Source organism: Triturus cristatus, chromosome 5_1 (assembly GCF_964204655.1).
Source record: "Triturus cristatus chromosome 5_1, aTriCri1.1, whole genome shotgun sequence".
Lineage (NCBI taxonomy): Eukaryota > Metazoa > Chordata > Amphibia > Caudata > Salamandridae > Triturus > Triturus cristatus.
Window position 1 is genome coordinate 65,141,315 of NC_140587.1, and position 144,179 is coordinate 65,285,493.

The 144,179-nt window shown below is 47.6% G+C and overlaps 1 long non-coding RNA gene across 1 annotated transcript; it reads left to right on the forward strand.

Annotated features, from left to right (window-relative positions):
- The first annotated feature begins 96,274 nt into the window (after nt 1–96,274).
- On the forward strand, nt 96,275–97,711 carry LOC146830191 (uncharacterized). Its single transcript, XR_014961131.1, has 4 exons — nt 96,275–96,316; nt 97,086–97,145; nt 97,242–97,330; nt 97,421–97,711. It is a non-coding gene; the product is annotated as an uncharacterized LOC146830191 (long non-coding RNA).
- The last annotated feature ends 46,468 nt before the right edge of the window (nt 97,712–144,179 follow it).

Consider the following 144,179-nt stretch of genomic DNA (forward strand, 5'->3'; position numbering starts at 1 on the left):
TTTTGCAACAAAGGGCAATTACTAGTCAAATTCTTAGGGTTAACGACCACTTTGGTATAACTCAGGATTCACCTAGAGTTGTCCTAAATATTTTTGCCGATTTTTATTCGAATTTATATACCGAGGAGTTAAACATAGCTGAGCAGCAACAGACCTCTTTACCGCGATTTTTTGAATCCCTCGATACCCAGAAGGTTACTACCGATCAGAACCCAACTCTCGCAGAACCCATTAGCTGGGAAGAAGTTGCGGCTGCTATAAAATCTCTTTCCAATGGTAAAGCAGCCGGCCCTTATCTTATTCACCTTGAATTTTATGAGATGTTCTCATATCTATTTAAGCGCCAGCTACTAGAAGTTTTTCAACTTGCCCAGATGGGGGTTATCCCCGACTCCTGGCGACAATCTACAATAGTATTATTCAAGAAAAAGGGTAAGGATGAACTAAACCCTGCATCATATCGGCCCATAGCACTCATAAACACAGATAGCAAAATCTACTCAAGGATTTTAGCTTCCCGGTTAGCACAAATAATTTCTCCTTTAGTCTCTGTACGCCAGCACGGGATCATTTCTGGTAGGGACACGACCGATCATATCAGGCGGGTTATTGCCCTTCTAAATTGGGCCAAAGTGTCAAACTCCCCCCTCGGGTTGATCCTGTTGGACGCCGAGAAGGCGTTCGACAGGGTCTCCTGGGGGTATTTATGGGCTGTCCTACACTGGAAGGGTATGTCGCCGGAATTTATTAAGGCTTTACAAACCTTATACATCTCTCCAATCGCCAAAATACGTATCTCAGGGAATGAGTCAGGTTTTTTTTCTATCAGTAGGGGCACCAGACAAGGATGCCCCTGCTCTCCTCTTCTCTTTGCCCTATTCATTGATCCCTTTCTGTCTCTCAAAGAAAAATCACAAAATATTTCTCCAATTTCAGCTCACGGTATTGAATATAAGGCATTGGCATATGCCGACGACATAGTAATACTAACAGATAATGTTGCTGGTTCCTTCCCGGCAGTGGAGACTCTAGCAGTTCAATTTGGCTCAATTTCGGGCTATAAGCTAAATATTGCAAAAACACAAATTGTCCAAACATCGGCTATGCCAACTTCCCAGGCTCCTATTAGCTCACAGGCAACATATCTGGGCGTTCAGATTTCGGCTGAAGTTGAACTGATTCCGGATCTGAATTACTCTCCTGTTATTGATTCGCTTCACAACAAGTTAGAAAGGCTGAATCATCTCCACCTCTCCTTATTTGGGCGCTGCAATGTCCTTAAAATGTTTGTCCTCCCTAAATTTTTATATCTATTTAGATCTATCCCATTATTAATTTCTAACTCCACTTTAATAAAAGCTCAAAGGGTTTGTCAAAGGTTTTTATGGGCATATCGTAAGTCAAGATGGGCCACCAAATGGACTTGCCTCCCGCAGGATCGTGGGGGGTGGTCAGTCCCGAACTTAGTTTATTACTTCTGGGCAGCCATGATTCAGCAATTCGCTTTTCCATTTTTAGGGGAGACTGCCGAGACACCGCCACATCTGGCACCATCAGTATACTCAATCGCATTAGGTGACACCACAAAAGGAATATTAACACGCATCCTTGAGCCAAGTTATTTAAAAAAAAAAACAGATTAAGGTGGTGTGGGCTTTATTTACGATTTGGCAAACGGTGAGGCGTCATTTTTCGATCCCCAAGCTCAATTATTATACCCCATTAAACGCTTCTGTACTACTCCCAGCAATATTTCAAGAGGGTGTAGCTTTCACCTGGGCCTCTCAGGGTCTCAGGGACATTGGAGATCTTGCGGATTCCGGCTTGATGGCCTCCTTTCTGTTTTTGAAGCACAAGTTTAAGTTACAGTCCAACCATTTCTTCAAATATTTACAAATCAGAAGCTTTCTTGATAAAAAATTTCTCTCAAACCCAAATTTGTTTGACGAAATTTTAATAATTCAATTAGTTCAAAGAAAAGTTAAAATTGGGATTCTATATCAATCTTTTCTTTCTCAACTCCCAGATGACTTATCTGATCATAATAGCAACTGGGCGACTAAATTTGGAGTACCCTGTATCGACCTAAAAATCCCATTGATGTTAGCTAAGACTGTTCTGGTTTCTGGTACTCTCCGCACCCAAAGCTATATGGCCATGTTTAATCTCTATTACACACCTGCAAAATTGGTCAGATGGGGAACCGTTACCGGCGATAAAAGTTCATCTTGTGCAAGATGTAAATTTCAGTCTGCAGATTCCCTCCATATGTTTTTTGACTGTCCCGAGCTGTCGCTCTTTATTAATCAAATTGAAACTTTTCTTACACAGATTACCCAGTCCCCAATTAAAATTTCGGCAGAAATGGTAATTATTGGTTATCAATACTCTATGGCTCCTGAGAGATCAAGACATCTGCAGGCCTTTCTGTTTATTTCAATGGCAATGGTCAGACTCTGTATTACTTCTCTTTGGATAAATTCTGAGCCGCCTACTTTTTGTCATTGGCAGGCTAGGATGCTGGCCTGGTTTAAATTAGAAACCGCTGTACAAAAGTTCAGAGGAAAGACACGACGTTTAATCGCTTCTAAGAATTGGGCTCCTTTTCAAGAATGGTTGGCAAATTAATAATGTACTTTAGCTTATGTATTATTTTTATGCATATATTTCTGTATGATCTTGCCTCTTGTTTTCAACCAAATTTATTTCTGTTGTATAACTTTTTATGGACATTTGTTTGTACAATTAAGGTTTCACTTTATCTCCTTCCCACCACCACGTGGGGAACTTTATTAAAAAAACAAAATAAAATAAAATTTTTTTTAAAAAAGTATTAATGAAATGCTGCATCACAGGCCAGACAGAACTCAAATAAATATGTGTTTTTCAAGATTTAAAAAAAAAACAGTGCAAGTGCTCCATATGTAAAATGGATATGTTGGTTGGATTCCATGATTGGCTTATTTGGTTTACAATCAGACCCCAGTAAAGTGCACCAGGAGTGCCAGGGCGTGTAAACACAAATACCGCTGGTGGGCTTGCAGCACTGGTTGTGCCACCCACACAAGCGGCCTGGTAAAATATGTCTAAGGTCTGCCACCGCAGAACCTGCGTGCAGTCTGGTACTGTCATGCTGACTGCGCAGGTGTCCACACTTGCCAGTCCCTAAACCTTCCCTTAACTTCATATTAGTCACCCCTATGGTAGGCCCAAGGGCAGGGTGCATTGTAAGCATAAGGTAGGATAAGCCCTGTGTGTGTGGCATGTCCTAATAGTGAATTACAGCCATTTTCGTTTTTCACTATTGTAAGGCTACCCTGTTCTCATAGGCCAGAATGGGCTTTTAGAATTGTTACATCCTATAATCCTAACATGCCCAGGGAACATGGTAGAAAGTCGAGTTTAGTATGCCTGAACTCAGAATAATAAGGTACATCTTTTATTAAGATTTATTTTAATATTCTGCGTTTGCAAATGCCACTTTTAGAAAGTTGGCCTTTCCTTGCCTAACCATTTCAGCCTGCCTCTGCGTGATGTGTATCTGCTGTCTGGCTTGTCTGAGTGACAGGGCTGGGGAAACCCAGATGGGCAGGGCTAGGTAGCCTGGTGGTGAATAGGAAGATTGGCAGATAGATGGGTGGGAGGAGTACACCTGGACTCTGAATAGGATTGTGCTCTGCCACCACAATGCTGGCTCCGCCCCCTGTGGAGCGTCTGATGGCTCTGCCCTGCACCCTGAAAGAAACAGCCTGCATCACAAAAACAAAGTACTCAGAAACCGGACTGGACCAGGCAAGGGCCCCCCTGGCCTGGCCGAACAAAATAATTGCTGTATAAATGTAGGAGCCCTGCTCCCAAGAAATTAGATCCTGTCCTGCCAAGAAGAAACCTCTGTCCGACGAGGAAGAACCGGGAAAGCTGCATGGAGGAGTACTGTCCCTGACCTGGGGGACTGGCCTGCAGTGGTTGCCTTGCTGCTGAAGAAGAGGAACAAAGACTAAAAGAGACTTTTATCTGACTTTTGCTGAAGATCTCCAAGGGCTTGTGAGTGAGCTTGCCCCCTGAACGAAGTCCCAGGAACAGTGGACTTCCCCTCTTTGGAATCGCCTGGGAAAATGGACCGTTTTCCTCACATCTTCGCGTCGAACTGCTGTGTATGCTTCGCTGATCGCGGTGTGCTCCCTGTGAGCTGATATCCCGCTGTCCGGCACGAACCACGCGTCTTTGGCCCCTCTACGAGCCGTAGCTCGCACCGCGAAGGAAGGTACTACCAGCCCAAGCAACACGAGTTATTGCCCCTACGAGCCGTAGCTTGCACTGTAATTGAAGGACATCACCGTACCAGCTCGCACCCCCCTACGGACCGTACTATCACTGTACACGCCTCTCCCCTGCTTTGGGAAAGGCCGTAGTATGTGTGGTGGTCGCGTACGTCTCATGTCCGGAGCGTACTGTTCGCCTGTCTCAGCAGTCCAAGTGAAGATCAGCGATCCCGGTACGTCGCGTACCCGAACGTCTGGCAGTACGGACCGTACTTTCGCCCCGTCCCCTGAGCCGTGCACGCCAAAGGTCTCCCGTACCGTAGTACGTGCCGCCCGGAGGACTTCGCACCATACTGTACGCCTGCTGCCAAGGAAGTGTCCGTGACGAACACCAAGAGTCAAGGTATTGTGCCCGTTCGCGCCGTAGGGCGTACGCTTCACCTGAAGCACCTGCAGCGCATGTACGACCCGTCCCAAAGCCTGTGTATACCGCGTACGACGCGTACGAAGAGGGATGCCGCACACAGAACTGTAAAAGTACGCTAAAACTGAATAACTCTTTGAAAATAAGTATTGTGGCCTGCTTAAATGTTATTTGGTCTTGTGCTAAGCCTGATAAGCCTATATAAAGTATTTTTGATATATATCCTGTGTGGAGTCCATTTGTAGAGGGTCACTGAATTACTGTGTGGGTATTCACAAATGCTTAACCTAGACGCCCTGAGATAACGCCTTGTCTGCTCGCACCAAGCTACCTAGAGGGTGAGCAGGGGTTATCATTGGAGTGTATCCCCCTACCCTGACTAGAGGAAAGGTTCCCTGCTTGACACAAGTACCTACCTGTGCCAACCAGAGAACCCGGATTCTAACAAGGGGCATCCTGTCCGCTGCCCTTGCGGGAAACACACAAAGGGGAGAAGGTGTAGCCACCTTTTCTCGCCTGAACTCCCATTGGTGAGCTCTGATTTAGACACTCCCCTAATCCCTGGATAAAGGGGGGTGCAGGGTCCCCAGAGGCTCAGATTAATCTTGGACGAGAACTCTGCTTCAAAGACTTGAAACTTCAACGAGCTGCCGCTCAGCTGACGGAAGAAATCTCCCTTGGGGTAAAGGAGTTACCCCCCTGCTTGGCAGGCACCTGAAATACTGCAAGTGACCCGGTTGGCACTCCGCTGACCCTACGGACATCGAAGACTTCTGCCTACCCTGAGGTGGGTTCCCAAGCATCCCAGAGGCCAGTGAGTGTGCACAGCAAGGCTGAGCACCGTGGACCCCGTGGGTGCCGAGATACCCAATACCCCAGGACACTGGCCACCTCTTGCCCAGCACACAAACCCGACAAGTGGGGAAGTTGTGCTTTGGCCAATCTTTGAGCCAACCTCTCAGCATCACCTGTGCCAAAGATCGATGCCCCAGCACACTCCGGCGACCCGTGGGCACATCTTTACGCACGCCAAATTGCTGCCTCCTGCGGTCCCTGGTCTCTCGACTGGTGGGCCATGGCGGAGGTCAAACTTCACTTTCATGAGCTCCCCTCGTTGCTCCAGGCCTGCTCCACAGTCTCCTTGCTGAAGACCTCGCTCAGACCTCGTGGGTCTGCACCGTAACTGTTTCTTTATTCCTGCATGGGTTGCGGTTGCCAAGGCTTAGTGGATCCAATCCGGACACTAACACCGCAGCGGCCTTCATCCTTCATGGGACAGTCGCCCTCCAGCAGCTGGCCTTCCTTGACACCTCCTGGACCCCATGGCTGCTGATCCAAGCTACCTGTCTTCGACCTGGAAGCACCCGACATTGAAGGGCTCTCTCTCCTGAGGCCCCTGGTCACTGGCTAGTGAACCAGACTCTGTCCCCTCTGCTTTCAGGTCCTTTCCTTCAAGATCTGCATCTTCAACCTGCACGACATCGACGACGCTTCTCGCCAGCAGCAGTTCTTCACGTTTTTCCATAGAAAACGAGAGACATCGACCAGACACCGAAAACGACCTATGCACCCGGCTTCCCTGGGGCAGGTAACAGTGGTACCTCGGTACTATCGTGGGTGTGGGCCCTCCAAGAGCTTAACTTAAAACTCCTGAACTTGAACTCCTGCTTGAAGTGTCTAGATTCCTGCATTTTCCAACCGCAACATTTCCCATAGGGTTTAACAGGGATCCCGCCCGTAGTTTCACCACTGCACACGTTCCCCGTGGGTCTCCTTCCTCGCTACCTTGGGTGGTTTCGTAAGGGGCCAGCGATCCTAAGTGCCCTAGGCACTGTCTGCAGAACTGTCGTGGTTCTTATACCACTTCTTTAATATATGGTTTGGTCCCCCCCTGGAGCCCTGTGATTCCAGTGCTATTTATTGTAACTATAAATGCTTTATTGAATTGTATCTTTACCTCCAGCCTCATAAAGAGACTAGTGGGATTTGTTCTTAGAATAAATACATATATTTTGAATATATACCTGTGTGGACTACTCTTTCATTTGGTCATTCAAGAGGTTATCCATGGTAAAACAATAAGCTTAACACTCCTTCAAGACTTAGCCTGAAGGCTGCTCTCCACAGCCACCACTAGGATAACTCTCTTTAAACGTTGTCTTTTAACCTATCACCTTAAGAGTCGAATTGGACTGGTGCAAGGTTTCCCCTATAACTAGTGGACAGCATATGCCAGGCCAACTTCTCACATTGGTGTGCAGAGGTTGGATTCAAGCTTGACATTGTTTTACCAGATAACAAATTGAATTTCTAAAGTGAAAGCCACTTTGGTACTAGAGGTACATATAAATTCAGCATAGAATACAATAAGTTCTACTGAACTTGGAGTTGTGTGTAGAGGGCTTAGCACACCTTGACTACAACTCAAGAAAGGGTTCAGTAGGCCACACCTAGTGTAGGTAGATGCAATAATCCACTACACTAGAAATGTCTTCAGGATCAGGAGCCGATAAGGCCCTGGAAGGACCCCAAAGGGTCCCAGTCGACAGGTATGACAATCTCACCTTTGCTGAGCTAAGGGAGATGTGCACTGCTAGATATTTGAAGACAACCAAAGGTGCCAACACACAATGTCTCAGAGAAATACTGCTCATTGCAGACTTCAAGCAGACTCTAGTCTCTGATGGGGTAGACAGGTTGGGTGGGCATCCCACAGAAGAGGACACCCAGATGGTTGACTCTGATGAGGGCCAGGAAGAGGACAATGAACTCGACCTGGAGGAAACAGACCACTCACTACATGGAGGTGGGGACCCAAGGGGCACTCCCTCCATCCCTAATGGGAGAGTGGTGGATCCAAACAGGAGGAATAGATCACCCTCAATGGGGTCTGCCCATTCTGAGGGATCCAAAAGGACCTCTGCCTCTTCTCAGACAAGAGGTTCATCTGAAGAGAGGAAATGCAGACTGATCCAGTTTGAGCAAGCCAAGCTTCAGCTCAGGAGAGAACAGCTAGCATTAGACAGGGAGTCCCTGGAGCTTCAGAAAGCTTAGAAAAGGTGGGGTCTAGAGACCCCTGGTGGCAGTAATAATACCCCTAGAGTTAGAGAGAAAGCTCCTGACAATAGGAACCTGCATAAGATTGTGCCCCCCTATCAGACAGGGGATGACATCCATAAATGGATCACTGCACTTGAAAGGGCCTGTAAGGTTCAAAGGGTCCCAGTAGAGCAGTGGGCAGCAGTCTTATGGCTCTCCTTTGCTGACAAAGGAAGAGACAAGCTCCTCTCTGTTAGAGAAGAGGATGCTGATGATTATTATATCTTGAGAAGTGCTTTGATAGATGGCTTTGGTCTAACCACTGATCAATACAGGTTAAAGTTCAGAGATACCCAGAAAGCACAAAATCAAGATTGGGTAGACTTTGTAGATTGTGCTACCAAGGCTCTGGAGGGTTGGTTAAATGGCAGTAAGGTAAATGATTATCAAGGATTATACAATCACATCATGAGGGAGCAGATCCTTAATAACTCTCAGAATAAGCTATTGTATCAGCACCTGGTGGACTCAGATCTGACCTCTCCCCAAGAATTGGGAAAGAAGGCAGACAAATGGGTCAGAAGCAGGATCAAGCAAAAGGTCCAGCCCTTGGGGGGTGCAACTAAAAAGGAAGATGCCAAAAACTCTGAGAAGGGTGGGGAAAAGGGAAAAGACCAGCAGTCTTCAACAGGCCCCCAAAAAGCAGCATCCGAAAATTCCCAATCTAACAAAGCTAAACAGCCAAGGAAGCCATGGTGTAAAAACTGTAAGCAGAAAACCCATTGGACTTCAGACTGTAACAAGGCCAAAGACTCCACAGCTACCACTACACCTGCCCCTAAGGCATCTGTTCCCCCTAGTCCAGCTATAGGTGGTGGTACACAGAACAAGGGTTTAGTAGGGTTGACCCTGGGATCTGGAGAGGACTCTGGCCTAGTCAGAACACCTACTCAGGCTGTGCTAGTTTATGATGGGGACCTGTTCCTGTCTGTGAGTCCCAGTGGTCTGGACAAATACAAACAACAGCCTAGGATAAATAGAAGGGAGTCTCTAGCATACAGGGACACAGGGGCTAGTGTCACCATGGTGACTAAAGACCTTGTGGATCCTAGCCAAATCATACTTGGGAAACTTACCAAGTGACCAATGCGAGCAATGTCAGTACTAACCATGCTCTGGCAGTTGTTAACTTCTCTTGGGGAGGGGTAACTGGCCTAAAGAAGGTTGTGGTGAGTGCAGACCTACCAGTAGAATGTTTGCTAGGAAATTATTTGGAGACCTCAGCATAGGCTGAGGTGGGGCTAACTACCCATGCAGCAATGCTGGGTATCCCTGCAGAAGTGTTTGCCCTGACAAGGTCAAAAGCTAAGCTGACAGAAACTGAACAGGCCTTGGATCCTGGAAAAATGGACCAAGGACCTCCCAAGAGGAGGAGTAGCAGTGGTAAGGCTGTGTCTTCCCCCCAGGATCAGTCTGAAGAAACTCTTGTAGTAGAAGAGGATCTGACCCCTAAAGAAGGAACTGTCTAAGATGAACTTGAGCCTGATCAGGTTGAGTTCTTGGGGACAGGGGGACCTTCTAGGGCAGACTTGAGCCTGGAGCAGCAAAGCTGCCCCACTCGTGAACCCCTCAGACAGCAGGCTGCTGCTGAGGCTGCTGGGAATGCTGGGGGAACCCATAAAATATATTGGGATGAAGGGGTCCTTTACTCTGAGGGTCGAGACCCCAAGCCTGGTGCAGCCAGGAGGTTGGTCATACCTCCGAAGTTTAGGGGGTTCCTGCTCACACTAGTCCATGATATTCCCTTAGCAGGACACCTAGGCCAAAATAAGACTTGGGACAGGCTTGTCCCTCACTTTCATTGGCCTCAAATGACTGAGGACTGCAAGAGTTTTTGTAGCTCTTGTATTACCTGCCAGGCCAGTGGCAAGGCAGGTAAGTCCACAAAGCCCCCCCTGATACCACTACCTGTGGTGGGGGTTCCCTTTGAAAGGGTAGGGATTGACATTGTTGGTCCCCTTGACCCACCAACAGCATCTGGGCACAGGTTTATTCTGGTGGTAGTGGATCATGCCACCAGGTACCCAGAAGCTATTCCCCTTAGAACCATCACAGCACCTGTGGTGGCTAGAGCCCTCCTGGGAATATTTTCCAGGGTAGGTTTCCCTAAGGAGGTGTTGTCTGATAGAGGGACAAACTTTATGAGTAGTTACCTCAAGGCAATGTGGAAGGAGTGTGGTGTTAACTACAGGTTCACCACCCCTAATCATCCTCAATGCAATGGGCTTGTTGAAAGATTTAACAAGACCCTCAAGGGTATGATCAAAGGACTCCCAGAAAAGCTCAGGCAGAAATGGGATATTCTTCTGCCCTGCCTTCTCTTTGCATACAGGGGGGTGCCACAGAAGGGGGTTGGTTACAGCCCTTTTGAACTTTTGTTTGGCCACCCTGTCAGAGGGCCACTCTGTCTAGTGAAGGAGGGATGGGAGTTACCTCTCAAACCCCCTAAACAGGATATTGTGGACTATGTACTTGGTCTCCGCTCCAGGATGGCCGAGTACATGAAGAAGGCAACAAAAACCTTGAAGCAAGTCAGGAATTACAGAAAGCCTGGCATGACCAAAAGGCTGTACTGGTGGTGTACCAGCCAGGCCAGAAGGTATGGGTGTTGGAGCCAGTGGCCCCAGCTGCCCGCCAAGACAAATGGAGTGGACCCCATACCATATTGGAGCAGAAGGAAGATGTCACCTACTTGGTGGACCTTGGCACTCCCAGAAGTCCCCACAGGGTACTTCACGTAAACAGACTGAAACCATATGTGGACAGGGCTGACATGGGCTTGCTCATGGCCACTGATGAAGGACAGGAGGAGGAGAGTGACCCTCTCCCAGACCTGCTCTCTCACAACCCTGATGATGGGTCAGTAGATGGTGTAGCCTTGGCAGGCAGCCTCACTGTCCAGCAGCAGTCTGACTGCAGACAGGTTCTTTAGTCATTCAGACATATGTTTTCACTGACTCCAAGTCAGACCACCTGGTGCACTCATGAAGTGGACACTGGGGACAGTCTGCCTGTGAAGAATAAGATCTACAGGCAACCTGACCATGTTAGGGACTGCATAAGGACAGAAGTCCAAAAGATGTTGGAATTGGGAGTTATTGAGCCCTCAGATAGCCCTTGGGCTAGCCCACTAGTCCTGATACCCAAACCTCACACCCAGGGTGGCAAGAAAGAGATGAGGTTCTGTGTAGACTACAGAGGACTCAATGCAGTCACTGGGACTGATCCCATTCCCAGAGCAGATGAGCTCATAGATAAATTGGCCTCAGCCAAATATCTGAGCACATTTTATCTGACAGCTGGCTACTGGCAGATAAGGTTAGCTGAATCTGCAAAAGCCAAAACAGCATTTTCAACCCCTGATGGGCACTATCAATTTATTGTAATGCCCTTTGGTTTGAAGAATGCACCTGCCACTTTTCAAAGGCTGGTGAACCAAGTCCTCACAGGCCTGGATAACTTTAGTGCAGCACATCTAGATGATATTGCTGTCTTCAGCTCCACCTGGGAGAATCACCTGATCCACCTGAGGAAAGTTTTGGAAGCCCTGCAAAAGGCAGGACTCACTATCAAGGCTACCAAGTGCCATATAGGGCAGAGTCAGGTTGTGTACCTGGGCCACCTTGTAGGTGGAGGCCAGGTTCAACCACTACAGAGCAAAAGTCAGACCATCATGGACTGGGTTGCTCCAACCACCCAGACTCAGATCCGAGCTTTCTTAGGCCTGACTGGGTACTACAGAAGATTTGTAAAGGGATATGGATCCATTGTGACCCCCTTAAATGACTTAACCTCTAAGAGGATGCCCAAGAAAGTTTAGTGGACTGTCAGCTGTCAGAAAGCTTTTGATGACCTAAAACAGGCCATGTGCTCTGCTCAAGTGCTCCAAAGCCCCAACTACTCCAAAGAATTCATAGTTCAAACGGATGCATCAGAGGTGGGGGTAGGTGCTGTATTATCACAACTGAATGAAGAGGGCCAGGATCAACCAGTAGCTTTTATTAGCAGAAGGTTGGCCCCCAGAGAGAAACGTTGCTCAGCCATTGAGAGGGAGGCCTTTGCTGTTGTCTGGGCCTTGAAGAAGCTGAGGCCATACTTGTTTGGCACTCACTTCATTGTTCAAACCAACCATAAGCCCCTCCTATGGCTAAAACAGATGAAGGGTGAAAACCCGAAACTACTCAGGTGGACCATTTTCCCTACAGGGGATGGACTATACAGTGGAACATAGACCTGGGAGCATCCATGCCAATGCAGATGGCCTCTCCAGATATTTCCACTTAGGAGATGAAGACTCAACTGGTCAAGGTTAGTTTAATGCCCCTGCGTTTGGGGAGGGGGGGTTATGTAGGATATTGGCATCGACTGCATAGTTGCCCCCAACTTTTTGCTGATGTTTTGACTGTTTTTTTACTCTAGCCAGGCTGTGGCCCTGCTATCCAGGACCCCAGCCTATCTGCTTCCTCTCTAAACTGATGTGAGTACCCTAGGTACACAACAATTGGATACTGAGGACACCCTATGAGCCCCTTGTAGATGGTAACCTACTTACCCAGGGCATGGGTCCCTCAGAGGCCTACCAGGTGAGGTGCCATGTGAAAATTGGTGGAGAGATGCCACTAACAGGAAAAGAGCATGATGGAACCTGGCCTCCTAAAGATGAAGTACATGGTGGTGAAGTGCCTCCTGAAGATTGCTGGAGAGATGCCAATAAAAGGAAAAGGACATGGTGGAACCCGGTCTCTTAAAGATGAAGTACATGGTGGTGAGGAGCCTTGTGAAGATTGGTGGAGAGGTGCCACTAACAGGAAAAGGAAACTGTGGAACCGGGTCTCATAAAGATGAAGTACATGGTGGTGAGGTGCCTTGTGAAGATTGGTGGAGAGATGCCAATAACAGGAAAAGGACATGGCGGAACCGGGTCTCCTAAAGATGAAGTACATGTTGGTGAGATGCCTTGTGAAGATTGGTGGAGAGATGCCTCTAACAGGAAAAGGACATGGAGGAACTGGGTCTCCTAAAGATGAAGTACATGGTGGTGAGGTGCTTTGTGAAGATTGGTGGAGAGATGCTACTAACAGGAAAAGTTAATGGTGGAACCGGGTCTCCTAAATATGAGGTACATGGTGGTGAGGTGCCTTGTGAAAATTGGTGGCGAGATGCCACTAACAGGAAAAGAACATAGTGGAACCGGGTCTCCTAAAGATGAAATACATGGTGGTGAGGTGCCTTGTGAAGATTGGTGGAGAGAAGCCACTAACAGGAAAAGGACATGGTGTAACCGGATCTCCTAAAGATGAAGTACATGGTAGTGAGATGCCTTGTGATGATTGGTAGAGAGATGCAACGGGTCTCCTAAAGATGAAGTACATGGTGGTGAGGTGACTTGTGAAGATTGGTGTTGAGATGCCACTAACAGAAAAAGAACATGGTGGATCCGGTCTCCTAAAGATGAAGTACATGGTGGTGGAAAGCCTTGTGAAGATTGGTGGAGAGATGACACTAACAGGAAAAGGAAATGGTGGAACAGGGTCTCCTAAAGATGAAGTACATGGTGGCGAGGTGCCTTGTAAATATTGGTGGCAACATGCCACTAACAGGAAAAGGACATAGTGGAACCGGGTATCCTAAAGATGAAGTACATGGTGGTGAGGTGCCTTGTGAAGATTGCGGGCGTGGTAGAGAGATGCTACTAACAGGAAAAGGACATGGTGGAACCGGGTCTTCTAAAGAAGAAGTATATGGTGGTGAGGTGCCTTGTGAAGATTGGTGGAGAAATGCCACTAACATTAAAAGGACATGGTGAAACTGGGTCTCCTAAAGATGAAGTACATGGTGGTGAGGTGCCTCCTGAAGATTGGTGGAGAGATGCCAAAAACAGGAAAAGGACATGGTTGAACCGGGTCTCCTAAAGATGAAGTACATGGTGGTGAGGTGCCTTGTGAAGATTGGCGGAGAGATGCTACTAACAAGAAAAGGAAATGGTGGAAAAGGGTCTCCTGAATATGAAGTACATGGTCGTGAGGTGGCTTGTGAAGATTGGTGGCGAGATGCCACTAATAGGAAAATAACATAGTGGAACCGGGTCTCCTAAAGATGAAGTACATGGTGGTGAGGTGCCTTGTGAAGATTGGTGGAGAGATGTTACTAACAGGAAAAAGACATGGTGTAACCGGATCTCCTAAAGATGAAGTCCATGGTAGTGAGGTGCCTTCTGATGATTGGTGGAGATATGCAACGGGTATAAACTGATGTGAGTACCGTAGGTACATAACAATTGGATACTGAGGACACCCTACGAGCCCCTTGTAGATGGTACCCTAGTTACCCAGGGCATGGGTCCCTCAGAGGCCTACCAGCTGAGGTGCCATGTGAAAATTGGTGGAGAGATGCCACTAACAGGAAAAGAGCATGATGGAACCTGGCCTCCTAAAGATGAAGTACATAGTGGTGAGGTACCTTGTTTAGATTGGTGGAGAGATGCCACTAACATGAAAAGGACATGGTGGATCCGGTCTCCTAAAGATGAAGTACATGGTGGTGAGGTGCCATGTGAAAATTGGTGGAGAGATGCCACTAACAGGAAAAGAACATGATGGAACCTGGTCTCCTAAAGATGAAGTACATGGTGGTGAGGTGCCTTCTGAAGATTGCTGGAGAGATGTCAATAACAAGAAAAGGATATGGTTGAACCGGGTCTCCTAAAAATTAAGTACATGGTGGTGAGGAGCCTTGTGAAGATTGGTGGAGAGGTGCCACTAACAGGAAAAGGAAACTGTGGAACCGGGTCGCCTAAAGATGAAGTACATGGTGGTGAGGTGCATTGTGAAGATTGGTGGAGAGATGCCATTAACAGGAAAAGGATATGGTGAAACCGGGTCTCCTAAAGATGAAGTACATGGTGGTGAGGTGCCTTGTGAAGATTGGTGGAGAGGTGCCACTAACAGGAAAAGGAAACTGTGGAACCGGGTCTCCTAAAGATAAAGTACATGGTGGTGAGGTGCCTTGTGAAGATTGGTGAAGAGATGCCTCTAACAGGAAAAGGACATGGAGGAACCGTGCCTCCTAAAGATGAAGTACATGGAGCTGAGGTGCCTTGAGAAGATTGGTGGGGGGTGCCGCTCACAGGAAAAGGACATGGTGGAACCGGGTCTCCTAAAGCTGAAGTACATGGTGGTGAGGTGCCTCCTGAAGAGTGGTGGAGAGGTGCCAATAACAGGAAAATGACTTGGTTGAACCGGGTCTCCTAAAAATGAAGTACATGGTGGTGAGGTGCCTTGTGAAGATTGGTGGAGAGATACCACTAACAGGAAAAGGAAATGGTGGAACTGGGTCTTCTAAATATGAAGTACATGGTGGTGAGGTGCCTTGTGAAGATTGGTGGCGAGATGCCACTAATAGGAAAAGGACATAGTTTAACCGGGTCTCCTAAAGATGAAGTACATGGTGGTGAGGTGCTTTGTGAAGATTGGTGGAGAGATGCCACTAACAGGAAAAGGACATGGCGGAACCGGGTCTCCTGAAGATGAAGTACATGGTGGTGAGGTGCCTTGTGAAGATTGGTGGAGAGCTGCAATTAACAGGAAAAAGACATGGTGAAACCGGGTCTCCTAAAGATGAAGTACATGGTGGTGAGGTGCATCCTGAAGATTGGTGGAGAGATGCCAATAACAGGAAAATGACTTGGTTGAACCGGGTCTCCTAAAAATGAAGCACATGGTGGTGAGGTGCCTTGTGAAGATTGGTGGAGAGATACCACTAACAGGAAAAGGAAATGGTGGAACTGGGTCTTCTAAATATGAAGTACATGGTGGTGAGGTGCCTTGTGAAGATTGGTGGCGAGATGCCACTAACAGGAAAAGGACATGGTGTAACCCGGTCTCCTAAAGATGAAGTACATGGTGGTGAGGTGCCTTGTGAAGATTGGTGGATAGATGCCACTAACATGAAAAGGACATGGTGGAACCAGGTCTCCTAAAGATGAAGTACATGGTGGTGAGGTGCCTTTTGAAGATAGGTTGAGAGATGTCTCTAACAGAAAAATAGCATAGTCGATCCGGGTCTCCTAAAGATGAAGTACATAGTGGTGAGGTGCTTTGTGAAGATAGGTGGAGAGATGTCTCTAACAGAAAAAGAGCATAGTCGATCTGGGTCTCCTAAAGATGAAGTACATGGTGGTGAGGTGACTTGTGAAGATTGGTGGAGAGATGCCATTAACAGGAAAAGGACATGGTGAAACCGGGTCTCCTAAAGATGAAGTACATGGTGGTGAGGAGCCTTGTGAAGATAGGTGGAGAGATGTCTCTAACAGAAAAAGTGCATAGTCGATCCGGGTCTCCTAAAGATGAAGTACATGGTGGTGAGGTGCCTTGTGAAGATTGGTGGAGAGATGCCATTACCAGGAAAAGGACATGGTGAAACCGGGTCTCCTAAAGATGAAGTACATGGTGGTGAGGAGCCTTGTAAAGATTGGTGGAGAGATGCCATTAACAGGAAAAGGACATGGTATAACCGGGTCTCCTAAAGATGAAGTTCATGGTGGTGAGGTGCCTTGTTAAGATTGGTGGAGAGAAGCCACTAACAAGAAGAGTACATGGTGGATCCGGTCCACAAAAGATGAAGTACATGGTGGTGAGGTGTCATGTGAAAATTGGTGGAGAGATGCCACTAACAGGAAAAGAACATGATGAAACCTGGTCTCCTAAAGATGAAGTACATGGTGGTGAGGTGCCTTCTGAAGATTGCTGGAGAGATGTCAATAACAGGAAAAGGACATGGTTGAACCGGGTCTTCTAAAAATGAAGTACATGGTGGTGAGGAGCCTTGTGAAGATTGGTGGAGAGGTGCCACGAACAGGAAAAGGAAACTGTGGAACCGGGTCTCCTAAAGATGAAGTACATGGTGGTGAGGTGTATTGTGAAGATTGGTGGAGAGATGCCATTAACAGGAAAAGGACATGATGAAACCGGGTCTCCTAAAGATGAAGTACATGGTGGTGAGGTGCCTTGTGAAGATTGGTGGAGAGATGCCACTAACAGGATTAGGACATGGCAGAACCGGGTCTCCTAAAGATGAAGTACATGGTGGTGAGGTGCTTTGTGAAGATTGGTGGAGAGATGCCACTAACAGGAAAAGGACATGGCGGAACCGGGTCTCCTAAAGATGAAGTACATGGTGGTGAGGTGCCTTGGGAAGATTGGTGGAAAGATGCCTCTAACAGAAAAAGGACACGGAGGAACCGGGTATCCTAAAGAGGAAATACATGGTGGTGAGGTGCCTTGTGAAGATTGGTGGTGAGATGCCACTAACAGAAAAAGGACATGGTGTAACCGGGTCTCCTAAAGATGAAGTACATGGTGGTGAGGTGCTTTGTGACGATTGGTGGAGAGATGCCACTAACATGAAAAGGACATGGTGGAACCAGGTCTCCTAAAGATGAAGTACATGGTGGTGAGGTTCCTTGTGAAGATAGGTGGAGAGATGTCTCTAACAGAAAAAGAGCATAGTCGATCCGGGTCTCCTAAAGATGAAGTACATGGTGGTGAGGAGCCTTGTAAATATTGGTGGAGAGATGCCACTAACAGGAAAAGGACATGGTTGAACCAGGTCTGCTAAAGATGAAGTACATGGTGGTGAGGTGCCTTCTGAAGATTGGTGGAGAGATGCCTCTAACAGGAAAAGGACATGATAGAACCGGGTCTCCTAAAGATGAAGTACGTGGTGGTGAGGAGCCGTGTGAAGATTGCTGGAGGGATGCCACTAATAGGAAAAGGACATTGTGGAACCAGGTCTCCTAAAGATGAAGTACATGGTGGTGAGGTGCGTTGTGAAGATTGGTGGAGAGATGCCACTAACAGGAAAAGAACATGGTGGAACTGGGTCTCCTAAAGATTAAGTACATGGTGGTGAGGTGCCTCGTGAAGATTGGTGGAGAGATGCCACTAACAGGAAAAGGACATGGTTGAACCGGGTCTCCTAAAGATGAAGTATATGGTGGTAAGGTGCCTTGTGAAGATTGGTGGAGAGATGCCTCTAACAGGAAAAGGACATGGAGGAACCGGGTCTCCTAAAGATGAAATACATGGTGGTGAGGTACCGAGTGAAGATTGCTGGCATGGTGGAGATATGCCACTAACAGGAAAAGGACATGGTGGAACCGGGTCTCCTAAAGATGAAATACATGGTGCTGAGGTGCCTTGTGAAGATGGGTGGGGGTGCCACTAACAGGAAAAGGAAACTGTGGAAACGGGTCTCCTAAAGATGAAGTCCATGATGGTGAGGTGCATTGTGAAGATTGGTGGAGAGATGCCATTAACAGGAAAATGACATGGTGAAACCGGATCTCCTAAAGATGAAGTACATGGAGCTGAGGTGCCTTGTGAAGTTTGGTGGGGGGGTGCCGCTAACAGGAAAAGGAAATGGTGGAACCGGGTCTCCTAAACGTGAAGGACATGGTGGTGGGGTGCCTTTGAAGATTGGTGGAGAGCTGCAATTAACAGGAAAAAGACATGGTGAAACCGGGTCTCCTAAAGATGAAGTACATAGTGGTGAGGTCCCTTGTGAAGATTGGTGGATAGATGCCACTAACAGGAAAAGGACATGGTGGAACCGGGTCTCCTAAAGATGAAGTACATAGTGGTGAGGTGCTTTCTGAAGATAGGTGGAGAGATGTCTCTAACAGAAAAAGAGCATAGTCGATCTGGGTCTCCTAAAGATGAAGTACATGGTGGTGAGGTGCCTTGTGAAGATTGGTGGAGAGATGCCATTAACAGGAAAATGACATGGTGAAACCGGGTCTCCTAAAGATGAAGTACATGGAGCTGAGGTGCCTTGTGAAGATTGGTGGGGGGTGCCGCTAACAGGAAAAGGACATGGTGGATCCGGGTCTCCTAAACGTGAAGGACATGGTGGTGAGGTGCCTTGTGAAGATTGGTGGAGAGCTGCAATTAACAGGAAAAAGACATGGTGAAACCGGGTCTCCTAAAGATGAAGTACATGGTGGTGAGGAGCCTTGTAAAGATTGGTGGAGAGATGCCATTAACAGGAAAAGGACATGGTATAACCGGGTCTCCTAAAGATGAAGTTCATGGTGGTGAGGTGCCTTGTTAAGATTGGTGGAGAGAAGCCACTAACAAGAAGAGGACATGGTGGATCCGGTCTCCAAAAGATGAAGTACATGGTGGTGAGGTGCCATGTGAAAATTGGTGGAGAGATGCCACTAACAGGAAAAGAGCATGATGGAACCTGGTCTCCTAAAGATGAAGTACATGGTGGTGAAGTGCCTTCTGAAGATTGCTGGAGAGGTGCCACTAACAGGAAAAGGAAACTGTGGAACCGGGTCGCCTAACGATGAAGTACATGGTGGTGAGGTGCATTGTGAAGATTGGTGGAGAGATGCCATTAACAGGAAAAGGATATGGTGAAACCGGGTCTCCTAAAGATGAAGTACATGGTGGTGAGGTGCCTTGTGAAGATTTGTGGAGAGGTGCCACTAACAGGAAAAACAAACTGTGGAACCGGGTCTCCTAAAGATGAAGTACATGATGGTGAGGTGCATTGTGAAGATTGGTGGAGAGATGCCATTAACAGGAAAAGGACATGGTGAAACCGGGTCTCCTAAAGATAAAGTACATGGTGGTGAGGTGCCTTGTGAAGATTGGTGAAGAGATGCCTCTAACAGGAAAAGGACATGGAGGAACCGAGTCTCCTAAAGATGAAGTACATGGAGCTGAGGTGCCTTGAGAAGATTGGTGGGGGGTGCCGCTAACAGGAAAAGGACATGGTGGAACCGGGTCTCCTAAAGCTGAAGGACATTGTGGTGAGGTGCCTTGTGAAGATTGGTGGGGAGCTGCAATTAATAGGACAAAGACATAGTGAAACCGGGTCTCCTAAAGATGAAGTACATGGTGGTGAGGTGCCTCCTAAATATTGGTGGAGAGATGCCAATAACAGGAAAATGACTTGGTTGAACCGGGTCTCCTAAAGATGAAGTACATGGTGGTGAGGTGCCTTGTGAAGATTGGTGGAGAGATGCCACTAACAGGAAAAGGAAATGGTGGAATTGGGTCTTCTAAATATGAAGTACATGGTGGTGAGGTGCCTTGTGAAGATTGGGGGCGAGATGCCACTAACAGGAAAAGGACATAGTTTAACCGGGTCTCCTAAAGATGAAGTAAATGAAGGTGAGGTGCCTTGTGAAGATTGGTGGAGAGATGCCACTAACAGGATTAGGACATGGTAGAACCGGGTCTCCTAAAGATGAAGTACATGGTGGTGAGGTGCTTTGTGAAGATTCGTGGAGAGATGCCACTAACGGGAAAAGGACATGCCGGAACCGGGTCTCCTAAAGATGAAGTACATGGTGGTGAGGTGCCTTGTGAAGATTGGTGGAAAGATGCCTCTAACAGGAAAAGGACATGGAGGAACCTGGTCTCCTAAAGAGGAAATACATGGTGGTGAGGTGCCTTGTGAAGATTGGTGGCGAGATGCCACTAACAGGAAAAGGACATGGTGTAACCGTGTCTCCTAAAGATGAAGTACATGGTGGTGAGGTGCCTTGTGAAGATTGGTGGAGAGATGCCACCAACATGAAAAGGACATGGTGGAACCAGGTCTCCTAAAGATGAAGTACATGGTGGTGAGGTGCCTTGTGAAGATAGGTGGAGAGATGTCTCTAACAGAAAAAGAGCATAGTCGATCCGGGTCTCCTAAAGATGAAGTACATAGTGGTGAGGTGCCTTGTGAAGATTGGTGGAGAGATGCCATTAACAGGAAAAGGACATGGTGAAACCGGGTCTCCTAAGGATGAAGTACATGGTGGTGAGGAGCCTTGTGAAGATTGGTGGAGAGATGCCACTAACAGGAAAAGGACATGGTTGAACCAGGTCTCCTAAAGATGAAGTACATGGTGGTGAGGTGCCTTGTGAAGATTGGTGGAGAGATGCCTCTAACAGGAAAAGGACATGGTGGAACCGGGTCTCCTAAAGATGAAGTACGTGGTGGTGAGGAGCCGTGTGAAGATTGCTGAAGGTATGCCACTAACAGGAAAAGGACATGGTGGAACCAGGTCTCCTAAACATGAAGTACATGGTGGTGAGGTGCGTTGTGAAGTTTGGTGGAGAGATGCCACTAACAGGAGAAGAACATGGTGGAACCGGGTCTCCTAAAGATGAAGTACATGGTGGTGAGGTGCCTCGTGAAGATTGGTGGAGAGATGCCACTAACAGGAAAAGGACATGGTTGAACCGGGTCTCCTAAAGATGAAGTATATGGTGGTAAGGTGCCTTGTGAAGATTCGTGGAGAGATGCCATTAACAGGAAAAGGATATTGTGAAACCGGGTCTCCTAAAGATGAAGTACATGGTGGTGAGGTGCCTTGTGAAGATTGGTGGAGAGGTGCCACTAACAGGAAAAGGAAACTGTGGAACCGGGTCGCCTAAAGATGAAGTACATGGTGGTGAGGTGCATTGTGAAGATTGGTGGAGAGGTGCCACTAACAGGAAAAGGAAACTGTGGAACCGGGTCGCCTAAAGATGAAGAACATGGTGGTGAGGTGCATTGTGAAGATTGGTGGAGAGATGCCATTAACAGGAAAAGGATATGGTGAAACCGGGTCTCCTAAAGATGAAGTACATGGTGGTGAGGTGCCTTGTGAAGATTGGTGGAGAGGTGCCACTAACAGGAAAAGGAACCGGGTCTCCTAAAGATGAAGTACATGATGGTGAGGTGCATTGTGAAGATTGATGGAGAGATGCCATTAACAGGAAAAGGACATGGTGAAACCGGGTCTCCTAAAGATAAAGTACATGGTGGTGAGGTGCCTTGTGAAGATTGGTGAAGAGATGCCTCTAACAGGAAAAGGACATGGAGGAACCGTGTCTCCTAAAGATGAAGTACATGGAGCTGAGGTGCCTTGAGAAGATTGGTGGGGGGTGCCGCTAACAGAAAAAGGACATGGTGGAACCGGGTCTCCTAAAGCTGAAGGACATTGTTGTGAGGTGCCTTGTGAAGATTGGTGGAGAGCTGCAATTAACAGGAAAAAGACATGGTGAAAGCGGGTCTCCTAAAGAAGAAGTACATGGTGGTGAGGTGCCTCCTAAAGATTGGTGGAGAGATGCCAATAACAGGAAAATGACTTGGTTGAACCGGGTCTCCTAAAGATGAAGTACATGGCGGTGAGGTGCCTTGTGATGATTGGTGGAGAGATGCCACTAACAGGAAAAGGAAATGGTGGAATTGGGTCTTCTAAATATGAAGTACATGGTGGTGAGGTGCCTTGTGAAGATTGGTGGCGAGATGCCACTAACAGGAAAAGGACATAGTTTAACCGGGTCTCCTAAAGATGAAGTACATGAAGGTGAGGTGTCTTGTGAAGATTGGTGGAGAGATGCCACTAACAGGATTAGGACATGGCAGAACCGGGTCTCCTAAAGATGAAGTACATGGTGGTGAGGTGCTTTGTGAATATTGGTGGAGAGATGCCACTAACGGGAAAAGGACATGGCGGAACCGGGTCTCCTAAAGATGAAATACATGGTGGTGAGGTACAGAGTGAAGATTGCTGGCATGGTGGAGATATGCCACTAACAGGAAAAGGACATGGTGGAACCGGGTCTCCTAAAGATGAAATACATGGTGCTGAGGTGCCTTGTGAAGATGGGTGGGGGTGCCAATAACAGGAAAAGGAAACTGTGGAACCGGGTCTCCTAAAGATGAAGTTCATGGTGGTGAGGTGCCTTGTTAAGATTGGTGGAGAGAAGCCACTAACAAGAAGAGGACATGGTGGATCCGGTCCCCAAAAGATGAAGTACATGGTGGTGAGGTGTCATGTGAAAATTGGTGGAGAGATGCCACTAACAGGAAAAAACATAATGAAACCTGGTCTCCTAAAGATGAAGTACATGGTGGTGAGGTTCCTTCTGAAGATTGCTGGAGAGATGTCAATAACAGGAAAAGGACATGGTTGAACCGGGTCTCCTAAAAATGAAGTACATGGCGGTGAGGAGCCTTGTGAAGATTGGTGGAGAGGTGCCACGAACAGGAAAAGGAAACTGTGGAACCGGGTCTCCTAAAGATGAAGTACATGGTGGTGAGGTGCCTTGTGAAGATTGGTGGAGAGATGCCATTAACAGGAAAAGGACATGATGAAACCGGGTCTCCTAAAGATGAAGTACATGGTAGTGAGGTGCCTTGTGAAGATTGGTGGAGAGGTGCCACAAACAGGAAAAGGGAACAGTGGAACCGGGTCTCATAAAGATGAAGTACATTATGGTGAGGTGCATTGTGAAGATTGGTGGAGAGATGCCATTAACAGGAAAAGGACATGGTGAAACCGGGTCTCCTAAAGATGAAGTACATGGTGGTTAGGTGCCTTGTGAAGACTGGTGGAGAGATGCCTCTAACAGGAAAAGGACATGGAGGAACCGTGTCTCCTAAAGATGAAGTACATCGAGCTGAGGTGCCTTGTGAAGATTGGTGGGGGGTGCCGCCAGCAGGAAAAGGACAAGGTGGAACCGGGTCTCCTAAAGGTGAAGGAAATGGTGGTGAGGTCCCTTGTGAAAATTGGTGGAGAGATGCCACTAACAGGAAAAGGACATGGTGGTACCGGGTCTCCTAAAGATGAAGCTCATGGTGGTGAGGTGCCTTGTTAAGATTGGTGGAGAGAAGCCACTAACAAGAAGAGGAAATGGTGGATCCGGTCCCCAAAAGATGAAGTACATGGTGGTGAGGTGCCATGTGAAAATTGGTGGAGAGATGCCACTAACAGGAAAAGAACATGATGGAACCTGGTCTCCTAAAGATGAAGTACATGGTGGTGAGGTGCCTTCTGAAGATTGCTGGAGAGATGTCAATAACAAGAAAAGGATATGGTTGAACCGGGTCTCCTAAAAATTAAGTACATGGTGGTGAGGAGCCTTGTGAAGATTGGTGGAGAGGTGCCACTAACAGGAAAAGGAAACTGTGGAACCGGGTCGCCTAAAGATGAAGTACATGGTGGTGAGGTGCATTGTGAAGATTGGTGGAGAGATGCCATTAACAGGAAAAGGATATGGTGAAACCGGGTCTCCTAAAGATGAAGTACATGGTGGTGAGGTGCCTTGTGAAGATTGGTGGAGAGGTGCCACTAACAGGAAAAACAAACTGTGGAACCGGGTCTCCTAAAGATGAAGTACATGATGGTGAGGTGCATTGTGAAGATTGGTGGAGAGATGCCATTAACAGGAAAAGGACATGGTGAAACCGGGTCTCCTAAAGATAAAGTACATGGTGGTGAGGTGCCTTGTGAAGATTGGTGAAGAGATGCCTCTAACAGGAAAAGGACATGGAGGAACCGTGTCTCCTAAAGATGAAGTACATGGAGCTGAGGTGCCTTGAGAAGATTGGTGGGGGGTGCCGCAAACAGGAAAAGGACATGGTGGAACCGGGTCTCCTAAAGCTGAAAGACATTGTGGTGAGGTGCCTTGTAAAGATTGGTGGGGAGCTGCAATTAACAGGACAAAGACATGGTGAAACTGGGTCTCCTAAAGATGAAGTACATGGTGGTGAGGTGCCTCCTAAAGATTGGTGGAGAGATGCCAATAACAGGAAAATGACTTGGTTGAACCGGGTCTCCTAAAGATGAAGTACATGGTGGTGAGGTGCCTCGTGAAGATTGGTGGAGAGATGCCACTAACAGGAAAAGGACATGGTTGAACCGGGTCTCCTAAAGATGAAGTATATGGTGGTAAGGTGCCTTGTGAAGATTGGTGGAGAGATGCCATTAACAGGAAAAGGATATGGTGAAACCGGGTCTCCTAAAGATGAAGTACATGGTGGTGAGGTGCCTTGTGAAGATTGGTGGAGAGGTGCCACTAACAGGAAAAGGAACCGGGTCTCCTAAAGATGAAGTACATGATGGTGAGGTGCATTGTGAAGATTGATGGAGAGATGCCATTAACAGGAAAAGGACATGGTGAAACCGGGTCTCCTAAAGATAAAGTACATGGTGGTGAGGTGCCTTGTGAAGATTGGTGAAGAGATGCCTCTAACAGGAAAAGGACATGGAGGAACCGTGTCTCCTAAAGATGAAGTACATGGAGCTGAGGTGCCTTGAGAAGATTGGTGGGGGGTGCCGCTAACAGAAAAAGGACATGGTGGAACCGGGTCTCCTAAAGCTGAAGGACATTGTGGTGAGGTGCCTTGTGAAGATTGGTGGAGAGCTGCAATTAACAGGAAAAAGACATGGTGAAAGCGGGTCTCCTAAAGAAGAAGTACATGGTGGTGAGGTGCCTCCTAAAGATTGGTGGAGAGATGGCAATAACAGGAAAATGACTTGGTTGAACCGGGTCTCCTAAAGATGAAGTACATGGCTGTGAGGTACCTTGTGAAGATTGGTGGAGAGATGCCACTAACAGGAAAAGGAAATGGTGGAATTGGGTCTTCTAAATATGAAGTACATGGTGGTGAGGTGCCTTGTGAAGATTGGTGGCGAGATGCCACTAACAGGAAAAGGACATAGTTTAACCTGGTCTCCTAAAGATGAAGTACATGAAGGTGAGGTGTCTTGTGAAGATTGGTGGAGAGATGCCACTAACAGGATTAGGACATGGCAGAACCGGGTCTCCTAAAGATGAAGTACATGGTGGTGAGGTGCTTTGTGAATATTGGTGGAGAGATGCCACTAACGGGAAAAGGACATGGCGGAACCGGGTCTCCTAAAGATGAAATACATGGTGGTGAGGTACAGAGTGAAGATTGCTGGCATGGTGGAGATATGCCACTAACAGGAAAAGGACATGGTGGAACCGGGTCTCCTAAAGATGAAATACATGGTGCTGAGGTGCCTTGTGAAGATGGGTGGGGGTGCCACTAACAGGAAAAGGAAACTGTGGAACCGGGTCTCCTAAAGATGAAGTTCATGGTGGTGAGGTGCCTTGTTAAGATTGGTGGAGAGAAGCCACTAACAAGAAGAGGACATGGTGGATCCGGTCCCCAAAAGATGAAGTACATGGTGGTGAGGTGTCATGTGAAAATTGGTGGAGAGATGCCACTAACAGGAAAAAACATAATGAAACCTGGTCTCCTAAAGATGAAGTACATGGTGGTGAGGTTCCTTCTGAAGATTGCTGGAGAGATGTCAATAACAGGAAAAGGACATGGTTGAACCGGGTCTCCTAAAAATGAAGTACATGGTGGTGAGGAGCCTTGTGAAGATTGGTGGAGAGGTGCCACGAACAGGAAAAGGAAACTGTGGAACCGGGTCTCCTAAAGATGAAGTACATGGTGGTGAGGTGCCTTGTGAAGATTGGTGGAGAGATGCCATTAACAGGAAAAGGACATGATGAAACCGGGTCTCCTAAAGATGAAGTACATGGTAGTGAGGTGCCTTGTGAAGATTGGTGGAGAGGTGCCACAAACAGGAAAAGGGAACAGTGGAACCGGGTCTCATAAAGATGAAGTACATTATGGTGAGGTGCATTGTGAAGATTGGTGGAGAGATGCCATTAACAGGAAAAGGACATGGTGAAACCGGGTCTCCTAAAGATGAAGTACATGGTGGTGAGGTGCCTTGTGAAGACTGGTGGAGAGATGCCTCTAACAGGAAAAGGACATGGAGGAACCGTGTCTCCTAAAGATGAAGTACATGGAGCTGAGGTGCCTTGTGAAGATTGGTGGGGGGTGCCGCTAACAGGAAAAGGACATGGTGGAACCGTGTCTCCTAAAGGTGAAGAAAATGGTGGTGAGGTCCCTTGTGAAAATTGGTGGAGTGATGCCACTAACAGGAAAAGGACATGGTGGTACCGGGTCTCCTAAAGATGAAGTTCATGGTGGTGAGGTGCCTTGTTAAGATTGGTGGAGAGAAGCCACTAACAAGAAGAGGACATGGTGGATCCGGTCCCCAAAAGATGAAGTACATGGTGGTGAGGTGCCATGTGAAAATTGGTGTAGAGATGCCACTAACAGGAAAAGAACATGATGGAACCTGGTCTCCTAAAGATGAAGTACATGGTGGTGAGGTGCCTTCTGAAGATTGCTGGAGAGATGTCAATAACAAGAAAAGGATATGGTTGAACCGGGTCTCCTAAAAATTAAGTACATGGTGGTGAGGAGCCTTGTGAATATTGGTGGAGAGGTGCCACTAACAGGAAAAGGAAACTGTGGAACCGGGTCGCCTAAAGATGAAGTACATGGTGGTGAGGTGCATTGTGAAGATTGGTGGAGAGATGCCATTAACAGGAAAAGGATATGGTGAAACCGGGTCTCCTAAAGATGAAGTACATGGAGGTGAGGTGCCTTGTGAAGATTGGTGGAGAGGTGCCACTAACAGGAAAAACAAACTGTGGAACCGGGTCTCCTAAAGATGAAGTACATGATGGTGAGGTGCATTGTGAAGATTGGTGGAGAGATGCCATTAACAGGAAAAGGACATGGTGAAACCGGGTCTCCTAAAGATAAAGTACATGGTGGTGAGGTGCCTTGTGAAGATTGGTGAAGAGATGCCTCTAACAGGAAAAGGACATGGAGGAACCGTGTCTCCTAAAGATGAATTACATGGAGCTGAGGTGCCTTGAGAAGATTGGTGGGGGGTGCCGCTAACAGGAAAAGGACATGGTGGAACCGGGTCTCCTAAAGCTGAAGGACATTGTGGTGAAGTGCCTTGTAAAGATTGGTGGGGAGCTGCAATTAACAGGACAAAGACATGGTGAAACCGGGTCTCCTAAAGATGAAGTACATGGTGGTGAGGTGCCTCCTAAAGATTGGTGGAGAGATGCCAATAACAGGAAAATGACTTGGTTGAACCGGGTCTCCTAAAGATGAAGTACATGGTGGTGAGGTGCCTTGTGAAGATTGGTGGAGAGATGCCACTAACAGGAAAAGGAAATGGTGGAATTGGGTCTTCTAAATATGAAGTACATGGTGGTGAGATGCCTTGTGAAGATTGGTGGCGAGATGCCACTAACACGAAAAGGACATAGTTTAACCGTGTCTCCTAAAGATAAAGTACATGAAGGTGATGTGCCTTGTGAAGATTGGTGGAGAGATGCCTCTAACAGGAAAAGGACATGGTGGAACCGGGTCTCCTAAAGATGAAGTATGTGGTGGTGAGGAGCCGTGTGAAGATTGCTGGAGGTATGCCACTAGCAGGAAAAGGACATGGTGGAACCAGGTCTCCTAAACATGAAGTACATGGTGGTGAGGTGCGTTGTGAAAATTGGTGGAGAGATGCCACTAACAGGAGAAGAACATGGTGGAACCGGGTCTCCTAAAGATGAAGTACATGGTCGTGAGGTGCCTCGTGAAGATTGGTGGAGAGATGCCACTAACAGGAAAAGGACATGGTTGAACCGGGTCTCCTAAAGATGAAGTATATGGTGGTAAGGTGCCTTGTGAAGATTGGTGGAGAGATGCCATTAACAGGAAAAGGATATGGTGAAACCGGGTCTCCTAAAGATGAAGTACATGGTGGTGAGGTGCCTTGTGAAGATAGGTGGAGAGGTGCCACTAACAGGAAAAGGAAACTGTGGAACCGGGTCGCCTAAAGATGAAGTACATGATGGTGAGGTGCATTGTGAAGATTGGTGGAGAGATGCCATTAACAGGAAAAGGATATGGTGAAACCGGGTCTCCTAAAGATAAAGTACATGGTGGTGAGGTGCCTTGTGAAGATTGGTGGAGAGGTGCCACTAACAGGAAAAGGAAACTGTGGAACCGGGTCTCCTAAAGATGAAGTACATGATGGTGAGGTGCATTGTGAAGATTGATGGAGAGATGCCATTAACAGGAAAAGGACATGGTGAAACCGGGTCTCGTAAAGATAAAGTACATGGTGGTGAGGTGCCTTGTGAAGATTGGTGAAGAGATGCCTCTAACAGGAAAAGGACATGGAGGAACCGTGTCTCCTAAAGACGAAGTACATGGAGCTGAGGTGCCTTGAGAAGATTGGTGGGGGGTGCCGCTAACCGGAAAAGGACATGGTGGAACCGCGTCTCCTAAAGCTGAAGGATATTGTGGTGAAGTGCCTTGTGAAGATTGGTGGAGAGCTGCAATTAACAGGAAAAAGACATGGTGAAAGCGGGTCTCCTAAAGAAGAAGTACATGGTGGTGAGGTGCCTCCTAAAGATTGGTGGAGAGATGCCAATAACAGGAAAATGACTTGGTTGAACCGGGTCTCCTAAAAATGAAGTACATGGTGGTGAGGTGCCTTGTGAATATTGGTGGAGAGATGCCACTAACAGGAAAAGGAAAGGGTGGAATTGGGTCTTCTAAATATGAAGTACATGGTGGTGAGGTGCCTTGTGAAGATTGGTGGCGAGTTGCCACTAACAGGAAAAGGACATAGTTTAACCGGGTCTCCTAAAGATGAAGTACATGAAGGTGAGGTGTCTTGTGAAGATTGGTGGAGAGATGCCACTAACAGGATTAGGACATGGCAGAACCGGGTCTGCTAAAGATGAAGTACATGGTGGTGAGGTGCATTGTGAAGATTGGTGGAGAGATGCCATTAACAGGAAAAGGACATGATGAAACCGGGTCTCCTAAAGATGAAGTACATGGTGGTGAGGTGCCTTGTGAAGATTGGTGGAGAGGTGCCACTAACAGGAAAAGGGAACTGTGGAACCGGGTCTCCTAAAGAAGAAGTACATTATGGTGAGGTGCATTGTGAAGATTGGTGGAGAGATGCCATTAACAGGAAAAGGACATGGTGAAACCGGGTCTCCTAAAGATGAAGTACATGGTGGTTAGGTGCCTTGTGAAGACTGGTGGAGAGATGCCTCTAACAGGAAAAGGACATGGAGGAACCGTGTCTCCTAAAGATGAAGTACATCGAGCTGAGGTGCCTTGTGAAGATTGGTGGGGGGTGCCGCCAGCAGGAAAAGGACATGGTGGAACCGGGTCTCCTAAAGGTGAAGGAAATGGTGGTGAGGTCCCTTGTGAAAATTGGTGGAGAGATGCCACTAACAGGAAAAGGACATGGTGGTACCGGGTCTCCTAAATATGAAGTTCATGGTGGTGAGGTGCCTTGTTAAGATTGGTGGAGAGAAGCCACTAACAAGAAGAGGACATGGTGGATCCGGTCCCCAAAATATGAAGTACATGGTGGTGAGGTGCCATGTGAAAATTGGTGGAGAGATGCCACTAACAGGAAAAGAACATGATGGAACCTGGTCTCCTAAAGATGAAGTACATGGTGGTGAGGTGCCTTCTGAAGATTGCTGGAGAGATGTCAATAACAAGAAAAGGATATGGTTGAACCGGGTCTCCTAAAAATTAAGTACATGGTGGTGAGGAGCCTTGTGAAGATTGGTGGAGAGGTGCCACTAACAGGAAAAGGAAACTGTGGAACCGGGTCGCCTAAAGATGAAGTACATGGTGGTGAGGTGCATTGTGAAGATTGGTGGAGAGATGCCATTAACAGGAAAAGGATATGGTGAAACCGGGTCTCCTAAAGATGAAGTACATGGTGGTGAGGTGCCTTGTGTAGATTGGTGGAGAGGTGCCACTAACAGGAAAAACAAACTGTGGAACCGGGTCTCCTAAAGATGAAGTACATGATGGTGAGGTGCATTGTGAAGATTGGTGGAGAGATGCCATTAACAGGAAAAGGACATGGTGAAACCGGGTCTCCTAAAGATAAAGTACATGGTGGTGAGGTGCCTTGTGAAGATTGGTGAAGAGATGCCTCTAACAGGAAAAGGACATGGAGGAACCGTGTCTCCTAAAGATGAAGTACATGGAGCTGAGGTGCCTTGAGAAGATTGGTGGGGGGTGCCGCTAACAGGAAAAGGACATGGTGGAACCGGGTCTCCTAAAGCTGAAAGACATTGTGGTGAGGTGCCTTGTAAAGATTGGTGGGGAGCTGCAATTAACAGGACAAAGACATGGTGAAACTGGGTCTCCTAAAGATGAAGTACATGGTGGTGAGGTGCCTCCTAAAGATTGGTGGAGAGATGCCAATAACAGGAAAATGACTTGGTTGAACCGGGTCTCCTAAAGATGAAGTACATGGTGGTGAGGTACCTTGTGAAGATTGGTGGAGAGATGCCACTAACAGGAAAAGGAAATGGTGGAATTGGGTCTTCTAAATATGAAGTACATGGTGGTGAGGTGCCTTGTGAAGATTGGTGGCGAGATGCCACTAACAGGAAAAGGACATAGTTTAACCGGGTCTCCTAAAGATGAAGTACATGAAGGTGAGGTGCCTTGTGAAGATTGGTGGAGAGATGCCACTAACAGGATTAAGACATGGCAAAACCGGGTCTCCTAAAGATGAAGTACATGGTGGTGAGGTGCTTTGTGAAGATTGGTGGAGAGATGCCACTAACGGGAAAAGGACATGGCGGAACCGGGTCTCATAAAGATGAAGTACATGGTGGTGAGGTGCCTTGTGAAGATTGGTGGAAAGATGCCTCTAACAGGAAAAGGACATGGAGGAACCGGGTCTCCTAAAGAGGAAATACATGGTGGTGAGGTGCCTTGTGAAGATTGGTGGCGAGATGCCACTAACAGGAAAAGGACATGGTGTAACCGGGTCTCCTAAAGATGAAGTACATGGTGGTGAGGTGCCTTGTGAAGATTGGTGGAGAGATGCCACTAACATGAAAAGGACATGGTGGAACCAAGTCTCCTAAAGATGAAGTACATGGCGGTGAGGTGCCTTGTGAATATAGGTGGAGAGATGTCTCTAACAGAAAAAGAGCATAGTCGATCCGGGTCTCCTAAAGATGAAGTACATAGTGGTGAGGTGCCTTGTGAAGATTGGTGGAGAGATGCCATTAACAGGAAAAGGACATGGTGAAACCGGGTCTCCTAAGGATGAAGTACGTGGTGGTGAGGAGCCGTGTGAAGATTGGTGGAGAGATGCCACTAACATGAAAAGGACATGGTTGAACCAGGTCTCCAAAAGATGAAGTACATGGTGGTGAGGTGCCTTGTGAAGATTGGTGGAGAGATGCCTCTAACAGGAAAAGGACATGGTGGAACCGGGTCTCCTAAAGATGAAGTACGTGGTGGTGAGGAGCCGTGTGAAGATTGCTGGAGGTATGCCACTAACAGGAAAAGGACATGGTGGAACCAGGTCTCCTAAACATGAAGTACATGGTGGTGAGGTGCGTTGTGAAAATTGGTGGAGAGATGCCACTAACAGGAGAAGAACATGGTGGAACCGGGTCTCCTAGAGATGAAGTACATGGTCGTGAGGTGCCTCGTGAAGATTGGTGGAGAGATGCCACTAACAGGAAAAGGACATGGTTGAACCGGGTCTCCTAAAGATGAAGTATATGGTGGTAAGGTGCCTTGTAAAGATTGGTGGAGAGATGCCATTAACAGGAAAAGGATATGGTGAAACCGGGTCTCCTAAAGATGAAGTACATGGTGGTGAGGTGCCTTGTGAAGATAGGTGGAGAGGTGCCACTAACAGGAAAAGGAAACTGTGGAACCGGGTCGCCTAAAGATGAAGTACATGATGGTGAGGTGCATTGTGAAGATTGGTGGAGAGATACCATTAACAGGAAAAGGATATGGTGAAACCGGGTCTCCTAAAGATAAAGTACATGGTGGTGAGGTGCCTTGTGAAGATTGGTGGAGAGGTGCCACTAACAGGAAAAGGAAACTGTGGAACCGGGTCTCCTAAAGATGAAGTACATGATGGTGAGGTGCATTGTGAAGATTGATGGAGAGATGCCATTAACAGGAAAAGGACATGGTGAAACCGGGTCTCCTAAAGATGAAGGACATTGTGGTGAAGTGTCTTGTGAAGATTGGTGGAGAGCTGCAATTAACAGGAAAAAGACATGGTGAAAGCGGGTCTCCTAAAGAAGAAGTACATGGTGGTGAGGTGCCTCCTAAAGATTGGTGGAGAGATGCCAATAACAGGAAAATGTCTTGGTTAAACCGGGTCTCCTAAAGATGAAGTACATGGTGGTGAGGTGCCTTGTGAAGATTGGTGGAGAGATGCCACTAACAGGAAAAGGAAATGGTGGAATTGGGTCTTCTAAATATGAAGTACATAGTGGTGAGGTGCCTTGTGAAGATTGGTGGCGAGATGCCACTAACAGGAAAAGGACATAGTTTAACCGGGTCTCCTAAAGATGAAGTACATGAAGGTGAGGTGTCTTGTGAAGATTGGTGGAGAGATGCCACTAACAGGATTAGGACATGGCAGAACCGGGTCTCCTAAAGATGAAGTACATGGTGGTGAGGTGCATTGTGAAGATTGGTGGAGAGATGCCATTAACAGGAAAAGGACATGATGAAACCGGGTCTCCTAAAGATGAAGTACATGGTGGTGAGGTGCCTTGTGAAGATTGGTGGAGAGATGCCACTAACAGGATTAGGACATGGCAGAACCGGGTCTCCTAAAGATGAAGTACATGGTGGTGAGGTGCTTTGTGAAGATTGGTGGAGAGATGCTGTTGGACTTGGCCCTTCTGGCAGGTTCACCCCTGGACTTTTTGGCTTTTTATTGGTGACTTGGTATGGTGATTGTTTGGTCTCTGCGCACTTTCCCTGTGTCCCAGGGTAAAGTGCGTGCGTGCTCTGAGTGCCTGTGGTGGGATAGGCCTGCCCTCCCATAGGAATGCATGGGGAATGTATGTGTCCCTAGTAGTTCCTGATGCGTGGGGTGTGCAGGCCCGAGTTTGGTATGTGCGGACTCGTGGGAGTGAATGCTGCGCGATGATGTGTGCGGCGTGCATGTACCTAGTGTGGAAGTGCCACTTCTAGAAGTGGGCACTTCTGTGTGCAGTGTGTCTGTCGCGTGATTGGCTGGTCGTGTCATGTGACGGGCTAGGGATTCCCCAGAGTCAGGATGAGTCACCCAGTGGTGAATGGGGAGATCAGCAGCTAGATGGGTGGGAGGAGTACACCTGGGTCCTGAATAGGACAGGGTTTTCCACACACAATGCTGGCCCCGCCCCCTGTGGTGCGACTGATGACCCTAGCCCTGCCAGTGAATAGAGTGAGGGGCTGAGCACATCAAGGGTGCTCCCCAACCAGCTGCGACTGGTTTTCCCCCTCACCCTGAACCCAGAACAAAGGGTTTGCCTGTATAAAAATGGGGCTGTGTCCCCACAGAAACTGTTCACTTCCAGGATCCTGAGGGGGGCTGCTGCTGCTGGAGGCCAGGAGGAACCGCCACTTGGGACTGCCTTCCTGCCCTGGAGGGCCCAGTGAGCTGGCCCCTGGCCCAGCCTTGTCCCCCTGCCTACCTTCCTAAAACTTTGCTGGACTTTGCTTGGATCCTACTTAAAGCGCTGGGAGCGCTTTATTGTCCCCCTAAAGCACCGGGAAGTGCTTTTCTTTCCCTCATAGCGCTGGGAGCGCTTTATGTGTGTCCCTAAGCGCCTGGGAGCGCTTTCATTGGCTTCATAGCGCTAGGAGCGCTTTATTTTTGGAAGCCGGTGCCCACCCGGCGTTTGCCCTGTCTTTGCCGATTCCGACGTCCACTGGCAGGTGCCCACCCTGCCAGGGACATTGCGGAGCGTGTTAGCGGGTGCCCACCCCGCTTTATTGAAAATTAATATCCCTAGCGGGTGCCCACCCCGCCAGGGACTTTGCCGCGTTTGGATTCTCGCCCCCCTAGCGGGTGCCCACCCCACATCACCGCGATCCAAAAGTCACCGCTGCAGCCCGGCTCCGGACGACAGGAAGTCAGGCAGAGTTCGTGGTGACGTGGGCGGGGCCTCGGCCAGAGGCCGGAAGTCTACGGGAGCCCACCCCGTGCTCCGGCGAGCGAGAGGAGACCGCGAGAGCTGAGCCGACGGAGCCGTGCAGGCTCCGTGTCCGTCCCGTGCCGGCCGCTGCCCAGAAGCCCGACGCGGCCGCGGGAGCATCCTGGAAGCCAGGTGAGGCGTCCGTGGATGTAAGAGTCCCCGTGGGGCTGAGGGGGGGGCCTGTGTGAGCGAGAGCCTGCGAGGCTCCAATGCTGTAGGGGGCAGTTCAGTAGTTTCTTGAGCCGCGAGAGGGCTCCACCGGCAGGCACCGGGGCAGTGCAGGTGTCGGGCGGCCCCGGAAGGCAGCGGGCCGCCCCAACGTGTACTCGAGCCCACGAGGCTCCAACGAAGCAGTGATTGCTCAGAGCGCCCAGAGCGCTCCAACGTTACCGGGGCATTTCTTCAGCGTTTGAGTGGCCCCAGATGGCAGCGGGCCACTCCCACCTTGCCCCACATTAGTTTACAGAGCCACAGAGGCTCTAGGGGGCTTTTGTTGTTGTTTTGAGCCCCGAGGCTCCAACGGAGGGGCACAGTATTGAAAGAGCCTAGAAGGCTCCAAAAAAGGCGCACTGTTCGTATCAGAGAGCCCCGAGAGGCCCCACGTGACTGCAATCCTGGTGTTCAAGGCCCAGTGGTGCCCCAGTTCAGTTCCACAGCTGCCCAGCACTTAGTGGGCAGCTGCAACGTTTAGGTTGGGGGCCCGTTGCGCTTTGCGCCAACTGCGTGCGCAGTCTTGCCTTGACTCTGCGTTTTGGATTGCCCCCCCCTGCGCAGTCGTCCCCTAACCTTACTGGGACACCGGGCGTCCTTGCCCCTTCACGGCCAGTTGGCCTAGGGACTGCCACAGATAGTGGCTAATGTGAGTTTTTGCGCCATTGTTCCTTTCCTGCACCTCTGAATGTGTTTATGCGTCATGTGCTTTGCTTTACACCTCTGAATGTTATGCATCATGTGTTTATGTGCTTAGACCCCTACAGGTATTGTGATACTTAGGTGGTTGTTTTCTCCCTAACACAGGTGGTGCTAGTGAGGTCCTGATTCCCTGCGCAATATTTTCCTAAGGTGGTTAGGGTTGCGTAGGTGGTACTTTCTGGTTACCAGTAGTTACTGGTTGTGTGCTACATATGTTATTTTGTACTACAGTATTATTCCTATGTTCTAAGTGCTAATTCCTGACAGTGGTCCATGTGGCCCTGTCCCCTGTATATATAATCCCTTGTAAATTCTGCCCATGCCTGGTGGCACATTGTAGAGTGTGTGTTTTTATCTAATGTGTTGTGTATAATACAAAGGTTATTTTTATGGAATACCTTGTGTGGAGTTTCCTTTGTGGTGGGCCTTGGGTGTTGTTGCTGGGTGCGCGCGCAAACGCTTTACACATCGCCTCAGAGATAAGCCTGACTGCTCGTGCCAAGCTACCAAGGGGGTGAGCAGGGGTTATCTTTGGCGTGTAACTTCCTTGCCCTGACTAGAGTGGTGGTTTCTGCCTGACTTTGGCGCAAGCCTTAGCCAGCCAGAACTCCCATTTCTAACATTGGTGGCAGCGGTGGGATTTGGACTTGCGTTTGCGCTGTACCGCAGCGGCAACTGGCCGCACTACAAAACTCTGCATTTAGATAAATCACATGGTATAGGGATTATTGTTCTAAGTTTGTTTTTAATTGTCATTTCTTTGGAAATGTGGTTTTGTGCACTGTGAGTTAGGTGTCCCTAGCTCGGGAGGGTAGATCATCCCCCTTAGTGCATTGTGTTCTGGATTCACCAGAGGGTGAGATCCAGTGGTGGCAGCGTAATAGTGTCCAGTACATTTGTCCCCCGCCCTGCGCCCAGAGTTGGTACCTGTGTCACGTGGTGGTCAGGTTGAGGAATCAGGGGTGGTAGAAACTGCCTTACCAGTCCGAGGGGAGGGTTGTGTGTGGATGAGTGGTGTGTGGCACTAGGCAAGTGAGTGTGAGTTCTCTGGGATAGAGAGCTTGCTGAATCCTTTGTGAATTGTGTGTTCGTGTTAAGCTCAGGCCCCTAAGTTCCCTGTGTGATCTTTTCTCAAGAGCGTCCGCCAAAATGGAGCCAGCTTTTGATTTCTGTGATCTGTTTGGGTACAGTATGTTGGAGTTGGTAAGGTTCTGTGAAGAGAGAGACATAGGGGTGGATGAGTCAGACTCTCAGTCCAAACTTAGAAGCAGCCTGATCCTATGGCAAAAGGGTCAATGGGGTCTTGAGCGCAGTAGGATAAGGGCCCGGGCCTCACACCAGGAGGGTGGTGGGTCTGTAGGGAGCCCTGAAGATTTAGAAGAGGAGGAACAAAGTAACCTGACAGGGACGCCAGTAGATAGTGGAGACCCCATAGATAGGGAGTCCCTTGCTGGGTCCAGTGTCAGGAGCAGCACCCCATCCCTTTCCCTGTCCCCAGAGGAGTGGGTAGATAGGAGGGAAGAAAGGGAGCATCAGCTGGCCATGGAGAAGCTCAGGATAGAGCATGCCAAGCTGGAGACCGAGAGGGTCTTAGCTCAGAAACAGATGGCGGAGGCTGAGCGGGCCTTTGCCACAGAGAAATTAGCTCTGGAGGGTAAGTTGTCCCCTGAGCGCAGTTGTAGTTGTCTGGGCTCCCCAGGGAGGGTTGAGTCCAGTAGTGACAGCAAGATAAAGTCCAGTGCAGGAAGTCCCATTCCCAGTTTACCCAGTCTGGTACCTGTTTCCCAAGAAGAGGAGTATAGGTTGAAATTCAGGGGCAGTAGGAAGCTGTCTCACCAGTCTTGGGACACGTTTGTGGGTGAATGCGAGGATGCACTGGATGATTGGGTAAGAGTAAACACGAAACGGGATTTTGAAGGACTGTATGCTCTGGTTATCAAAGAGCAGCTACTCAGTAGTTTTTACCCCGGGTTGCGCCAACACCTGTTGGGATATTACGATTTGGATGCTTGGGACCTTGCAAAAAGAGCAGACCGATGGGAACGGGTCCCAAGTTCTGATGAGGAATGGGAGAGTGATTCCAACAGTAGTGGTTCAGAGATCCTCCAGCCCAGCGTGGTGGAGGAGGCTCAGTGTAGCCCAGCTAGGTCCCCGGATAGCGAGGAGGGTGTAGGGGCTTACGGCCTGGCTCAGTGGAGCAGGAGTAAGTGGGTGACCGAGGGTCCCCAGACGCACGAAACCCTGCCTCATGACTTGGATGGTTTCATGAGGGAACACCAAGTCTGGGACCTAGGCTGTCCTGTTAGTCCATTTGAGGAGGATCACCTAGTGTATGGAGGACCTGGAGCGTCTGTAAATAAAGCTCCAGTGGTTCTGATGTCTGGCAGTACCGCTCCAGTAGGGAGGGTACAGAAGTCCAGCGAGAGGAGTGGCATGGGGCGGTGTTCCCCGGTGGAGGAGCCAGTGGGTCAGGGACCAGCCGGGAGGGCTGAGTCTCCTCGAGGTGACCATGGTGACCACACGTCTGTCCTGGGGGATCTTCGCGCACTGTCAGGTGGACAGGGGACGGGAGATCTGCGCCAGGCAGACTGTCATGCAACATATGAGGCATATGTTCCTCTTGGGGGGAGGGTGTGTAAGTCCCCCGAAGTCCTGGAGTGCCAGGCAAGTATTCCCCCAAAGGTTCTAGACCCGAGGTTGGGAGGCCAGGTTCAGGATCAGCCTGACCTGAAGGGTAGGACGACTGTAACCAGTGTCCTGACCGGTTCTTCTTCCAGAGGTACCGCCCCAGTTGGTAGGGAGCAGGACTCTGGAAGGGGGTGCAGAGGGTGGGAGAGCCCACCTCTGACCCCAGGGCAACCTGAGGGGTTAAACCCTAGGTTGGGAGACCAGTTCTCAGGGAGGGGTCCTGAGCTGGTAGGTGAATTGCGTTACGGGGTCGCCTCTCAGAGGAAGAGAGGGCGGAACCCCAGAAGAAGAGGTAGGGGGAGGAGAGCCTCACCCGTGACTTTTGGTCAGCTTGAGGGTACAGACCCTAGGCTGGAGGATCAGTGGCAGTTTAGAACTGCCCTGATGAGGGGTAGAGTGGAGAATGGCCGCTATGTGCCAGGGGTTACTACCCCCCACTCTATGGTTAGGCAAAGACCGGTGGCACCTGGGTGGCCTAGGGCCTGGTCTTGGCCGCGGACAGCTTGGGAGTACCAGTGGGGTAGCCCAGTTGGTCCAGACAGTGGTGTTAGAAAGGATTCCATGGGTTCACCGTGGCGTAGAACCGGAGGGTGTCCATGCAGTTGCGGGCCCGCGTCCGTGTTCTATCGCCCCAAGCAGGGAAGTCCATCACGGTGGTGATTGGTCTGCCCTGCGTTTTGGCTGGAAGGGGGTTGTGTTGGACTTGGCCCTTCTGGCAGGTTCACCCCTGGACTTTTTGGCTTTTTATTGGTGACTTGGTATGGTGATTGTTTGGTCTCTGCGCACTTTCCCTGTGTCCCAGGGTAAAGTGCGTGCGTGCTCTGAGTGCCTGTGGTGGGATAGGCCTGCCCTCCCATTGGAATGCATGGGGAATGTATGTGTCCCTAGTAGTTCCTGATGCGTGGGGTGTGCAGGCCCGAGTTTGGTATGTGCGGACTCGTGGGAGTGAATGCTGCGCGATGATGTGTGCGGCGTGCATGTACCTAGTGTGGAAGTGCCACTTCTAGAAGTGGGCACTTCTGTGTGCAGTGTGTCTGTCGCGTGATTGGCTGGTCGTGTCATGTGACGGGCTAGGGATTCCCCAGAGTCAGGATGAGTCACCCAGTGGTGAATGGGGAGATCAGCAGCTAGATGGGTGGGAGGAGTACACCTGGGTCCTGAATAGGACAGGGTTTTCCACACACAATGCTGGCCCCGCCCCCTGTGGTGCGACTGACGACCCTAGCCCTGCCAGTGAATAGAGTGAGGGGCTGAGCACATCAAGGGTGCTCCCCAACCAGCTGCGACTGGTTTTCCCCCTCACCCTGAACCCAGAACAAAGGGTTTGCCTGTATAAAAATGGGGCTGTGTCCCCACAGAAACTGTTCACTTCCAGGATCCTGAGGGGGGCTGCTGCTGCTGGAGGCCAGGAGGAACCGCCACTTGGGACTGCCTTCCTGCCCTGGAGGGCCCAGTGAGCTGGCCCCTGGCCCAGCCTTGTCCCCCTGCCTACCTTCCTAAAACTTTGCTGGACTTTGCTTGGATCCTACTTAAAGCGCTGGGAGCGCTTTATTGTCCCCCTAAAGCACCGGGAAGTGCTTTTCTTTCCCTCATAGCGCTGGGAGCGCTTTATGTGTGTCCCTAAGCGCCTGGGAGCGCTTTCATTGGCTTCATAGCGCTAGGAGCGCTTTATTTTTGGAAGCCGGTGCCCACCTGGCGTTTGCCCTGTCTTTGCCGATTCCGACGTCCACTGGCAGGTGCCCACCCTGCCAGGGACATTGCCGAGCGTGTTAGCGGGTGCCCACCCCGCTTTATTGAAAATTAATATCCCTAGCGGGTGCCCACCCCGCCAGGGACTTTGCCGCGTTTGGATTCTCGCCCCCCTAGCGGGTGCCCACCCCACATCACCGCGATCCAAAAGTCACCGCTGCAGCCCGGCTCCGGACGACAGGAAGTCAGGCAGAGTTCGTGGTGACGTGGGCGGGGCCTCGGCCGGAGGCCGGAAGTCTACGGGAGCCCACCCCGTGCTCCGGCGAGGGAGAGGAGACCGCGAGAGCTGAGCCGACGGAGCCGTGCAGGCTCCATGTCCGTCCCGTGCCAGCCGCTGCCCAGAAGCCCGACGCGGCCGCGGGAGCATCCTGGAAGCCAGGTGAGGCGTCCGTGGATGTAAGAGTCCCCGTGGGGCTGATGGGGGGGGCCTGTGTGAGCGAGAGCCTGCGAGGCTCCAATGCTGTAGGGGGCAGTTCAGTAGTTTCTTGAGCCCCGAGAGGGCTCCACCGGCAGGCACCGGGGCAGTGCAGGTGTCGGGCGGCCCCGGAAGGCAGCGGGCCGCCCCAACGTGTACTCGAGCCCACGAGGCTCCAACGAAGCAGTGATTGCTCAGAGCGCCCAGAGCGCTCCAACGTTACCGGGGCATTTCTTCAGCGTTTGAGTGGCCCCAGATGGCAGCGGGCCACTCCCACCTTGCCCCACATTAGTTTACAGAGCCACAGAGGCTCTAGGGGGCTTTTGTTGTTGTTTTGAGCCCCGAGGCTCCAACGGAGGGGCACAGTATTGAAAGAGCCTAGAAGGCTCCAAAAAAGGCGCACTGTTCGTATCAGAGAGCCCCGAGAGGCCCCACGTGACTGCAATCCTGGTGTTCAAGGCCCAGTGGTGCCCCAGTTCAGTTCCACAGCTGCCCAGCACTTAGTGGGCAGCTGCAACGTTTAGGTTGGGGGCCCGTTGCGCTTTGCGCCGACTGCGTGCGCAGTCTTGCCTTGACTCTGCGTTTTGGATTGCCCCCCCCTGCGCAGTCGTCCCCTAACCTTACTGGGACACCGGGCGTCCTTGCCCCTTCACGGCCAGTTGGCCTAGGGACTGCCACAGATAGTGGCTAATGTGAGTTTTTGCGCCATTGTTCCTTTCCTGCACCTCTGAATGTGTTTATGCGTCATGTGCTTTGCTTTACACCTCTGAATGTTATGCATCATGTGTTTATGTGCTTAGACCCCTACAGGTATTGTGATACTTAGGTGGTTGTTTTCTCCCTAACACAGGTGGTGCTAGTGAGGTCCTGATTCCCTGCGCAATATTTTCCTAAGGTGGTTAGGGTTGCGTAGGTGGTACTTTCTGGTTACCAGTAGTTACTGGTTGTGTGCTACATATGTTATTTTGTACTACAGTATTATTCCTATGTTCTAAGTGCTAATTCCTGACAGTGGTCCATGTGGCCCTGTCCCCTGTATATATAATCCCTTGTAAATTCTGCCCGTGCCTGGTGGCACATTGTAGAGTGTGTGTTTTTATCTAATGTGTTGTGTATAATACAAAGGTTATTTTTATGGAATACCTTGTGTGGAGTTTCCTTTGTGGTGGGCCTTGGGTGTTGTTGCTGGGTGCGCGCGCAAACGCTTTACACATCGCCTCAGAGATAAGCCTGACTGCTCGTGCCAAGCTACCAAGGGGGTGAGCAGGGGTTATCTTTGGCGTGTAACTTCCTTGCCCTGACTAGAGTGGTGGTTTCTGCCTGACTTTGGCGCAAGCCTTAGCCAGCCAGAAATCCCATTTCTAACAGATGCCATTAACAGGAAAAGGACATGGCGGAACCGGGTCTCCTAAAGATGAAGTACATGGTGGTGAGGTGCCTTGTGAAGATTGGTGGAAAGATGCCTCTAACAGGAAAAGGATACGGAGGAACCGGGTATCCTAAAGAGGAAATACATGGTGGTGAGGTGCCTTCTGGAGATTGGTGGCGAGATGACACTAACAGGAAAAGGACATGGTGTAACCGGGTCTCCTACAGATGAAGTACATGGTGGTGAGGTGCCTTTTGAAGATTGGTGGAGAGATGCCACTAACATGAAAATGACATGGAGGAACCAGGTCTCCTAAAGATGAAGTACATGGTGGTGAGGTGCCTTGTGAAGATAGGTGGAGAGATGTCTCTAACAGAAAAAGAGCATAGTCGATCCGGGTCTCCTAAAGATGAAGTACATAGTGGTGAGATGCCTTGTGAAGATTGGTGGAGAGGTGCCACTAACATGAAAAGGACATGGTGGAACCAGGTCTCCTAAAGATGAAGTACATGGTGGTGAGGTGCCTTGTGAAGATAGGTGGAGAGATGTCTCTAACAGAAAAAGAGCATAGTCGATTCCGGGTCTCCTAAAGGTGAAGTACATGGTGGTGAGGAGCCTTGTAAATATTGGCGGAGAGATGCCACTAACAGGAAAAGGACATGGTTGAACCAAGTCTGCTAAAGATGAAGTACATGGTGGTGAGGTGCCTTCTGAAGATTGGTGGAGAGATGCCTCTAACAGGAAAAGGACATGGTGGAACCGGGTCTCCTAAAGATGAAGTACGTGGTGGTGAGGAGCCGTGTGAAGATTGCTGGAGGGATGCCACTAATAGGAAAAGGACATGGTTGAACCGGGTCTCCTAAAGATGAAGTATATGGTGGTAAGGTGCCTTGTGAAGATTGGTGGAGAGATGCCTCTAACAGGAAAAGGACATGGAGGAACCGGGTCTCCTAAAGATGAAATACATGGTGGTGAGGTACCGAGTGAAGATTGCTGGCATGGTGGAGATATGCCACTAACAGGAAAAGGACATGGTGGAACCGGGTCTCCTAAAGATGAAATACATGGTGCTGAGGTGCCTTGTGAAGATGGGTGGGGGGTGCCACTAACAGGAAAAGGAAACTGTGGAAACAGGTCTCCTAAATATGAAGTACATGATGGTGAGGTGAATTGTGAAGATTGGTGGAGAGATGCCATTAACAGGAAAATGACATGGTGAAACCGGGTCTCCTAAAGATGAAGTACATGGAGCTGAGGTGCCTTGTGAAGATTGGTGGGGGGTGCCGCTAACAGGAAAAGGACATGGTGGAACCGGGTCTCCTAAACGTGAAGGACATGGTGGTGAGGTGCCTTGTGAAGATTGGTGTAGAGCTGCAATTAACAGGAAAAAGACATGGTGAAACCGGGTCTCCTAAAGATGAAGTACATGGTGGTGAGGTCCCTTGTGAAGATTGGTGGAGAGATGTCTCTAACAGAAAAAGAGCATAGTCGATCCGGGTCTCCTAAAGATGAAGTACATAGTGGTGAGGTGCCTTGTGAAGATTGGTGGAGAGATGCCACTAACATGAAAAGGACATGGTGGAACCAGGTCTCCTAAAGATGAAGTACATGGTGGTGAGGTGGCTTGTGAAGATAGGTGGAGAGATGTCTCTAACAGAAAAAGAGCATAGTCGATCCGGGTCTCCTAATGATGAAGTACATGGTGGTGAGGAGCCTTGTAAATATTGGTGGAGAGATGCCACTAACAGGAAAAGGACATGGTTGAACCAGGTCTCCTAAAGATGAAGTACATAGTGGTGAGGTGCGTTGTGAAGATTGGTGGAGAGATGCCACTAACAGGAAAAGAACATGGTGGAACCGGGTCTCCTAAAGATGAAGTACATGGTGGTGAGGTGCCTCGTGAAGATTGGTGGAGAGATGCCACTAACAGGAAAAGGACATGGTTGAACCGGGTCTCCTAAAGATGAAGTATATGGTGGTAAGGTGCCTTGTGAAGATTGGTGGAGAGATGCCTCTAACAGGAAAAGGACGTGGAGGAACCGGGTCTCCTAAAGATGAAGTACATGGTGGTGAGTTACCGAGTAAAGATTGCTGGCATGGTGGAGATATGCCACTAACAGGAAAAGGACATGGTGGAACCGGATCTCCTAAAGATGAAATACATGGTGCTGAGGTGCCTTGTGAAGATGGGTGGGGGGTGCCACTAACAGGAAAAGGAAACTGTGGAAACAGGTCTCCTAAATATGAAGTACATGATGGTGAGGTGCATTGTGAAGATTGGTGGAGAGATGCCGCTAACAGGAAAAGGACATGGTGGAACCGGGTCTCCTAAACGTGAAGGACATGGTGGTGAGGTGCGTTGTGAAGATTGGTGGAGAGATGCCACAAACAGGAGAAGAACATGGTGGAACCGGGTCTCCTAAAGATGAAGTACATGGTGGTGAGGTGCCTCGTGAAGATTGGTGGAGAGATGCCACTAACAGGAAAAGGACATGGTTGAACCGGGTCTCCTAAAGATGAAGTATATTGTGGTAAGGTGCCTTGTGAAGATTGGTGGAGAGATGCCTCTAACAGGAAAAGGACATGGAGGAACCGGGTCTCCTAAAGATGAAATACATGGTGGTGAGGTACCGTGTGAAGATTGCCGGCATGGTGGAGAGATGCCACTAACAGGAAAAGGACATGGTGGAACCGGGTCTCCTAAAGATGAAATACATGGTGGTGAGGTGCCTTGTGAAGATTGGTGGCGAGATTCCACTAACAGGAAAAGGACATGGTGTAACCGGGTCTCCTAAAGATGAAGTACATGGTGGTGAGGTGCCTTGTGAAGATTGGTGGAGAGATGCCACTAACATGAAAAGGACATGGTGGAACCAGGTCTCCTAAAGATGAAGTACATGGTGGTGAGGTGCCTTGTAAAGATAGGTGGAGAGATGTCTCTAACAGAAAAAGAGCATAGTCGATCGGGGTCTCCTAAAGATGAAGTTCATAGTTGTGAGGTGCCTTGTGAAGATTGGTGGAGAGATACCACTAACATGAAAAAGACATGGTGGAACCAGGTCTCCTAAAGATGAAGTACATGGTGGTGAGGTGCCTTGTGAAGATTGGTGAAGAGATGCCTCTAACAGGAAAAGGACATGGAGGAACCGTGTCTCCTAAAGATGAAGTACATGGAGCTGAGGTGCCTTGAGAAGATTGGTGGGGGGTGCCGCTAACAGGAAAAGGACATGGTGGAACCGGGTCTCCTAAAGCTGAAGGACATTGTGATGAGGTGCCTTGTGAAGATTGGTGGAGAGCTGTTATTAACAGGAAAAAGACATGGTGAAAGCGGGTCTCCTAAAGATGAAGTACATGGTGGTGAGGTGCCTCCTAAAGATTGGTGGAGAGATGCCACTAACAGGAAAAGAACATGATGGAACCTGGTCTCCTAAAGATGAAGTACATGGTGGTGAGGTGCCTTCTGAAGATTGCTGGAGAGATGTCAATAACAAGAAAAGGATATGGTTGAACCGGGTCTCCTAAAAATTAAGTACATGGTGGTGAGGAGCCTTGTGAAGATTGGTGGAGAGGTGCCACTAACAGGAAAAGGAAACTGTGGAACCGGGTCGCCTAAAGATGAAGTACATGGTGGTGAGGTGCATTGTGAAGATTGGTGGAGAGATGCCATTAACAGGAAAAGGATATGGTGAAACCGGGTCTCCTAAAGATGAAGTACATGGTGGTGAGGTGCCTTGTGAAGATTGGTGGAGAGGTGCCACTAACAGGAAAAACAAACTGTGGAACCGGGTCTCCTAAAGATGAAGTACATGATGGTGAGGTGCATTGTGAAGATTGGTGGAGAGATGCCATTAACAGGAAAAGGACATGGTGAAACTGGGTCTCCTAAAGATAAAGTACATGGTGGTGAGGTGCCTTGTGAAGATTGGTGAAGAGATGCCTCTAACAGGAAAAGGACATGGAGGAACCGTGTCTCCTAAAGATGAAGTACATGGAGCTGAGGTGCCTTGAGAAGATTGGTGGGGGGTGCCGCTAACAGGAAAAGGACATGGTGGAACCGGGTCTCCTAAAGCTGAAAGACATTGTGGTGAGGTGCCTTGTAAAGATTGGTGGGGAGCTGCAATTAACAGGACAAAGACATGGTGAAACTGGGTCTCCTAAAGATGAAGTACATGGTGGTGAGGTGCCTCCTAAAGATTGGTGGAGAGATGCCAATAACAGGAAAATGACTTGGTTGAACCGGGTCTCCTAAAGATGAAGTACATGGTGGTGAGGTACCTTGTGAAGATTGGTGGAGAGATGCCACTAACAGGAAAAGGAAATGGTGGAATTGGGTCTTCTAAATATGAAGTACATGGTGGTGAGGTGCCTTGTGAAGATTGGTGGCGAGATGCCACTAACAGGAAAAGGACATAGTTTAACCGGGTCTCCTAAAGATGAAGTACATGAAGGTGAGGTGCCTTGTGAAGATTGGTGGAGAGATGCCACTAACAGGATTAAGACATGGCAAAACCGGGTCTCCTAAAGATGAAGTACATGGTGGTGAGGTGCTTTGTGAAGATTGGTGGAGAGATGCCACTAACGGGAAAAGGACATGGCGGAACCGGGTCTCATTAAGATGAAGTACATGGTGGTGAGGTGCCTTGTGAAGATTGGTGGAAAGATGCCTCTAACAGGAAAAGGACATGGAGGAACCGGGTCTCCTAAAGAGGAAATACATGGTGGTGAGGTGCCTTGTGAAGATTGGTGGCGAGATGCCACTAACAGGAAAAGGACATGGTGTAACCGGGTCTTCTAAAGATGAAGTACATGGTGGTGAGGTGCCTTGTGAAGATTGGTGGAGAGATGCCACTAACATGAAAAGGACATGGTGGAACCAAGTCTCCTAAAGATGAAGTACATGGCGGTGAGGTGCCTTGTGAATATAGGTGGAGAGATGTCTCTAACAGAAAAAGAGCATAGTCGATCCGGGTCTCCTAAAGATGAAGTACATAGTGGTGAGGTGCCTTGTGAAGATTGGTGGAGAGATGCCATTAACAGGAAAAGGACATGGTGAAACCGGGTCTCCTAAGGATGAAGTACGTGGTGGTGAGGAGCCGTGTGAAGATTGGTGGAGAGATGCCACTAACAGGAAAAGGACATGGTTGAACCAGGTCTCCAAAAGATGAAGTACATGGTGGTGAGGTGCCTTGTGAAGATTGGTGGAGAGATGCCTCTAACAGGAAAAGGACATGGTGGAACCGGGTCTCCTAAAGATGAAGTACGTGGTGGTGAGCAGCCGTGCGAAGATTGCTGGAGGTATGCCACTAACAGGAAAAGGACATGGTGAAACCAGGTCTCCTAAACATGAAGTACATGGTGGTGAGGTGCGTTGTGAAAATTGGTGGAGAGATGCCACTAACAGGAGAAGAACATGGTGGAACCGGGTCTCCTAGAGATGAAGTACATGGTCGTGAGGTGCCTCGTGAAGATTGGTGGAGAGATGCCACTAACAGGAAAAGGACATGGTTGAACCGGGTCTCCTAAAGATGAAGTATATGGTGGTAAGGTGCCTTGTAAAGATTGGTGGAGAGATGCCATTAACAGGAAAAGGATAGGGTGAAACCGGGTCTCCTAAAGATGAAGTACATGGTGGTGAGGTGCCTTGTGAAGATAGGTGGAGAGGAGCCACTAACAGGAAAAGGAAACTGTGGAACCGGGTCGCCTAAAGATGAAGTACATGATGGTGAGGTGCATTGTGAAGATTGGTGGAGAGATACCATTAACAGGAAAAGGATATGGTGAAACCGGGTATCCTAAAGATAAAGTACATGGTGGTGAGGTGCCTTGTGAAGATTGGTGGAGAGGTGCCACTAACAGGAAAAGGAAATGGTGGAATTGGGTCTTCTAAATATGAAGTACATAGTGGTGAGGTGCCTTGTGAAGATTGGTGGCGAGATGCCACTAACAGGAAAAGGACATAGTTTAACCGGGTCTCCTAAAGATGAAGTACATGAAGGTGAGGTGTCTTGTGAAGATTGGTGGAGAGATGCCACTAACAGGATTAGGACATGGCAGAACCGGGTCTCCTAAAGATGAAGTACATGGTGGTGAGGTGCATTGTGAAGATTGGTGGAGAGATGCCATTAACAGGAAAAGGACATGATGAAACCGGGTCTCCTAAAGATGAAGTACATGGTGGTGAGGTGCCTTGTGAAGATTGGTGGAGAGATGCCACTAACAGGATTAGGACATGGCAGAACCGGGTCTCCTAAAGATGAAGTACATGGTGGTGAGGTGCTTTGTGAAGATTGGTGGAGAGATGCCATTAACAGGAAAAGGACATGGCGGAACCGGGTCTCCTAAAGATGAAGTACATGGTGGTGAGGTGCCTTGTGAAGATTGGTGGAAAGATGCCTCTAACAGGAAAAGGACACGGAGGAACCGGGTATCCTAAAGAGGAAATACATGGTGGTGAGGTGCCTTCTGAAGATTGGTGGCGAGATGACACTAACAGGAAAAGGACATGGTGTAACCGGGTCTCCTACAGATGAAGTACATGGTGGTGAGGTGCCTTTTGAAGATTGGTGGAGAGATGCCACTAACATGAAAAGGACATGGAGGAACCAGGTCTCCTAAAGATGAAGTACATGGTGGTGAGGTGCCTTGTGAAGATAGGTGGAGAGATGTCTCTAACAGAAAAAGAGCATAGTCGATCCGGGTCTCCTAAAGATGAAGTACATAGTGGTGAGATGCCTTGTGAAGATTGGTGGAGAGGTGCCACTAACATGAAAAGGACATGGTGGAACCAGGTCTCCTAAAGATGAAGTACATGGTGGTGAGGTGCCTTGTGAAGATAGGTGGAGAGATGTCTCTAACAGAAAAAGAGCATAGTCGATCCGGGTCTCCTAAAGATGAAGTACATGGTGGTGAGGAGCCTTGTAAATATTGGTGGAGAGATGCCACTAACAGGAAAAGGACATGGTTGAACCAAGTCTGCTAAAGATGAAGTACATGGTGGTGAGGTGCCTTCTGAAGATTGGTGGAGAGATGCCTCTAACAGGAAAAGGACATGGTGGAACCGGGTCTCCTAAAGATGAAGTACGTGGTGGTGAGGAGCCGTGTGAAGATTGCTGGAGGGATGCCACTAATAGGAAAAGGACATGGTTGAACCGGGTCTCCTAAAGATGAAGTATATGGTGGTAAGGTGCCTTGTGAAGATTGGTGGAGAGATCCCTCTAACAGGAAAAGGACATGGAGGAACCGGGTCTCCTAAAGATGAAATACATGGTGGTGAGGTACCGAGTGAAGATTGCTGGCATGGTGGAGATATGCCACTAACAGGAAAAGGACATGGTGGAACTGGGTCTCCTAAAGATGAAATACATGGTGCTGAGGTGCCTTGTGAAGATGGGTGGGGGGTGCCACTAACAGGAAAAGGAAACTGTGGAAACAGGTCTCCTAAATATGAAGTACATGATGGTGAGGTGAATTGTGAAGATTGGTGGAGAGATGCCATTAACAGGAAAATGACATGGTGAAACCGGGTCTCCTAAAGATGAAGTACATGGAGCTGAGGTGCCTTGTGAAGATTGGTGGGGGGTGCCGCTAACAGGAAAAGGACATGGTGGAACCGGGTCTCCTAAACGTGAAGGACATGGTGGTGAGGTGCCTTGTGAAGATTGGTGTAGAGCTGCAATTAACAGGAAAAAGACATGGTGAAACCGGGTCTCCTAAAGATGAAGTACATGGTGGTGAGGTCCCTTGTGAAGATTGGTGGAGAGATGTCTCTAACAGAAAAAGAGCATAGTCGATCCGGGTCTCCTAAAGATGAAGTACATAGTGGTGAGGTGCCTTGTGAAGATTGGTGGAGAGATGCCACTAACATGAAAAGGACATGGTGGAACCAAGTCTGCTAAAGATGAAGTACATGGTGGTGAGGTGGCTTGTGAAGACAGGTGGAGAGATGTCTCTAACAGAAAAAGAGCATAGTCGATCCGGGTCTCCTAAAGATGAAGTACATGGTGGTGAGGTGGCTTGTGAAGACAGGTGGAGAGATGTCTCTAACAGAAAAAGAGCATAGTCGATCCGGGTCTCCTAATGATGAAGTACATGGTGGTGAGGAGCCTTGTAAATATTGGTGGAGAGATGCCACTAACAGGAAAAGGACATGGTTGAACCAGGTCTCCTAAAGATGAAGTACATGGTGGTGAGGTGCGTTGTGAAGATTGGTGGAGAGATGCCACTAACAGGAAAAGAACATGGTGGAACCGGGTCTCCTAAAGATGAAGTACATGGTGGTGAGGTGCCTCGTGAAGATTGGTGGAGAGATGCCACTAACAGGAAAAGGACATGGTTGAACCGGGTCTCCTAAAGATGAAGTATATGGTGGTAAGGTGCCTTGTGAAGATTGGTTGAGAGATGCCTCTAACAGGAAAAGGACGTGGAGGAACCGGGTCTCCTAAAGATGAAGTACATGGTGGTGAGTTACCGAGTGAAGATTGCTGGCATGGTGGAGATATGCCACTAACAGGAAAAGGACATGGTGGAACCGGATCTCCTAAAGATGAAATACATGGTGCTGAGGTGCCTTGTGAAGATGGGTGGGGGGTGCCACTAACAGGAAAAGGAAACTGTGGAAACAGGTCTCCTAAATATGAAGTACATGATGGTGAGGTGCATTGTGAAGATTGGTGGAGAGATGCCGCTAACAGGAAAAGGACATGGTGGAACCGGGTCTCCTAAACGTGAAGGACATGGTGGTGAGGTGCGTTGTGAAGATTGGTGGATTGATGCCACTAACAGGAGAAGAACATGGTGGAACCGGGTCTCCTAAAGATGAAGTACATGGTGGTGAGGTGCCTCGTGAAGATTGGTGGAGAGATGCCACTAACAGGAAAAGGACATGGTTGAACCGGGTCTCCTAAAGATGAAGTATATTGTGGTAAGGTGCCTTGTGAAGATTGGTGGAGAGATGCCTCTAACAGGAAAAGGACATGGAGGAACCGGGTCTCCTAAAGATGAAATACATGGTGGTGAGGTACCGTGTGAAGATTGCCGGCATGGTGGAGAGATGCCACTAACAGGAAAAGGACATGGTGGAACCGGGTCTCCTAAAGATGAAATACATGGTGGTGAGGTGCCTTGTGAAGATTGGTGGCGAGATGCCACTAACAGGAAAAGGACATGGTGTAACCGGGTCTCCTAAAGATGAAGTACATGGTGGTGAGGTGCCTTGTGAAGATTGGTGGAGAGATGCCACTAACATGAAAAGGACATGGTGGAACCAGGTCTCCTAAAGATGAAGTACATGGTGGTGAGGTGCCTTGTAAAGATAGGTGGAGAGATGTCTCTAACAGAAAAAGAGCATAGTTGATCGGGGTCTCCTAAAGATGAAGTTCATACTTGTGAGGTGCCTTGTGAAGATTGGTGGAGAGATACCACTAACATGAAAAAGACATGGTGGAACCAGGTCTCCTAAAGATGAAGTACATTGTGGTGAGGTGCCTTGTGAAGATTGGTGAAGAGATGCCTCTAACAGGAAAAGGACATGGAGGAACCGTGTCTCCTAAAGATGAAGTACATGGAGCTGAGGTGCCTTGAGAAGATTGGTGGGGGGTGCCGCTAACAGGAAAAGGACATGGTGGAACCGGGTCTCCTAAAGCTGAAGGACATTGTGATGAGGTGCCTTGTGAAGATTGGTGGAGAGCTGCAATTAACAGGAAAAAGACATGGTGAAAGCGGGTCTCCTAAAGATGAAGTACATGGTGGTGAGGTGCCTCCTAAAGATTGGTGGAGAGATGCCAATAACAGGAAAATTACTTGGTTGAACCGGGTCTCCTAAAGATGAAGTACATGGTGGTGAGGTGCCTTGTGAAGATTGGTGGAGAGATGCCACTAACAGGAATAGGAAATGGTGGAATTGGGTCTTCTAAATATGAAGTACATGGTGGTGAGGTGCCTTGTGAAGATTGGTGGCGAGATGCCACTAACAGGAAAAGGACATAGTTTAACCGGGTCTCCTAAAGATGAAGTACATGAAGGTGAGGTGTCTTGTGAAGATTGGTGGAGAGATGCCACTAACAGGATTAGGACATGGCAGAACCGGGTCTCCTAAAGATGAAGTACATGGTGGTGAGGTGCTTTGTGAAGATTGGTGGAGAGATGCCACTAACGGGAAAAGGACATGGCGGAACCGGGTCTCCTAAAGATGAAGTACATGGTGGTGAGGTGCCTTGTGAAGATTGGTGGAAAGATGCCTCTAACAGGAAAAGGACATGGAGGAACCGGGTCTCCTAAAGAGGAAATACATGGTGGTGAGGTGCCTTGTGAAGATTGGTGGCGAGATGCCACTAACAGTCAAAGGACATTGTGTAACCGGGTCTCCTAAAGATGAAGTACATGGTGGTGAGTTGCCTTGTGAAGATTGGTGGAGAGATGCCACTAACATGAAAAGGACATGGTGGAACCAGGTCTCCTAAAGATGAAGTACATGGTGGTGAGGTGCCTTGTGAAGATAGGTGGAGAGATGTCTCTAACAGAAAAAGAGCATAGTCAATCCGGGTCTCCTAAAGATGAAGTACATAGTGGTGAGGTGCCTTTTGAAGATTGGTGGAGAGATGCCACTAACATGAAAAGGACGTGGTGGAACCAGGTCTCCTAAAGATGAAGTACATGGTGGTGAGGTGCCTTGTGAAGATAGGTGGAGAGATGTCTCTAACTGAAAAAGAGCATAGTCGATCCGGGTCTCCTAAAGACAAAGTACATGGTGGTGAGGTGCCTTGTGTAGATTGGTGGAGAGATGCCATTAACAGGAAAAGGACATGGTGAAACAGGGTCTCCTAAGGATGAAGTACATGGTGGTAAGGAGCCTTGTGAAGATTGGTGGAGAGATGCCACTAACAGAAAAAGGACATGGTTGAACCAGGTCTCCTAAAGATGAAGTACATGGTGGTGAGGTGCCTTGTGAAGATTGGTGGAGAGATGCCTCTAACAGGAAAAGGACATGGTGGAACCGGGTCTCCTAAAGATGAAGTACGTGGTGGTGAGGAGCCGTGTGAAGATTGCTGGGGGTATGCCACTAACAGGAAAAGGACTTGGTGGAACCAGGTCTCCTAAACATGAAGTACATGGTGGTGAGGTGCGTTGTGAAGATTGGTGGAGAGATGCCACTAACAGGAGAAGAACATGGTGGAACCGGGTCTCCTAAAGATGAAGTACATGGTGGTGAGGTGCCTCGTGAAGATTGGTGGAGAGATGCCACTAACAGGAAAAGGACATGGTTGAACCGGGTCTCCTAAAGATGAAGTATATGGTGGTAAGGTGCCTTGTGAAGATTGGTGGAGAGATGCCTCTAACAGGAAAGGGACATGGAGGAACTGGGTCTCCTAAAGATGAAATACATGGTGGTGAGGTACCGTGTGAAGATTGCCGGCATGGTGGAGAGATGCCACTAACAGGAAAAAGACATGGTGGAACCGGGTCTCCAAAGATGAAATACATGGTGGTGAGGTGCCTTGTGAAGATTGGTGGCGAGATGCCACTAACAGGAAAAGGACATGGTGTAACCGGGTCTCCTAAAGATGAAAAACATGGTGGTGTTGTGCCTTGTGAAGATTGGTGGAGAGATGCCACTAACATGAAAAGGACATGGTGGAACCAGGTCTCCTAAAGATGAAGTACATGGTGGTGAGGTGCCTTGTGAAGATAGGTGGAGAGATGTCTCTAACAGAAAAAGAGCATAGTCGATCCGGGTCTCCTAAAGATGAAGTTCATAGTCGTGAGGTGCCTTGTGAAGATTGGTGGAGAGATGCTGTAGGAGAGTGGAATCTGACTAATGGTTGCCCCCAACTTTTTGCCTGGTATTTAAGTGGTTTTTGACTAGTCTGGCTGGGATCCTGCTATCCAGGACCCCAGCCTATCTGCTTTCTCCCTAAAACTGTTGTGAGTACTCTAGGTACAAACATAATTGGATGCTGGGCATGCCCTACCAGTCCCTTGTAGATGGTACCCTAGGTACCCAGGGCATGGGTCCCCCAGTAGGCCTACCAGGGCTGCAGCACTTATTGTGCCACCCTGGGACAGCCACCCAAACTGACACCACCAGGCCACTACTGTAGCCTGGGTAAGGTGGTGCTAGCACCCCTTACAGGGATGTAGGTACCCTATGTCCCATGCCATTACAACACATATACTCTCATAGGTCACCCCTATGGCAGGCCCTGGTAATCCTACAGGGCTGGGTGCTGAGGTATGTGTGAGGGGGGACCCCTACGTGAGTAGGACCTCTCTGCAACCTTCGTAAAATCGTTACTGGGTTGTTTGTAGTGTAGCCATACCATATACTCTTAACCGCATTATAAGTTATTGCGTCATCGCTGTAACTTGGGAATGGCTACACAGAACCATATCGTGTTTGGTGTCAAACATGAAGGAATCATACCCCCAGTCCAGCCATGGGCATGGGGGCACGATTCCCCCTTGCTAGGAGGGTGATATGGGAAAAGCGGTAGAATTTAGACACCAATTTAAAAGTGCACATGTACCACAAAATGGCTACTGTCCGCCACCTACACGGCTCTGGCTGGCTGTTGCTGGGGAAAACCCCAGCCTCGCCATCTGGACAATAGGGCTCCTGTGGCAGGGAGGTGCCAGCACCTCCCCAGACAGGATATGTGGATTGGAACAGGGTGGGTGCACCAAATGTCCTTTCAGAGTTGCACGTAGGCAGCTGCAGAGCCCCAATTCTGCATACACCGCCTGGAACCGGTTCAGGGGCATCCTGCCCCTCGCCCAGGCGGGAAACACACAAAGGGGAGTGGGTGTAGCCACCCTTTCCCGCCTCTACTCTGATTGGTAGGCTCTATTTTGGACCATCCCCTAATCTTGGGGATATATGGGAATAACTTTGCCCTAGAGCCTTAGATTCGTACAGGACTTCACAGAACTGACCTTCGACGAGCTGCTGCCCAGCTGACTGAAGAAATCTCCCTTGGGATAAAGGAGTTATCCCCCTGCTTGGCAGGCACCTAAAAGACTGCAAGATACCCGGTTGGAACTTCGCTGCTCTCACGAACTTCGACGCCTTCCATCAACCTTGAGGTGGGTCTCCAGTGCATCCCAGAGTCCTGTGAGCGTGCCCAGCAAGTCTGAGCACCGTGGACCACGTGGGTGCCGAGATTCCTGCATACCCCGAGACCCCGGCCACCTCTTGCATAGCACACGACCCCGACCAGTGGGGAAGTTGTGCTTTGGCCCATTTCTGAGCCAACCTTCAAGCAGCATCCGTGCCAAAGCTCAACCCCCTAGTCCACTCCGGTGGCCCGTGGGAGCCCTTTTACGCACTCCATTTTGCTGCCCTCCGCGGTCCCTTGTCTCTCGACTCGTGGGCCCTGACGGAGGAAAACCTATCTTTCCAAGAGTTCCCCTGGTTGCTCCAGGCCTGCTCTACGCTCCCTGCAAAGGAGAGCACCCTCAGACCTCGTGGGTCTGCACCAGCAGCTGCTTTGTTCATCTTGCGTGGGTTGCGGTTGCCAATGCTTAGTGGATCCAATCGGGACACTAACACCGCAGCGACCCTCAGCCGTCGTGGGACAGTCGCCCTCCAGAAGCTGGCCTTCCTTGAAGCCTCCCGGAGCCCGTGACTGCAGAGCCCAGCTGTACCTTCCACACCTGAAGCACCCGACATCCACGAGCTCCTTCCTGTGAGCTCCCTGGTCACTTTGCTATGACCCAGACTCTGTCCCCTCTGCTTTCAGGTTCACCTTTATCTTCTCTTCAACTTTAATCTTCACGACTTCAACGACGCTTTCAGCTAGCAGCAGTTTGGACTACTTTTCCATAGAAAATCAGCCCGCGACCCGACACCAGAATCGACCTATGCACCCGGCTTCCCTGGGGCAGGTAACAGTGGTACTTCGGTACTCCAGTGGTGGTGGGCTCTCCAAAGCCTTAAGTCTCAAGCCTTAACTTTGTACTGTTGTTAGAAGTGTCCTTAAACCTTAATTATTCAACCGCGACATTCTCTATAGGCTAACATTGCGATCCCGATAGCAACTTCTCGCACTGCACACGCCTCCCGTGGGTCCCCTTCCTCTTAACTGTGGGTGGATTCTGAAGGGGCAAGCGATCCTGAATGCCCTAGGCATTGCCTGTAGAATTGTCGTGGTTCTTATACCACTATTTTAGTATATGGTTTGGTCCCCCCCTGTGGCCCATTGATTTCTGTGCTATTTATTGTGTTTATAAATGCTTGTTTGAAGTGTAACTTTGCCACTAGCCACATAAAGTGACTGTGGGATTCTGTCTAGAATAAATACATATATTTTATATATATACCTGTGTGGGCTACTCTTTCATTTGGTTATTCAAGAGGTTATTATGGTAAAACAATAAGCTTAACACTCCTTCAAGACTTAGCCTGAAGGCTGCTCTCCACAGCTACCACTAGGATAGCTTTCTTTAAAGGTTGTCTTAAACCTATCATCAATAAGAGTCGAATTGGACTGGTGCAAGGTGTCCCTATAACTAGGAACAGCATATGCCAGGCCAACTTCTCACAGATGCCACTAACATGAAAAGGACATGGTGGAACCAGGTCTCCTAAAGATGAAGTACATGGTGGTGAGGTGCCTTGTGAAGATAGGTGGAGAGATGTCTCTAACAGAAAAAGAATATAGTCGATCCGGGTCTCCTAAAGATTAAGTACATGGTGGTGAGGTGCCTTGTGAAGATTGGTGGAGAGATGCCTCTAACAGGAAAAGGACATGGTGGAACCAGGTCTCCTAAAGATGAAGTACGTGGTGGTGAGGAGCCATGTGAAGATTGCTGGAGGTATGCCACTAACAGGAAAAGGACATGGTGGAACCAGGTCTCCTAAACATGAAGTACATAGTGGTGAGGTGCGCTGTGAAGATTGGTGGAGATATGCCACAAACAGGAAAAGAACATGGTGGAACCGGGTCTCCTAAAGATGAAGTACATGTTGGTGAGGTGCCTCGTGAAGATTGGTGGAGAGATGCCACTAACAGGAAAAGGACATGGTTGAACCGGGTCTCCTAAAGATGAAGTATATGGTGGTAAGGTGCCTTGTGAAGATTGGTGGAGAGATCCCTCTAACAGGAAAAGGACATGGAGGAACCGGGTCTCCTAAAGATGAAATACATGGTGGTGAGGTACCGTGTGAAGATTGCTGGCATGGTGGAGAGATGCCACTAACAAGAAAAGGACATGGTGGAACTGGGTCTCCTAAAGATGAAATACATGGTGCTGAGGTGCCTTGTGAAGATGGGTGGGGGGTGCCGCTAACAGGAAAAGGACATGGTGGAGCCGGGTCTCCAAAATGTGAAGGACATGGTGGTGAGGCGCCTTGTGAAGATGGGTGGAGAGCTGCAATTAACAGGAAAAGGACATGGTAAAACCTGGTCTCCTAAAGATGAAGTACATGGTGGTGAGGTGCCTGCTAAATATTGGTGGAGATATGCCACTAACAGGAAAAAGGCATGGTGGAACCGGGTCTCCTAAAGATGAAGTTCATGGTGGTGAGGTGCCTTGTTAAGATTGGTGGAGAGAAGCCACTAACAAGAAGAGGCCATGGTGGATCCTGTCCCCAAAAGATGAAGTACATGGTGGTGAGGTGTCATGTGAAAATTGGTGGAGAGATGCCACTAACAGGAAAAGAACATGATGAAACCTGGTCTCCTAAAGATGAAGTACATGGTGGTGAGGTGCCTTCTGAAGATTGCTGGAGAGATGTCAATAACAGGAAAAGGACATGGTTGAACCGGGTCTCCTAAAAATGAAGTACATGGTGGTGAGGAGCCTTGTGAAGATTGGTGGAGAGGTGCCACGAACAGGAAAAGGAAACTGTGGAACCGGGTCCCCCAAAGATGAAGTACATGGTGGTGAGGTGCATTGTGAAGATTGGTGGAGAGATGCCATTAACAGGAAAAGGACATGATGAAACCGTGTCTCCTAAAGATGAAGTACATGGTGGTGAGGTGCCTTGTGAAGATTGGTGGAGAGATGCCACTAACAGGATTAGGACATGGCAGAACCGGGTCTCCTAAAGATGAAGTACATGGTGGTGAGGTGCTTTGTGAAGATTGGTGGAGAGATGCCACTAACAGGAAAAGGACATCGCAGAACCGGGTCTCCTAAAGATGAAGTACATGGTGGTGAGGTGCCTTGTGAAGATTGGTGGAGAGATGCCACTAACAGGAAAAGGAAATGGTTGAACCAGGTCTGCTAAAGATGACGTACATGGTGGTGAGGTGCCTTGTGAAGATTGGTGGAGAGATGCCTCTAACAGGAAAAGGACATGGTGGAACCGGGTCTCCTAAAGATGAAGTACGTGGTGGTGAGGAGCCGTGTGAAGATTGCTGGAGAAATGCCACTAACAGGAAAAGGACATTGTGGAACCAGGTCTCCTAAAGATGAAGTACATGGTGGTGAGGTGCCTTGTGAAGATAGGTGGAGAGATGTCTCTAACAGAAAAAGAGCACAGTCGATCCTGGTCTCCTATTGATGAAGTACATAGTGGTGAGGTGCCTTGTGAAGATTGGTGGAGAGATGCCACTAACATGAAAAGGACGTGGTGGAACCAGGTCTCCTAAAGATGAAGTACATGGTGGTGAGGTGCCTTGTGAAGATAGGTGGAGAGATGTCTCTAACTGAAAAAGAGCATAGTCGATCCGGGTCTCCTGAAGACAAAGTACATGGTGGTGAGGTGCCTTGTGAAGATTGGTGGATAGATGCCATTAACAGGAAAAGGACTTGGTGAAACAGGGTCTCCTAAGGATGAAGTACATGGTGGTAAGGAACCTTGTGAAGATTGGTGGAGAGATGCCACTAACAGGAAAAGGACGTGGTTGAACCAGGTCTCCTAAAGATGAAGTACATGGTGGTGAGGTGCCTTGTGAAGATTGGTGGAGAGATGCCTCTAACAGGAAAAGGACATGGTGGAACCGAGTCTCCTAAAGATGAAGTACGTGGTGGTGAGGAGCCGTGTGAAGATTGCTGGAGGTATGCCACTAACAGGAAAAGGACATGGTTGAACCAGGTCTCCTAAACATGAAGTACATGGTGGTGAGGTGCGTTGTGAAGATTGGTGGAGAGATGCCACTAACAGGAGAAGAACATGGTGGAACCGGGTCTCCTAAAGATGAAGTACATGGTGGTGAGGTGCCTCGTGAAGATTGGTGGAGAGATGCCACTAACAGGAAAAGGACATGGTTGAACCGGGTCTCCTAAAGATGATGTATATGGTGGTAAGGTGCCTTGTGAAGATTGGTGGAGAGATGCCTCAAACAGGAAAGGGACATGGAGGAACCGGGTCTCCTAAAGATGAAATACATGGTGGTGAGGTACCGTGTGAAGATTGCCGGCATGGTGGAGAGATGCCACTAACAGGAAAAGGACATGGTGGAACCGGGTCTCCTAAAGATGAAATACATGGTGGTGAGGTGCCTTGTGAAGATTGGTGGCGAGATGCCACTAACAGGAAAAGGACATGGTGTAACCGGGTCTCCTAAAGATGAAGTACATGGTGGTGTTGTGCCTTGTGAAGATAGGTGGAGAGATGTCTCTAACAGAAAAAGAGCATAGTCGATCCGGGTCTCCTAAAGATGAAGTACACGGTGGTGAGGTGCCTTGTGAAGATTGGTGGAGAGATGCCATTAACAGGAAAAGGACATGGTGAAACCGGGTCTTCTAAAGATGAAGTTCATAGTGGTGAGGTGCCTTGTGAAGATTGGTGGAGAGATGTCACTAACATGAAAAGGACATGGTGGAACCAGGTCTCCTAAAGATTAAGTACACGGTGGTGAGGTGCCTTGTGAAGATTGGTGGAGAGATGCCTCTAGCAGGAAAAGGACATGGTGGAACCGGGTCTCCTAAAGATGAAGTACGTGGTGGTGAGGAGCCATGTGAAGATTGCTGGAGGTATGCCACTAACAGGAAAAGGACATGGTGGAACCAGGTCTCCTAAACATGAAGTACATAGTGGTGAGGTGCGCTGTGAAGATTGGTGGAGATCTGCCACTAACAGGAAAAGAACATGGTGGAACCGGGTCTCCTAAAGATGAAGTACATGGTGGTGAGGTGCCTCGTGAAGATTGGTGGAGAGATGCCACTAACAGGAAAAAGACATGGTTGAACCGGGTCTCCTAAAGATGAAGTATATGGTGGTAAGGTGCCTTGTGAAGATTGGTGGAGAGATGCCTCTAACAGGAAAAGGACATGGAGGAACCGGGTCTCCTAAAGATGAAGTACATGGTGGTGAGGTGCCTTCTGAAGATTGCTGGAGAGATGTCAATAACAGGAAAAGGACATGGTTGAACCGGGTCTCCTAAAAATGAAGTACATGGTGGTGAGGAGCCTTGTGAAGATTGGTGGAGAGGTGCCAAGAACAGGAAAAGGAAACTGTGGAACCGGGTCTCCCAAAGATGAAGTACATGGTGGTGAGGTGCATTGTGAAGATTGGTGGAGAGATGCCATTAACAGGAAAAGGACATGATGAAACCGGGTCTCCTAAAGATGAAGTACATGGTGGTGAGGTGCCTTGTGAAGATTGGTGGAGAGATGCCACTAACAGGATTAGGACATGGCAGAACCGGGTCTCCTAAAGATGAAGTACATGGTGGTGAGGTGCTTTGTGAAGATTGGTGGAGAGATGCCACTAACAGGAAAAGGACATGGAGGAACCGGCTCTCCTAAAGAGGAAATACATGGTGGTGAGGTGCCTTGTGAAGATTGGTGGCGAGATGCCACTAACAGGAAAAGGACATGGTGTAACCGTGTCTCCTAAAGATGAAGTACATGGTAGTGAGGTGCCTTGTGAAGATTGGTGGAGAGATGCCACTAACATGAAAAGGACATGGTGGAACCCGATCTCCTAAAGATGAAGTACATGGTGGTGAGGTGCCTTGTGAAGATAGGTGGAGAGATGTCTCTAACAGAAAAAGAGCATAGTCGATCCGGGTCTCCTAAAGATGAAGTACATAGTGGTGAGGTGCCTAGTGAAGATTGGTGGAGAGATGCCACTAACATGAAAAGGACATGGTGGAACCAGGTCTCCTAAAGATGAAGTACATGGTGGTGAGGTGCCTTGTGAAGATAGGTGGAGAGATGTCTCTAACAGAAAAAGAGCATAGTCGATCCGTGTCTCCTAAAGATGAAGTACATGGTGGTGAGGTGCCTTGTGAAGATTGGTGGAGAGATGCCATTAACAGGAAAAGGACATGGTGAAACCGGGTCTCTTAAAGATGAAGTACATGGTGGTGAGGAGCATTGTAAAGATTGGTGGAGAGATGCCACTTGTAAAGATGAAATACATGGTGGTACACCCGGTGAGGTGCCTTGTGAAGATAGGTGGAGAGATGTCTCTAACAGAAAAAGAGCATAGTCGATCCGGGTCTCCTAAAGATGAAGTACATAGTGGTGAGGTGCCTAGTGAAGATTGGTGGAGAGATGCCACTAACATGAAAAGGACATGGTGGAACCAGGTCTCCTAAAGATGAAGTACATGGTGGTGAGGTGCCTTGTGAAGATAGGTGGAGAGATGTCTCTAACAGAAAAAGAGCATAGTCGATCCGTGTCTCCTAAAGATGAAGTACATGGTGGTGAGGTGCCTTGTGAAGATTGGTGGAGAGATGCCATTAACAGGAAAAGGACATGGTGAAACCGGGTCTCTTAAAGATGAAGTACATGGTGGTGAGGAGCATTGTAAAGATTGGTGGAGAGATGCCACTAACAGGAAAAGGACATGGTTGAACCAGGTCTGCTAAAGATGAAGTACATGGTGGTGAGGTGCCTTGTGAAGATTGGTGGAGAGATGCCTCTAACAGGAAAAGGACATGGTGGAACCGGGTCTCCTAAAGATGAAGTACATGGTGGTGAGGAGCCGTGTGAAGATTGCTGGAGGGATGCCACTAACAGGAAAAGGACATTGTGGAACCAGGTCTCCTAAACATGAAGTACATGGTGGTGAGGTGCGTTGTGAAGATTGGTGGAGTGATGCCACTAACAGGAAAAGAACATGGTGGAACCGGGTCTCCTAAAGATGAAGTACATGGTGGTGAGGTGCCTCGTGAAGATTGATGGAGAGATGCCACTAACAGGAAAAGGACATGGTTGAACCGGGTCTCCTAAAGATGAAGTATATGGTGGTAAGGTGCCTTGTGAAGATTGGTGGAGAGATGCCTCTAACAGGAAAAGGACATGGAGGAACCGGGTCTCCTAAAGATGAAATACATGGTGGTGAGGAGCCTTGTGAAGATTGGTGGAGAGGTGCCACGAACAGGAAAAGGAAACTGTGGAACCGGGTCTCCTAAAGATGAAGTACATGGTGGTAAGGTGCATTGTGAAGATTGGTGGAGAGATGCCATTAACAGGAAAAGGACATGATGAAACCGGATCTCCTAAAGATGAAGTACATGTTGGTGAGGTGCCTTGTGAAGATTGGTGGAGAGATGCCACTAACAGGAAAAGGGCATGGTGAAACCGGGTCTCCTAAAGATGAAGTACATGGTGGTGAGGTGCCTTGTGAAGACTGGTGGAGAGATGCCTCTAACAGGAAAAGGACATGGAGGAACCGTGTCTCCTAAAGATGAAGTACATGGAGCTGAGGTGCCTTGTGAAGATTGGTGGGGGGTGCCGCTAACAGGAAAAGGACATGGTTGAACCAGGTCTGCTAAAGATGAAGTACATGGTGGTGAGGTGCCTTGTGAAGATGGGTGGAGAGATGCCTCTAACAGGAAAAGGACATGGTGGAACCGGGTCTCCTAAAGATGAAGTACGTGGTGGTGAGGAGCCGTGTGAAGATTGCTGGAGGGATGCCACTAACAGGAAAAGGACATTGTGGAACCAGGTCTCCTAATCATGAAGTACATGGTGGTGAGGTGCGTTGTGAAGATTGGTGGAGAGATGCCACTAACGGGAAAAGAACATGGTGGAACCGGGTCTCCTAAAGATGAAGTACATGGTGGTGAGGTGCCTCGTGAAGATTGGTGGAGAGATGCCACTAACAGGAAAAGGACATGGTTGAACCGGGTCTCCTAAAGATTAAGTATATGGTGGCAAGTTGCCTTGTGAAGATTGGTGGAGAGATGCCTCTAACAGGAAAAGGACATGGAGGAACCGGGTCTCCTAAAGATGAAATACATGGTGGTGAGGAGCCTTGTGAAGATTGGTGGAGAGGTGACAAGAACAGGAAAAGGAAACTGTGGAACCGGGTCTCCTAAAGATGAAGTACATGGTGGTAAGGTGCATTGTGAAGATTAGTGGAGAGATGCCATTAACAGGAAAAGGACATGATGAAACCGGGTCTCCTAAAGATGAAGTACATGGTGGTGAGGTGCCTTGTGAAGATTGGTGGAGAGGTGCCACTAACAGGAAAAGGGAACTGTGGAACCGGGTCTCCTAAAGATGAAGTACATGATGGTGAGGTGATTGTGAAGATTGGCGGAGAGATGCCATTAACAGGAAAAGGACATGGTGAAACCGGGTCTCCTAAAGATGAAGTACATGGTTGTGAGGTGCCTTGTGAAGACTGGTTGAGAGATTCCTCTAACAGGAAAAGGACATGGAGGAACCGTGTGTCCTAAAGATGAAGTACATGGTGGTGAGGTGCCTTGTGAAGATAGGTGGAGAGATGTCTCTAACAGAAAAAGAGCATAGTCGATCCGGGTCTCCTAAAGATGAAGTTCATAGTGGTGAGGTGCCTTGTGAAGATTGGTGGAGAGATGCCACTAACATGAAAAGGACATGGTGGAACCAGGTCTCCTGAAGATGAAGTACATGGTGGTGAGGTGCCTTGTGAAGATAGGTGGAGAGATGTCTCTAACAGAAAAAGAGCATAGTCGATCCGGGTCTCCTAAAGATTAAGTACATGTTGGTGAGGTGCCTTGTGAAGATTGGTGGAAAGATGCCATTAACAGGAAAAGGACATGGTGAAACCGGGTCTTCTAAAGATGAAGTACATGGTGGTGAGGAGCCTTGTGAAGATTGGTGGAGAGATGCCACTAACAGGAAATGGACATGGTTGAACCAGGTCTCCTAAAGATGAAGTACATGGTGGTGAGGTTCCTTGTGAAGATTGGTGGAGAGATGCCTCTAACAGGAAAAGGACATGGTGGAACCGGGTCTCCTAAAGATGAAGTACGTGGTGGTGAGGAGCCGTGTGAAGATTGCTGGAGGTATGCCACTAACAGGAAAAGGACATGGTGGAACCAGGTCTCCTAAACATGAAGTACATAGTGGTGAGGTGTGCTGTGAAGATTGGTGGAGATATGCCACTAACAGGAAAAGAACATGGTGGAACAGGGTCTCCTAAAGATGAAGTACATGGGGGTGAGGTGCCTCGTGAAGATTGGTGGAGAGATGCCACTAACAGGAAAAGGACATGGTTGAACCGGATCTCCTAAAGATGAAGTATATGGTGGTAAGGTGCCTTGTGAAGATTGGTGGAGAGATGCCTCTAACAGGAAAAGGACATGGAGGAACCGGGTCTCCTAAAGATGAAATACATGGTGGTGAGGTACCGTGTGAAGATTGCTGGCATGGTGGAGAGATGCCACTAACAGGAAAAGGACATGGTGGAACTGGGTCTCCTAAAGATGAAATACATGGTGCTGAGGTGCCTTGTGAAGATGGGTGGGAAGTGCCGCTAACAGGAAAAGGACATGGTGGAGCCGGGTCTCCAAAATGTGAAGGACATGGTGGTGAGGTGCCTTGTGAATATGGGTGGAGAGCTGCAATTAACAGGAAAAGGACATGGTGAAACCTGGTCTCCTAAAGATGAAGTACATGGTGGTGAGGTGCCTGCTAAATATTGGTGGAGATATGCCACTAACAGGAAAAGGACATGATGGAACCGGGTCTCCTAAAGATGAAGTACATGGTGGTGAGGTTCCTTGTGAAGACTGGTGGAGAGATGCCTCTAACAAGAAGAGGACATGGTGGATCCCGTCCCCAAAAGATGAAGTACATGGTGGTGAGGTGTCATGTGAAAATTGGTGGAGAGATGCCACTAACAGGAAAAGAACATGATGAAACCTGGTCTCCTAAAGATGAAGTACATGGTGGTGAGGTGCCTTCTGAAGATTGCTGGAGAGATGTCAATAACAGGAAAAGGACATGGTTTAACCGGGTCTCCTAAAGATGAAGTACATGGTGGTGAGGTTCCTTGTGAAGACTGGTGGAGAGATGCCTCTAACAGGAAAAGGACATGGAGGAACCGTGTCCCCTAAAGATGAAGTACAAGGAGCTGAGGTGCCTTGTGAAGATTGGTGGGGGGTGCCTCTAACAGGAAAAGGACATGGTGGAACCGGGTCTCCTAAAGGTGAAGGACATGGTGGTGAGGTCCCTTGTGAAGATTGGTGGAGAGATGCCACTAACAGGAAAGGGACATCGTAGAACCGGGTCTCCTAAAGATGAAGTTCATGGTGGTGAGGTGCCTTGTTAAGATTGGTGGAGAGAAGCCACTAACAAGAAGAGGAGATGGTGGATCCGGTCCCCAAAAGATGAAGAACATGGTGGTGAGGTGCCATGTGAAAATTGGTGGAGGGATGCCACTAACAGGAAAAGGACATGGTTGAACCAGGTCTGCTAAAGATGAAGTACATGGTGGTGAGGTGCCTTGTGAAGATTGGTGGAGAGATGCCTCTAACAGGAAAAGGACATGGTGGAACCGAGTCTCCTAAAGATGAAGTACGTGGTGGTGAGGAGCCGTGTGAAGATTGCTGGAGGGATGCCACTAACAGGAAAAGGACATTGTGGAACCAGGTCTCCTAAACATGAAGTACATGGTGGTGAGGTGTGTTGTGAAGATTGGTGGAGAGATGCCACTAACAGGAAAAGAACATGGTGGAACCGGGTCTCCTAAAGATGAAGTACATGGTGGTGAGGTGCCTCGTGAAGATTGGTGGAGAGATGCCACTAACAGGAAAAGGACATGGTTGAACCGGGTCTCCTAAAGATGAAGTATATTGTGGTAAGGTGCCTTGTGAAGATTGGTGGAGAGATGCCTCTAACAGGAAAAGGACATGGAGGAACCGGGTCTCCTAAAGATGAAATACATGGTGGTGAGGAGCCTTGTGAAGATTGGTGGAGAGGTGCCACGAACAGGAAAAGGAAACTGTGGAACCGGGTCTCCTAAAGATGAAGTACATGGTGGTAAGGTGCATTGTGAAGATTGGTGGAGAGATGCCATTAACAGGAAAAGGACATGATGAAACCGGGTCTCCTAAAGATGAAGTACATGGTGGAGAGGTGCCTTGTGAAGATTGGTGGAGAGGTGCCACTAACAGGAAAAGGGAACTGTGGAACCGGGTCTCCTAAAGATGAAGTACATGATGGTGAGGTGATTGTGAAGATTGGCGGAGAGATGCCATTAACAGGAAAAGGACATGGTGAAACCGGGTCTCCTAAAGATGAAGTACATGGTTGTGAGGTGCCTTGTGAAGACTGGTTGAGAGATTCCTCTAACAGGAAAAGGACATGGAGGAACCGTGTGTCCTAAAGATGAAGTACATGGTGGTGAGGTGCCTTGTGAAGATAGGTGGAGAGATGTCTCTAACAGAAAATGAGCATAGTCGATCCGGGTCTCCTAAAGATGAAGTTCATAGTGGTGAGGTGCCTTGTGAAGATTGGTGGAGAGATGCCACTAACATGAAAAGGACATGGTGGAACCAGGTCTCCTGAAGATGAAGTACATGGTGGTGAGGTGCCTTGTGAAGATAGGTGGAGAGATGTCTCTAACAGAAAAAGAGCATAGTCGATCCGGGTCTCCTAAAGATTAAGTACATGTTGGTGAGGTGCCTTGTGAAGATTGGTGGAAAGATGCCATTAACAGGAAAAGGACATGGTGAAACCGGGTCTTCTAAAGATGAAGTACATGGTGGTGAGGAGCCTTGTGAAGATTGGTGGAGAGATGCCACTAACAGGAAATGGACATGGTTGAACCAGGTCTCCTAAAGATGAAGTACATGGTGGTAAGGTTCCTTGTGAAGATTGGTGGAGAGATGCCTCTAACAGGAAAAGGACATGGTGGAACCGGGTCTCCTAAAGATGAAGTACGTGGTGGTGAGGAGCCGTGTGAAGATTGCTGGAGGTAGGCCACTAACAGGAAAAGGACATGGTGGAACCAGGTCTCCTAAACATGAAGTACATAGTGGTGAGGTGTGCTGTGAAGATTGGTGGAGATATGCCACTAACAGGAAAAGAACATGGTGGAACAGGGTCTCCTAAAGATGAAGTACATGGTGGTGAGGTGCCTCGTGAAGATTGGTGGAGAGATGCCACTAACAGGAAAAGGACATGGTTGAACCGGATCTCCTAAAGATGAAGTATATGGTGGTAAGGTGCCTTGTGAAGATTGGTGGAGAGATGCCTCTAACAGGAAAAGGACATGGAGGAACCGGGTCTCCTAAAGATGAAATACATGGTGGTGAGGTACCGTGTGAAGATTGCTGGCTTGGTGGAGAGATGCCACTAACAGGAAAAGGACATGGTGGAACTGGGTCTCCTAAAGATGAAATACATGGTGCTGAGGTGCCTTGTGAAGATGGGTGGGAAGTGCCGCTAACAGGAAAAGGACATGGTGGAGCCGGGTCTCCAAAATGTGAAGGACATGGTGGTGAGGTGCCTTGTGAATATGGGTGGAGAGCTGCAATTAACAGGAAAAGGACATGGTGAAACCTGGTCTCCTAAAGATGAAGTACATGGTGGTGAGGTGCCTGCTAAATATTGGTGGAGATATGCCACTAACAGGAAAAGGACATGATGGAACCGGGTCTCCTAAAGATGAAGTACATGGTGGTGAGGTTCCTTGTGAAGACTGGTGGAGAGATGCCTCTAACAAGAAGAGGACATGGTGGATCCCGTCCCCAAAAGATGAAGTACATGGTGGTGAGGTGTCATGTGAAAATTGGTGGAGAGATGCCACTAACAGGAAAAGAACATGATGAAACCTGGTCTCCTAAATTTCAAATTTATTTATTATGTTTTGGCTCTCAAGAGGGACACATAAACGTATACAATACACAACAACAAATACACAGAAAATACAAGAATTTAAAAACAAAATTCAACCCGTCATAGCTATACATCAGAAAATCAATCTAACAGAGCCGGACAGACAAAATATCACCAGGGATATTAATAAATAGCTAAAAATCCTTTAAAAAAGTTAAAAATATAAGAACAGAACATTTCGTTCGGAGGACAATAAAGTGCATGAAGGAAATCCTTTAAAGTGACAATGCTAAGGCGGATACAAATTACTTTTAGCCATCGATTGTGCAAATTACGTAACATAGGACAAATCAATAATACATGCATACAGTCCTGGGTGTTCAGTTTACATAAATTGCACAAAGCAGAAGTGCCATGCCATTTGGATAACAGTAGATTAAGTGGAATTAAATCATAGCGTAACAAAAACCAAAACCTACGTATCCCATGCGGTAGATTCCATAGGGCATAGGGTTGTGGCTGTTTCAACCTATAGGAGGAGATGAGAGGTTCCACATTCCTTTTATCACCAACTGATTTTTTATCGGAGAGGAAACAAAACTCCCACGAAGCCTCCTTGAGGACATGTTTTAACTGCGTGGAGGAGTAGGAGAATAGAACACCTTCATCAAGTTTCAGTATCTTTACAGCCCTTCTAAAGTTGCTTACGAGTTTAGAGAACTCTTTAAAATTGCCCAAAAGTTCATTTTTGAGGAGAACTCGCAGGGTGCCATCTCGCGCTCTAGCCAAACTGGCCACCCATCTTATTAGGGCGCATAGACCCTGAACCCAGGAACTCCTGAGTCCAAAGTCAAGCCTACAGGCGGCTAGTGGGCAAGCATTGTTTAGAATCGAGAGGGATCTTAAGAGTTTCCCCTCAATCTTATGGCAGAAGTCCCAGTTTTTCACCTCTATTAATTCAATACCATACAAGATAGTTGCGGGGATTTTTACTCTAAAAACTTCTAGAAGACTGGAAAAGTGTCTTTTCCCCGTTGCCTGGTATAAGGACTTTAACCCATTGCCATGGGCAAGAGCTTTGCGGGAGCAGTGCTCTATATGGAGTTTCTCACTCATATTGGCCGAAAATATTTTTCCCAAAAAAGTATAGGAAGTTACGACCTCCAATCTATGCCCTCCAATAGCCCAACCGTAATTTGTCGAGCGGCACTTCTTCTTACCAGCTATACACATCACTTTACTTTTGGTAATATTAATCTTCATGTAATGCTCACCAGCGAAGGCCTGTAGAGCCTGTAGCCGATTTGCAAGACCAATTGGAGTCAAGTCAAGAATCAGAACATCATCGGCATACATCAGGCAGGATATTGGAGTCCCTCCTATCATCGGGGCAATCCCCTCCCTGGCAGACACGGCAGCAGGGAGGTCAGCCGTATATAAGGAGAACAAAAGGGGTGCCAATAAGCAGCCTTGTTTAAGGCCATTCCGAGATGGTATTTTGGCCGAAAGCCCCCTTTCGCCCCCCATTAAGACCCTGCACCAGGTCTCAGTGTGCAGAGCCCGCACCAGTTCCAACAGGGGGGTAGGGACACCAAGCGTCGCCAGTTTTCTCCACAGCGTTCCACGATCTACTTTAATGAACGCTGTGGAGAAATCAATGAAGGCGGCATATACCACTCCTCCTCTCACCTGGACATATTTATCTGTGATCACCTGAAGGGCGGTCAGGTTATCTAGCGTACCATGCTCCCTTCGGAAACCAGTCTGTTCAAACGGCAAAATATTGCCGTCCTCGCCCCAATCAGAAAGAGATCTAAGGAGACATTTCGCAAAGACCTTTCCGATGGAGTCGAGGAGTGCAATCAGGCGGTAATTACTAGGGCTATCCCTTATACCCTTTTTAAAGATAGGGACCAAAATACTTCCTCTCCAGGACGCAGGAACAAATTTGGAGAGATGGCACGCCTTAAACAAGGGGTACAAAATTTTGCTCCAACTTAAGGGATCTTGTTTGAGGACCGTCATAGGAAGCTCATCCGGTCCCATGGCCCCAGAGGGCCGCATATTTTTTATAGCCGTCTCGATTTCCTTCTCTGAGGGAAGGAAAACCAGGTCTTCAGGGGCAGCATATATGGAATTATCAATACCTGTGGTCCCGTTCCCTGCATAGAGCTCTCGGATATGAGAGGACCATACCTCTTCTGGTATAGGAATGGGGGTGGGGGTATGGCGCGTACCGCATCCCTTCCCAATTATTGCCCAAAAGTCTTTAATATTACCATGTACAGCAGATTCCCTTAGTTTAATCCAGACTTCATCCTCCCTTTCCTTTTTAATTTTTTGCTTGAGTCTGCTTCTCTTTCTTTTTAACCTGGCAATTTCTTTCCCACGTTCCAGAACCCTTTCTAAATACTGTTCGCGAACTAGTTTATTTATTTCCCTATTCAGGGTACGCAATGTATTGGGGACTACCTCTCCTTTCCTAGGGGGAACAGTTTTTTTTGCGTACAATAAAATCTTTCGCATAAATTCTTCAAAATAAACAAATTCGCTACCATTCCACTCGTTTATTACCATTAGGGTATCGGCCAATAGGTCCTGCACCCCATTAATGGCGGCAACGTTCCAGAAGCACCTTCCAGAAGAGGCATGGAAGGTAGCCTCGTTGCCATTAAGCGACCAAGACGCCGTATTCAAAGAATTTAAAGACATTGTTAAAAACAATATACTATGATCGCTGAGTGACGTAGGTATAATCTTTAGGTCCAGAATATGGGGAAACAGGCCATAGTCTGCTATAGCATAGTCCAAAATTGACGACCCAAAGGGGGATTTATGAGTATAATTAGCGGGGACGTCAGATGGAAATCTTCCATTTAAAATAATACCATCCCCAATCGCTAATTCTTTTAACAAAATCTTCCCTCTTTTATTTGTCACCAAGTTCTCAGGGAAAAGCGTCTGGGGAATAAAGTGAACCTCTTCCTTAACTTTATTCCTGAAGAGTTTCAGACTAGCATTTGAAATTTTGCAATTTAAATCACCTACAAGCAAAATTACAGGGGAAGATGGGGAATTTTTTATCTGTTCAATATATCGGAGAACCTGCTGCAAACTATCATTAAAACGCTCCTCAGGGGGTATATACACATTAAAAATTACCATAGGATATTTTTCACCATTATGGAACAGATTTTCTAGAGTTATTGTGTGGAAAAGTCTACTAGGATCAATATAATGGGAGAATCTCCATTGCACTTTATTTGACAATAAGCAGGCAATCCCCCCCCTGGCATGCCCTTTCTTAGAGGGCGCAGCTGGTACTTCCAGGACATAAAAATCTTTTGATGGAGTTAGCATATCAATGCACCATGTTTCCTGAATGCACAATACATCCGCACCCAGAGAAGATAAAAAAGCAAGTTTCTCTGGGCAACTGTGGAATCCAGCCGCATTCCAGGAAATTATTTTTAATGCGGTGTTAAAGATGGTGAAACAATTTGGGGTTATCCTTTGTTTTTGTTGATAATGCACTATGGAGCCAATTCCACCGGTTATTATCATCTATGAGTGAAGAGTTCTCAGTTAGTGGAAGTGGCTTCACGTGCGAAACTGAGCGTTTTCCCCTAGAAACCCAAATTTTTAGGTCTCTAAGGGGAGAGGTTACCCCGTTTTGCTCACCACCCCCAAACCCCTGGTTACATAAAAGATTTGGCTTGCCTGGGTTGGAGATAGGGAGAATGTCAATGCCTAGGCGCTGAAAATTTTCAGCTTGTTCTAGTATCAAGTTTGTTATAATAGGCGAATAAAATTTCACCCGTATACTCAATACCCTACTTCCACCCAACAGAGACACCAGTTCTATGTCTCTAGATTGAATATGGTAGAGACTTTCAACCTCACTAAAACGTTTGAGAAGCCAAGCTCTATTTAACAAAAGGTCAGTATCAAATAAAGGTACAAAATCTAATACACGTACGTCCACCGGGGCCTTAGTGATATTTACAGATCGGGCCGGAGGACAGTAATTTTCCGACTCTAGTGTTACAGCAAAGGGGGGGGCCAAAGGGTTAAGAGCCCCAGATGGATAAGAAATTGGCACTCCTAATGCGCTCCGTGAAGGAGAGCATGGGGGAGAGCCCCCTACTTGCGGTATGGCTTCCTGAGTAAACAGACTACGTTGTTCGTTTTCCCCCTCTACAGAGGTTAAACTAGTTAAGTTCAAATCAATGTCCACCTTTAAGGAAGTAGAAGAGGGCTCCACATTGATTTCATCATTCTCCCTTGCCGCTGAAATATTTTGGAAAATAATCCTCCGCTGCTTTTTCTTTCTGTATTTTCGAATTGGTTTCCTCTTGTTACCTTTATTAATTTTTTGTTTACCATTTTTTCCCCTTTCTTCTTTTACCTCCAGTTTATCGTCCAGGGATTCTTTTCCGCACTCAGGCACAAAAATAGGAAACAACTCCTGGACCACTTTAGGGCCAGGCAAAGGTTTATCCTCCTCCTCTATCTCCAGAACTGTGTTTTTGATGCAGTTGGGAGCTGCAGTAAGAGGCATATCCTTGTGAGGTTCCAGAGTAGGCGATTCAACCTTCCTATCCAGTTCCCCTCTAGTATCTCCGGTTTTCCCCTCGGACAAGTAATGCTCAGACTTGGGGGGAGAGACCTTCCTCATATCAGGCGATTTCTGCAGCAATGTCTTTAAAATTTGAGTGACTGATTCAAGAATACAGTCCGAGCTGCCTACAAATTTCCCCAAAAGCAGTAGGATTGAGGCGAGGAGTTGTTCCATAGCGATCATGAACTCAGAGATCGGCTTTTCTCGTACTTCCGCAGTGCAGCTATTATCCAAGAGATTAAGGTCAGGGCTCCTGGAAATATTTAACAAGTCGGATATTTCATGGCCATTTAACGAAGGGGTGCTACTATACAACAGTAACCCCGATGGGGTGGCACCCGCTGAAGCTTGAAACTGCTCCAAAGACTCCACTTTAGCTGGGCTTACGTAGCGTCCCCAAAGTTCCAGGTCATTAGATAGTGCAGATAAGTCACCCCCCGGCCTATCATTCATAGGTGACTGAGGGATCGGTGGTATATGCACTGGATCACCTACGGTCATCATTTTCCCCTCTGTGGAGTCCCGTAAGGGAGACCCCCCTACCATTGATTGTGGGGCCCCATGCTGTACCAGAGGCGGTTGGGGGTCTATGATGGCTGGTGAATGAAATTCCAGAGCTTTAGTATCTGATCTTTCTGGCGTGACAAGTTTGGATTTTTTTTGACCAGCTAGATCCCAAAGTTCAGGTAGTTGGCATTGACCTTTCAACGGTGGGTTATTCACTGATTTGTTTCTTGTGCGGGTGGTAGTTATTTTTCGGCCAGGTTTTTCTCCCACTACCCTTCCTGAGCGTAGGGTTTTAGACATTTTCCACACTATTTTCCACAGTAATAGACTTGATCAAAAAAAATGTAAATAAGTAAAACTGGTAAGAAATCTGGAGTGACGTCAGTCCCTGACCGGCCAAGTAAGTCCGAGATACAGTATAGCTATGACAGTACACAAATCATTCACAAACCTACGAAAGCGGACACAAGTTCAATGTGGCAGTAAGAAAATGTAAATGACCGGGCCCAGCCCAGCCTACCTCGGTCACAGAGGGCCACAGAGGGCCCGGCGTCGCCCGCGCGCGTCCCGCGATGCGCGGTCTTCCAGCGATAATGAAGGCAGGTGAGGGGGGCGTGGCGGCGAGATGTAGCTGGCCAGTAATCAGTTCTCAATTCTCAGAGGGGTGCCCTGGGCCCAGACCGCCCCCACCTCGTCCTCACTCGCGTTAGCTGTTATGTGGAGTGATGCACTGTGGGTATAGTAGTCCTCCCGGTGGGTGCACGTCGAGGTGACTTCCTGCAATGTGGTCACTTGTTCATCGCATCAACACTGCAACGTTTTCCGCTAGGGAGGTTAGATTAGTTTGTATTTGTGCCCCGCCGCTATCACTCTATGTGCCACTCCTCCTCGGCTTCGCGGTAGCTGTCTCCTCTTGCTCTCCTCCTCCCTTCTGTTTTCGTGTTTGACCAAACGGGTCCAAGCGAGGTCCGGGCAGCTCTTCCACAACCGCGACCCTCGCAGGTTTTTCCTCCGCTCTACCCCGCCGCTCCTCTGCTCACCTCGTGTCGCTCCTCTCGGTTGCAGGGAAACCGGGAGTTGACAGTAACGGCAACGGCAGCGGTGGTGGCAGGGAATCGCACCGCACAGGCACCAGCGGTCCGGCAGTCCGCTGGCTCGTCGACTCCGCAGCAATGTCTGCTTGGGTTGTTAGTTGTGGCGCCTACCACCGAGCACAGTGCGCCGTGCTATGTGCTGTCGTCCGTGTGGAGGGGCAGCTGCCGATGGAGTCCAATTGGATGGTGCCTTAGGAACTCTGGGGCCACACTGCGCTGCCGCTGCCCGCCTCCTGTTGCTGCAGCTCACAAGTGAACGAGGCAGGACAAATGGGTGGTTTGGCCGGTCTGGCCAGGCAGGGCAGCCTAGCCTAATTAGACTAGTTAGGAGAAGCAGCACTCGACAGCGGCCCCCTCAGCTGACTCGTCCGACTCGTGGCCAGCACACTACTCTCTGTACTCCGGCAGCGTCGTGGGACCCCCGGTTCACTGGCACCGGCGGGAGAATCAGCGGGAGTCAGCGGGAGACTCAGCAAGGGAAAGAGCCGATCGGGGCCGAACAGTTTCAGCGTCCTCCTGCTCGCGTCCTCCCGCTCTGCGCCGCAGCTTGTGCAAAAACGTGGCTTCTGGATTCAGCCTGGTCTCCTAAAGATGAAGTACATGGTGGTGAGGTGCCTTCTGAAGATTGCTGGAGAGATGTCAATAACAGGAAAAGGACATGGTTTAACCGGGTCTCCTAAAGATGAAGTACATGGTGGTGAGGTTCCTTGTGAAGACTGGTGGAGAGATGCCTCTAACAGGAAAAGGACATGGAGGAACCGTGTCCCCTAAAGATGAAGTACAAGGAGCTGAGGTGCCTTGTGAAGATTGGTGGGGGGTGCCTCTAACAGGAAAAGGACATGGTGGAACCGGGTCTCCTAAAGGTGAAGGACATGGTGGTGAGGTCCCTTGTGAAGATTGGTGGAGAGATGCCACTAACAGGAAAGGGACATCGTAGAACCGGGTCTCCTAAAGATGAAGTTCATGGTGGTGAGGTGCCTTGTTAAGATTGGTGGAGAGAAGCCACTAACAAGAAGAGGAGATGGTGGATCCGGTCCCCAAAAGATGAAGAACATGGTGGTGAGGTGCCATGTGAAAATTGGTGGAGAGATGCCACTAACAGGAAAAGGACATGGTTGAACCAGGTCTGCTAAAGATGAAGTACATGGTGGTGAGGTGCCTTGTGAAGATTGGTGGAGAGATGCCTCTAACAGGAAAAGGACATGGTGGAACCGAGTCTCCTAAAGATGAAGTACGTGGTGGTGAGGAGCCGTGTGAAGATTGCTGGAGGGATGCCACTAACAGGAAAAGGATAGAAATTTGGGGGAGATTCTATATGGAATGACAGAGGCTGGAATCTGGACTAAATTTTTCGATAAATAGTATACCTCTGACACCATTAATCACACGTTTTTTATGTCAGCTAGTCTATTTAATGACTGCGATTGATGACATTTGTTTCATTTGCTTGATTTGTTTAGACAGTATAAACACTACTTCATCTCTTGTGACACATTATTATATACAGTGACATATATATACATTTGTACAGTGACTACGTGAAGTATCAAAAAATACAATTACAGTGGATTTGAAAATGTACAAAAGATAAATCAATTTTACATATGAAACAATCAAAAAAATCAATTTTTCATTAATTGTATGTCCGAAATAGATTATCTGTAAGGACTTTTGGCTAGTTGGGTCCTGTAGTCCCGGCTATGGTTGCGGTCCTGAGCAGAGTCAATTTCAAGACTCAAAGAGTTTATTGGGGCATACTTTAATTTATTTTAATATGTATGCTCTGGGGGGCACTGTTATAAATTACTTTCCCCTTCTACTGCTATTGATCTCTGCTTTTTTTCGCCGACGCGTTTCGACCTGTAACAATGGGGACCTGTGTCTTGGTTCTGAGGTCGTCTTCAGGGCTGTTCTATAGGTGGGGTTCGGACTTGTCTCGCTGAAAGGACAAGAGTATGTCTACTTTAGTTTAAATTTATAGCAAAGGTGTTCTTAAAACAAATTAATGGTGAGTTAACTTACGCTCTTCGAACGTGTGTGATCGCTTGTTTGTCTTTATCTGCAAGAAATGAATTTATTTTTATGATTGTTGTGACGCTCATACATGATTAGTGGAGATTTGATAAATGTCATCGTGCAACTCCTACCTTGCCGTTCCAATGATGGGCCGCCGGCTCAAATGGGTGATTTTTGCTCTGACTTGTTTCTCTCTGTGGAACGAGAGATGTGGTTTTAGTAAATATTGGTTTGAGCCAATCGTTGGCGCTTATGCCGTGATACATGGATTGAGCTTTGTTTTATTGTTGCCTCTGGCCGCTTTGGTTTTAACTAATTTGGAGGAAATAAGTGTTATCAATACGCTTATACAGACTTAGTGGAGATCGCGAGGTAAATCGCTTCAAGGGCATTCCTAGCGCGCCTCCGTAATTTTTTGGTGCGTCTACTTCGCCATTGTTTAAGTTAAATGGTGACCTCGCTTTGCGCTTCTATCATAAAGCATTCGGTTCAGGTTTTTCCGTACCTTTCGCAGTGTCGGGTTTCTGTTTTAATCTCTGGGGACTCCGGCGTTGATTTCACGGTCTCCGCTGTTCTCGTGTTTCCGGCATTTCCAAAGTTGCTTCAAAGACGGTCTTTCGCATTGGATGATTTTATGTCGTGGTTTCGACGTGGTTACGTTGAGCGTTGTCATGGTTACCACTTCATTATCTTCGCAGGCTGAAGGAGTTTTTGAATGCAACTTTATTTGTTGGCTACAAGTTACATAGTCTTCGTTAAAAAAACCTTTCCTTGTCTGGGTATATTTGGGACAGTCTACAGTTGCTATTTAAATACGTCGTCCATGTTGTTTTTTTGAAAAAACACGGGAATTCACAGCACACTTTGTTCTGCTCCGCAAGTTGTGGTATTGTTTTGGTTCTTTTTTCGAGACAGGCTTGGGTTCATTTGAGCCTTTCTTGTACTATTTTGATTAGCGGCGAATAGTTTTTCTCCTCCTTCATTGCTATTTTTGGTTGTGGATATTTAACTGGTAACTTCTTGATTTCCGGTTTTGGTTTGAAGCGTCATTACATCCTGCGAGGTTAATTGGTATTGGTGATGTTATTTGAAGAATCTAGGGATTTTTTTGGGGGGAACTTTATTCGACGACCGCAGGTTGGGGTATTGTTTGGTTTCTTTGCGAAAGGTTATAGTCCATATACAGCGTTCTTCTGATGTTTCAATTTGCGGTGAATTATTTTCTCCTCCTTCGATTTTCTTTTGACTATAGAACTCATGATTTCCGGCTGTAGGTTGAAGCATCGTTGCACTTTGCACAGTTGATTGATGATATCAGTTGAGTGTCCTTTGATGGTATTTGTTAAGAGGGGGGTATCATGAATTACTCCTGTTAAACGATCTGTGTTATCTCCGTCATTTCGTTCAAACCATTGTCTATGGTACCAAGGAACATGATTGTTTTGGCTTCCGTTTTAGATAGAATTGCGTCCACGTTTCTTCCTTGAATATGGCGTAGAACTGTCCATTTAAGTTCATTTGGATTATGATTTTTTTCGATGCAGTGGGATACCATGGGGGCATTCTGGACTTTACATTTGATTCTTGAGCGGTGTTGAGAAATTCTGTTTTTAACCGGTTGTGTGGTTTTCCCGATGTATGCCAGTGGGCATGGACATAAAACACAATAGATGACATTATTAGTGTTACAATTGGTGAAATCTTCATGTATTATATATTTCTGTCCATATTCAAACTTCGTACCTTCCACTGTGCTTTCGCAAGATACACATGTACCACATTTTCTGTGTCCTTTTATGGGGGGTAGTGCTAGCATGGACCTCAACGTTGTTCCCGGTGTTTTAAATGCTGTGTTTGCACGCACCAATTTTTCTCCTATGCTGTTGTTTTTTTTAAGAGCAAAGATTGGTATTTGTGTAAAGTGCGGAATGTTTTTTATTGTGTCCCAGTTCTTACGGATAATTTTTTGCATCTCGGTGGTTTTACTGGAGAAAGTAGTGACGCATACCAGTTTGTTAGTTGTTTGTTCTGGTTTCGGGGTTAACAGGGATTCTCTGGGTGTATACCATGCCCTTTTTAGTGCCCTTTTGAGTAGTTTTTTGGGGTAATTTCTTTTTAGCAGTTTGTCCCTTAGGAGGTTAGCATTTGTGAAGTAGTCCTCTTTTTTGGAGCAGTTTCTCCTTATTCGCAGAAATTGACTGTACGGAAGGTTTTCACGTAGGTTGCGTTGGTGAAAACTAGAAAAATGGAGAAAGGTGTTTCTATCTGTTTTTTTAGTGTATAATGTTGTGAAGAGATGACCGTCTTCGTGTCTTATTAGGAGATCCAAAAAGTTCATTTCTGTTTTGTTATGATTCATAGTAAATTGAATATTTGGATTACGGTTATTTAGCCATGACACAAATGTTTCTAGGGTTTGTAGCTCGCCTCTCCACAGCATGAATACATCATCGATGTACCGGCGCCATAATTTTATGTGGCCGTCATATGGGTTGTTGTTAAATATCCATTTTTCTTCATATAGTGCCATGAACATTATGGCCATTTCGGGGGCGAAAGGACATCCCATCGCGGTACCCGTGACTTGAAGGTATTGAATGTCGTTAAACGTGAAAAAATTATGTTTCAGGCAAATTTCTGCTAGTTGTACAAGATGGTTTGTTGGTACATTGTGTGGTCTGGCTCTTTTTTCAAGGAACACATGTATTGCCTCTAAACCTCCTTCTTGAGGGATGTTTGAATATAAACTGACAATGTCCATAGTTACAAGGATTTCGTTCTCTTCCTCGAAGGGGAAGTTTTCCAGCACAGTGATTGCCTGCATTGTATCTTTCACATAGCTTGGGGTATCTTTTATTAGAGGTTTGAGGAATGTATCCACATACTTCGCTGGCCTCTCTAAGATCGAATTTACTCCCGATATTATGGGTCTTCCTGGTGGATTACGGGAATCCTTATGTACTTTTGGAAGTACGTACATCATCGGAGTCCTGGGGTTGTCATTGATCAGATATTTTGATTCTTTTATCGTAAGCCAGCCTTCTTCTTTGCTGGCACACAATAAAAATCTGATAATCAAACCGGCAGATAAGGGAGGAGGAATCGTGATTTGGCCGAGGGAAAAATACGAAGCTGAGGTACACCGCCAATTAGCGGACACCAAATACTACAGAAAAACAAATGAAGATTGGAACCTACAAATCAAAAGAAAACTCTTGCCTATCATTGACATAGGCAAAGAAGAAGGCTGGCTTACGATAAAAGAATCAAAATATCTGATCAATGACAACCCCAGGACTCCGATGATGTACGTACTTCCAAAAGTACATAAGGATTCCCGTAATCCACCAGGAAGACCCATAATATCGGGAGTAAATTCGATCTTAGAGAGGCCAGCGAAGTATGTGGATACATTCCTCAAACCTCTAATAAAAGATACCCCAAGCTATGTGAAAGATACAATGCAGGCAATCACTGTGCTGGAAAACTTCCCCTTCGAGGAAGAGAACGAAATCCTTGTAACTATGGACATTGTCAGTTTATATTCAAACATCCCTCAAGAAGGAGGTTTAGAGGCAATACATGTGTTCCTTGAAAAAAGAGCCAGACCACACAATGTACCAACAAACCATCTTGTACAACTAGCAGAAATTTGCCTGAAACATAATTTTTTCACGTTTAACGACATTCAATACCTTCAAGTCACGGGTACCGCGATGGGATGTCCTTTCGCCCCCGAAATGGCCATAATGTTCATGGCACTATATGAAGAAAAATGGATATTTAACAACAACCCATATGACGGCCACATAAAATTATGGCGCCGGTACATCGATGATGTATTCATGCTGTGGAGAGGCGAGCTACAAACCCTAGAAACATTTGTGTCATGGCTAAATAACCGTAATCCAAATATTCAATTTACTATGAATCATAACAAAACAGAAATGAACTTTTTGGATCTCCTAATAAGACACGAAGACGGTCATCTCTTCACAACATTATACACTAAAAAAACAGATAGAAACACCTTTCTCCATTTTTCTAGTTTTCACCAACGCAACCTACGTGAAAACCTTCCGTACAGTCAATTTCTGCGAATAAGGAGAAACTGCTCCAAAAAAGAGGACTACTTCACAAATGCTAACCTCCTAAGGGACAAACTGCTAAAAAGAAATTACCCCAAAAAACTACTCAAAAGGGCACTAAAAAGGGCATGGTATACACCCAGAGAATCCCTGTTAACCCCGAAACCAGAACAAACAACTAACAAACTGGTATGCGTCACTACTTTCTCCAGTAAAACCACCGAGATGCAAAAAATTATCCGTAAGAACTGGGACACAATAAAAAACATTCCGCACTTTACACAAATACCAATCTTTGCTCTTAAAAAAAACAACAGCATAGGAGAAAAATTGGTGCGTGCAAACACAGCATTTAAAACACCGGGAACAACGTTGAGGTCCATGCTAGCACTACCCCCCATAAAAGGACACAGAAAATGTGGTACATGTGTATCTTGCGAAAGCACAGTGGAAGGTACGAAGTTTGAATATGGACAGAAATATATAATACATGAAGATTTCACCAATTGTAACACTAATAATGTCATCTATTGTGTTTTATGTCCATGCCCACTGGCATACATCGGGAAAACCACACAACCGGTTAAAAACAGAATTTCTCAACACCGCTCAAGAATCAAATGTAAAGTCCAGAATGCCCCCATGGTATCCCACTGCATCGAAAAAAATCATAATCCAAATGAACTTAAATGGACAGTTCTACGCCATATTCAAGGAAGAAACGTGGACGCAATTCTATCTAAAACGGAAGCCAAAACAATCATGTTCCTTGGTACCATAGACAATGGTTTGAACGAAATGACGGAGATAACACAGATCGTTTAACAGGAGTAATTCATGATACCCCCCTCTTAACAAATACCATCAAAGGACACTCAACTGATATCATCAATCAACTGTGCAAAGTGCAACAATGCTTCAACCTACAGCCGGAAATCATGAGTTCTATAGTCAAAAGAAAATCGAAGGAGGAGAAAATAATTCACCGCAAATTGAAACATCAGAAGAACGCTGTATATGGACTATAACCTTTCGCAAAGAAACCAAACAATACCCCAACCTGCGGTCGTCGAATAAAGTTCCCCCCAAAAAAATCCCTAGATTCTTCAAATAACATCACCAATACCAATTAACCTCGCAGGATGTAATGACGCTTCAAACCAAAACCGGAAATCAAGAAGTTACCAGTTAAATATCCACAACCAAAAATAGCAATGAAGGAGGAGAAAAACTATTCGCCGCTAATCAAAATAGTACAAGAAAGGCTCAAATGAACCCAAGCCTGTCTCGAAAAAAGAACCAAAACAATACCACAACTTGCGGAGCAGAACAAAGTGTGCTGTGAATTCCCGTGTTTTTTCAAAAAAACAACAAGGACGACGTATTTAAATAGCAACTGTAGACTGTCCCAAATATACCCAGACAAGGAAAGGTTTTTTTAACGAAGACTATGTAACTTGTAGCCAACAAATAAAGTTGCATTCAAAAACTCCTTCAGCCTGCGAAGATAATGAAGTGGTAACCATGACAACGCTCAACGTAACCACGTCGAAACCACGACATAAAATCATCCAATGCGAAAGACCGTCTTTGAAGCAACTTTGGAAATGCCGGAAACACGAGAACAGCGGAGACCGTGAAATCAACGCCGGAGTCCCCAGAGATTAAAACAGAAACCCGACACTGCGAAAGGTACGGAAAAACCTGAACCGAATGCTTTATGATAGAAGCGCAAAGCGAGGTCACCATTTAACTTAAACAATGGCGAAGTAGACGCACCAAAAAATTACGGAGGCGCGCTAGGAATGCCCTTGAAGCGATTTACCTCGCGATCTCCACTAAGTCTGTATAAGCGTATTGATAACACTTATTTCCTCCAAATTAGTTAAAACCAAAGCGGCCAGAGGCAACAATAAAACAAAGCTCAATCCATGTATCACGGCATAAGCGCCAACGATTGGCTCAAACCAATATTTACTAAAACCACATCTCTCGTTCCACAGAGAGAAACAAGTCAGAGCAAAAATCACCCATTTGAGCCGGCGGCCCATCATTGGAACGGCAAGGTAGGAGTTGCACGATGACATTTATCAAATCTCCACTAATCATGTATGAGCGTCACAACAATCATAAAAATAAATTCATTTCTTGCAGATAAAGACAAACAAGCGATCACACACGTTCGAAGAGCGTAAGTTAACTCACCATTAATTTGTTTTAAGAACACCTTTGCTATAAATTTAAACTAAAGTAGACATACTCTTGTCCTTTCAGCGAGACAAGTCCGAACCCCACCTATAGAACAGACCTGAAGACGACCTCAGAACCAAGACACAGGTCCCCATTGTTACAGGTCGAAACGCGTCGGCGAAAAAAAGCAGAGATCAATAGCAGTAGAAGGGGAAAGTAATTTATAACAGTGCCCCCCAGAGCATACATATTAAAATAAATTAAAGTATGCCCCAATAAACTCTTTGAGTCTTGAAATTGACTCTGCTCAGGACCGCAACCATAGCCGGGACTACAGGACCCAACTAGCCAAAAGTCCTTACAGATAATCTATTTCGGACATACAATTAATGAAAAATTGATTTTTTTGATTGTTTCATATGTAAAATTGATTTATCTTTTGTACATTTTCAAATCCACTGTAATTGTATTTTTTGATACTTCACGTAGTCACTGTACAAATGTATATATATGTCACTGTATATAATAATGTGTCACAAGAGATGAAGTAGTGTTTATACTGTCTAAACAAATCAAGCAAATGAAACAAATGTCATCAATCGCAGTCATTAAATAGACTAGCTGACATAAAAAACGTGTGATTAATGGTGTCAGAGGTATACTATTTATCGACTAACAGGAAAAGGACATTGTGGAACCAGGTCTCCTAAACATGAAGTACATGGTGGTGAGGTGTGTTGTGAAGATTGGTGGAGAGATGCCACTAACAGGAAAAGAACATGGTGGAACCGGGTCTCCTAAAGATGAAGTACATGGTGGTGAGGTGCCTCGTGAAGATTGGTGGAGAGATGCCACTAACAGGAAAAGGACATGGTTGAACCGGGTCTCCTAAAGATGAAGTATATTGTGGTAAGGTGCCTTGTGAAGATTGATGGAGAGATGCCTCTAACAGGAAAAGGACATGGAGGAACCGGGTCTCCTAAAGATGAAATACATGGTGGTGAGGAGCCTTGTGAAGATTGGTGGAGAGGTGCCACGAACAGGAAAAGGAAACTGTGGAACCGGGTCTCCTAAAGATGAAGTACATGGTGGTAAGGTGCATTGTGAAGATTGGTGGAGAGATGCCATTAACAGGAAAAGGACATGATGAAACCGGGTCTCCTAAAGATGAAGTACATGGTGGAGAGGTGCCTTGTGAAGATTGGTGGAGAGGTGCCACTAACAGGAAAAGGGAACTGTGGAACCGGGTCTCCTAAAGATGAAGTACATGATGGTGAGGTGATTGTGAAGATTGGTGGAGAGATGCCATTAACAGGAAAAGGACATGGTGAAACCGGGTCTCCTAAAGATGAAGTACATGGTGGTGAGGTGCCTTGTGAAGACTGGTGGAGAGATGCCTCTAACAGGAAAAGGACATGGAGGAACCGTGTCTCCTAAAGATGAAGTACATGGAGCTGAGGTGCCTTGTGAAGATTGGTGGGGGGTGCCGCTAACAGGAAAAGGACATGGTGGAACCGGGTCTCCTAAAGGTGAAGGACATGGTGGTGAGGTCCCTTGTGAAGATTGGTGGAGAGATGCCACTAACAGGAAAGGGACATGGTGGAACCGGGTCTCCTAAAGATGAAGTTCATAGTGGTGAGGTGCCTTGTTAAGATTGGTGGAGAGAAGCCATTAACAAGAAGAGGACATGGTGGATCCGGTCCCCAAAAGATGAAGTACATGGTGGTGAGGTGCCATGTGAAAATTGGTGGAGAGATGCCACTTACAGGAAAAGGATATGGTTGAACCAGGTCTGCTAAAGATGAAGTACATGGTGGTGAGGTGCCTTGTGAAGATTGGTGGAGAGATGCCTCTAACAGGAAAAGGACATGGTGGAACCGGGTCTCCTAAAGATGAAGTACGTGGTGGTGAGGAGCCGTGTGAAGATTGCTGGAGGGATGCCACTAACAGGAAAAGGACATTGTGGAACCAGGTCTCCTAAACATGAAGTACATGGTGGTGAGGTGCGTTGTGAAGATTGGTGTAGAGATGCCACTAACAGGAAAAGAACATGGTGGAAACTTGTCTCCTAAAGATGAAGTACATGGTGGTGAGGTGCCTCGTGAAGATTTGTGGAGAGATGCCACTAACAGGAAAAGGACATGGTTGAACCGGGTCTCCTAAAGATGAAGTATATCTTGGTAAGGTGCCTTGTGAAGATTGGTGGAGAGATGCCTCTGACAGGAAAAGGACATGGAGGAACCGGGTCTCCTAAAGATGAAATACATGGTGGTGAGGAGCCTTGTGAAGATTGGTGGAGAGGTGCCACGGACAGGAAAAGGAAACTGTGGAACCGGGTCTCCTAAAGATTAAGTACATGGTGGTAAGGTGCATTGTGAAGATTGGTGGAGAGATGCCATTAACAGGAAAAGGACATGATGAAACTGGGTCTCCTAAAGATGAAGTACATGGTGGAGAGGTGCCTTGTGAAGATTGGTGGAGAGGTGCCACTAACAGGAAAAGGGAACTGTGGAACCGGGTCTCCTAAAGATGAAGTACATGATGGTGAGGTGATTGTGAAGATTGGTGGAGAGATGCCATTAACAGGTAAAGGACATGGTGAAACCGGGTCTCCTAAAGATGAAGTACATGGTGGTGAGGTGCCTTGTGAAGACTGGTGGAGAGATGCCTCTAACAGGAAAAGGACATGGAGGAACCGTGTCTCCTAAAGATGAAGTACATGGAGCTGAGGTGCCTTGTGAAGATTGGTGGGGGGTGCCGCTAACAGGAAAAGGACATGGTGGAACCGGGTCTCCTAAAGGTGAAGGACATGGTGGTGAGGTCCCTTGTGAAGATTGGTGGAGAGATGCCACTAACAGGAAAGGGACATGGTGGAACCGGGTCTCCTAAAGGCTACAACCTGGAAAACACTACTGAGGCGGAAGCCGGTAGTCGCTAGTTTTAAAACTTTGTTTCTCTGTGTATAAAGTGTGTTTTTAATACTTGTACTGTGCTTAAGACCTTGGCCTCACCTGTGCCACAGCTCAGCGGCTGACAGCTTGCCGCTTTGCTCGTAGAGCACATCGCGTCCTGCAGCCATTCTTGGTCGCCGCCGGACACGCCCACCGCGCCAGGCCACGCCCCCCCCCGCCTAAATTGGTATAAATAACGCGCCAAAGCGCCTGCGCCCTTCTACAACCTGGAAAACACTACTGAGGCGGAAGCCGGTAGTCGCTAGTTTTAAAACTTTGTTTCTCTGTGTATAAAGTGTGTTTTTAATACTTGTACTGTGCTTAAGACCTTGGCCTCACCTGTGCCACAGCTCAGCGGCTGACAGCTTGCCGCTTTGCTCGTAGAGCACATCGCGTCCTGCAGCCATTCTTGGTCGCCGCCGGACACGCCCACCGCGCCAGGCCACGCCCCCCCCGCCTAAATTGGTATAAATAACGCGCCAAAGCGCCTGCGCCCTTCTACAACCTGGAAAACACTACTGAGGCGGAAGCCGGTAGTCGCTAGTTTTAAAACTTTGTTTCTCTGTGTATAAAGTGTGTTTTTAATACTTGTACTGTGCTTAAGACCTTGGCCTCACCTGTGCCACAGCTCAGCGGCTGACAGCTTGCCGCTTTGCTCGTAGAGCACATCGCGTCCTGCAGCCATTCTTGGTCGCCGCCGGACACGCCCACCGCGCCAGGCCACGCCCCCCCGCCTAAATTGGTATAAATAACGCGCCAAAGCGCCTGCGCCCTTCTACAACCTGGAAAACACTACTGAGGCGGAAGCCGGTAGTCGCTAGTTTTAAAACTTTGTTTCTCTGTGGATAAAGTGTGTTTTTAATACTTGTACTGTGCTTAAGACCTTGGCCTCACCTGTGCCACAGCTCAGCGGCTGACAGCTTGCCGCTTTGCTCGTAGAGCACATCGCGTCCTGCAGCCATTCTTGGTCGCCGCCGGACACGCCCACCGCGCCAGGCCACGCCCCCCTCCTACGCACCGACACTACCTATAAATCATGAGTTTCTGTCGGAAGCGCAGCGGACGAGCGCAGCGGGCGCGACGAATGCGCGCCGAAGGCGCGCATAAGGCAAGCTCGTCTGCGCTCGTCCGCGCCTCGGCAGTGGCTGCAGCGCTCTCCGATGCTCCTGCCCTTACACCCTCCACCAGCTCTCCGTATCTGTCACGTGAGTTTTTACTCTCCCTCAGAGACTTTGTTCATGAAGGCCAACTCTCCTTCATGGACACTGCATTCCCCTTACAAGACTTCGCCTGCAAAGGTCTACTGATGGGCGGCCTGCTGAATGTCAGGTCATTGCCCAAACACGCCAATGAAATCTCTCAGCTTATCGAGAATCACCACCTCGACGTATTGTTCATGACTGAGACCTGGACCCACTCCGACTGTAACATAGAGCTAGACTGGGCATGTCCACAAGATTATAAAATCTTACATCTCCCAAGACCCAAGGGTCGGGGTGGTGGAGTTGGCATAATCTACAGAGCCTCCTGGTCCATAAAAACACTTGACATGGACCCAGTGGCTGGTACGGAAATATTAGGTCTTTCAATTAACTGTCTCTCCGGAACATCCTTCACGGCTGTAATATGTTACCGCCCGCCGGGAGCTTTTAATTCCACACAACAGCAGTCGCTCCTCACGACTATTACGAATATGGCCACTTCCCACAACAAATTGCTTGTTCTGGGTGATTTCAATCTTTGGCCCAATGGTAGTCTGGACTCTGCTTTAAACAATCTCCTACTCTCCTGCGAAGGTGTGGGACTTTCGCAATTGGTCAGTGAACCTACACACTCAGCTGGAAACCAGCTCGACCTTATTTTTTCTTCCCCCCAGCTGGCTTTCCTGAACGACATTCTGCCTTTGTGCTGGACTGACCATGCACTTATTAAATTTCACATAGCCAGCGGCAGAGCTAACAAACCGTCACTCAGTATCACACCCGACTCTCTGTATAGAGACTGGAAAGTCTTAGATAAACAGAGACTGACTGGCCCCGTATTCGAGGTGGAAGACAGCTTCTCCACAGCCCGGTCGGTGGAGGACAACTATACGTCCTTCTGCACCAACATCGTTAATATCTCAGAGCGTATCGTTCCTCTGAAAAAATGTAAGCCAAGGAGAAGAGCAGCCGCCCCTTGGTTCAACGACTCCCTGAGAGCCCTCAAGCCGGTTTGCAGACAATCTGAGAGAAAGTGGAGGCAAGGCTATCTCGACTCCAATAAAACTCTTTGGAAAGACAATCTCCGAGCGTATAAATCTGCCATTGTCCGAGAAAAGGCTAATTATTACTGTTCTACGATTACCAACGCCACAAATAGTGCAAAAAGCATTTTCCAGATACTTAGAAATCTTACTCACCCAGATTGTGTTACGTCAACGCAGCCTCCCACCCAAGCCCTCTGTGATAATTTGGCAACCTTTTTCATTAATAAAATTAATACCATTATTCAAAACCTGAAGACCCCCCCCGCACTGGGAGATGCCAATACTCAGGGAGCCAGCACCAGCCCCCTGGACCTGTCGCCTCAATCTTCCTGCGCGACGGCTAGACTGAGAGCATTCTCCATGATCTCTGAACCCGAGTTTGCAAAACTGGCGTTCAGTATTACCTCAGGTTCCCCGCTCGACCCACTGCCTCCAAAAATTTGGAAAAGCTCTGGAATAGAACTTTTTGGCATCCTGCGCCAAATTTGCAACCAGTCTTTGCAATGTGGCTATGTTCCAACCCCATGGAAACAGGCGCTTGTTACCCCGCTCCTGAAGAAACCCTCCCTCAACCCAGACTGTCTCTCCAACTATCGACCCATCTCCCTACTGCCTTTCCCTGTGAAGGTAGTGGAACGATGGGTCAGTTCCTGCCTTTCTATCCATCTTGAGCAGAACAACCTTCTGGACGATCTCCAATTCGGCTTCCGTCCTGCCCACGGGACCGAAACGGCGATTTTAACAGCCATGGAGGATCTTCGCATGCGTGCAGACAGGGGCCAGTCAGTGGCATTGATACTGCTGGACCTGTCTGCCGCATTCGATACGGTCAACCACAGGACGCTGCTGTTGAGACTCAGGGAAGCTGGTGTGGAAGGCACAGCTTTGCTTTGGTTTCATTCTTACCTGCAGGACAGGAGACAGGCTGTCTCCCTCCCCCCATTTCAATCTGCTTTCTCACCTGTGCCACAGGGAGTTCCCCAGGGATCCTCCATCAGTCCCATCCTTTTTAATGTATACCTTAAACCACTGATTACATTAATCAAGTCATTCGGGTTAAAAACAATTAATTACGCAGACGACACCCAGCTCATTCTCTCCTGGGAAGGAGAGGACTCCATCTCCCTGACCTCCTTCCATGAGTGTCTTAGAGAAACGGCTGGCTGGCTCCATAGGAACTCTCTTCAATTTAATGCCTCCAAAACAGAGGTTTTGTTCCATGCTGGCACCACGCTATCACACCAGTTCCCGAACGACTTCTGGCCTCCTGAGACAAGGGAGAAACCTAAACCTGTCTCCTCGGTCCGCAACCTGGGGGTCATGCTCGATAACAAGCTGAGTATGGAAACCCAGGTGGCAAAAACAGTGGGGATCTGCACGGCTTTGCTACGCTCCCTGCGAAAAATTATGCCACTTCTCCCTGCACAAGCCCGGGCGCTGGTAGTCAGGTGTACGATTCTGAGTCGCCTGGACTACTGCAACGCCCTACTCCTTGAGTCCCCTGTCACGCTGTTGGACCGGTTGCAACGAACTCAATCAGCCGCGGCCAAACTGGCTCTCGGCTGGTCGAGAAGGTCTTCGGCCACTGCGGCACTGGCCGAATTGCACTGGCTACCCCTAAAGCAGCGGGTGGCTTTTAAGTCCCTCTGCATTGTATTCAAGGCCTTGCACGGACTCGGGCCCAGGCCTCTGCAAACCTTGTTTCAGTGGTATACTCCTACTAGAGAGCTTCGGTCTTCCTCGGCGTATCTGGTAAGGGTGCCCAGATACAATAAAGCCAGAACCGGGGGCAGATCCTTTAGGGTCGCAGCTGCCAAGTTATGGAACAGTCTGCCCATTAAAATACGCCAAACCCCCCAACTTCTCCCATTTAGGAAGTGCATCAAGACCTGGCTCTTCCCTTAGACCTCCCTGTCTTACCTACTTGTGCTCCTCTTCAGTATAGTATTTTTCCTCAGCGCCAGGAAGCCTGCAAGGTATCAGCTGCGCTATATAAATAATTAAAATAATAATAATAAATAATAAAGATGAAGTTCATGGTGGTGAGGTGCCTTGTTAAGATTGGTGGAGAGAAGCCACTAACAAGAAGAGGACATGGTGGATCCGGTCCCCAAAAGATGAAGTACATGGTGGTGAGGAGCCTTGTGAAGATTGGTGGAGAGGTGCCACTAACAGGAAAAGGAAACTGTGGAACCGGGTCGCCTAAAGATGAAGTACATGGCGGTGAGGTGCATTGTGAAGATTGGTGGAGAGATGCCATTAACAGGAAAAGGACATGGTGAAACTGGGTCTCCTAAAGATGAAGTACATGGTGGTGAGGTGCCTTGTGAAGATTGGTGGAGAGGTGCCACTAAAAGGAAAAGGAAACTGTGGAACCGGGTCTCCTAAAGATGAAGTACATGATGGTGAGGTGCATTGTGAAGATTGGTGGAGAGATGCCATTAACAGGAAAAGGACATGGTGAAACCGGGTCTCCTAAATAGGAAGTACATGGAGCTGAGGTGCCTTGAGAAGATTGGGGGGGGGGTGCCACTAACAGGAAAAGGACATGGTGGAACCGGGTCTCCTAAAGGTGAAGGACAAGGTGGTGAGGTGCCTTGTGAAGATTGGCGGAGAGCTGCAATTAACAGGAAAAAGACGTGGTGAAACCGGGTCTCCTAAAGATGAAGTACATGGTGGTGAGGTGCCTCCTGAAGATTGGTGGAGAGATGCCAATAACAGGAAAATGACTTGGTAGAACCGGGTCTCCTAAAGATGAAGTACATGGTGGTGAGGTGCCTTGTGAAGATTGGTGGAGAGATGCCACTAACAGGAAAAGGAAATGGTGGAACTGGGTCTTCTAAATATGAAGTACATGGTGGTGATGTGCCTTGTGAAGATTGGTGGCGAGATGCCACTAACAGGAAAAGGACAAAGTTTAACCGGGTCTCCTAAAGATGAAGTACATGAAGGTGAGGTGCCTTGGGAAGATTTGTGGAGACATGCCACTAACAGGATTAGGACATGGCAGAACCGGGTCTCCTATAGATGAAGTACATGGTGGTGAGGTGCTTTGTGAAGATTCGTGGAGAGATGCCACTAACAGGAAAAGGATATGGCGGAACCGGGTCTCCTAAAGATGAAGTACATGGTGGTGACGTGCGTTGTGAAGATTGGTGGAAAGATGCCTCTAACAGGAAAAGGACATGGAGGAACCGGGTCTCCTAAAGAGGAAATACATGGTGGTGAGGTGCCTTGTGAAGATTGGTGGCGAGATGCCACTAACAGGAAAAGGACATGGTGTAACCGGGTCTCCTAAAGATGAAGTACATGGTGGTGAGGTGCCTTGTGAAGATTGGTGGAGAGATGCGACTAACATGAAAAGGACATGGTGGAACCAGGTCTCCTAAAGATGAAGTAAATGGTGGTGAGGTGCCTTGTGAAGATAGGTGGAGAGATGTCTCTAACAGAAAAAGAGCATAGTCGATCCGGGTCTCCTAAAGATGAAGTACGTGGTGGTGAGGTGCCTTGTGAAGATTGGTGGAGAGATGCCATTAACAGGAAAAGGACATGGTGAAACCGGGTCTCCTAAAGATGAAGTACAACGTGGTGAGGAGCCTTGTGAAGATTGGTAGAGAGATGCCACTAACAGGAAAAGGACATGGTGGAACCAGGTCTCCTGAAGATGAAGTACATGGTGATGAGGTGCCTTGTGAAGATTGGTGGAGAGATGCCTCTAACAGTAAAAGGACATGGTGGAACCGGGTCTCCTAAAGATGAAGTACGTGGTGGTGAGGAGCCGTCTGAAGATTGCTGGAGGTATGCCACTAACAGGAGAAGGGCATGGTGGAACCAGGTCTCCTAAACATGAAGTACATAGTGGTGAGGTGCGTTGTGAAGATTGGTGGAGAGATGCCACTAACAGGATTAGAACATGGTGGAACCGGGTCTCCTAAAGATGAAGTACATGGTGGTGAGGTGCCTCGTGAAGATTGGTAGAGAGCTGAAATTAACAGGAAAAGGACATGGTGAAACCTGGTCTCCTAAAGATGAAGTACATGGTGGTGAGGTGCCTGCTGAATATTTGTGGAGAGATGCCAATAACAGGAAAGGACATGGTTGAACTGGGTCTGCTAAACATGAAGTACATGGTGGTGAGGTGCCTTGTGAGGATTGGTGGAGAGATGCCACTAACAGGAAAAGGAAATGGTGGAACCGGGTCTCCTAAATATGAAGTGCTTGGTTATGAGGGGCCTTGTGAAGATTCTTGGCGAGATGCCACTAACAGGAAAAGGACATGGCGGAACCGGGTCTCCTAAAGAAGAAGAACATGGCGGTGAGGTCCCTTGTGAAGATTGGTGGAGAGATGCCACTAACAGGAAAAGGACATGGTGGATCCGGTCTTCAAAAGAAGAAGTACATGGTGGTGAGGTGCCATGTGAAAAATGGTGGAGAGATGCCACTAACAGTAAAAAAACAAGGTGGAACCCGGTCTCCTAAAGATGAAGTACATGGTGGTGAGGATGCCTTGTGAAGATTGGTGGAGAGACGCCACTAACAGGAAAAGGACATGGTGGAACCAGGTCTCCTAAAGATGAAGTACATGGTGGTGAGGTGCCTTGTGAAGATTGGTGGAGAGATGCCTCTAACAGGAAAAGGACATGGTGGAACCAGGTCTCCTAAACAGGAAGTACATGGTGGTGAGGTGCGTTGTGAAGATTGGTGGAGAGATGCCACTAACAGGAAAAGAACATGGTGGAACCGGGTCTCTTAAAGATGAAGTACATGGTGGTAAGGTGCCTCGTGAAGATTGGTGGAGAGATGCCACTAACATGAAAAGGACATGGTGGAACCAGGTCTCCTAAAGATGAAGTACATAGTGGTGAGGTGCCTTGTGAAGATAGGTGGAGAGATGTCTCTAACAGAAAAAGAGCATAGTCGATCCGGGTCTCCTAAAGATGAAGTACATGGTGGTGAGGTGCCTTGTGAAGATTGGTGGAGAGATGCCATTAACAGGAAAAGGACATGGTGAAACCGGGTCTCCTAAAGATGAAGTACATGGTGGTGAGGAGCATAATGTCAAAAGCGCAAACTGTCATACTTATGGTAGGGCGAGAATAGCCTGATACCAATATATGAGTAAAGTTGGTGGTTGGTATTGCCATGTAAAATCCTATACTAAACCAAATCCGTGAATGCAAATGCAAAAGACAAATGTATCACGGCATATTTTAGTTAATAGCCGGCGTTGTTACCGTGTAAAGATATTGTAACATTTATACTGGGGCGCGTAGTTGTTATCCCCCATATACAGAATAATAAAAAGCCAAAGGTGCCTAATGCCAAAAAACACAAGTTATCACAAATAAGGTGGGGCGTGAGTGTTATAACTTTATGGTTGAACCTGATACCAATTCATGAGTAAAGACGACTATTACCATATATATTTTCTAACTAGACCAAGTCCTTAAAAGCACCACAAGAAACAAATCAATCACGGCTTATTTAACACGCATTGTGGCCGTGTACTCCGTTCAATCAATGAGCCAGACGGCGCGATGTCGACTTACTTGGAGTCCGTGAATGGACATCTGATTCCGTCTACGGCTCAGCTGCAACTGACAGCGAGCTCCCGCCCTGAGCTAACTATATGACGTAGTAGGAAGCCAGGGGCGCGCGGCTGTTAGAATGAATCAGCAGAACGGGGAAAGCCAGGAATGGAATTGAGGGCGGGCGCCAGCAGAGTGCTGACGAGCTGGTGGGACCGATGTTGATTGAAACGGGAGGAAACATGCCGAAAACAAATTCATTTATTTTTATACAAGTTATGATGCCTCAATGCGGTAGTGAATGCTTGATAATTAACATATTTAAGCATTCATTACACACATCGTCTATTTAGGAACACGCGATGTGATTAATGCGGGAGTGATGTGACCTGATTCAGAAGTCACATGAAAAATGTAATGGCAGAAGTTATAGTAAGCCTCATCCGTATGAAATTTAACATATTTGGGCATTCTTACATGCAATGTCCCTGTTGGAAGCAACAATGTGGTTCATGCGGGTGTGCTGTGAAATCACCTTATAGTAAGTTTCTCAAACATGACATGGTTCTGAAATCACATGACAGGTGTGGTGGCAGAAGTCATAATACACCCCATATGTATAATAGGATGACACATTACTTTTTGAAGGTATATACATGGAGCTAGACTTGCACAAATCATACTTATACAGATCGCAATTAAGGGCACATATTTATCACATATCCAGAGATGTCAACATGAGATAAGTAGGCCTTAGCAAGAGTTACGCTAAGGAACGTAAACATAAACATAAACACAGCATGCTTAATGAAACATTACTTTATGTCATCAAAAGTAAAATTTAAAGTTTGCTCATTTGTAAACAAGTTTCCTCATGTTCATTCAGCCCACTATTGGTGGCATCCAGAAGATGGATCCAACGACACTCTTTAAAGTTGAGAGAAGTGCCCATGTTACCACCCCTTCTGTGTAATGTGACCTTCTCAAGCACCCACCACTCTAGGTCTTGATGTGTGTGTCTTTTGTTCGTATAGTGTTCTACCAATGGAGCCCCAAGGGATTTACATTTGATCCTGCTCTGGTGTTGTTGGATCCTGTTTTTCACTTTTTGTGTAGTCTGGCCTACATATATCAGTTTGCAGGGACATCTAATTGCATAAATCACGTTTTGACTGTTGCAATTTGAAAAGTGGTTCAGGGAGTACGTCTTTCCCAAGTGATCGAAGCTGGTACCCACTTTGGTGTTCGGACAGACCTTGCAGTGACCGCATTTGTGATGTCCATGAATTTGTGGTAGTTGTAGCATAGATCTTACATTAGGTGTTGGTGGGGGTTCCAGGTACGAGGATACTACAAACTCCTTAACGTTTTTGGCACGTTTGAACGCAAACATAGGGACTTCAGGATAGCCAATCTCAGTGCCCACCAGATTCCAATATTTTCTAATGACTTTATTGATTTCATTACTTCTGGTGTTGAATGTAGTGACACAGATTAGTCGCCCCATTTCTTCATTTTTGGGTTGCACCTCAAGAAGCGTTTCTCTGGGCCTGTACCAGGCCCTTTTTCTTGATCTGTTCAGCAAGCCTTTAGGGTATCCTCTCTCCCTCAGTTTGGCAATCAGAATGTCAGTTTCCTTGAAGTAGTCACTTCTTCTTGAACAGTTGCGCCTCAACCTTAAAAATTGTCCATACGGAAGATTATCCCGTAGGTTTCTGGGATGGTGAGAGTTATATTGTAACAAGGTGTTACGGTCTGTAGGCTTCTTGTATAGAGACATCAAAATGCTTCCGTCTTCCGCTTGTAAAGTCAAATCTAAAAACGGTATTGATTCCCTGTGGTGTGACATGGTGAATTGAATGTTATGATTCTGTGAGTTCAACCAAGTTGCAAAGGCTATTAGTTGATTTTCTGTCCCAGTCCATAGCATGAGGACGTCATCTATATATCTCTTCCACGCCGTGATGTTGTCTAAGAAAGGATTCAAAGCCGAGTAGATGGTACTATCCTCGAAATGATCCATATAAAGATTCGCTAAGCTCGGCGCGAATCCGGCCCCCATGGCTACTCCTCTACATTGAAGATAAAACTCGTTGTAAAAGATAAAGTAGTTTTTTTCCATCGCAATGTGAAGTAGTTTAACAAGGAAGTCTGTTGGAACCCAGTGTGGTCTTGGACGAGAGTCCAGTACGTTACTCATGACTTCTATAGCCTCATGTTGCGGTATGCTGGTGTACAGCGAGCTTACATCTAGAGTTGCAAACAGTTGTAAGGAACAGTCAAAAGGTTGGCCTTCAAAAATTTGGATGGTATGCATAGTGTCCCTAATGAACGACCTAGTTTCCAAGACAAAAGGTTGTAAAAAACTGTCAAGGTATTGGTTCAAGGGTTCTAGGATGGAGCCGCAGCCGGACACGATAGGTCTTCCTGGAGGTTTTGAAAGGTTTTTATGGACCTTGGGAATGGTGTATATTGTGGGTATTCTTGGGTCAGTTTTGTTGAGGAATTTGCTCTCAGATTCCGAGAGGAATCCCTGTTCAAGGCCGTAGGTTGTTAAATCACGGATGAGCTTAGCAATCTCCCTGGTAGGATCATATGAGATCTTTCTGTAACTGTCGGGACAGCTAAGCTGAGAATTGATTTCTTTTATGTAATCTTCAGTGTCTTGTACGACCACCGCTCCACCCTTGTCTGCAGGCTTGATTACAATCGACTTGTTGTTGTTTAATGTAGACAATGCAAACCTTTCCTCTTTGGTAATGTTGTGCTTGATGTACTTGGTGTTGTTAAGGATTTCCATTGTTTCAAACATCACCACTTTTTCATAAGCCAAGATCTTGTCATTCATTAAGTATGATGCCGGTGTAAAAGTAGAAGGCGGACGGAATTCTGTTGCTGTAATGTTCTTTTTGTAACTGTCATTTTTCGCAAAGAAGTATTTAAGGCGAATCTTCCTGAAGAATTGTTGCAACTCCAGTTTGATGTTAAAGGAGTGGGGGACGGAGGTAGGAACAAAGGACAAGCCCCTAGCAAGGATATCGTGTTCTGCTTTGTTCAAAGTATACTTTGAGATGTTTAATACAGGGTCCTTTTTATTCGTGACAGACAGAGCGGCATTCTCCTGATGCAGTGTTGGATCTTCAGTGTTTGAGGAGTTGTCTGGTGTAGGAATTACCACCGGTAGGTCTGACGTCTGGTGCAGATCTCCCCGTGGTTCTGTTGAGCTTGTGCTTGGAAGCGAACCCGGGAGTTGCCCCGTTGGTTCCCACGTGTTTGATTCCATCTGGGCGGACGCCCCCAGTTCTGATCTCGGCTTGTCCAGGAGGGTTCCCCTAAAAAAGCACTCTGCTGGCGCCCGCCCTCAATTCCATTCCTGGCTTTCCCCGTTCTGCTGATTCATTCTAACAGCCGCGCGCCCCTGGCTTCCTACTACGTCATATAGTTAGCTCAGGGCGGGAGCTCGCTGTCAGTTGCAGCTGAGCCGTAGACGGAATCAGATGTCCATTCACGGACTCCAAGTAAGTCGACATCGCGCCGTCTGGCTCATTGATTGAACGGAGTACACGGCCACAATGCGTGTTAAATAAGCCGTGATTGATTTGTTTCTTGTGGTGCTTTTAAGGACTTGGTCTAGTTAGAAAATATATATGGTAATAGTCGTCTTTACTCATGAATTGGTATCAGGTTCAACCATAAAGTTATAACACTCACGCCCCACCTTATTTGTGATAACTTGTGTTTTTTGGCATTAGGCACCTTTGGCTTTTTATTATTCTGTATATGGGGGATAACAACTACGCGCCCCAGTATAAATGTTACAATATCTTTACACGGTAACAACGCCGGCTATTAACTAAAATATGCCGTGATACATTTGTCTTTTGCATTTGCATTCACGGATTTGGTTTAGTATAGGATTTTACATGGCAATACCAACCACCAACTTTACTCATATATTGGTATCAGGCTATTCTCGCCCTACCATAAGTATGACAGTTTGCGCTTTTGACATTATGCACCTCCAACAATTTATTATTCGGTGTGCGTCTGATAAATATTACGCATAATTGTGACACCTTGCGCTATGGCATCAGTCACCTCCAAAACTTTAGTATCATGTGTCTGGGTGACATTACATCCTGATTTTGAACAACGCATGTTCTTCAATTTCCTCTTCCTTAATTATTCGTTTTTACACGAGTAGATGATATTGATAGAGGCGTCTTTTTTCCAAATGATTAATCTTCCTTAATCACTCAGACTCCTCTTTGCCCTTTGTTTTTTCAGTTTGTGGCGATTGTAGAGACAGCACCACTCCTCCTCCCAAATCATATCTCCGTCCCAAAGGTATGTTTTTCTCCTGTGCACACAGGTATGTTTCCACCATTTCCAACGCAACCTGTCCAGATTTTACATCAGTTCCTCCCCTTTAATCTTTTGCAGGATTAAACTAGTATTTCAACATTTGATGTTGGCCATCTGCATTTGCGACAACAGGAATCCTTTTCCTACAATTTAAATTGGTTCCCCAGGTGAGACAATTGATGGTAATTGGGAAATTAATTATTTCCATTACATGTAACACACACATGGCCCTGACACCATATCCCTTGCGTTTACAGGTCCCCAACCCCGTCTGTCCTGATGAAGACCCAATCCGATGCGTAATAATTGGCACAATTATCCCAGGGTCGAAACGTCGACGTTACATGTCCTATGCGTCACATGCAAATCCACTTAGATAACGAGGAGACTTTGAACCCTTAAGTGGCTTATGTATTGTAAATAGGACCTTGTTTGTTGATTATTTTTATGTATTGTTCATTGTACATATTCGTTATATGTGATGTGTTTTGTGCTAAGTATCACCGTTTCACTAATTGTTTCACTACATCCTGTGTTTGTTGGTTGGATTACCCTGTAAATATTTTTGGTGTTTTTGATACATTAATTAACATCATTCTATCAAGTGACCTGGATTCTGTCCTGTTTCTTTTGGTCTGTGTGTGTCCTTGAGAATCTAACGTGTATTCAGTACCTATTAAGTTAGCCTGTTCATTTTCCGACAGAACCATTGTTTTTTGCACACACTAACAGGAAAAGGACATGGTGGATCCGGTCTCCAAAAGATGAAGTACATGGTGGTGAGGTGCCATGTGAAAAATGGTGGAGAGATGCCACTAACAGTAAAAGAACATGGTGGAACCCGGTCTCCTAAAGATGAAGTACATGGTGGTGAGGATGCCTTGTGAAGATTGGTGGAGAGACGCCACTAACAAGAAAAGGACATGGCGGAACCGGGTCTCCTAAAGATGAAGTACATGGTGGTGAGGTGCCTTGTGAAGATTGGTGGAGAGATGTCACTAACAGGAAAAGGACATGGCGGAACCGGGTTTCTTAAAGATGAAGTACATGGTGGTGAGGACCCGTGTGAATATTAGTGGAGATATGCCACTAACAGGAAAAGGACATGGTATCACCGGATCTCCTAAAGATGAAGTAAATGGTGGTGAGGTCACTTGTGAAGATTGGTGGAGAGATGCCACTAACAGGAAAAGGATATGGTGGAACCGGGTCTCCTAAAGATGAAGTACATGGTGGTGAGGTGCCTTGTTAAGATTGGTGGAGAGAAGACACTAACAAGAAGAGGACATGGTGGATCCGGTCCCCAAAAGATGAAGTACATGGTGGTTCGGTGCCATGTGAAAATTGGTGGAGAGACGCCACTAACAGGAAAAGAACATGATGGAACCTGGTCTCCTAAAGATGAAGTACATGGTGGTGAGGTGCCTCCTGAAGATTGCTGGAGAGATGCCAATAACAGGAAAAGGACATGGTTGAACCGGGTCTCCTAAAAATGAAGTACATGGTGGTGAGGAGCCTTGTGAAGATTGGTGGACAGATGCCACTAACAGGAAAAGGACATGGTGGAACCAGGTCTCCTAAAGATGAAGTACATGGTGGTGAGGTGCCTTGTGAAGATTGGTGGAGAGATGCCTCTAACAGGAAAAAGAACATGGTGGAACCGGGTCTCCTAAAGATGAAGTACGTGGTGGTGAGGAGCCGTGTGAAGATTGCTGGAGGTATGCCACTAACAGGAAAAGGACATGGTGGAACCAGGTCTTCTAAACATGAAGTACATGGTGGTGAGGTGCGTTGTGAAGATTGGTGGAGAGATGCCACTAACAGGAAAAGAACATGGTGGAACCGGGTCGCCTAAAGATGAAGTACATGGTGGTGAGGTGCCTCGTGAAGATTGGTGGAGAGATGCCACTAACAGGAAAAGGACATGGTAGAACCGGGTCTCCTAAAGATGAAGTATATGGTGGTAAGGTGCCTTGTGAAGATTGGTGGAGAGATACCTCTAACAGGAAAAGGACATGGAGGAACCTGGTCTCCTAAAGATGAAATACATGGTGGTGAGGTACCGTGTGAAGATTGCTGGCATGGTGGAGAGATGCCACTAACAGGAAAAGGACATGGTGGAACCGGGTCTCCTAAAGATGAAATACATGGTGCTGAGGTGCCTTGTGAAGATTGGTGGGGGGTGCCGCTAACAGGAAAGGGACATGGTGGAACCGGGTCTCCTAAATGTGAAGGACATGGTGGTGAGGTGCCTTGTGAAGATTGGTGGAGAGCTGCAATTAACAGGAAAAGGATATGGTGAAACATGGTCTCCTAAAGATGAAGTACATGGTGGTGAGGTGCCTGCTGAAGATTTGTGGAGAGATGCCAATAACAGGAAAGGACATGGTTGAACTGGGTCTCCTAAAGATGAAGTACATGGTGGTGAGGTGCCTTGTGAAGATTGGTGGAGAGATGCCTCTAACAGGAAAAGGACATGGTGGAACCAGGTCTCCTAAACAGGAAGTACATGGTGGTGAGGTGCGTTGTGAAGATTGGTGGAGAGATGCCACTAACAGGAAAAGAACATGGTGGAACCGGGTCTCCTAAAGATGAAGTACATGGTGGTGAGGTGCCTCGTGAAGATTGGTGGAGAGATGCCACTAACATGAAAAGGACATGGTGGAACTAGGTCTCCTAAAGATGAAGTACATAGTGGTGAGGTGCCTTGTGAAGATAGGTGGAGAGATGTCTCTAACAGAAAAATTGCATAGTCGATCCGGGTCTCCTAAAGATGAAGTACATGGTGGTGAGGTGCCTTGTGAAGATTGGTGGAGAGATGCCATTAAGAGGAAAAGGACATGGTGAAACCGGGTCTCCTAAAGATGAAGTACATGGTGGTGAGGAGCCTTGTGAAGATTGGTGGAGAGATGCCACTAACAGGAAAAGGACATGGTGGAACCAGGTCTCCTAAAGATGAAGTACATGGTGGTGAGGTGCCTTGTGAAGATTGGTGGAGAGATGCCTCTAACAGGAAAAGGACATGGTGGAACCGGGTCTCCTAAAGATGAAGTACGTGGTGGTGAGGAGCCGTGTAAAGATTGCTGGAGGTATGCCACTAACAGGAAAGGACATGGTGGAACCAGGTCTTCTAAACATGAAGTACATGGTGGTGAGGTGCGTTGTGAAGATTGGTGGAGAGATGCCACTAACAGGAAAAGAACATGGTGGAACCGGGTCGCCTAAAGATGAAGTACATGGTGGTGAGGTGCCTCGTGAAGATTGGTGGAGAGATGCCACTAACAGGAAAAGGACATGGTAGAACCGGGTCTCCTAAAGATGAAGTATATGGTGCTAAGGTGCCTTGTGAAGATTGGTGGAGAGATACCTCTAACAGGAAAAGGACATGGAGGAACCTGGTCTCCTAAAGATGAAATACATGGTGGTGAGGTACCGTGTGAAGATTGCTGGCATGGTGGAGAGATGCCACTAACAGGAAAAGGACATGGTGGAACCGGGTCTCCTAAAGATGAAATACATGGTGCTGAGGTGCCTTGTGAAGATTGGTGGGGGGTGCCGCTAACAGGAAAGGGACATGGTGGAACCGGGTCTCCTAAAGATGAAGTGCATGGTGGTGAGGTGCCTTGTGAAGATTGGTAGAGAGATGACACTAACAGAAAAAGAGCATAGTCGATCCGGGTCTCCTAAAGATGAAGTACATGGTGGTGAGGTGCCTTGTGAAGATTTGTGGAGAGATGCCATTAACAGGAAAAGGACATGGTGATACCGGGTCTCCTAAAGATGAAGTACATGGTGGTGAGGAGCCTTGTGAAGATTGGTGGAGAGGTGCCACTAACAGGAAAAGGAAACTGTGGAACCGGCTCTCCAAAAGATGAAGTCCATGGTGGTGAGGTGCATTGTGAAGATTGGTGGAGAGATGCCATTAACAGGAAAATGACATGGAGGAAAAGGGTCTCTTCAAGATGAAATGCATGGTTATGAGGTATCGTGTGAAGATTGCTGGCATGGTGGAGATATGCCACTAACAGTAAAAGGACATGCTGGAACCGGGTCTCCTAAAGGTGAAGGACATGGTGGTGAGGTGCCTTGTGAAGATTGGTGGAGAGCTGCAATTAACAGGAAACAGACGTGGTGAAACCGTGTCTCCTATAGATGAAGTACATGGTGGTAAAGTGCCTTGTGAAGATTGGCAGAGAGATGCCACTAAGAGGAAAAGGAAATGATGGAACTGGGTCTCATAAATATGAAGTACATGGTGGTGAGGTGCCTTGTGAAGATTGTTGGCGAGATGCCACTAACAGGAAAAGGACATAGTGGAACCGGGTCTCCTAAAGACGAAGTACCTGGTGGTGAGGTGCCTTGTGAAGATTGGTGGAGAGATGACACTAACAGAAAAAGAGCATAGTCGATCCGGGTCTCCTAAAGATGAAGTACATGGTGGTGAGGTGCCTTGTGAAGATTGGTGGAGAGATGCCAATAACATGAAAAGGATATGGTGGAACCAGGTCTCCTAAAGATGAAGTACATGGTGGTGAGGTGCCTTGTGAAGATAGGTGGAGAGATGTCTATAACAGAAAAAGAGCATAGTCGATCCGGGTCTCCTAAAGATGAAGTACATGGTGGTGAGGTGCCTTGTGAAGATTGGTGGAGAGATGTCATTAAGAGGAAAAGGACATGGTGAAACCGGGTCTCCTAAAGATGAAGTACATGGTGGTGAGGAGCCTTGTGAAGATTGGTGGAGAGATGCCACTAACAGGAAAAGGACATGGTGGAACCAGGTCTCCTAAAGATGAAGTACATGGTGGTGAGGTGCCTTGTGAAGATTGGTGGAGAGATGCCTCTAACAGGAAAAGGACATGGTGGAACCGGGTCTCCTAAAGATGAAGTACGTGGTGGTGAGGAGCCGTGTAAAGATTGCTGGAGGTATGCCACTAACAGGAAAAGGACATGGTGGAACCAGGTCTTCTAAACATGAAGTACATGGTGGTGAGGTGCGTTGTGAAGATTGGTGGAGAGATGCCACTAACAGGAAAAGAACATGGTGGAACCGGGTCGCCTAAAGATGAAGTACATGGTGGTGAGGTGCCTCGTGAAGATTGGTGGAGAGATGCCACTAACAGGAAAAGGACATGGTAGAACCGGGTCTCCTAAAGATGAAGTATATGGTGGTAAGGTGCCTTGTGAAGATTGGTGGAGAGATACCTCTAACAGGAAAAGGACATGGAGGAACCTGGTCTCCTAAAGATGAAATACATGGTGGTGAGGTACCGTGTGAAGATTGCTGGCATGGTGGAGAGATGCCACTAACAGGAAAAGGACATGGTGGAACCGGGTCTCCTAAAGATGAAATACATGGTGCTGAGGTGCCTTGTGAAGATTGGTGGGGGGTGCCGCTAACAGGAAAAGGACATGGCGGAACTGGGTCTCTTAAAGATGAAGTACATGGTGGTGAGGACCTGTGTGAATATTAGTGGAGATATGCCACTAACAGGCAAAGGACATGGTATCACCGGGTCTCCTAAAGATGAAGTAAATGGTGGTGAGGTGCCTTATGAAGATTGGTGGAGAGATGGCACTAACATTAAAAGGACATGGTGGAACCAGGTCTCCTAAAGATGAAGTACATGGTGGTGAGGTGCCTTGTGAAGATAGGTGGAGAGATGTCTCTAACAGAAGAAGAGCATAGTCGATCCGGGTCTCCTAATGATGAAGTACATGGTGGTGAGGTGCCTTGTGAAGATTGGTGGAGAGATGCCATTAACAGGAAAAGGGCATGGTGAAACCGGGTCCCCTAAAGATGAAGTACATGGTGGTGAGGAGCCTTGTGAATATTGGTGGCGAGATGCCACTAACAGGAAAAGGACATGGTGGAACCAGGTCTCCTAAAGATGAAGTACATGGTGGTGAGGTGCCTTGTGAAGATTGGTGGAGAGATGCCTCTAACAGGAAAAGGACATGGTGGAACCAGGTCTCCTAAACAGGAAGTACATGGTGGTGAGGTGCGTTGTGAAGATTGGTGGAGAGATGCCACTAACAGGAAAAGAACATGGTGGAACCGGGTCTCCTAAAGATGAAGTACATGGTGGTGAGGTGCCTCGTGAAGATTGGTGGAGAGATGCCACTAACATGAAAAGGACATGGTGGAACTAGGTCTCCTAAAGATGAAGTACATAGTGGTGAGGTGCCTTGTGAAGATAGGTGGAGAGATGTCTCTAACAGAAAAAGAGCATAGTCGATCCGGGTCTCCTAAAGATGAAGTACATGGTGGTGAGGTGCCTTGTGAAGATTGGTGGAGAGATGCCATTAACAGGAAAAGGACATGGTGAAACCGGGTCTCCTAAAGATGAAGTACATGGTGGTGAGGAGCCTTGTGAAGATTGGTGGAGAGATGCCACTAACAGGAAAAGAACATGGTGGAACCGGGTCGCCTAAAGATGAAATACATGGTGGTGAGGTGCCTTGTGAAGATTGGTGGGGGGTGCCGCTAACAGGAAAGGGACATGGTGGAACCGGGTCTCCTAAAGATGAATTGCATGGTGGTGAGGTGCCTTGTGAAGATTGGTAGAGAGATGACACTAACAGAAAAAGAGCATAGTCGATCCGGGTCTCCTAAAGATGAAGTACATAGTGGTGAGGTGCCTTGTGAAGATAGGTGGAGAGATGTCTCTAACAGAAAAAGAGCATAGTCGATCCGGGTCTCCTAAAGATGAAGTACATGGTGGTGAGGTGCCGTGTGAAGATTGCTGGAGGTATGCCACTAACAAGAAAAGGACATGGTGGAACCAGGTCTTCTAAACATGAAGTACATGGTGGTGAGGTGCGTTGTGAAGATTGGTGGAGAGATGCCACTAACAGGAAAAGAACATGGTGGAACCGGGTCGCCTAAAGATGAAGTACATGGTGGTGAGGTGCCTCGTGAAGATTGGTGGAGAGATGCCACTAACAGGAAAAGGACATGGTAGAACCGGGTCTCCTAAAGATGAAGTATATGGTGGTAAGGGGCCTTGTGAAGATTGGTGGAGAGATACCTCTAACAGGAAAAGGACATGGAGGAACCTGGTCTCCTAAAGATGAAATACATGGTGGTGAGGTACCGTGTGAAGATTGCTGGCATGGTGGAGAGATGCCACTAACAGGAAAAGGACATGGTGGAACCGGGTCTCCTAAAGATGAAATACATGGTGCTGAGGTGCCTTGTGAAGATTGGTGGGGGGTGCCGCTAACAGGAAAGGGACATGGTGGAACCGGGTCTCCTAAATGTGAAGGACATGGTGGTGAGGTGCCTTGTGAAGATTGGTGGAGAGCTGCAATTAACAGGAAAAGGATATGGTGAAACATGGTCTCCTAAAGATGAAGTACATGGTGGTGAGGTGCCTGCTGAAGATTTGTGGAGAGATGCCAATAACAGGAAAGGACATGGTTGAACTGGGTCTCCTAAAGATGAAGTACATGGTGGTGAGGTGCCTTGTGAAGATTGGTGGAGAGATGCCACTAACAGGAAAAGTAAATGGTGGAACCGGGTCTCCTAAATATGAAGTGCTTGGTGGTGAGGGGCCTTGTGAAGATTCTTGTCGAGATGCCACTAACAGGAAAAGGACATGGCGGAACCGGGTCTCCTAAAGATGAAGTCCATGGTGGTGAGTACCCTTGTGAATATTGGTGGGGATATGCTACTAACAGGAAAAGGACATGGTATAACCGGGTCGCCTAAAGATAAAGTACATGGAACTGAGGTCCCTTGTGAAGATTGGTGGAGAGATGCCACTAACAGGAAAAGGACATGAATGAATGAAGGGAGATTTATAACGCGCAGACTAAGCCCAAAGGCATCAAGGCACCTAACAAAGTAAAATCAAATACACACAGAACCAAAATCACGGATATGCCTTGACAAAAAGACATGTCTTTAATGCCTTCCTCAAAAGAGAGACAGATTGTTGAGTTTTAATTTCAGTAGGGAGGGCGTTCCACAACTTGGGGGCTGAAGAGGAGAAAGCCCTTCCTCCCCACTTGACTCTCCTGAATCGAGGCACTGATAGCAAGCTCTTTCTAGAGGAGCGGAGATTTCTACAAGGGGCATAAGATGCCAACAGGTCCTTAACACCCCCAGCTCCAAGACCGGATAACGCCCCGTAGGTCAGACATAGGGTCTTAAAAATAATCCTGGCATAAATCGGAAGCCAATGCAGACTCTTCCTAGCAGCTGTGGCCGAGGAAAGCCTCGGGGCATCAAGCACAAATTTAGCTGCCGCATTCTGGGCGGTTTGCAGACGTTGCGCAAGACCTTTATCTATACCAGAATAAAGGGCATTGCAATAGTCGAGCCGTGAGGCAACCAATGCAACCACAATTTGTTTGCGAGCCTGTGGGGCTAGGTAGTTTTTTATTTTCCTAAGAATATTAATGATGCCCCAACAGGTGGCAACCGTCCTATTTACCTGCTGAGCCATAGAAAGAAAGGGGTCAATCAGAACTCCTAGATTCCGGGCCGAGTCCGTAGGAGTAGGACATACTCCCAGAGTAGGAGGCCACCACTCAGAAGTCCAGATGTCCCTCTTTCCACCAAAGACAAGAACCTCGGTTTTTTTCCCCATTCAGCTTCAGTGAGTTATAGATCATCCACTGAGAAACTGCCTCCATGCAATTCCTAAAGCTGAGAGCAGAGGAATTGTCCGAGTGTGAGAGGGACACCATGATCTGGGTGTCATCAGCGTATAAACCACCTCCATCCCGTAAGATCTTATTAACCTGGCAAGTGGGGCCACATAAATGTTGAAAAGGGTCGGACTAAGAGCCGACCCCTGTGGGACCCCACATTGTACCGGCAAGGATGGAGATAGAAACTCACCCAATTTGACCCTCTGTTCCCTCTGATCAAGGAAGGAGGCCAGAAGGCTCAAGGCCGAACCTTCCACCCCAATCTCCCTAAGACAAGCTGTTAGAATCGAGGGGGATAGGGTGTCAAAGGCGGCTGTCAGGTCTAGCAGGACTAGGAGAGTAGTATGGCCCTGGTCAACCTCCGTGCGAATGTTATCTAGCACATTCGTGAGAGCCGACTCTGTGCTGTGAAACCTCCGGAAACCGTGCTGGGACTGATCCAGGAGACCTGAAGAATCCAGGAAGGCTGACAGATGTTCATTTAAATGAGTCTCCAGCATCTTTGCAGGCGCTGGGAGCAATGAAATAGGCCGAAAATTCTTAAGAGTTTCAGGGTCCAAGGTTGGCTTTTTTAAAAGCGGCTTGACCACAGCACTCTTCCATAGAGTGGGGAAGCTGCCCTCCTGCATTGCCCTGTTCATGATATCCAAAAACAAGGGCAATAAAGTTTCCCTGCAATCCTTAAGAACTTTAAGAGGTCAAGGGTCCAAAGGGGACCCCGACCTGGTCTTACTCAACAGCAAGTCCAGTTGATGTAAGGAAAGCGGGGGAAAGCTAGACAAGCTCGCCGCGGAAGTCAAGTTTCCATTTGCTGGGGGGGATGTGACAAAAGTGGGGGGGGAAGGCATAGAGGCCCTTTGCAGATCAAGGGCGGAGTAGATGTCATGGTGGATCCGGTCTCCAAAAGATGAAGTACATGGTGGTGAGGTGCCATGTGAAAATTGGTGGAGAGATGCCACTAACAGTAAAAGAACATGGTGGAACCCGGTCTTCTAAAGATGAAGTACATGGTGGTGAGGATGCCTTGTGAAGATTGGTGGAGAGACGCCACTAACAAGAAAAGAACATGGCGGAACCGGGTCTCCTAAAGATGAAGTACATGGTGGTGAGGTGCCTTGTGAAGATTGGTGGAGAGATGCCAATAACAGGAAAAGGACATGGTGGAACCGGGTTTCCTAAAGATGAAGTACATGGTGCTGAAGTGCCTTGTGAAGATTGGTGGGAGTGCCTCTAACAGGAAAAGGACAGGGTGGAACCGGGTTTCCTAAAGGTGAAGGACATGGTGGTGAGGTGCCTTGTGAAGATTGGTGGAGAGCTGCAATTAACAGGAAACAGACGTGGTGAAACCGGGTCTCCTAAAGATGAAGTACATGGTGGTGAGGTGCCTCCTGAAGATTGGTGGAGAGATGCCAATAACAGTAAAAGTACATGGTTGAACCGGGTCTCCTAAAGATGAAGTACATGGTGGCGAAGTGCCTTGTGAAGATTGGTGGAGAGATGCCACTAACAGGAAAAGGACATGGAGGAACCGGGTCTCCTAAAGATGAAATACATGGTGGTGAGGTACTGTGTGAAGATTGCTGGCATGGTGGAGAGATGCCACTAACAGGAAAAGGACATGGAGGAACCAGGTCTCTTAAAGATGAAATACATGGCGGTGAGGTATTGCGTGAAGATTGCTGGCATGGTGGCGAGATGCCACTAACAGGAAAAGGACATAGTGGAACCGGGTCTCCTAAAGATGAAGTGCATGGTGGTGAGGTGCCTTGTGAAGATTGGTAGAGAGATGACACTAACAGAAAAAGAGCATAGTCGATCCGGGTCTCCTAAAGATGAAGTACATGGTGGTGAGGTGCCTTGTGAAGATTTGTGGAGAGATGCCATTAACAGGAAAAGGACATGGTGAAACCGGGTCTCATAAAGATGAAGTACATGGTGGTCAGCTACCTCCGGAAGATTGGTGGCGAGATTCCAATAACAGGAAACAGGACATGGTTGAACCAGGTCTCCTAAAGATGAAGGACATGGTGGTGAAGTGCCTCCTGAAGATTGGTGGAGAGATTCCAATAACAGGAAAAGGACATGGATGAACTGGGTCTCCCAGTCCTAAATATGAAGTACATGGTGGTGAGGTGTCTTGTGAAGATTGGTGGCGAGATGTCACTAACAGGAAAAGGACATAGTGGAACCGGGTCTCCTAAAGATGAAGTACATGGTGGTGAGGTGCCTTGTGAAGATTGGTGGAGAGATGTCACTAACAGAAAAAGAGCATAGTCGATCCGGGTCTCCTAAAGATGAAGTACATGGTGGTGAGGTGCCTTGTGAAGATTGGTGGAGAGATGCCATTAACAGGAAAAGGACATGGTGAAACCGGGTCTCCTAAAGATGAAGTACATGGTGGTGAGGAGCCTTGTGAAGATTGGTGGAGAGGTGCCACTAACAGGAAAAGGAAACTGTGGAACCGGCTCTCCAAAAGATGAAGTACATGGTGGTGAGGTGCATTGTGAAGATTGGTGGAGAGATGCCATTAACAGGAAAATGACATGGAGGAACCGGGTCTCTTCAAGATGAAATACATGGTTATGAGGTATCTTGTGAAGATTGCTGGCATGGTGGAGATATGCCACTAACAGTAAAAGGACATGCTGGAACCGGGTCTCCTAAAGATGAAGTACATGGTGCTGAGGTGCCTTGTGAAAATTTGGTGGGGGGTGCCGCTAACAGGAAAAGGACAGGGTGGAACCGGGTCTCCTAAAGGTGAAGGACATGGTGGTGAGGTGCCTTGTGAAGATTGGTGGAGAGATGTCACTAACAGAAAAAGAGCATAGTCGATCCGGGTCTCCTAAAGATGAAGTACATGGTGGTGAGGTGCCTTGTGAAGATTGGTGGAGAGATGCCATTAACAGGAAAAGGACATGGTGAAACCGGGTCTCCTAAAGATGAAGTACATGGTGGTGAGGAGCCTTGTGAAGATTGGTGGAGAGGTGCCACTAACAGGAAAAGGAAACTGTGGAACCGGCTCTCCAAAAGATGAAGTACATGGTGGTGAGGTGCATTCTGAAGATTGGTGGAGAGATGCCATTAACAGGAAAATGACATGGAGGAACCGGGTCTCTTCAAGATGAAATACATGGTTATGAGGTATCGTGTGAAGATTGCTGGCATGGTGGAGATATGCCACTAACAGTAAAAGGACATGCTGGAACCGGGTCTCCTAAAGATGAAGTACATGGTGCTGAGGTGCCTTGTGAAAATTTGGTGGGGGGTGCCGCTAACAGGAAAAGGACAGGGTGGAACAGGGTCTCCTAAAGGTGAAGGACATGGTGGTGAGGTGCCTTGTGAAGATTGGTGGAGAGCTGCAATTAACAGGAAACAGACGTGGTGAAACCGTGTCTCCTATAGATGAAGTACATGGTGGTAAAGTGCCTTGTGAAGATTGGCAGAGAGATGCCACTAAGAGGAAAAGGAAATGATGGAACTGGGTCTCATAAATATGAAGTACATGGTGGTGAGGTGCCTTGTGAAGATTGGTGGTGAGATGCCACTAACAGGAAAAGGACATAGTGGAAACGGGTCTCCTAAAGATGAAGTACATGGTGGTGAGGTGCCTTGTGAAGATTGGTGGAGAGATGCCAATAACATGAAAAGGATATGGTGGAACCAGGTCTCCTAAAGATGAAGTACATGGTGGTGAGGTGCCTTGTGAAGATAGGTGGAGAGATGTCTCTAACAGAAGAAGAGCATAGTGGATCCGGATCTCCTAACGATGAAGTACATGGTGGTGAGGTGCCTTGTGAAGATTGGTGGAGAGATGCCATTAACAGGAAAAGGACATGGTGAAACAGGGTTTCCTAAAGATGAAGTACATGGTGGTGAGGAGCCTTGTGAAGATTGGTGGCGAGATGCCACTAACAGGAAAAGGACATGGCGGAACTGGGTCTCTTAAAGATGAAGTACATGGTGGTGAGGACCCGTGTGAATATTAGTGGAGATATGCCACTAACAGGCAAAGGACATGGTATCACCGGGTCTCCTAAAGATGAAGTAAATGGTGGTGAGGTGCCTTATGAAGATTGGTGGAGAGATGGCACTAACATGAAAAGGACATGGTGGAACGAGGTCTCCTAAAGATGAAGTACATGGTGGTGAGGTGCCTTGTGAAGATTGGTGGAGAGATGCCATTAACAGGAAAAGGACATGGTGAAACCGGGTCTCCTAAAGATGAAGTACATGGTGGTGAGGAGCCTTGTGAAGATTGGTGGCGAGATGCCACTAACAGGAAAAGGACATGGCGGAACTGGGTCTCTTAAAGATGAAGTACATGGTGGTGAGGACCCGTGTGAATATTAGTGGAGATATGCCACTAACAGGCAAAGGACATGGTATCACCGGGTCTCCTAAAGATGAAGTACATGGTGGTGAGGTGCCTTGTGAAGATTGGTGGAGAGATGCCATTAACAGGAAAAGGACATGGTGAAACCGGGTCCCCTAAAGATGAAGTACATGGTGGTGAGGAGCCTTGTGAATATTGGTGGCGAGATGCCACTAACAGGAAAAGGACATGGTGGAACCAGGTCTCCTAAAGATGAAGTACATGGTGGTGAGGTGCCTTGTGAAGATTGGTGGAGAGATGCCTCTAACAGGAAAAGGACATGGTGGAACCAGGTCTCCTAAACAGGAAGTACACGGTGGTGAGGTGCGTTGTGAAGATTGGTGGAGAGATGCCACTAACAGGAAAAGAACATGGTGGAACCGGGTCTCCTAAAGATGAAGTACATGGTGGTGAGGTGCCTCGTGAAGATTGGTGGAGAGATGCCACTAACATGAAAAGGACATGGTGGAACCAGGTCTCCTAAAGATGAAGTACATAGTGGTGAGGTGCCTTGTGAAGATAGGTGGAGAGATGTCTCTAACAGAAAAAGAGCATAGTCGATACGGGTCTCCTAAAGATGAAGTACATGGTGGTGAGGTGCCTTGTGAAGATTGGTGGAGAGATGCCATTAACAGGAAAAGGACATGGTGAAACCGGGTCTCCTAAAGATGAAGTACATGGTGGTGAGGAGCCTTGTGAAGATTGGTGGAGAGATGCCACTAACAGGAAAAGGACATGGTGGAACCAGGTCTCCTAAAGATGAAGTACATGGTGGTGAGGTGCCTTGTGAAGATTGGTGGAGAGATGCCTCTAACAGGAAAAGGACATGGTGGAACCGGGTCTCCTAAAGATGAAGTACGTGGTGGTGAGGAGCCGTGTGAAGATTGCTGGAGGTATGCCACTAACAGGAAAAGGACATGGTGGAACCAGGTCTTCTAAACATGAAGTACATGGTGGTGAGGTGCGTTGTGAAGATTGATGGAGAGATGCCACTAACAGGAAAAGAACATGGTGGAACCGGGTCGCCTAAAGATGAAGTACATGGTGGTGAGGTGCCTCGTGAAGATTGGTGGAGAGATGCCACTAACAGGAAAAGGACATGGTAGAACCAGGTCTCCTAAAGATGAAGTATATGGTGGTAAGGTGCCTTGTGAAGATTGGTGGAGAGATACCTCTAACAGGAAAAGGACATGGAGGAACCTGGTCTCCTAAAGATGAAATACATGGTGGTGAGGTACCGTGTGAAGATTGCTGGCATGGTGGAGAGATGCCACTAACAGGAAAAGGACATGGTGGAACCGGGTCTCCTAAAGATGAAATACATGGTGCTTAGGTGCCTTGTGAAGATTGGTGGGGGGTGCCGCTAACAGGAAAGGGACATGGTGGAACCGGGTCTCCTAAATGTGAAGGACATGGTGGTGAGGTGCCTTGTGAAGATTGGTGGAGAGCTGCAATTAACAGGAAAAGGATATGGTGAAACATGGTCTCCTAAAGATGAAGTACATGGTGGTGAGGTGCCTGCTGAAGATTTGTGGAGAGATGCCAATAACAGGAAAGGACATGGTTGAACTGGGTCTCCTAAATATGAAGTACATGGTGGTGAGGTGCCTTGTGAAGATTGGTGGAGAGATGCCACTAACAGGAAAAGTAAATGGTGGAACCGGGTCTCCTAAATATGAAGTGCTTGGTGGTGAGGGGCCTTGTGAAGATTCTTGTCGAGATGCCACTAACAGGAAAAGGACATGGCGGAAACGGGTCTCCTAAAGATGAAGTCCATGGTGGTGAGTACCCTTGTGAATATTGGTGGAGATATGCTACTAACAGGAAAAGGACATGGTATAACCGGGTCTCCTAAAGATGAAGTACATGGAGCTGAGGTCCCTTGTGAAGATTGGTGGAGAGATGCCACTAACAGGAAAAGGACATGAATGAATGAAGGGAAATTTATAACGCGCAGACTAAGCCCAAAGGCATCAAGGCACCTAACAAAGTAAAATCAAATAGACACAGAACCAAAATCACGGATATGCCTTGACAAAAAGACATGTCTTTAATGCCTTCCTCAAAAGAGAGACAGATTGTTGAGTTCTAATTTCAGTAGGGAGGGCGTTCCACAACTTGGGGGCTGAAGAGGAGAAAGCCCTTCCTCCCCACTTGACTCTCCTGAATCGAGGCACTGATAGCAAGCTCTTTCTAGAGGAGCGGAGATTTCTACAAGGGGCATAAGGTGCCAACAGGTCCTTAACACCCCCAGCTCCAAGACCGGATAACGCCCCGTAGGTCAGACATAGGGTCTTAAAAATAATCCTGGCATAAATCGGAAGCCAATGCAGACTCTTCCTAGCAGCTGTGGCCGAGGAAAGCCTCGGGGCATCAAGCACAAATTTAGCTGCCGCATTCTGGGCGGTTTGCAGACGTTGCGCAAGACCTTTATCTATACCAGAATAAAGGGCATTGCAATAGTCAAGCCGTGAGGCAACCAATGCAACCACAATTTGTTTGCGAGCCTGTGGGGCTAGGTAGTTTTTTATTTTCCTAAGAATATTAATGATGCCCCAACAGGTGGCAACCGTCCTATTTACCTGCTGAGCCATAGAAAGAAAGGGGTCAATCAGAACTCCTAGATTCCGGGCCGAGTCCGTAGGAGTAGGACATACTCCCAGAGTAGGAGGCCACCACTCAGAAGTCCAGATGTCCCTCTTTCCACCAAAGACAAGAACCTCGGTTTTTTTCCCCATTCAGCTTCAGTGAGTTATAGATCATCCACTGAGAAACTGCCTCCATGCAATTCCTAAAGCTGAGAGCAGAGGAATTGTCCGAGTGTGAGAGGGACACCATGATCTGGGTGTCATCAGCGTAAGAAACCACCTCCATCCCGTAAGATCTTATTAACCTGGCAAGTGGGGCCACATAAATGTTGAAAAGGGTCGGACTAAGAGCCGACCCCTGTGGGACCCCACATTGTACCGGCAAGGATGGAGATAGAAACTTGCCCAATTTGACCCTCTGTTCCCTCTGATCAAGGAAGGAGGCCAGAAGGCTCAAGGCCGAACCTTCCACCCCAATCTCCCTAAGACAAGCTGTTAGAATCGAGGGGGATAGGGTGTCAAAGGCGGCTGTCAGGTCTAGCAGGACTAGGAGAGTAGTATGGCCCTGGTCAACCTCCGTGCGAATGTTATCTAGCACATTCGTGAGAGCCGACTCTGTGCTGTGAAACCTCCGGAAACCGTGCTGGGACTGATCCAGGAGACCCGAAGAATCCAGGAAGGCTGACAGATGTTCATTTAAATGAGTCTCCAGCATCTTTGCAGGTGCAGGGAGCAATGAAATAGGCCGAAAATTCTTAAGAGTTTCAGGGTCCAAGGTTGGCTTTTTTTAAAGCGGCTTGACCACAGCACTCTTCCATAGAGTGGGGAAGCTGCCCTCCTGCATTGCCCTGTTCATGATATCCAAAAACAAGGGCAATAAAGTTTCCCTGCAATCCTTAAGAACTTTAAGAGGTCAAGGGTCCAAAGGGGACCCCGACCTGGTCTTACTCAACAGCAAGTCCAGTTGATGTAAGGAAAGCGGGGGAAAGCTAGACAAGCTCACCGCGGAAGTCAAGTTTCCATTTGCTGGGGGGGATGTGACAAAAGTGGGGGGGAAGGCATAGAGGCCCTTTGCAGATCAAGGGCGGAGTAGATGTCATGGTGGATCCGGTCTCCAAAAGATGAAGTACATGGTGGTGAGGTGCCATGTGAAAATTGGTGGAGAGATGCCACTAACAGTAAAAGAACATGGTGGAACCCGGTCTTCTAAAGATGAAGTACATGGTGGTGAGGATGCCTTGTGAAGATTGGTGGAGAGATGCCATTAACAGGAAAAGGACATGGTGATACCGGGTCTCCTAAAGATGAAGTATATGGTGGTGAGGAGCCTTGTGAAGATTGGTGGAGAGGTGCCACTAACAGGAAAAGGAAACTGTGGAACCGGCTCTCCAAAAGATGAAGTACATGGTGGTGAGGTGCATTGTGAAGATTGGTGTAGAGATGCCATTAACAGGAAAATGACATGGAGGAACCGGGTCTCTTCAAGATGAAATACATGGTTATGAGGTATCGAACCCGTCGTCCGTCTATTCCGATGTAAATCGTAATGGAATTCTAGATGCGTCTCCGTTCGTGTCCTCTATTGGTTTGCGATCGCCGAGCTGGTCACGTGACCAGCTCGGCGATCGCAAACCAATAGAGGACATGAACGGAGACGCATCTAGAATTCCATTACGATTTACATCGGAATAGACGGACGACGGGTTCTCCAGACTATTTCGTCCCTTGCTGACTAATTGCAGCACCATGCAGATGTGAAGTACTATATGCCTCTACGAGGCACTGAAGTGCAAGTGACCAACACATTTGGCGGCCATATTTGAACCAACTCATCTCCATTGACGTGCTACTTTCCATAGCCTTCTTCATAAGATGGGCTGTTCTTCTTCTATTTGTCAGAGGTCCTGATGAGAGAACCCTAAATTTGGGTTCTTGAAACGCGTAGACCTTGTTCTAACACCACAAGAAATTGAAATTGGTTTCAAATTCAATCTATTTTGCTATTAAAATCCTGCATTGTGATTTTCTGTGGTTTTCTAAAAATAAGAGAACTAAATGTTAATTGTCTTATTTGTTCATTTATTTTTTCACGAGTGTGATTGAGTGAGAGATTGTTTTTATAGGTACCAGCATGTTTGGCATTAGGATGAGTGCTTTTTTCCAGAATGTTTGAAACATGTATTCAAAAGTCTGCTGTTCATTCACTTTTTCATTTTCTGTATGTTATTTGTTTTATGTGATGTACATAAGATATTGATTTGTCGTCCGCTCTTTGGAAGGAAGTCTAAATGTTTTTGATATTATGAAATCTTTTGATTAAATCAGAAAAAGAAATTATTTTAGGCATTTTGTAATTCTTCAAAATGTTTCCTCATAAGTTGATCTGAGGTCTAACAGTGGCAGTATTAGCAATTTTGTTGTTCTCTCTAACAGAAAAAGAGCATAGTCGATCCAGGTCTCCTAAAGATGAAGTACATGGTGGTGAGGTGCCTTGTGAAGATTGGTGGAGAGATGCCATTAACAGGAAAAGGACATGGTGAAACCGGGTCTCCTAAAGATGAAGTACATGGTGGTGAGGAGCCTTGTGAAGATTGGTGGAGAGATGCCACTAACAGGAAAAGGACATGGTGGAACCAGGTCTCCTAAAGATGAAGTACATGGTGGTGAGGTGCCTTGTGAAGATTGGTGGAGAGATGCCTCTAACAGGAAAAGGACATGGTGGAACCGGGTCTCCTAAAGATGAAGTACGTGGTGGTGAGGAGCGGTGTGAAGATTGCTGGAGGTATGCCACTAACAGGAAAAAGACATGGAGGAACCGGGTCTCTTAAAGATGGAATACATGGTGGTGAGGTATCGTGTGAAGATTGCTGGCATGGTGGAGATATGCCACTAACAGGAAAAGGACATGGTGGTACCGGGTCTCCTAAAGATGAAGTACATGGTGGTGAGGAGCCTTGTGAAAATTGGTGGAGAGATGCCACTAACAGGAAAAGAACATGATAGAACCTGGTCTCCTAAAGATGAAGTACATGGTGGTGAGGTGCCTCCTGAAGATTGCTGGAGAGGTGCCAATAACAGGAAAAGGACATGGTTGAACCGGGTCTCCTAAAAATGAAGTACATGGTGGTGAGGAGCATTGTGAAGATTGGTGGAGAGGTGCCACTAACAGGAAAAGGAAACTGTGGTACCGGGTCTCGAAAAGTTGAAGTACTTGGTGGTGAGGTGCCTTGTGAAGATTGCTGGAGAGATGCCAATAACAGGAAAAGGACATGGCGGAACCAGGTCTCCTAAAGATGAAGTACATGGTGGTGAGGTGCCTTGTGAAGATTGGTGGAGAGATGCCTCTAACAGGAAAAGGACATGGAGGAACCGGGTCTCTTAAAGATGAAATACATGGTGGTGAGGTATCGTGTGAAGATTGCTGGCATGGTGGAGATATGCCACTAACAGGAAAAGGACATGGTGGTACCGGGTCTCCTAAAGGTGAAGGACATTGTGGTGAGGTGCCTTGTGAAGATTAGTGGAGAGCTGCAATTAACAGGAAAAAGACGTGGTGAAACCGGGTCTCCTAAAGGTGAAGTACATGGTGGTGACGTGCCTCCTGAAGATTGGTGGAGAGATTCCAATAACAGGAAAAGGACATGGTTGAACCGGGTCTCCTAAAGATGAAGTACATGGTGGTGAAGTGCCTTGTGAAGATTGACAGAGAGATGCCACTAACAGGAAAAGGAAATGATGGAACTGGGTCTCCTAAATATGAAGTACATGGTGGTAAGGTGCCTTGTGAAGATTGGTGGTTAGATGCCACTAACAGCAAAAGGACATAGTGGAACCGGGTCTCCTAAAGATGAAGTACATTGTGTTGAGGTGCCTTGTGAAGAATGGTGGAGAGATGACACTAACAGAAAAAGAGCATAGTCGATCCGGGTCTCCTAAAGATGAAGTACATGGTGGTGAAGTGCCTTGTGAAGATTGGTGGAGGGACGCCATTAACAGGAAAAGGACATGGTGAAACCGGGTCTCCTAAAGATGAAGTACATGGTGGTGAGGTGCCTCCTGAAGATTGGTGGAGAGATTCCAATAACAGGAAAAGGACATGGTTGAACCGGGTCTCCGAAAGATGAAGTACATGGTGGTGAAGTGCCGTGTGAAGATTGGCGGAGAGATGCCACTAACAGGAAAAGGAAATGGTGGAACTGGGTCTTCTAAATATGAAGTACATGGTGGTGACTGGTGAGGTGCCATGTGAAGATTGGTGGCGAGATGCCACTAACAGGAAAAGGACAGAGTGGAACCGGGTCTCCTAAAGATGAAGTACATGGTGGTGAGGTGCCTTGTGAAGATTGGTGGAGAGAAGCCATTAACAATAAAAGGACTTGGTGAAACTGGGTCTCCTAAAGATGAAGTACATGGTGGTGAGGAGCCTTGTGAAGATTGGTGGAGAGGTGCCACTAACAGGAAAAGGAAACTGTGGAACTGGCTCTCCAAAAGATGAAGTACATGGTGGTGAGGTGCATTGTGAAGATTGGTGGAGAGATGCCATTAACTGGAAAATGACATGGAGGAACCGGGTCTCTTCAAGATGAAATACATGGTGATGAGCTATCGTGTGAAGATTGCTGGCATGGTGGAGATATGCCACTAACAGGAAAAGGACATGCTGGAACCGGGTCTCCTAAAGATGAAGTACATGGTGCTGAGGTGCCTTGTGAAAATTTGGTGGGGGGTGCCGCTAACAGGAAAAGGACAGGGTGGAACCGGGTCTCCTAAAGGTGAAGGACATGGTGGTGAGGTGCCTTGTGAAGATTGGTGGAGAGCTGCAATTAACAGGAAACAGACGTGGTGAAACCGTGTCTCCTATAGATGAAGTACATGGTGGTAAAGTGCCTTGTGAAGATTGGCAGAGAGATGCCACTAAGAGGAAAAGGAAATGATGGAACTGGGTCTCATAAATATGAAGTACATGGTGGTGAGGTGCCTTGTGAAGATTGGTGGCGAGATGCCACGAACAGGAAAAGGACATAGTCAATCCGGGTCTCCTAAAGACGAAGTACCTGGTGGTGAGGTGCCTTGTGAAGATTGGTGGAGAGATGACACTAACAGAAAAAGAGCATAGTCGATCCGGGTCTCCTAAAGATGAAGTACATGGTGGTGAGGTGCCTTGTGAAGATTGGTGGAGAGATGCCAATAACATGAAAAGGACATGGTGGAACCAGGTCTCCTAAAGAAGAAGTACATGGTGGTGAGGTGCCTTGTGAAGATAGGTGGAGAGATGTCTCTAACAGAAAAAGAGCATAGTCGATCCGGATCTCCTAACGATGAAGTACATGATGGTGAGGTGCCTTGTGAAGATTGGTGGAGAGATGCCATTAACAGGAAAAGAACATGGTGAAACCGGGTATCCTAAAGATGAAGTACATGGTGGTGAGGAGCCTTGTGAAGATTGGTGGCGAGATGCCACTAACAGGAAAAGGACATGGTGGAACCAGGTCTCCTAAAGATGAAGTACATGGTGGTGAGGTGCCTTGTGAAGATTGGTGGAGAGATGCCTCTAACAGGAAAAGGACATGGTGGAACCAGGTCTCCTAAACATGAAGTACATTGTGGTGAGGTGCGTTGTGAAGATTGGTGGAGAGATGCCACTAACAGGAAAAGAACATGGTGCAACTGGGTCTCCTAAAGATGAAGTACATGGTAGTGAGGTGCCTCATGAAGATTGGTGGAGTGATGCCACTAACATGAAAAGGACATGGTGGAACCAGGTCTCCTAAAGATGAAGTACATGGTGGTGAGGTGCATTGTGAAGATAGGTGGAGAGATGTCTCTAACAGAAAAAGAGCATAGTCGATCCAGGTCTCCTAAAGATGAAGTACATGGTGGTGAGGTGCCTTGTGAAGATTGGTGGAGAGATGCCATTAACAGGAAAAGGACATGGTGAAACCGGGTCTCCTAAAGATGAAGTACATGGTGGTGAGGTGCCTTGTGAAGATTGGTGGAGAGATGCCTCTAACAGGAAAAGGACATGGTGGAACCGGGTATCCTAAAGATGAAGTACATGGTGGTGAGGTGCCTTGTGAAGATTGGTGGAGAGATGCCTCTAACAGGAAAAGGACATGGTGGAACCGGGTCTCCTAAAGATGAAGTACGTGGTGGTGAGGAGCGGTGTGAAGATTGCTGGAGGTATGCCACTAACAGGAAAAGGACATGGAGGAACCGGGTCTCTTAAAGATGAAATGCATGGTGGTGAGGTATCGTGTGAAGATTGCTGGCATGGTGGAGATATGCCACTATCAGGAAAGGACATGGTGAAACTGGGTCTCCTAAAGATGAAGTACATGGTGGTGAGGAGCCTTGTGAAAATTGGTGGAGAGATGCCACTAACAGGAAAAGAACATGATGGAACCTGGTCTCCTAAAGATGAAGTACATGGTGGTGAGGTGCCTCCTGAAGATTGCTGGAGAGATGCCAATAACAGGAAAAGGACATGGTTGAACCGGGTCTCCTAAAAATGAAGTACATGGTGGTGAGGAGCATTGTGAAGATTGGTGGAGAGGTGCCACTAACAGGAAAAGGAAACTGTGGAACCGGGTCTCCAAAAGATGAAGTACTTGGTGGTGAGGTGCCTTGTGAAGATTGCTGGAGAGATGCCAATAACAGGAAAAGGACATGGCGGAACCAGGTCTCCTAAAGATGAAGTACATGGTGGTGAGGTGCCTTGTGAAGATTGGTGGAGAGATGCCTCTAACAGGAAAAGGACATGGAGGAACCGGGTCTCTTAAAGATGAAATACATGGTGGTGAGGTATCGTGTGAAGATTGCTGGCATGGTGGAGATATGCCACTAACAGGAAAAGGACATGGTGGTACCGGGTCTCCTAAAGGTGAAGGACATGGTGGTGAGGTGCCTTGTGAAGATTAGTGGAGAGCTGCAATTAACAGGAAAAAGACGTGGTGAAACCGGGTCTCCTAAAGGTGAAGTACATGGTGGTGACGTGCCTCCTGAAGATTGGTGGAGAGATTCCAATAACAGGAAAAGGACATGGTTGAACCGGGTCTCCTAAAGATGAAGTACATGGTGGTGAAGTGCCTTGTGAAGATTGACAGAGAGATGCCACTAACAGGAAAAGGAAATGATGGAACTGGGTCTCCTAAATATGAAGTACATGGTGGTAAGGTGCCTTGTGAAGATTGGTGGCGAGATGCCACTAACAGAAAAAGGACATAGTGGAACCGGGTCTCCTAAAGATGAAGTACATGGTGTTGAGGTGCCTTGTGAAGAATGGTGGAGAGATGACACTAACAGAAAAAGAGCATAGTCGATCCGGGTCTCCTAAAGATGAAGTACATGGTGGTGAGGTGCCTTGTGAAGATTGGTGGAGACGCGCCATTAACAGGAAAAGGACATGGTGAAACCAGGTCTCCTAAAGATGAAGTACATGGTGGTGAGGTGCCTCCTGAAGATTGGTGGAGAGATTCCAATAACAGGAAAAGGACATGGTAGAACCGGGTCTCCGAAAGATGAAGTACACGGTGGTGAAGTGCCGTGTGAAGTTTGGCGGAGAGATGCCACTAACAGGAAAAGGAAATGGTGGAACTGGGTCTTCTAAATATGAAGTACATGGTGGTGACTGGTGAGGTGCCATGTGAAGATTGGTGGCGAGATGCCACTAACAGGAAAAGGACAGAGTGGAACCGGGTCTCCTAAAGATGAAGTACATGGTGGTGAGGTGCCTTGTGAAGATTGGTGGAGAGAAGCCATTAACAATAAAATGACTTGGTGAAACTGGGTCTCCTAAAGATGAAGTACATGGTGGTGAGGAGCCTTGTGAAGATTGGTGGAGAGGTGCCACTAACAGGAAAAGGAAACTGTGGAACCGGCTCTCCAAAAGATGAAGTACATGGTGGTGAGGTGCATTGTGAAGATTGGTGGAGAGATGCCATTAACAGGAAAATTACATGGAGGAACCGGGTCTCTTCAAGATGAAATACATGGTGATAAGCTATCGTGTGAAGATTGCTGGCATGGTGGAGATATGCCACTAACAGGAAAAGGACATGCTGGAACCGGGTCTCCTAAAGATGAAGTACATGGTGCTGAGGTGCCTTGTGAAAATTTGGTGGGGGGTGTGCTAACAGGAAAAAGACAGGGTGGAACCGGGTCTCCTAAAGGTGAAGGACATGGTGGTGAGGTGCCTTGTGAAGATTGGTGGAGAGCTGCAATTAACAGGAAACAGACGTGGTGAAACCGTGTCTCCTATAGATGAAGTGCATGGTGGTAAAGTGCCTTGTGAAGATTGGTAGAGAGATGCCACTAAGAGGAAAAGGAAATGATGGAACTGGGTCTCATAAATATGAAGTACATGGTGGTAAGGTGCCTTGTGAAGATTGGTGGCGAGATGCCACTAACAGGAAAAGGACATAGTCAATCCGGGTCTCCTAAAGACGAAGTACCTGGTGGTGAGGTGCCTTGTGAAGATTGGTGGAGAGATGACACTAACAGAAAAAGAGCATAGTCGATCCGGGTCTCCTAAAGATGAAGTACATGGTGGTGAGGTGCCTTGTGAAGATTGGTGGAGAGATGCCAATAACATGAAAAGGACATGGTGGAACCAGGTCTCCTAAAGAAGAAGTACATGGTGGTGAGGTGCCTTGTGAAGATAGGTGGAGAGATGTCTCTAACAGAAAAAGAGCATAGTCGATCCGGATCTCCTAACGATGAAGTACATGGTGGTGAGGTGACTTGTGAAGATTGGTGGAGAGATGCCATTAACAGGAAAAGGACATGGTGAAACCGGGTATCCTAAAGATGAAGTACATGGTGGTGAGGAGCCTTGTGAAGATTGGTGACGAGATGCCACTAACAGGAAAAGGACATGGTGGAACCAGGTCTCCTAAAGATGAAGTACATGGTGGTGAGGTGCCTTGTGAAGATTGGTGGAGAGATGCCTCTAACAGGAAAAGGACATGGTGGAACCAGGTCTCCTAAACATGAAGTACATGATGGTGAGGTGCGTTGTGAAGATTGGTGGAGAGATGCCACTAACAGGAAAAGAACATGGTGGAACCGGGTCTCCTAAAGATGAAGTACATGGTGGTGAGGAGCCTTGTGAAAGTTGGTGGAGAGATGCCACTAACAGGAAAAGAACATGATGGAACCTGGTCTCCTAAAGATGAAGTACATGGTGGTGAGGTGCCTCCTGAAGATTGCTCAAGAGATGCCAATAACAGGAAAAGGACATGGTTGAACCGGGTCTCCTAAAAATGAAGTACATGGTGGTGAGGAGCATTGTGAAGATTGGTGGAGAGGTGCCACTAACAGGAAAAGGAAACTGTGGAACCGGGTCTCCAAAAGATGAAGTACTTGGTGGTAAGGTGCCTTGTGAAGATTGCTGGAGAGATGCCAATAACAGGAAAAGGACATGGCGGAACCAGGTCTCCTAAAGATGAAGTACATGGTGGTGAGGTGCCTTGTGAAGATTGGTGGAGAGATGCCTCTAACAGGAAAAGGACATGGAGGAACCGGGTCTCTTAAAGATGAAATACATGGTGGTGAGGTATCGTGTGAAGATTGCTGGAATGGTGGAGATATGCCACTAACAGGAAAAGGACATGGTGGTACCGGGTCTCCTAAAGGTGAAGGACATGGTGGTGAGGTGCCTTGTGAAGATTAGCGGAGAGCTGCAATTAACAGGAAAAACACGTGGTGAAACCGGGTCTCCTAATGGTGAAGTACATGGTGGTGACGTGCCTCCTGAAGATTGGTGGAGAGATTCCAATAACAGGAAAAGGACACGGTTGAACCGGGTCTCCTAAAGATGAAGTACATGGTGGTGAAGTGCCTTGTGAAGATTGACAGAGAGATGCCACTAACAGGAAAAGGAAATGATGGAACTGGGTCTCCTAAATATGAAGTACATGGTGGTGAGGTGCCTTGTGAAGATTGGTGGCGAGATGCCACTAACAGAAAAAGGACATAGTGGAACCGGGTCTCCTAAAGATGAAGTACATGGTGTTGAGGTACCTTGTGAAGAATGGTGGAGAGATGACACTAACAGAAAAAGAGCATAGTCGATCCGGGTCTCCTAAAGATGAAGTACATGGTGGTGAGGTGCCTTGTGAAGATTGGTGGAGAGATGCCATTAACAGGAAAAGGACATGGTGAAACCGGGTCTCCTAAAGATGAAGTACATGGTGGTGAGGTGCCTCCTGAAGATTGCTGGAGAGATGCCAATAACAGGAAAAGGACATGGTTGAACTGGGTCTCCTAAAAATGAAGTACATGGTGGTGAGGATCCTTGTGAAGATTGGTGGAGAGGTGCCACTAACAGGAAAGGACATGGTGGAACCGGGTCTCCTAAAGATGAAGTACATGGTGGTGAGGTGCCTTGTGAAGATTGGTGGAGAGATGCCTCAAAAAGGAAAAGGACATGGTTAAACCGGGTCTCCTAAAGATGAAGTGCGTGGTGTTGAGGAGCTGTGTGAAGATTGCTGGAGGTATGCCACTAACAGGAAAAGGACATGGCGGAACCGGTTCTCCTAAAGATGAAGTACATGGTGGTGAGGTGCCTTGTGAAGATTGGTAGAGAGATGCCTCTAACAGGAAAAGGATATGGAGGAACCGGGTCTATTAAAGATGAAATACATGGTGGTGAGGTATCGTGTGAAGATTGCTGGCATGATGGAGATATGCCACTAACAGGAAAACGACATGGTGGTACCGGGTCTCCTGAGGATGAAGTACATGGTGCTGAGGTGCCTTGTGAAGATTGGTGGGGGGTGCCACTAACAGGAAAAGGACAGGGTGGAACCAGGTCTCCTAAAGGTGAAGGACATGGTGGTGAGATGCCTTGTGAAGATTAGTGGAGAGCTGCAATTAACAGGAAAAAGACTTGGTGAAACCGGGTCTCCTAAAGATGAAGTACATGGTGGTGAGGTGCCTTGTGAAGATTGGTGGAGAGATTCCAATAACAGGAAAAGGATATGGTTGAACCGGGTCTCCGAAAGATGAAGTACACGGTGGTAAACTGCCGTGTGAAGATTGGCGGAGAGATGCCACTAACAGGAAAAGGAAATGGTGGAACTGGGTCTTCTAAATATGAAGTACATGGTGGTGACTGGTGAGGTGCCATGTGAAGATTGGTGGCGAGATGCCACTAACAGGAAAAGGACAGAGTGGAACCGGGTCTCCTAAAGATGAAGTACATGGTGGTGAAGTGCCTTGGGAAGATTGGTGGAGAGAAGCCATTAACAATAAAAGGACTTGGTGAAACTGGGTCTCCTAAAGATGAAGTACATGGTGGTGAAGAGCCTTGTGAAGATTGGTGGAGAGATGCCACTAACAGGAAAAGGACATGGTGGAACCGGGTCTCCTACAGATGAAGTACATGGTGGTGAGGTGCCTTGTGAAGATTGGTGGAGAGATGCCTCTAACAGGAAAAGGACATGGTGGAACCGGGTCTCCTAAAGATGAAGTGCGTGAGGGTGAGGAGCTGTGTGAAGATTGCTGGAGGTATGCCACTAACAGGAAGAGGACATGGTGGAACCAGTTCTCCTAAACATGAAGTACATGGTGGTGAGGTGCGTTGTGAAGATTGGTGGAGAGATGCCACTAACAGGAAAAGAACATGGTGGAACCGGGTCTTCTGAAGATGAAGTACATGGTGGTGAGGTGCCTCGTGAAGATTGGTTTAGAGATGCCACTAACAGGAAAAGGACATGGTTGAACCGGGTCTCCTAAAGATGAAGTACATGGTGGTAAGGTGCCTTGTGAAGATTGGTGGAGAGATGCCTCTAACAGGAAAAGGACATGGAGGAACCGGGTCTCCTCAAGATGAAATACATGGTGGTGAGGTATCGTGTGAAGATTGCTGGCATGGTGGAGAGATGCCACTAACAGGAAAAGGACATGGAGGAACCAGGTCTCTTAAAGATGAAATACATGGTGGTGAGGTATCGCGTGAAGATTGCTGGCATGGTGGAGATATGCCACTAACAGGAAAAGGACATGGTGGAACCGGGTCTCCTAAAGATGAAGTACATGGTGCTGAGGTGCCTTGTGAAGTTTGGTGGGGGGTGCCGCTAACAGGAAAAGGACAGGGTGAACCGGGTCTCCTAAAGGTGAAGGATATGGTGGTGAGGTGCCTTGTGAAGATTGGTGGAGAGCTGCAATTAACAGGAAAAAGACGTGGTGAAACCGGGTCCCCTAAAGATGAAGTACATGGTGGTGAGGTGCCTCCTGAAGATTGGTGGAGAGATTCCAATATCAGGAAACAGGACATGGTTGAACCAGGTCTCCTAAAGATGAAGGACATGGTGGTGAGGTATCGTGTGAAGTTTGCTGGCATGATGGAGATATGCCACTAACAGGAAAAGGACATGGTGGAACCGGGTCTCCTGAGGATGAAGTACATGGTGCTGAGGTGCCTTGTGAAGATTGGTGGGGCGTGCCGCTAACAGGAAAAGGACAGGGTGGAACCAGGTCTCCTAAAGGTGAAGGACATGGTGGTGAGGTGCCTTGTGAAGATTAGTGGAGAGCTGCAATTAACAGGAAAAAGACGTGGTGAAACCGGGTCTCCTAAAGATGAAGTACATGGTGGTGAGGTGCCTACTGAAGATTGGTGGAGAGATTCCAATAAGAGGAAAAGGACATGGTTGAACCGGGTCTCCGAAAGATGAAGTACACGGTGGTGAAGTGCCTTGTAAAGATTGGCGGAGAGATGCCACTAACAGGAAAAGGAAATGGTGGAACTGGGTCTCCTAAATATGAAGTACATGGTGGTGACTGGTGAGGTGCCATGTGAAGATTGGTGGCGAGATGCCACTAACAGGAAAAGGACAGAGTGGAACCGGGTCTCCTAAAGATGAAGTACATGGTGGTGAGGAGCCTTGTGAAGATTGGTGGAGAGGTGCCACTAACAGGAAAAGGAAACTGTGGAACCGGCTCTCCAAAAGATGAAGTACATGGTGGTGAGGTGCATTGTGAAGATTGGTGGAGAGATGCCATTAACAGGAAAATTACATGGAGGAACCGGGTCTCTTCAAGATGAAATACATGGTGATGAGCTATCGTGTGAAGATTGCTGGCATGGTGGAGATATGCCACTAACAGGAAAATGACATGCTGGAACCGGGTCTCCTAAAGATGAAGTACATGGTGCTGAGGTGCCTTGTGAAAATTTGGTGGGGGGTGCCGCTAACAGGAAAAGGACAGGGTGGAACCGGGTCTCCTAAAGGTGAAGGACATGGTGGTGAGGTGCCTTGTGAAGATTGGTGGAGAGCTGCAATTAACAGGAAACAGACGTGGTGAAACCGTGTGTCCTATAGATGAAGTACATTGTGGTAAAGTGCCTTGTGAAGATTGGCAGAGAGATGCCACTAAGAGGAAAAGGAAATGATGGAACTGGGTCTCATAAATATGAAGTACATGGTGGTGAGGTGCTTTGTGAAGATTGGTGGCGAGATGCCACTAACAGGAAAAGGACATAGTCAATCCGGGTCTCCTAAAGACAAAGTACCTGGTGGTGAGGTGCCTTGTGAAGATTGGTGGAGAGATGACACTAACAGAAAAAGAGCATAGTCGATCCGGGTCTCCTAAAGATGAAGTACATGGTGGTGAGGTGCCTTGTGAAGATTGGTGGAGAGATGCCAATAACATGAAAAGGACATGGTGGAACCAGGTCTCCTAAAGAAGAAGTACATGGTGGTGAGGTGCCTTGTGAAGATAGGTGGAGAGATGTCTCTAACAGAAAAAGAGCATAGTCGATCCGGATCTCCTAACGATGAAGTACATGGTGGTGAGGTGCCTTGTGAAGATTGGTGGAGAGATGCCATTAACAGGAAAAGGACATGGTGAAACCGGGTATCCTAAAGATGAAGTACATGGTGGTGAGGAGCCTTGTGAAGATTGGTGGCGAGATGCCACTAACAGGAAAAGGACATGGTTGAACCGGGTCTCCGAAAGATGAAGTACACGGTGGTGAAGTGCCTTGTAAAGATTGGCGGAGAGATGCCACTAACAGGAAAAGGAAATGGTGGAACTGGGTCTCCTAAATATGAAGTACATGGTGGTGACTGGTGAGGTGCCATGTGAAGATTGGTGGCGAGATGCCACTAACAGGAAAAGGACAGAGTGGAACCGGGTCTCCTAAAGATGAAGTACATGGTGGTGAGGAGCCTTGTGAAGATTGGTGGAGAGGTGCCACTAACAGGAAAAGGAAACTGTGGAACCGGCTCTCCAAAAGATGAAGTACATGGTGGTGAGGTGCATTGTGAAGATTGGTGGAGAGATGCCATTAACAGGAAAATTACATGGAGGAACCGGGTCTCTTCAAGATGAAATACATGGTGATGAGCTATCGTGTGAAGATTGCTGGCATGGTGGAGATATGCCACTAACAGGAAAAGGACATGCTGGAACTGGGTCTCCTAAAGATGAAGTACATGGTGCTGAGGTGCCTTGTGAAAATTTGGTGGGGGGTGCCGCTAACAGGAAAAGGACAGGGTGGAACCGGGTCTCCTAAAGGTGAAGGACATGGTGGTGAGGTGCCTTGTGAAGGTTGGTGGAGAGCTGCAATTAACAGGAAACAGACGTGGTGAAACCGTGTGTCCTATAGATGAAGTACATGGTGGTAAAGTGCCTTGTGAAGATTGGCAGAGAGATGCCACTAAGAGGAAAAGGAAATGATGGAACTGGGTCTCATAAATATGAAGTACATGGTGGTGAGGTGCCTTGTGAAGATTGGTGGCGAGATGCCACTAACAGGAAAAGGACATAGTCAATCCGGGTCTCCTAAAGACGAAGTACCTGGTGGTGAGGTGCCTTGTAAAGATTGGTGGAGAGATGACACTAACAGAAAAAGAGCATAGTCGATCCGGGTCTCCTAAAGATGAAGTACATGGTGGTGAGGTGCCTTGTGAAGATTGGTGGAGAGATGCCAATAACATGAAAAGGACATGGTGGAACCAGGTCTCCTAAAGAAGAAGTACATGGTGGTGAGGTGCCTTGTGAAGATAGGTGGAGAGATGTCTCTAACAGAAAAAGAGCATAGTCGATCCGGATCTCCTAACGATGAAGTACATGGTGGTGAGGTGCCTTGTGAAGATTGGTGGAGAGATGCCATTAACAGGAAAAGGACATGGTGAAACCGGGTATCCTAAAGATGAAGTACATGGTGGTGAGGAGCCTTGTGAAGATTGGTGGCGAGATGCCACTAACAGGAAAAGGACATGGTGGAACCAGGTCTCCTAAAGATGAAGTACATGGTGGTGAGGTGCCTTGTGAAGATTGGTGGAGAGATGCCTCTAACAGGAAAAGGACATGGTGGAACCAGGTCTCCTAAACATGAAGTACATGGTGGTGAGGTGCGTTGTGAAGATTGGTGGAGAGATGCCACTAACAGGAAAAGAACATGGTGGAACCGGGTCTCCTAAAGATGAAGTACATGGTAGTGAGGTGCCTCGTGAAGATTGGTGGAGTGATGCCACTAACATGAAAAGGATATGGTGGAACCAGGTCTCCTAAAGATGAAGTACATGGTGGTGAGGTGCCTTGTGAAGATAGGTGGAGAGATGTCTCTAACAGAAAAAGAGCATAGTCGATCCAGGTCTCCTAAAGATGAAGTACATGGTGGTGAGGTGCCTTGTGAAGATTAGTGGAGAGATGCCATTAACAGGAAAAGGACATGGTGAAACCGGGTCTCCTAAAGATGAAGTACATGGTGGTGAGGTGCCTACTGAAGATTGGTGGAGAGATTCCAATAAGAGGAAAAGGACATGGTTGAACCGGGTCTCCGAAAGATGAAGTACACGGTGGTGAAGTGCCTTGTGAAGATTGGCGGAGAGATGCCACTAACAGGAAAAGGAAATGGTGGAACTGGGTCTCCTAAATATGAAGTACATGGTGGTGACTGGTGAGGTGCCTTGTGAAGATTGGTGGCGAGATGCCACTAACAGGAAAAGGACAGAGTGGAACCGGGTCTCCTAAAGATGAAGTACATGGTGGTGAGGTGGCTTGTGAAGATGGGTGGAGAGAAGCCATTAACAATAAAAGGACTTGGTAAAACTGGGTCTCCTAAAGATGAAGTACATGGTGGTGAGGAGCCTTGTGAAGATTGGTGGAGAGATGCCACTAACAGGAAAAGGACATGGTGGAACCGGGTCTCCAAAAGATCAAGTACATGGTGGTGAGGTAGCTTGTGAAGATTGGTGGAGAGATTCCTCTAACAGGAAAACTACATGGTGGAACCGGGTCTCCTAAAGATGAAGTGCGTGGTGGTGAGGAGCCGTGTGAAGATTGCTGGAGGTATGCCACTAACAGGAAAAAGACATGGTGGAACCAGGTCTCCTAAACATGAAGTACATGGTGGTGAGGTGCGTTGTGAAGACTGGTGGAGAGATGCCACTAACAGGAAAAGAACATGGTGGAACCGGGTCTTCTAAAGATGAAGTACATGGTGGTGAGGTGCCTCGTGAAGTTTGGTTTAGAGATGCCACTAACAGGAAAAAGACATGGTTGAACCCGGTCTCCTAAAGATGAAGTACATGGTGGTAAGGTGCCTTGTGAAGATTGGTGGAGAGATGCCTCTAACAGGAAAAGGACATGGTTGAACCGGGTCTTCTAAAGATGAAGTACATGGTGGTGAGGTGCCTCGTGAAGATTGGTTCAGAGATGCCACTAACAGGAAAAGGACATGGAGGAACCGGGTCTCCTAAAGATGAAATACATGGTGGTGAGGTACCGTGTGAAGATTGCTGGCATGGTGGAGAGATGCCACTAACAGGAAAAGGACATGGAGGAACCAGGTCTCTTAAAGATGAAATACATGGTGGTGAGGGATCGCGTGAAGATTGCTGGCATGGTGGAGATATGCCACTAACAGGAAAAAGACATGGTGGAACCGGGTCTCCTAAAGATGAAGTACATGGTGCTGAGGTGCCTTGTGAAGATTGGTGGGGGGTGCCGCTAACAGGAAAAGGAGAGGGTGAACTGGGTCTCCTAAAGGTGAAGGACATGGTGGTGAGGTGCCTTGCGAAGATTGGTGGAGAGCTGCAATTAACAGGAAAATGACGTGGTGAAACCGGGTCTCCTAAAGATGAAGTACATGGTGGTGAGGTGCCTCCTGAAGATTGGTGGAGAGATTCCAATAACAGGAAACAGGACATGGTTGAACCAGGTCTCCTAAAGATGAAGGACATGGTGGTGAAGTGCCTCCTGAAGATTGGTGGAGAGATTCCAATAACAGGAAAAGGACATGGTTGAACTGGGTCTCATAAATATGAAGTACATGGTGGTGAGGTGCCTTGTGAAGATTGGTGGCGAGATGTCACTAACAGGAAAAGGACATTGTGGAACCGGGTCTCCTAAAGATGAAGTACATGGTGGTGAGGTGCCTTGTGAAGATTGGTGGAGAGATGCCTCTAACAGGAAAAGGACATGGAGGAACCGGGTCTCTTAAAGATGAAATACATGGTGGTGAGGTATCGTGTGAAGATTGCTGGCATGGTGGAGATATGCCACTAACAGGAAAAGGACATGGTGGAACCGGGTCTCCTAAAGATGAAGTACATGGTGCTGAGGTGCCTTGTGAAGATTGGTGGGGGTGCCGCTAACAGGAAAAGGACAGGGTGGAACCGGGTCTCCTAAAGGTGAAGGACATGGTGGTGAGGTGCCTTATGAAGACTTGGTGGAGAGCTGCAATTAACAGGAAAAAGACGTGGTGAAACCGGGTCTCCTAAACATGAAGTACATGGTGGTGAGGTGCCTCCTGAAGATTGGTTGAGAGAGATGCCAATAACAGGAACAGGACATGGTTGAACCGGGTCTCCTAAAGATGAAGTACATGGTGGCGAAGTGCCTTGTGAAGATTAGTGGAAAGATGCCACTAACAGGAAAAGGAAATGATGGAACTGGGTCTCCTAAATATGAAGTACATGGTGGTGAGGTGCCTTGTGAAGATTGGTGGCGAGATGCCACTAACAGAAAAAGGACATCGTGGAACCGGGTCTCCTAAAGATGAAGTACATGGTAGTGAGGTGCCTTGTGAAGATTGGTGAACAGATGACACTAACAGAAAAAGAGCATAGTCGATCCGGGTCTCCTAAAGATGAAGTACATGGTGGTGAGGTGCCTTGTGAAGATTGGTAGAGAGATGCCTCTAACAGGAAAAGGATATGGAGGAACCGGGTCTATTAAAGATGAAATACATGGTGGTGAGGTATCGTGTGAAGATTGCTGGCATGATGGAGATATGCCACTAACAGGAAAACGACATGGTGGTACCGGGTCTCCTGAGGATGAAGTACATGGTGCTGAGGTGCCTTGTGAAGATTGGTGGGGGGTGCCACTAACAGGAAAAGGACAGGGTGGAACCAGGTTTCCTAAAGGTGAAGGACATGGTGGTGAGATGCCTTGTGAAGATTAGTGGAGAGCTGCAATTAACAGGAAAAAGACTTGGTGAAACCGGGTCTCCTAAAGATGAAGTACATGGTGGTGAGGTGCCTTGTGAAGATTGGTGGAGAGATTCCAATAACAGGAAAAGGACATGGTTGAACCGGGTCTCCGAAAGATGAAGTACACGGTGGTAAACTGCCGTGTGAAGATTGGCGGAGAGATGCCACTAACAGGAAAAGGAAATGGTGGAACTGGGTCTTCTAAATATGAAGTACATGGTGGTGACTGGTGAGGTGCCATGTGAAGATTGGTGGCGAGATGCCACTAACAGGAAAAGGACAGAGTGGAACCGGGTCTCCTAAAGATGAAGTACATGGTGGTGAAGTGCCTTGGGAAGATTGGTGGAGAGAAGCCATTAACAATAAAAGGACTTGGTGAAACTGGGTCTCCTAAAGATGAAGTACATGGTGGTGAAGAGCCTTGTGAAGATTGGTGGAGAGATGCCACTAACAGGAAAAGGACATGGTGGAACCGGGTCTCCTACAGATGAAGTTTATGGTGGTGAGGTGCCTTGTGAAGATTGGTGGAGAGATGCCTCTAACAGGAAAAGGACATGGTGGAACCGGGTCTCCTAAAGATGAAGTGCGTGAGGGTGAGGAGCTGTGTGAAGATTGCTGGAGGTATGCCACTAACAGGAAAAGGACATGGTGGAACCAGTTCTCCTAAACATGAAGTACATGGTGGTGAGGTGCGTTGTGAAGATTGGTGGAGAGATGCCACTAACAGGAAAAGAACATGGTGGAACCGGGTCTTCTGAAGATGAAGTACATGGTGGTGAGGTGCCTCGTGAAGATTGGTTTAGAGATGCCACTAACAGGAAAAGGACATGGTTGAACCGGGTCTCCTAAAGATGAAGTACATGGTGGTAAGGTGCCTTGTGAAGATTGGTGGAGAGATGCCTCTAACAGGAAAAGGACATGGAGGAACCGGGTCTCCTCAAGATGAAATACATGGTGGTGAGGTACCGTGTGAAGATTGCTGGCATGGTGGAGAGATGCCACTAACAGGAAAAGGACATGGAGGAACCAGGTCTCTTAAAGATGAAATACATGGTGGTGAGGTATCGCGTGAAGATTGCTGGCATGGTGGAGATATGCCACTAACAGGAAAAGGACATGGTGGAACCGGGTCTCCTAAAGATGAAGTACATGGTGCTGAGGTGCCTTGTGAAGTTTGGTGGGGGGTGCCGCTAACAGGAAAAGGACAGGGTGAACCGGGTCTCCTAAAGGTGAAGGATATGGTGGTGAGGTGCCTTGTGAAGATTGGTGGAGAGCTGCAATTAACAGGAAAAAGACGTGGTGAAACCGGGTCCCCTAAAGATGAAGTACATGGTGGTGAGGTGCCTCCTGAAGATTGGTGGAGAGATTCCAATATCAGGAAACAGGACATGGTTGAACCAGGTCTCCTAAAGATGAAGGACATGGTGGTGAGGTATCGTGTGAAGTTTGCTGGCATGATGGAGATATGCCACTAACAGGAAAAGGACATGGTGGAACCGGGTCTCCTGAGGATGAAGTACATGGTGCTGAGGTGCCTTGTGAAGATTGGTGGGGCGTGCCGCTAACAGGAAAAGGACAGGGTGGAACCAGGTCTCCTAAAGGTGAAGGACATGGTGGTGAGGTGCCTTGTGAAGATTAGTGGAGAGCTGCAATTAACAGGAAAAAGACGTGGTGAAACCGGGTCTCCTAAAGATGAAGTACATGGTGGTGAGGTTCCTACTGAAGATTGGTGGAGAGATTCCAATAAGAGGAAAAGGACATGGTTGAACCGGGTCTCCGAAAGATGAAGTACACGGTGGTGAAGTGCCTTGTAAAGATTGGCGGAGAGATGCCACTAACAGGAAAAGGAAATGGTGGAACTGGGTCTCCTAAATATGAAGTACATGGTGGTGACTGGTGAGGTGCCATGTGAAGATTGGTGGCGAGATGCCACTAACAGGAAAAGGACAGAGTGGAACCGGGTCTCCTAAAGATGAAGTACATGGTGGTGAGGAGCCTTGTGAAGATTGGTGGAGAGGTGCCACTAACAGGAAAAGGAAACTGTGGAACCGGCTCTCCAAAAGATGAAGTACATGGTGGTGAGGTGCATTGTGAAGATTGGTGGAGAGATGCCATTAACAGGAAAATTACATGGAGGAACCGGGTCTCTTCAAGATGAAATACATGGTGATGAGCTATCGTGTGAAGATTGCTGGCATGGTGGAGATATGCCACTAACAGGAAAATGACATGCTGGAACCGGGTCTCCTAAAGATGAAGTACATGGTGCTGAGGTGCCTTGTGAAAATTTGGTGGGGGGTGCCGCTAACAGGAAAAGGACAGGGTGGAACCGGGTCTCCTAAAGGTGAAGGACATGGTGGTGAGGTGCCTTGTGAAGATTGGTGGAGAGCTGCAATTAACAGGAAACAGACGTGGTGAAACCGTGTCTCCTATAGATGAAGTACATTGTGGTAAAGTGCCTTGTGAAGATTGGCAGAGAGATGCCACTAAGAGGAAAAGGAAATGATGGAACTGGGTCTCATAAATATGAAGTACATGGTGGTGAGGTGCCTTGTGAAGATTGGTGGCGAGATGCCACTAACAGGAAAAGGACATAGTCAATCCGGGTCTCCTAAAGACGAAGTACCTGGTGGTGAGGTGCCTTGTGAAGATTGGTGGAGAGATGACACTAACAGAAAAAGAGCATAGTCGATCCGGGTCTCCTAAAGATGAAGTACATGGTGGTGAGGTGCCTTGTGAAGATTGGTGGAGAGATGCCAATAACATGAAAAGGACATGGTGGAACCAGGTCTCCTAAAGAAGAAGTACATGGTGGTGAGGTGCCTTGTGAAGATAGGTGGAGAGATGTCTCTAACAGAAAAAGAGCATAGTCGATCCGGATCTCCTAACGATGAAGTACATGGTGGTGAGGTGCCTTGTGAAGATTGGTGGAGAGAAGCCATTAACAGGAAAAGGACATGGTGAAACCGGGTATCCTAAAGATGAAGTACATGGTGGTGAGGAGCCTTGTGAAGATTGGTGGCGAGATGCCACTAACAGGAAAAGGACATGGTTGAACCGGGTCTCCGAAAGATGAAGTACACGGTGGTGAAGTGCCTTGTAAAGATTGGCGGAGAGATGCCACTAACAGGAAAAGGAAATGGTGGAACTGGGTCTCCTAAATATGAAGTACATGGTGGTGACTGGTGAGGTGCCATGTGAAGATTGGTGGCGAGATGCCACTAACAGGAAAAGGACAGAGTGGAACCGGGTCTCCTGAAGATGAAGTACATGGTGGTGAGGAGCCTTGTGAAGATTGGTGGAGAGGTGCCACTAACAGGAAAAGGAAACTGTGGAACCGGCTCTCCAAAAGATGAAGTACATGGTGGTGAGGTGCATTGTGAAGATTGGTGGAGAGATGCCATTAACAGGAAAATTACATGGAGGAACCGGGTCTCTTCAAGATGAAATACATGGTGATGAGCTATCGTGTGAAGATTGCTGGCATGGTGGAGATATGCCACTAACAGGAAAAGGACATGCTGGAACCGGGTCTCCTAAAGATGAAGTACATGGTGCTGAGGTGCCTTGTGAAAATTTGGTGGGGGGTGCCGCTAACAGGAAAAGGACAGGGTGGAACCGGGTCTCCTAAAGGTGAAGGACATGGTGGTGAGGTGCCTTGTGAAGATTGGTGGAGAGCTGCAATTAACAGGAAACAGACGTGGTGAAACCGTGTGTCCTATAGATGAAGTACATGGTGGTAAAGTGCCTTGTGAAGATTGGCAGAGAGATGCCACTAAGAGGAAAAGGAAATGATGGAACTGGGTCTCATAAATATGAAGTACATGGTGGTGAGGTGCCTTGTGAAGATTGGTGGCGAGATGCCACTAACAGGAAAAGGACATAGTCAATCCGGGTCTCCTAAAGACGAAGTACCTGGTGGTGAGGTGCCTTGTGAAGATTGGTGGAGAGATGACACTAACAGAAAAAGAGCATAGTCGATCCGGGTCTCCTAAAGATGAAGTACATGGTGGTGAGGTGCCTTGTGAAGATTGGTGGAGAGATGCCAATAACATGAAAAGGACATGGTGGAACCAGGTCTCCTAAAGAAGAAGTACATGGTGGTGAGGTGCCTTGTGAAGATAGGTGGAGAGATGTCTCTAACAGAAAAAGAGCATAGTCGATCCGGATCTCCTAACGATGAAGTACATGGTGGTGAGGTGCCTTGTGAAGATTGGTGGAGAGATGCCATTAACAGGAAAAGGACATGGTGAAACCGGGTATCCTAAAGATGAAGTACATGGTGGTGAGGAGCCTTGTGAAGATTGGTGGGGGGTGCCGCTAACAGGAAAAGGACATGGTGGAACCAGGTCTCCTAAAGATGAAGTACATGGTGGTGAGGTGCCTTGTGAAGATTGGTGGAGAGATGCCTCTAACAGGAAAAGGACATGGTGGAACCAGGTCTCCTAAACATGAAGTACATGGTGGTGAGGTGCCTTGTGAAGACTGGTGGAGAGATGCCTCTAACAGGAAAAGGACATGGAGGAACCGTGTCTCCTAAAGATGAAGTACATGGAGCTGAGGTGCCTTGTGAAGATTGGTGGGGGGTGCCGCTAACAGGAAAAGGACATGGTGGAACCAGGTCTCCTAAAGATGAAGTACATGGTGGTGAGGTGCCTTGTGAAGATTGGTGGAGAGATGCCTCTAACAGGAAAAGGACATGGTGGAACCAGGTCTCCTAAACATGAAGTACATGATGGTGAGGTGCGTTGTGAAGATTGGTGGAGAGATGCCACTAACAGGAAAAGAACATGGTGGAACCGGGTCTCCTAAAGATGAAGTACATGGTGGTGAGGAGCCTTGTGAAAGTTGGTGGAGAGATGCCACTAACAGGAAAAGAACATGATGGAACCTGGTCTCCTAAAGATGAAGTACATGGTGGTGAGGTGCCTCCTGAAGATTGCTCAAGAGATGCCAATAACAGGAAAAGGACATGGTTGAACCGGGTCTCCTAAAAATGAAGTACATGGTGGTGAGGAGCATTGTGAAGATTGGTGGAGAGGTGCCACTAACAGGAAAAGGAAACTGTGGAACCGGGTCTCCAAAAGATGAAGTACTTGGTGGTAAGGTGCCTTGTGAAGATTGCTGGAGAGATGCCAATAACAGGAAAAGGACATGGCGGAACCAGGTCTCCTAAAGATGAAGTACATGGTGGTGAGGTGCCTTGTGAAGATTGGTGGAGAGATGCCTCTAACAGGAAAAGGACATGGAGGAACCGGGTCTCTTAAAGATGAAATACATGGTGGTGAGGTATCGTGTGAAGATTGCTGGAATGGTGGAGATATGCCACTAACAGGAAAAGGACATGGTGGTACCGGGTCTCCTAAAGGTGAAGGACATGGTGGTGAGGTGCCTTGTGAAGATTAGCGGAGAGCTGCAATTAACAGGAAAAACACGTGGTGAAACCGGGTCTCCTAATGGTGAAGTACATGGTGGTGACGTGCCTCCTGAAGATTGGTGGAGAGATTCCAATAACAGGAAAAGGACACGGTTGAACCGGGTCTCCTAAAGATGAAGTACATGGTGGTGAAGTGCCTTGTGAAGATTGACAGAGAGATGCCACTAACAGGAAAAGGAAATGATGGAACTGGGTCTCCTAAATATGAAGTACATGGTGGTGAGGTGCCTTGTGAAGATTGGTGGCGAGATGCCACTAACAGAAAAAGGACATAGTGGAACCGGGTCTCCTAAAGATGAAGTACATGGTGTTGAGGTACCTTGTGAAGAATGGTGGAGAGATGACACTAACAGAAAAAGAGCATAGTCGATCCGGGTCTCCTAAAGATGAAGTACATGGTGGTGAGGTGCCTTGTGAAGATTGGTGGAGAGATGCCATTAACAGGAAAAGGACATGGTGAAACCGGGTCTCCTAAAGATGAAGTACATGGTGGTGAGGTGCCTCCTGAAGATTGCTGGAGAGATGCCAATAACAGGAAAAGGACATGGTTGAACTGGGTCTCCTAAAAATGAAGTACATGGTGGTGAGGATCCTTGTGAAGATTGGTGGAGAGGTGCCACTAACAGGAAAGGACATGGTGGAACCGGGTCTCCTAAAGATGAAGTACATGGTGGTGAGGTGCCTTGTGAAGATTGGTGGAGAGATGCCTCAAAAAGGAAAAGGACATGGTTAAACCGGGTCTCCTAAAGATGAAGTGCGTGGTGTTGAGGAGCTGTGTGAAGATTGCTGGAGGTATGCCACTAACAGGAAAAGGACATGGCGGAACCGGTTCTCCTAAAGATGAAGTACATGGTGGTGAGGTGCCTTGTGAAGATTGGTAGAGAGATGCCTCTAACAGGAAAAGGATATGGAGGAACCGGGTCTATTAAAGATGAAATACATGGTGGTGAGGTATCGTGTGAAGATTGCTGGCATGATGGAGATATGCCACTAACAGGAAAACGACATGGTGGTACCGGGTCTCCTGAGGATGAAGTACATGGTGCTGAGGTGCCTTGTGAAGATTGGTGGGGGGTGCCACTAACAGGAAAAGGACAGGGTGGAACCAGGTCTCCTAAAGGTGAAGGACATGGTGGTGAGATGCCTTGTGAAGATTAGTGGAGAGCTGCAATTAACAGGAAAAAGACTTGGTGAAACCGGGTCTCCTAAAGATGAAGTACATGGTGGTGAGGTGCCTTGTGAAGATTGGTGGAGAGATTCCAATAACAGGAAAAGGACATGGTTGAACCGGGTCTCCGAAAGATGAAGTACACGGTGGTAAACTGCCGTGTGAAGATTGGCGGAGAGATGCCACTAACAGGAAAAGGAAATGGTGGAACTGGGTCTTCTAAATATGAAGTACATGGTGGTGACTGGTGAGGTGCCATGTGAAGATTGGTGGCGAGATGCCACTAACAGGAAAAGGACAGAGTGGAACCGGGTCTCCTAAAGATGAAGTACATGGTGGTGAAGTGCCTTGGGAAGATTGGTGGAGAGAAGCCATTAACAATAAAAGGACTTGGTGAAACTGGGTCTCCTAAAGATGAAGTACATGGTGGTGAAGAGCCTTGTGAAGATTGGTGGAGAGATGCCACTAACAGGAAAAGGACATGGTGGAACCGGGTCTCCTACAGATGAAGTACATGGTGGTGAGGTGCCTTGTGAAGATTGGTGGAGAGATGCCTCTAACAGGAAAAGGACATGGTGGAACCGGGTCTCCTAAAGATGAAGTGCGTGAGGGTGAGGAGCTGTGTGAAGATTGCTGGAGGTATGCCACTAACAGGAAGAGGACATGGTGGAACCAGTTCTCCTAAACATGAAGTACATGGTGGTGAGGTGCGTTGTGAAGATTGGTGGAGAGATGCCACTAACAGGAAAAGAACATGGTGGAACCGGGTCTTCTGAAGATGAAGTACATGGTGGTGAGGTGCCTCGTGAAGATTGGTTTAGAGATGCCACTAACAGGAAAAGGACATGGTTGAACCGGGTCTCCTAAAGATGAAGTACATGGTGGTAAGGTGCCTTGTGAAGATTGGTGGAGAGATGCCTCTAACAGGAAAAGGACATGGAGGAACCGGGTCTCCTCAAGATGAAATACATGGTGGTGAGGTATCGTGTGAAGATTGCTGGCATGGTGGAGAGATGCCACTAACAGGAAAAGGACATGGAGGAACCAGGTCTCTTAAAGATGAAATACATGGTGGTGAGGTATCGCGTGAAGATTGCTGGCATGGTGGAGATATGCCACTAACAGGAAAAGGACATGGTGGAACCGGGTCTCCTAAAGATGAAGTACATGGTGCTGAGGTGCCTTGTGAAGTTTGGTGGGGGGTGCCGCTAACAGGAAAAGGACAGGGTGAACCGGGTCTCCTAAAGGTGAAGGATATGGTGGTGAGGTGCCTTGTGAAGATTGGTGGAGAGCTGCAATTAACAGGAAAAAGACGTGGTGAAACCGGGTCCCCTAAAGATGAAGTACATGGTGGTGAGGTGCCTCCTGAAGATTGGTGGAGAGATTCCAATATCAGGAAACAGGACATGGTTGAACCAGGTCTCCTAAAGATGAAGGACATGGTGGTGAGGTATCGTGTGAAGTTTGCTGGCATGATGGAGATATGCCACTAACAGGAAAAGGACATGGTGGAACCGGGTCTCCTGAGGATGAAGTACATGGTGCTGAGGTGCCTTGTGAAGATTGGTGGGGCGTGCCGCTAACAGGAAAAGGACAGGGTGGAACCAGGTCTCCTAAAGGTGAAGGACATGGTGGTGAGGTGCCTTGTGAAGATTAGTGGAGAGCTGCAATTAACAGGAAAAAGACGTGGTGAAACCGGGTCTCCTAAAGATGAAGTACATGGTGGTGAGGTGCCTACTGAAGATTGGTGGAGAGATTCCAATAAGAGGAAAAGGACATGGTTGAACCGGGTCTCCGAAAGATGAAGTACACGGTGGTGAAGTGCCTTGTAAAGATTGGCGGAGAGATGCCACTAACAGGAAAAGGAAATGGTGGAACTGGGTCTCCTAAATATGAAGTACATGGTGGTGACTGGTGAGGTGCCATGTGAAGATTGGTGGCGAGATGCCACTAACAGGAAAAGGACAGAGTGGAACCGGGTCTCCTAAAGATGAAGTACATGGTGGTGAGGAGCCTTGTGAAGATTGGTGGAGAGGTGCCACTAACAGGAAAAGGAAACTGTGGAACCGGCTCTCCAAAAGATGAAGTACATGGTGGTGAGGTGCATTGTGAAGATTGGTGGAGAGATGCCATTAACAGGAAAATTACATGGAGGAACCGGGTCTCTTCAAGATGAAATACATGGTGATGAGCTATCGTGTGAAGATTGCTGGCATGGTGGAGATATGCCACTAACAGGAAAATGACATGCTGGAACCGGGTCTCCTAAAGATGAAGTACATGGTGCTGAGGTGCCTTGTGAAAATTTGGTGGGGGGTGCCGCTAACAGGAAAAGGACAGGGTGGAACCGGGTCTCCTAAAGGTGAAGGACATGGTGGTGAGGTGCCTTGTGAAGATTGGTGGAGAGCTGCAATTAACAGGAAACAGACGTGGTGAAACCGTGTGTCCTATAGATGAAGTACATTGTGGTAAAGTGCCTTGTGAAGATTGGCAGAGAGATGCCACTAAGAGGAAAAGGAAATGATGGAACTGGGTCTCATAAATATGAAGTACATGGTGGTGAGGTGCCTTGTGAAGATTGGTGGCGAGATGCCACTAACAGGAAAAGGACATAGTCAATCCGGGTCTCCTAAAGACGAAGTACCTGGTGGTGAGGTGCCTTGTGAAGATTGGTGGAGAGATGACACTAACAGAAAAAGAGCATAGTCGATCCGGGTCTCCTAAAGATGAAGTACATGGTGGTGAGGTGCCTTGTGAAGATTGGTGGAGAGATGCCAATAACATGAAAAGGACATGGTGGAACCAGGTCTCCTAAAGAAGAAGTACATGGTGGTGAGGTGCCTTGTGAAGATAGGTGGAGAGATGTCTCTAACAGAAAAAGAGCATAGTCGATCCGGATCTCCTAACGATGAAGTACATGGTGGTGAGGTGCCTTGTGAAGATTGGTGGAGAGATGCCATTAACAGGAAAAGGACATGGTGAAACCGGGTATCCTAAAGATGAAGTACATGGTGGTGAGGAGCCTTGTGAAGATTGGTGGCGAGATGCCACTAACAGGAAAAGGACATGGTTGAACCGGGTCTCCGAAAGATGAAGTACACGGTGGTGAAGTGCCTTGTAAAGATTGGCGGAGAGATGCCACTAACAGGAAAAGGAAATGGTGGAACTGGGTCTCCTAAATATGAAGTACATGGTGGTGACTGGTGAGGTGCCATGTGAAGATTGGTGGCGAGATGCCACTAACAGGAAAAGGACAGAGTGGAACCGGGTCTCCTAAAGATGAAGTACATGGTGGTGAGGAGCCTTGTGAAGATTGGTGGAGAGGTGCCACTAACAGGAAAAGGAAACTGTGGAACCGGCTCTCCAAAAGATGAAGTACATGGTGGTGAGGTGCATTGTGAAGATTGGTGGAGAGATGCCATTAACAGGAAAATTACATGGAGGAACCGGGTCTCTTCAAGATGAAATACATGGTGATGAGCTATCGTGTGAAGATTGCTGGCATGGTGGAGATATGCCACTAACAGGAAAAGGACATGCTGGAACTGGGTCTCCTAAAGATGAAGTACATGGTGCTGAGGTGCCTTGTGAAAATTTGGTGGGGGGTGCCGCTAACAGGAAAAGGACAGGGTGGAACCGGGTCTCCTAAAGGTGAAGGACATGGTGGTGAGGTGCCTTGTGAAGATTGGTGGAGAGCTGCAATTAACAGGAAACAGACGTGGTGAAACCGTGTGTCCTATAGATGAAGTACATGGTGGTAAAGTGCCTTGTGAAGATTGGCAGAGAGATGCCACTAAGAGGAAAAGGAAATGATGGAACTGGGTCTCATAAATATGAAGTACATGGTGGTGAGGTGCCTTGTGAAGATTGGTGGCGAGATGCCACTAACAGGAAAAGGACATAGTCAATCCGGGTCTCCTAAAGACGAAGTACCTGGTGGTGAGGTGCCTTGTAAAGATTGGTGGAGAGATGACACTAACAGAAAAAGAGCATAGTCGATCCGGGTCTCCTAAAGATGAAGTACATGGTGGTGAGGTGCCTTGTGAAGATTGGTGGAGAGATGCCAATAACATGAAAAGGACATGGTGGAACCAGGTCTCCTAAAGAAGAAGTACATGGTGGTGAGGTGCCTTGTGAAGATAGGTGGAGAGATGTCTCTAACAGAAAAAGAGCATAGTCGATCCGGATCTCCTAACGATGAAGTACATGGTGGTGAGGTGCCTTGTGAAGATTGGTGGAGAGATGCCATTAACAGGAAAAGGACATGGTGAAACCGGGTATCCTAAAGATGAAGTACATGGTGGTGAGGAGCCTTGTGAAGATTGGTGGCGAGATGCCACTAACAGGAAAAGGACATGGTGGAACCAGGTCTCCTAAAGATGAAGTACATGGTGGTGAGGTGCCTTGTGAAGATTGGTGGAGAGATGCCTCTAACAGGAAAAGGACATGGTGGAACCAGGTCTCCTAAACATGAAGTACATGGTGGTGAGGTGCGTTGTGAAGATTGGTGGAGAGATGCCACTAACAGGAAAAGAACATGGTGGAACCGGGTCTCCTAAAGATGAAGTACATGGTAGTGAGGTGCCTCGTGAAGATTGGTGGAGTGATGCCACTAACATGAAAAGGATATGGTGGAACCAGGTCTCCTAAAGATGAAGTACATGGTGGTGAGGTGCCTTGTGAAGATAGGTGGAGAGATGTCTCTAACAGAAAAAGAGCATAGTCGATCCAGGTCTCCTAAAGATGAAGTACATGGTGGTGAGGTGCCTTGTGAAGATTAGTGGAGAGATGCCATTAACAGGAAAAGGACATGGTGAAACCGGGTCTCCTAAAGATGAAGTACATGGTGGTGAGGTGCCTACTGAAGATTGGTGGAGAGATTCCAATAAGAGGAAAAGGACATGGTTGAACCGGGTCTCCGAAAGATGAAGTACACGGTGGTGAAGTGCCTTGTGAAGATTGGCGGAGAGATGCCACTAACAGGAAAAGGAAATGGTGGAACTGGGTCTCCTAAATATGAAGTACATGGTGGTGACTGGTGAGGTGCCTTGTGAAGATTGGTGGCGAGATGCCACTAACAGGAAAAGGACAGAGTGGAACCGGGTCTCCTAAAGATGAAGTACATGGTGGTGAGGTGGCTTGTGAAGATGGGTGGAGAGAAGCCATTAACAATAAAAGGACTTGGTAAAACTGGGTCTCCTAAAGATGAAGTACATGGTGGTGAGGAGCCTTGTGAAGATTGGTGGAGAGATGCCACTAACAGGAAAAGGACATGGTGGAACCGGGTCTCCAAAAGATCAAGTACATGGTGGTGAGGTAGCTTGTGAAGATTGGTGGAGAGATTCCTCTAACAGGAAAACTACATGGTGGAACCGGGTCTCCTAAAGATGAAGTGCGTGGTGGTGAGGAGCCGTGTGAAGATTGCTGGAGGTATGCCACTAACAGGAAAAAGACATGGTGGAACCAGGTCTCCTAAACATGAAGTACATGGTGGTGAGGTGCGTTGTGAAGACTGGTGGAGAGATGCCACTAACAGGAAAAGAACATGGTGGAACCGGGTCTTCTAAAGATGAAGTACATGGTGGTGAGGTGCCTCGTGAAGTTTGGTTTAGAGATGCCACTAACAGGAAAAAGACATGGTTGAACCCGGTCTCCTAAAGATGAAGTACATGGTGGTAAGGTGCCTTGTGAAGATTGGTGGAGAGATGCCTCTAACAGGAAAAGGACATGGTTGAACCGGGTCTTCTAAAGATGAAGTACATGGTGGTGAGGTGCCTCGTGAAGATTGGTTCAGAGATGCCACTAACAGGAAAAGGACATGGAGGAACCGGGTCTCCTAAAGATTAAATACATGGTGGTGAGGTACCGTGTGAAGATTGCTGGCATGGTGGAGAGATGCCACTAACAGGAAAAGGACATGGAGGAACCAGGTCTCTTAAAGATGAAATACATGGTGGTGAGGGATCGCGTGAAGATTGCTGGCATGGTGGAGATATGCCACTAACAGGAAAAAGACATGGTGGAACCGGGTCTCCTAAAGATGAAGTACATGGTGCTGAGGTGCCTTGTGAAGATTGGTGGGGGGTGCCGCTAACAGGAAAAGGAGAGGGTGAACTGGGTCTCCTAAAGGTGAAGGACATGGTGGTGAGGTGCCTTGCGAAGATTGGTGGAGAGCTGCAATTAACAGGAAAATGACGTGGTGAAACCGGGTCTCCTAAAGATGAAGTACATGGTGGTGAGGTGCCTCCTGAAGATTGGTGGAGAGATTCCAATAACAGGAAACAGGACATGGTTGAACCAGGTCTCCTAAAGATGAAGGACATGGTGGTGAAGTGCCTCCTGAAGAT